Source organism: Cryptomeria japonica, chromosome 3, assembly GCF_030272615.1.
Source record: "Cryptomeria japonica chromosome 3, Sugi_1.0, whole genome shotgun sequence".
Lineage (NCBI taxonomy): Eukaryota > Viridiplantae > Streptophyta > Pinopsida > Cupressales > Cupressaceae > Cryptomeria > Cryptomeria japonica.
The window spans coordinates 532,015,796-532,159,974 of NC_081407.1; positions in this window are offsets into that span (position 1 = coordinate 532,015,796).

A 144,179-nucleotide genomic window follows, 5' to 3' on the forward strand; every position below is an offset into this window, starting at 1 on the left:
TTATGAATATCTTGACTTGTAGGATACTCTTTTCTTTGGGAAGAAGACGCAAGTCCATTATGAGGTGGATATGATATGAGAGAAATAATGAGATCTTGAAGTGGATCGGATTGCACCAAAGTGGAAGAACCCATTATGCATGTCGAGGGTTCATGAACATCTTGCACTGACATGTTAGAATCATGAGGGGGATTAGGATCATGAGGGCGATTAGGATTGTGTTGTGGACATGGTTCAATGATAGGCTCTTCAAGAGATGGAATGGGAGGAATAATGGGATCATCACAAGAAATACAATCTTGGAGTGTATTTGGAGCATTAAGACAAGGAGATGGAGGAACAAAAGGATCTTGTGGAGGATTTGAAGGAATAATTTGATCTTGACAAGGAGGAAGATCATTGGAATCCTCTTTAAAGGTGCTTTGCTCTTGACTTTTAATGGGATCATCAGAAAGGATGGAAGGGATATCTTGATCTTTCTTAGGAAGTGGAATGCCAATGGGATTTGAAAGGACATTTTGTTCATGAAATGGAAGGGGATCATTTGGGATTGGATGGACTAGGATATCTTGAGCTTGCTTGGGGAATGGAGTGTCAATAGGACTTTGGATAGGATGGACAAGAATAGGGGAATCGTCATGAGTGTCTGGGAAGATGGGGTCCTGGTCAACAATTGGATGGGATGATAATGTTTCAAGATCTTGATCTTCATCTATTTTAAGAAATGTTTCTTCATGCTCTAAATTATCCTCTTGACATGGGGTTGGACTTTGGATATGCACAAGGGATTCTGACAAGGAATCAATGTTTTGGCATGAAGGAAATGCACTTTGAACATTTGTGATGGATTCTGGCAAGGAATCAATGCTTGAACATGAGGAAGAGGGACTTTGAATGGGGTCCTCTAAAACAGGTAATGGCAATAAAGTGCATGGTGGCATTGGGTCTTGTATTTCTGAAACATGACAAGGATGTGCATCATGAATTGGATTATCTTGGCAATCAATTATGGATAGCCCTTGGGTAATTTCATCCTTGGGTGTATTGTTTGATGAGGACAATATGGAAGGTTCTTGTGAAACTTCTAAAGGTGTAGGGATAGATGCCACTGGAGAGTCAATTTGCTTGCGAGGGGATGAGGCATTGCTAGACATAAGTGTATTATTTTGATCTTCCTCAAAGAACTCACTTGGTAATTTCCTTAAGATCATTGCAATAAAGCCACCTTTCTTTCAAGGTTTTGATATAGTTGTATCTGGAATTTGAACTTGTTTGGCAAGGAGTTGGTTCGGATCTAATGTCTTTTGATATTGGAATTGGTTCAATTGTTCTGACATGTTTGAAAATTGGGTTGGTGTGTGCTGCAACCTTTGTTTTTGAATGTTTGGTTGTGGTTGTTGACATTGATATTCCACCATTGGTTGAACCATTTGTTGACATTGTATAGTTGGTTGGACATATTGTTGAAATTGGAAAATTGGTTGTGTTGGTTGTATATGTTGGACAATTGGTTGAACCATTGGTTGTATTGGCTGAAAATCTGATTGATAGTAAACACCTTCTTGTTCTTGTTGTGGAGGCACATAATGTTGAAATTGATGTTGTCTCCTTTCTTGAAATCGTTTCATCATCTCTATTTGTGAGAGGAGAGCTGGTATGTCTAATAATTCAAGAAGAGATCTTACATCAATTGGCTCAATCTTTGGATTTTGACCTGGAAATTTTTGAAACATTTTGGACATTTGTGATCTATTCTTCTCAATGTTTTTCACTCTTTGTTCCAATATCTCCTCTTCTTGAGCTAGTTTCTCCTCTAGTTTTTGTATTTGGACATTTACATCATCATGATAAGTTTGATCCAAGTTTTGAGACATGTAGAGATTGGATTGACATGATTGATTGCTCAATTGATGACATGGCTTCGTAAGAAGGTTGAGACCTCATTTCAACAAACATGTCACTATGCAAATGCAATATTTTTGGAATTTTTTTTTTTCAAGGATGATGTATGATATGAAACTAAATGCAAACTAAACAGATGGAAATGCAATCTATGGCAAGAATGCAACCTATGTTTTTGTTCTTTTTTCAAGATTTTGACAAACTTATGAATGCAATTCTAAAAAAGAGACCCTTAGGAAATTGAAATGATGTCTAGACCTCAAAGAACAAAAGGACCAAGTGACAAAAGGAAAAAATGACAATGTCTCCCCTATATGCTTGGATACTAAGCTAGGTTTGACCAAATGACATTGATGACAAAAGGAGAAAAGGTTTGATAAGGTCTAGACCTCCTAACAATGACTTAGGGTTTATCAAAGATTTGGATTACTCAAGTATGACAAAACCTAGTTTTGACACTATATGCTAAGGGACAATTACCATGCAAGTGACCCTAATATGATATGATAATGACCTAAGCTTAATGAAGGGACCTAGGGTATACAAATGTGACCTAATGTTATGAGGACAAGGATGCAAATGCAAATGTATGACAATGTCAACCTAAGGTTGAATTATGAAATGGTATTACTCTAATGCAAGAGGACACATGCAAATGGATGACCCTTATTGATATGCAAAGGAGTATGACCTAGGTGAACCTTAACCTTGGTAATTGACAATAAATTTGCAAAATGTAAACCTAGGATGAACCTAAATCTAAGTGACATGAATGTTGAGACAAGATTTTGAAAAATGTTTGACAACCATGTTTGAAGGTGTTTTGAACTTTGTTGGATGAAATGTTCCTAGGTTTAACCTTGTTTTGAATCAATTTGCCTTGTTTTTTGAAATGAGACACAACTCAACTTTTGACAAGCAAAGAAGACAAGATATTTCAACTTAGACTCAAGACAATCATGCTCATTCACACATTTCTTATGGTAGGCAAGGACATTAGGTACTTGAGAGGTAGACTCGTTATGAGATTCAAGGAGAATACATAGATGCTTGACCCCACGGGCTCCCCTCCACGACACTCACTTCTGAGGGTAGCCAAGCATCACTCCCCATGGAAATCTCCCCATGGAAAACTTAGTATCTCTTCCAAGTATCCGAACTTGTCCTTCTCAAGCAACTAGAAGGATTTTTGGCCTCTAAATACAAGGTGTTTAGTAAGGATTTCTGTTAAGCGTTACTCCTTGATGTCACACAAGCATGATTGAGACATTAAGCCCATCAAGATACCAAACAAATGTAGTCACGCAAGCATGATTTAGACTGTGAGGTCCTACTTAGATGTTGATATGAGAAAGAGTTCAAGGGTCATCACTTCCCAAGTAACTGCAATTCCCACGTAACCCTTCCTTCAACGCTTTCGCCCATCAGGTATTTGTTTATAGTGAGTTAGGATGCCAAGGTATTCTAGCCATACTCACTTTGGGTCATTCCCTTCTCACAATTATCACTTGCTTGCAAAAGCAAATGGTTGGGAAGGTAGGCCCTCTAAAGGTGACACACAATCAAAAACATGAGCATGGTATTGAAGATCTGGATTTCTGATCACCCTAAGAAGGATGAGAGCATACTCTCCTACTCCATTGTCAAACTCAAAAATCAAAGAAAACATATGTTCATTCCATCCTAGTCAGAAATCATACTAGGTGCCTAAATATTAATTACAAACACAAAGTTTAGTTGTAGTCTAAGGCAACCTACAAAACCACCAAGTTAGAAGTTTGATATGCTTGATCTTTGACTATCGAACCTGCATAAAATTTGTTAGTAGTTTCATCTTTGTCTTTGCCATGCATAATTCCAAGGTGCTGCACAAAGAATCAGTACCATAAAACCAAAAAGCAGAAATAGAATGCAAAACAAACCATTTTGCAAGTAAAAACACTGCTTTTTTTACCTCTATTTTTGGACTTACACAGGCGTAGAATGCTTGACACAGGCGCAGAATGATGTAACACAGGCGTAGAATGATGCAACACAGGTGTAGATCCCTTTGACATAGGCGCAGAATGCTAGACAAAGGCACAGATTGCTCCTACATAGGCACAGAAGTGCCCAGAAAGGCCTGCATTACCCTGTTTCTTGGGTTTTTCACCTGCAAATCATCTCAAAAGCACTCAAAAGCATGGTTAGGGGGTTAGTTCACATCGGGTTCACCAATTAATGTAGATAGGAAATGTGGAAATCATCAAAGCAACATATCAATATTAGCCTAGTTCAATCATGAAAAACTCAATTGCAATGATAACAATCCTAATTACACTCAATAAAGACATGAAAACAAGACATCAATTCAAACGCAAACCATTGAAAACTTGAATATCTCCTTCATGTGGCTCCATTGTCCTTCTTTCTCCTTCAAATAGCTTTGTTTGTGGATCTCACCTACTAGTGCATGAGCATGATGTGAAAGCAAGTAGACAAGACGATAGCGCAAGAATACTAGAAGCATGATTGATTCGACCAGGGATCAGGGACCTTGATTGAAGAAATTCATCCAATTTATAGACAAATTGGAGAAAAGACAAAATTAGCATGAATTTGATTTGAATGGAAATTTCAAATCAAGAATGACAAACATGACAAATTATGACAAATTTGCACTTTCTATGCAAGATTGATTGATTGTCAATTATGACAAATTACTATGTCAAAATTGATTGATTGTCAATTATGACAAATTATGACAAATTTGCTATGTCATTCCCATGAAATTAGGAGAAATATAGGAGAAAATTGAAATTAGATGAATTAGAAATTAGGAAATTAGAAATGAGGAAATTAGGAATTAGGAAAATTAGAAAATTAGGAAATTAGGAATTAAGTGAATTAATTAACAATTTTTCATTTATTAATTAATTCACAAAGAGGGAGAAATTAGTTAGCCAATTAAATGAACATTTAATTGTGACAAGAAGACTTAGGATAAATAAATAAATAATTTAACCTAGAGCGAGAAATGACAAACAAGGTTAAATGAATAAATCATGAAACCCTAGAAGATGAATTAGAAATGCAAGGATGACAATTAGGTCTTGATTGAAGGATCGATTTGATCATGATTCGGAATAACAAAGGACCAATACTGATAAATGATTTGATTGATAAATGCACCAATTGATGAGGAACAATGACTAATTGATCCAAATTGACATGATTGAGAAGGACGACGATCGATGACAAATCGATCGCAAAATGACAAAATTGACAAGAAGACAAAGATCGATGACAAATCATGACTGAAAATTGCTATCGACAAGACCTAATTCGAAAGTGAGACAAATGAAGAATGTGGAAGAAGGACTCGATTCTCACAAATGATAAAGACCAAGTACGCATCATAGGAGAAATGTTAATGCGATGCAAAAACCCTAAAACAAGGCAATGCGCAGATGTTAAAGTATGACTCTGCAAGCGTTGACCATTTTTAGATGTCTACAGAACTTTTGTTGTCTGTCGATGATCCTTTACTTCTACAGAATTTTGCAATGTGCCCAATCTTATTACATGCCTAACAAGTCACATTATTATTTTGAATATCTTTCCCATAACCTATGCTAGTTTGTGTTTTACATTGATTAGATAGGTGTCCAAATCTTCCACAAACATAACATCTCACATTCATTCTGCAATTTTCAGAGTTGTGACCAACTTTGTTGCATTTTGAACATTGACCGGTGGGTGTGTTGATATTCTAATAATTTATAGATCTAAATTCATTTTCTCTATGACCATACTTATTATAGTTAAAGCATTTTCCATTGAATTTATAAGCATTAGGTTGCCTTACCGGTTTGCTATGATCCTGAGTGTTTGTAGTACCAGAGCTTTCACCAACTTCAAAGCCAATTCCAGAAGTGTCACCTTCAAGTTTTCGATTCTTCAGTAAGTTACCAAGTTCCTCTAAGCTTTTCTTGAATTTATCTTTATGTTGATTTGTAGTATCTAGTTCTCTTTCTAAGACTTCTTTCTGCCTCATCAGTTCATTGGAGTCATTCTGAGTGTGCATCAGGTCTGTCTTCAACAAATCATTTTCATAACTGAGTCTTGTGTTTTCATTTGCTGCATCACTTAGTCTTCTGGTCAAATCTTCTTCATTCTTCTTTCTATCCTCAATTTCTTTACAAAATCTCATAGTCATATCCTGCATCTCATTCTTTGTTGTCATGTTCTCTTGTTTCAGCTTGTTTATCATATCATTAAGATTTTCTTTTTCATCATTCTCATTTTGCATCTTTTCACAAAGTTCTCTTCTCTTGTTTCTTGAAATAGTAAGATTTTCTTGAAGTTCTTGAATAATATCCTGGGCTACCTTTAGATCATCTTCTAGTTTGATATTTTTCAATTTCTTTGCATCATAGTCTGAGAGAGATGCTTCTAGTTGCTTCATCATATTTTCCATCTCTACCGGTGTCAAGATCTTCCTCAAGTTGTTAGGCTTCTGTAAATAGAGGACCAAGCTCTGATACCAATGGTTAGGATTCCCACAGATATTGAGAGGGGGGGTGAATTAGTATCTAACCGGTGAATTGAATTTCTTAACTTAAAACATGTAGAACATATTATAACAGTGTACCGATATGCAAGAAATAATGCAATAAACAGAATTGAAAGCAACCACATGAAAAAAACACCATAACACAATGTTTTAACAAGGAAACCCAGTGTGGGAAAAACCTCGGTGGGATTTGTGACCCACAATATTCACTTACTAGCCAATAAGAGAATATTACTACTACAAGAGGGGCCTGCACATGCAGGAAGGCCAACTGCCTAGAGCTCACTGCTCAATGGGAAGTCTCACTAACTTACAATGATGGATTATATAAATCCAATATCTTGTACTACTTCATAATAGCATCTATAATGCCAGATCTAGTACCGGTTGCTACTCTGCTTCTTACATAAACCCTTAACCTATAATTCACATAATAGGTCTACCTTATTTCAACTAAATATATTCCTTTCACTTGCTTACAAATGTTCTATAATGATCTCTCATAAATAAGAGTCATTTTACAATGATGCCAAGTCGGCTTACAAATATTTTACAATAATAAACAAAATATAATATAACAAAAATCCTGTTGGCCTCTGTGCCGGTATGATTCCTTTGTCTACTGGTGTCGGTGGTCTGAGTGCTGGTGTAGAGTCTGATCTTGCTAGTGCCGGTGTAATGCCTTTCTGGTGCCATAGGATTGCAAGGTTGCCATCAATGACAAAACCTTCAATCACCTACAATGTCTCATTGGAATGTGCATATGCCAACATGTATATGTATGCACATACATAATGGATATATGATTTCATACATATATCTATGTACATGCATATATATCCAAATACATTTTTTGAAGTACTATAAAGATACAAATTTGGATATGCATGCATGTGTGTAAATATGTTTGAGTATTTATATGTACATATGTGTGTACATACATATGGATGCATATACATGTGTAAATATTTATGTATATCTATGCATATACATAATTGTATGAACAAAATACATGGTATGATGAATCATGCACCCACCTTCCAAAAAAACAAAATTCAAGGACCTTTGACTACACTATCTGATTAGTATATTAGATTGGATCAATTCATAATTTGGTCTCAAATTACATCATAATTCCAAGAATGATATGAACAAAATACATGGTATGATGAATCGTGTACCCACCTTCCAAAAAAATTAAATTCAAGGACCTTTGACTACACTATCTGATTAGTATATTAGATTGGATCAATTCATAATCTAGTCTCAAATTACATCATAATTCCAAGGATGATATAAAAAATTACATGGTATGATGAATCATTACCCACCTTCCAAAAAAACAAATTTCAAGGACCTGGGACCTTTGACTATGCTCTTAGATTAGCTTTCATGTGAACTTCAAGGACCCACCTTCAAAAAAACAAATTTAAAAAAAATAAAAAAATTTAGGGAACTTTGACTACACCATAAAATTATCTTTCATATGAACTTTGAATACACCATCCTTGGGGGAAGCATGGAGAAATGATTATCATTAGCCATAGCTACAATGTTAGAATTTGATCCTCCATTTGCTTGCTCCTTGGAAGGTATTAATAGTGACAATTGCTATAACAACTATTGGACCCCGTTCAACTACTGGCCCCTCTCCCCTAAGACAATAAGGAATTTTTTTTGCTAAAATAAAACTTTAATTATTTTAATGATTTAATTATTTAATTGTCTCGAATCAAGACAATAAGAAAAAAACCTAAAATAAAACTTTTTCTTGTCCTCCCACTCAACTCCTCATCTTCCTGCTTTTTCTCTGCAACCACATCATATTTAACGTGCAGTTTTCAATAGCCAGAAAGATTATGGTACTCCATCCAAGGGCTAATGAGTAGAAAGAGTTGAAATGGGAGAGGCCAATTTGTGAAGGAAGGGACAATCATGATGCAAGACTCAAACAGGTATTACTTTTGCCCTAATTTTTCTGGATATATTCAAATTCCCCATTCGATTGAATGTCTCTCTTTCGTTTATTCTCCTTATTCAATCTTCTTCTACTTGTTTCAAATAGAACATTTTCCTATTTGATGTAGGTGGAGCCATGCAAATAAAATATGGCAAGAATAAAAAGGATTTATTGTGTTTATGTGTTGTGTTGCAAAAGATTTAGAACATATGGCAAGATTGTGTTTCATTTTCTTGCCCATGTTAGTTTTTTTCTTCTGCAAACTATGCCTATTGCTTCTCATCGGTAACATTGAAGCATAGGTGAGTCTCTATTTCTTTCTAGTTTGTTCTGGTTTAGCACATGCCCAATTTTGTTAGTCTTAGGTATTTTCTTAATTAACTCAGTAACAACATTATTTTTTAACCCTTCTCATGGCTTTGCTATTCACTTCCCAATCTTCCTGCATCTTTCTTTCCCTTTATGTATGGAGATAGTTTGTTAGGCTTATAATATTGTTTTTGAGATATAGGTTGAGGCTAGCAATGGAGGGGGAACCTGGCCTAAGCCATTTGTGGAGGCATTGGCTCAAAAAGTAGTGTTGGCAGTGGATTGTTGGCTACTTGACTTATGCACCTTCCACTGTTACTCTGTTTCAAGTTCGTATTCTTTCTCTTTGATTTATATTTTATTGGAGATGATAGACATCACAAGGGTTAAGCCATGCTTTCCTTTATTACATAGAATAAAGTGAATTAGAAATGTTTTTTTATGAAAGTACATGTCCATTTAAATTTTTTTTGAAAACCTAACTTAGAGGAAAATTTTCAGTTATAAATATTGAAAAATTAACTAAATCTACGACCATGTAATCTAGTGGCATGATTTTTGGCTGATGAGTTTATATGTGGCAACAAATTTTTTAAATTTCAAGTGCAGACGCATTCCCATTTCTAATGAAATAGACTCATTTTCACTGTTACAGACATCAAGCTCCATGAGTCACCAAAATTGCAAGTAGTCCTCTACTTGTATGTACAGTTGTTCTTGTTAAGTTTTTCTTGCAATTGTTATTGTTGTTCAATCACACACTAGTTTGGTTGCTTTGATGAAAATGAATATCTTTCCCTATTGGCAGAAAGCAACTCTATGATTGTAATTCCTTGATGGCCCATAAATACAATATTTAAGCACATGAATAAAGTGTTTTGAAATGTTGTTGCTATGGTGAATAGACTATTGAATTGTTGATTGAGTTCTCTTGAATGAATTAATTCAAATTTTTGTGATTGTGTATATTGTTATCCCATAAATTTGTGTTGTGGCTGCTAATTTTAGGTAATTTGATAAAATTCTTTGACATAAACTGCATCACCAAACCATTGCATAAGTGTGCTTTCAATAACTTAGCCACTTTCACAATCTCCCTTCTTCACTGAAACACGTCATTATTTCATTTTAGAACAATTACAACTTTGATCAACCTACACACAACTCTAGTTGAAAAATAAGACTATGACTCAATTACCTTGTAAACTGAAAGGGAAGATCACAAATTGAATTGGGTTTACACACATTGATTATCAATCATGACAACAGATGGGAAAAATTAAAGTATGAACCCTGAGTTTCATAGGGTGAAACACACTTGTCTACTGCTATGTGGTCAAAATGATATCAAATTACATTTGCAAGAATTTCAAATTATGTTTTCTTGATTTTCTTGCAAATCATACCAATAATAGATGTTCCTCTTATTCATATATGCCAACACACTTATATTGTCAAATTAGGAGGCATGAACGTCTAGATCACATGTTCTCATTCAATGAAGATAATTGACCCTTTTAATTTTTGCTTCTTTACTTTGTAATAGTTACAAATGAATGCTTTTAAAAGCATAAGAAGTCGATTCACAAGTACTAGAAACCTTTCATAAAAGAAGCATTTATTAATAGGTCAAAAATGCATCTATATTTCATGTTATAAATATTTCAAACATTTTGAATGATTTCAAAATTATATGCATTGAATATTAGATAAAAATGGTTTACAATATGGGAAATTAGAATAGACACAAACATATTTATTAGTAAACAATGGAACTTATTCATTACATCATGTATTCATGAACTTTTTTAAATTATTTTTTCCTATCTGTGTGCAAACTATATCATTGGTCAATTCTCTTATTGACATGTTGCATCATATTGGCAGCATCAAACTAGAAAGCACAGACAACACAATTTCATCTATTGAAGATAGACAACTTGATTTTTGATCAATTCTTAGCTTAGAATTCTTTAAGGAATGTTGTTAAGAATCATCTATATTTGATGCACAAAGTATTGGAAATATTTTCATAAATAAGCATTTGCTAGTTAGTCTATTTATTGCAGATCCTTTATCATTCTTGATGGGCTTGTTGAAAGTGAAAAATCTGGTGTTTCTTTAAATAGGTAAGGTTTTCCTACCATTTTATAATAGTTAAAAGAAAAGAAAAGAAAATTTTCTGTAAAAATAAAGCATGACAACTTTTGTCACCTCTCTGTGTGTGCATGACATTTCCTTCTGCTATCAAGTCACTTGGTTCTGATTTGAAATTCTCTCTTAAACTTCCCCCTTATAAATTTAAATTTTCTGTTTAAATTTAGACAGTCATTTAATTGGAACGAATAAGATCTAGCAAAGTGTAAATATTATACACAGTGTTTTTTTCAAAATGTCATTTCATAGTATTGGTAAATAGTATTCAAGAAATCAATCAAAGATAATTAACAAGCATTTATTATCTACATGAAGGTATATGGCTCTGTGCTCCTCTTGGATGTCTGTTTAAGCAAAAATAGAATGGTTATTGGTGTATTAGGTATGCAAGAACCAACTCACACTTACTGTACTAATAGTAGTTGTCTCTCATCACCTAGAATAAAAAGCTAGTGGTCATAGGATCCTTGCCACAATAAATCTATAAGGAACTACCCCTTACAATATTTTACTCAAATTTTGAGATGAATATATTTAGTTCTAATTTTTACTAGAGTTAGTTATGTTGTTTACATCTTGTTTCAGATTTGCATCTTGTTTACATCTATTTTACATCTTTTTTGAGCTATCATGCCTTCGAAAACTAGAGATAGTTGACTTCTTTATTTAGTCTTCATCTTCAAAATCTACATGTAAAGTCTCTTGATGATGAATTTAGAGAAAATGCATGCAAAAAGTCATGCAAAATTGCTTCGAATTGACTATTTGTGGGCCAAAAAAGCTCCTTGATTCATGGTGTATGCATGTCGAAGCTTTAACTAATATAGAATTGCTATATTTCCTCATAAATCCCTCTTTTTATCTTTATTTTGCATGAACTTTCTTCCTTTGAACGAATTTGAGAGGATATCATGCAAAACAAGACTCAAATTTAGTGCAAACTAGAAGTTGAATGCTGGAAAACTTTCCTTGACCCATGCACTACCTATGTAGAGTCTTCAATTGTATATGAACTACTGCAAACTACCTCAAATCCCCTCTTTTTTGGGTCACAACTACTCATGAATTAAAATTCCACCTACTACCTTTTTAACTCATCCTTGAATGTATTGCATGGTATAAGGGATAAGTTTTTTGAAGTCCAATGTCAACCAAGTCTTTATTAGGTGTAGGAAAATTAATTATTAGATATTCATATTTATTTTTGCTTTCCCATAAGTTCACTGCATTGAAAACTAAAGCACACAAGTCCTTATTACTGAATATGATCTAGAGCTTACTATTATTGATGACAATATCTTGCTAATTACACGCCCTTCATAATTTTTCATACATCCATATATAGATGTTGCTACAAATGATAGTGATATGTGCTTCTTTAATCTGAAAATGATTTCCTTTGATGCTCCTTGATATTGTCTCTTCTTTTTTTAAACATCTAAAAATGATTCTTACCATCTCTTTTCTTCATAAAAATCTGAAAATGACTTATTTTCTTCATAAAAATATGAAAATGACATTCTTTTCCTTTTGTAATATTCATCTTCTTCGTTTTTCCTCTAAACTATGGCTTTCTACATTCTCATACTTTAAGCTCCAAAATGCTTCAAACTTTGTGAATTGCTGCCATCAAGTTTAGGACTGTTACAAATGGCTTTTGAAATCTAAAAATCATTTATTTTTATGTTGCGCTTAAATATGAAAATCATTGTTCTTAAGAGGCTTTCAAATCTGAAAATTACTGTCATTAGGGGCTGCTCCCAAATTTGAAAATGTTTCTCTATGCATGATTAATTGGTACTATATTTAAAAGGATGGACTATCAACTAAATACCATCATTGTTTTGAGAAAATAACTATAAAATTTGTACTAAGTATCTTTGATAGTGATCTAAAGGTCTGACGAAATAAGATTTTCTCAATCTTTCTTTTGGTTTTCATAAGAATTTGTTTTTGTAGATGAGCTAATGTTTGTATTTGATTAAATTCTATGTAGGGGGATCTCTGCTTGTAGGAGTGACATGACTATTTTTGGGAAAGTCCCAAAGGGCCCAAACCATTAAATCTACCAAGTTAGAGGTATTTCATACTTAGTATTCTGTGTCATATTATATAGGTTGGAAAATTGTGGACTATATGTTAAGTACAGGTGCCAATTGTAAAGCTCTAAGTCAATAGATAATAAGATGAGAGGGGGGGGTGAATCATACAAACTTAATTCTTAAGAGATTCAACAGATTCAACCTCAGTAGCATATACTACTGAAAACTATAAAATATTTAAACTCATGAACATATAACATCACAACACATATAACACTAGATTTAACGTGGAAACCCAAATAGGGAAAAACCACTATGGGATTTCGGACCCACTAAGAAATATACTCTTCTAGAGTATGCTCGGTTAAAAGCAAATCCTGTTAAAGATTACAAACACATTGCTAGATGTGACCCGGTTAAGGGATTTCCCTCAGATCTGTTAGGATCTTGCACTTTTTAGAAGTGACCTTGTCAAAGGATTTCAAACACTCATTTAGAATGTTACCTTGCTAGAGGATTTACAAATAAGACTGTTAAGTCCACTTGGTTAAGAGATTTTCTGTCACTTACAACATAAACAACAATAATAAAATATATCTGCAACTTCACATGTGAAATGCTAAAGCAGATCCTATTTGCTCAAAACAATCTTGTCATAAGACTTATCTTGTCCCTTGTAGGGCTTCCTGGGCTCCTCAATCTATTCTTCAATCATATCTCCAAGCTTCTGTGCTTGGTAAACATTACTGTAGCACGAATGTGCTTACATTTTCCTGCCTTCATTGTTCATCAATAATTCCTTATTTATAAACAATTCTAACCACTTAATCTCCTTGATCACATTTCCCATGATCAATCTTAGCCATCAGATCTTCAAACTTGACTAGGTTCAATGCATCCTTCGATCTAAAAATGTTTTACCTTGCCTTGGGACTTGTATTCCTTTCTTGGAACTTGCATAAGGTTATTACGGTTCAATCTGAGCTGTAGATCTTCCTATCAATCTTCCATTGCCATAGATCCTTAACAAACTTCATGCATGGCATACCAATCATTTAATCAACTCCAGCTCATCATTGTCCTTCATTAAATAATGCTTGTATTCATCCAATGCGATCTGTTATAACTCGGTTGTTACTCGGTTAACACTGAACTTCACTCGGTAGACATTCTGCCTTCTTTAACCAATATTGATAACCTTAGGGTTTACCAACTACGTTCTTTGCTCGGTGACATAGTACAGTATTAAACATCATATTTAGGATATCAAAACAATCAAAACAACATGATCTCATCATTGTCTAACTCAGTAATAGTTGCCCATTGAGTAACTCATTTCTCCCCTTTATTATCACATTCTTTCTGTGTCACTTTACCGACTTCTTAATTTTCATCAAAACATACTTCTTAAGATATGGCAACATCATACTGAATCAGAAAATCAATTTCTTGATATCAATGACAAAATAATATTATTAAGATAGTAATCATCCTTCTTCAGTTATATCAATAATCTGCAACAACCTTTTCAATATCCTTATTGAAATGCTAACAATCTTTCTTTCTATTGAAATGCCAACAATCTCCCCCTTTAGCATTGATGGAAAAACCATCTTGATTTGATTTAATTGATTCAGATTCAGATTGTTGTATCAACTTCTTCAGCTGTGTCTAAGTCTCTTCTGAAGTCTTCTCCCCCAGTCATTAGTCTTCTATTATCTTCTCCATTTACTCCATTTAGTCTTCTCCCCCTTTGACAACAATGCCAAAAAGAAAACTAATTCAGGGTTCCTTCACCTGTGAAGTGATTGCCTCACTGTGTTACACATGTATCATCTTGAACTCGGTCATAGCAACTTGTCTCTATTCATAATTCCCTACACACCTTTAGAAAATCTCCTAAAGTACGTAAATCAGCATCAAACCACAAATAATATTCTATGAAATCAGTTAATTGATGCTTTCACTTAACTCTGTCAGTGAGTAGAAGATAGGGGTAGGACCCCTAACTTGCTTCTGAGATACTCAAAAGTGTCTTTTGGTAGTGGCTTGGTGAAGATGTTTGCAATTTGCTCCTTTGAACTGATATATTCCAACACAACATTCTTCACTTGAACTTCTTCTCTGAGATAATGATACTTTATAGAGATATGCTTTGTCTTAGAGTGCATTACCAGATTCTTTGAAATGTTAATGGTACTAGTGTTATCACAAAATATAGTTACTGGCTCAGTAACCTTTTTATTTATACCTTCCAACAATTGTTTGATCCATGCTATGTTGGTACAATTCAATGCTGCAGTGACATATTCAACTTCAGCTGTTGACTGTGAAATGCATCCTTGTTTCTTGCTAAGCCAACTTACTAGTCTGTTTCCTAAGAAGAAAGCTCCACCACTTTTGCTTTTCCGGTCATCAATGTTCCCGGCCCAATCAACATCAGTATAAACTTTTAAATCAAAATCATTCCTCTTTTCATATACTAATCTATAATCTTCAGTGCCTTTTAGGTATCTAAAAATTTTCTTGATTGCTGTCATATGGGTTTCTTTGGGATCTGCAGAAAATCTTGCAACTATACCTACTGCATGTGCTATATCCAGTCTGCTGTGAACAATATATTGTAACTTTCCAATCAGAGATCAGTAAAGTGTCTCATCAATAGATGTAGAGTCATCATTCTTTGATAGTTTACAGTTGGTAATCATAGGAGTACTTCCCGATTTAGAATCCTCCATTCCAAATTTCTTCAGGATTTCCTTTATATACTTGGATTGAGTAATGAAAATCTCATTTTTCATTTGCAGTATTTGTAAACCTATGAAATAATTTATCTCACCAATTAATGACATCTCAAATTCTTTGCACATTTCATTTCCAAAGTTCTTGTATTGAGAATCATTTCCATAAAAAATAATATCATCAACAAATATGGCTGAAAGCAGTATACCATTATTCTCATCATTCTTCATATACATGTTGTTTTCACTTGTCCTTATAAATTTAATCTTGATTAAGTAAGAGTGCAGTCTTTCATACCATACTCTGGGTGCTTGCTTTAGACCATATAAAGCTTTGTTCAATTTACATACCTGATCTTTATTCTTGTCTTCAACAAATCCTTCAGGGTGTTCAATGTAAACTTGTTCTTCTAATATACCATTCAAATATGCAGATTTAAAATCCATCTGATATACTTTGAAATTTTTGAAAGCAGCATATGCGAACAATGTTCTTACTCCCTCAAGTCTATCCATAGGTGCAAAAGTCTCACCATAATCTATTCCTTCTTCTTGAGCATAACCTTTGCAAACTAGTCTTGCTTTGTTTCAAATGACCTCACCTTTTTCATTTAGCTTGTTTCTGAAAATCCATTTTGTACAGATTCTATTTTGGTCCTTTGGTCTTGGAACCAATGTCCATGTTTCATTCTTCTTGATTTGATAAATCTCTTCTGTCATATCATTTACCCAATCTTCATTGTTAAATGCCTCTTTTACTATTCTCGGTTCAAATTTAGATATCAGACATGTGTACTGTCTCAGTTTGTTTCTTGTCATTACTAGATCATCCTTATCTCCTATAATTTGACTTGATGCATGATTTCTTCTGACATATTTGGCTAATATAGGCTCGGTAGGCTCTGTATGATCTTCTTCATCACTTGGTAACTGAATACAATCTTTAGGTTCTTCAGTAGCTTTCTCGGTAGGACTTCTTGGTTGAACATACACAAATTATTCATAATTCTCTGGTTCTTTGGAATTTCCTTCATCATTTCTTTCAGCAAATTCATCAATTTTCACATTTGCACTTTCCACTATTTTGTTAGATGACATCATCCTTGAGTAATCATCCACAGATAATATGAAATATTTATCACCATAATAACTCTGAACTTTCATGGGACCACAAAGATCAGTGTGTACAAGATCTAAAATTCCTTTAGAGGTGTAGGACTTACTTGTAAAGATTGATCTTGTCATCTTACCTATCTAGCATCCTTGGCACATAGCATTCTCAGGTTTTTCCAAGCTCGGTAGACCTCTTACATGATGCTTCTTACTTATTTTGACCAGATTATCAAAATTTACATGACAAAACCTTTTATGCCATAACCAGGTTTCTTCTATTTTAGCATATAGACATTTGTTCCAAGTTGAGTCAAGATGAAATGTATTACCTCTTGTTTGAGTCTCGATAGCAGCTAGTTTTCCATGTTTGTCATGAACTTTGACAATTCCCTTCTGAAATTCTATTCGGTATCCTGTATTTTTTAGCTGTGCTACACTCAACAAATTGTATTTCAAACCTTCAACCTAGTATACATCATTACATTTAGCATTGTCAAGAAGTGTGATAGAACCTTTACCTTTCACTAGACATGGGGCATCATTACCAAATCTTACATAACCTCCATCATAATCTTCTAGTTTAACAAACTTGTGTTTATCACCTATCATGTGATGAGAGCATCCACTATCTATGATCCAAGAATCATTATTATTTATGTGAGATACTAGGGCTTTTTCTTCATACTTTTATTCATTTGATCCATCTTTAATAGCCACATAAACAACTTTCTCTATTTTAGTTTCATCAGATTTATCATCATTGAATTCCTCATCAGCTACTAAGCATGTCTTTCTATCTCTCCTTCTGAAGTCTCGGTGTCCTCTGTAGTGATTGTCTTTCTGTCTGTCTTCTCAGTATTCTCTCTTTTCACTAGATTCTCTTTCAGGACAGTTAGAAGCCATATGTCCTATTTTATCACAATTGAAACATTTCAAAGGTAGCTTTCCTCTATACTTACCTTTGCTTCTCGGCAACCTCCTGGCCAATAGTGCTTCAAACTCTTCTTGCTTTTTGATTTCCTCGTATAGTTTGTGTACTTCCTCCATGTTTTTTACGAAATCTTTCACTGTGATTTCCTTTAGAATACTTATTCATTCTATCATTATAATAATTAGATTCACCAAGATGAAAAGAACTGAATGCAGATTCAACTTTATTTACTGAAGACCCACTTTTATCAAAATTACTTAACTCAAATGCATGTATCTTACTGATAGTAGCATCTAAAGAGACTGGAATGTTTGGTACAGACCTTAATTCATTGATTGTAGAGACTCGAATAACATAAGCTGGTAGAAGGGTTCTCAATAACTTACTTGTTACATCCTTTTCTTCAATAGTTCCACCTGCTCCTTTAATTTTATTGACAATCTCTTTTAACCTTGTACTGTATTGTGTTATGTTTTCTCCTTCATTCATTCTCCTAGATTCAAGTTGTCCTCTTAGACTATCTACCTTTTCTCTTTGAACATGTTCATCACCACCATATATAGATATGAGCTTAGACCACATTGCCTTTGCATCATTATAGCCTTCTAGATCATTAAACTCTGAGTCAGTCAATGCTGATGTTATTTCAATCATAGCTTGAGTATGTTCTTGCTTTGCTTTTATCTCCTCCATTATCATAGGGTAGGTGCTCAGTACAATGTAATCATTCTCCAAATAAAATGTTGCATATTCTCCAATTCCTGATAAGTGCAGCTTCATCCTTTTCTACCATGTGGAGAAACTTGACTTGTTCATCTTTGGTGCATCCCTTTTATACATCTTCAGATCTTTGCCTCAAGTTTCTTTAAACTTTCCTTCCAGAGTCCAAAGCTCTGATACCAATTGTTAAGTACAAATGCCAATTGTAAAGCTCTAAGTCAATAGATAATAAGATGAGAGGGGGAGGGTGAATCATACAAACTTAATTTTCAATGTATTCAACAGATTCAACCTCGGTAGCATAGACTACAGAAAAATGTAAAACATTTAAACTCATGAACATATAACATCACAACACATATAACACTAGATTTAATGTGGAAACCCAAATAGGGAAAAACCACTATGGGATTTCGGACCCACTAAGAAACATACTCTTCTAGAGTATGCTCGGTTAAAAGAAAATCCTGTTAAAGATTACAAACACATTGCTAGATGTGACCCAGTTAAGGGATTTCCCTCATATCTGTTAGGATCTTGCTCTATGTTAGAAGTGACCTTGTCAAAGGATTTCAAACACTCATTTATAATGTTACCTTGCTAGAGGATTTAGAAATAAGACTGTTAAGTCCACTCGGTTAAGAGATTTTTTGTCACTTACAACATAAACAACAGTAATAAAATATATCTGCAACTTCACATGTGAAATGCTAAAGCAGATCCTATTTGCTCAAAACAATCTTGTCATAAGACTTATCTTGTCCCTTGTAGGGCTTATTGGGCTCCTCAATCTGTTCTTCAATCAGATCTCCAAGCTCCTGTGCTCGGTAAATATTACTATAGCACCAATGTGCTTACATTTGCCCGCCTTCATTGTTCATCAATAATTCCTTATTTATAAACAATTCTAACCGCTTAATCTCCTTGATCATATTTCCCATGATCAATCTTAGCCATCAGATCTTCAAACTTGACCAAGTTCAATGCATCCTTCGATCTGAAAATGTTTTACCTTGCCTTGGGACTTGCATTCCTTTCTTGGAACTTGCACAAGGTTATTGTGGTTCAATCTGAGCTATAGATCTTCCTGCCGATCTTCTATTGCCATAGATCCTTAACAAACTTTATGCATGACATACCAATCATTTAATCAACTCCAGCTCATCATTGTCCTTCATTAAATAATGCTTGTATTCATCCAATGCGATCTGTTATAACTCGATTGTTACTTGGTTAACACTGAACTTCACTCGATAGACATTCTGCCTTCTTTAACTGATATCAATAACCTTAGGGTTTACCGACTAGGTTCTTTGCTCGGTGACATAGTATAGTATTAAACATCATATTTAGGATATCAAAACAATCAAAGCAACATGATCTCATCATTGTCTAACTCGGTAATAGTTGCCCATTGAGTAACTCATTTCTCCCCTTTATTATCACATTCTTTCTATGTCACTTTACCAACTTCTTAATTTTCATCAAAACATACTTCTTAAGATATGGCAAACATCATACTGAATCAGAAAATCAATTTCTTGACATCAATGACAAAATAATATTATTAAGATAATAATCATCCTTCTTCAATTATATCAATAATCTGTAACAACCTTCTCAATATCCTTATTGAAATGCTAACAATCTTTCTTTCTACAGAAATGCCAACACTATACCCAAATGTGGAGATTGTTCCAAAGTGAGAAAATGAGAGCTCGACCAACTTGTAATTATGAATTTTTGATACTTTATAAGTTGCAGTTTGAAATGCTAGGTGCTTGCACCTACACCTTGGAATTATTTAGCATTTTTCTTAGCAATATTTTTAAATGATATTTAGAAGTTCTTCCCTTATTGAAAAAGTTATGTTGAGAATAGTTTGTCATACAGATTGAGGGTAGTTTACTTGTAGGGTGGGAAATGTTTTTATAAGTTTGCTTGTGTAGCTGAATAGGGATATGATCTTTAATTTTATTTCATGCATATTCTCTTCATCATCAAAGTTTTGTGGGTTAACAGTTATTATTTTTCTTGCTTTGTATACAGAGTCGTGCATATATTATAAGCTTGAATTTCTAAAACAAACTCAGTCCCATCAGAAGGCAAATTAGTATGTTGTAGAGCAAAAATATTTTGGTTCTCAATCATCTATTTTTGATAAAATAGAACAGATCATTTCATCGGATAATGGAAATTTTGTTAATCTAGCTGGTGAGAGTAATGTGTTGCAAGTGCCAAGCAAGTGTATAGTTAAGAAGAGCTCCGACACTATTTCTAGTGGAGGTGATGGTTCGATATCCCACAAGAAGAAATATAGCAAAAATGCAAAAAGCAAGAATAAGATTGATCAATTATAACTGTGAGTTCAACAGGGTCATCAAATGATGATCACATTGTGGCACTACAATCAAATGATGATCGCATTGTTGCACTTATATAATTAATTGAAAGTGGTATATAATCATGATGTTGAATCAATATTTTAATTCTAGCATGTTGTAGCTTGTTATTATAGGTAATATTTTTATTTACTTCTATGTTTTAGTTCAAGTTTAATATTATGTTATTTTTGCAATATAAAATTGATGGTATTTAATAAATTATTCATATCATAACTATATTTACTACCAATTAATGGAAACTATTAAATAAAACTGATTAAATATACTATCAATGGATGAAAATCAATGAATAAAAATGGCTAAATATACTACCAATTGACAATAATTAATGATTACAATGACTAAATAAATGACCAGATAACAACAATCAATGACTAAATAAATGACCAGATAACAACAATCAATGACTAAATTAATGATTAAATATGACTAAATTAGTGACTAAATATATGACTAAATTAGTGACTATCATGACTAAATAAATGATCAGATAAAATTAATCAATGACTAAATTAGTGATTAAATATATGACTAAATTAGTGACTAAATATATGACTAAATTAATGACTATCATGACTAAATAAATGATCAGTTAATAACAATCAATGACTAAATTAATGACTAAATTAGTGACTAAATCAATGACTAAATCAATGACCAAATCGATGACCAAATTGATCAATCAAAACAACCAATGGTCATGTGACCAAAATGATTTATGACTGGCAATAAACTACCAGTGGTCATGTGATCAAATTTAGTTATCTATCTACAATTTTTGGTAGTTGTTTTAGTCATATATTGTTGTTTTTGTACTAGTGATCAAATCCTGAACCAACTGATCGTGATACACATCTGAATACAATGAATGATAGATCCAAACCAATTCCACAAACCAAAGCATACCGGATCAATATCATAAACCAACCACTCTATCGAAAATAACCCAAAATCGGTAAACAACCAAAACAACTGGTGTTGCCATCAATGTCAAACCATCAATGCAACACATAATCAATTCCTCCAAATGCCAACACCCAAGCTCCCATACCTTCTAGTATCAATACCAAAAGATAGACCTCAACCTAAATTATGTCATCCTCAAACAGAAATGCCTCATCCCAAGCAATGATAGAAGCATCACAAATCTCCACTTCGTTTCCAGTGGGACCCACTTTCAATAATTTGAATGCTCCACCCAACCAAAATCTCCACTCATAAAATTCCTTTACTAAAACACAACATAATGCTAATACCCAATATGCTTACTTCCTTCCACCAAGTTCTCCAACCAGTTCCCAAATTTCTCACAATTATACTTACATCAAATGCTAGTCTATACCAACACAAATCCTTTTATTGACCCAAATCTCAACGTTGAGGTTTTATTGACACAAATTGATATACTCATGTATTAGGTGCAGAATCTATAACAACAAATGGCTAATATCCAAGTTGGGGTGCCAATAAAACTTACACCATGGAGGAATTATATCCTTACCCCTTTGACAAGATGCTATACATGCGACCTTTCACACCAAACTTTGAGGAACATAAATGTTGGCATTCTACACTCTTATGAGAATAGTTGATGTTGTCATTGATGGCAACTAACTGGTAAGTCACCGACAATTGGTTTCTACATCCCCGACATCACAAACTTCATACACTGGCAGACACTGGCATCGACAGGCACTTCACCAGCATTCAGATTACATCGACAACAAGCATACCAGCACTCCAGCCGACATGGGATAAAGTTTTGTTTATATGAATTGTTTTGTAAATGTAATTATCTTTGGTAAGCCAACATGGTATATTGTAAAAGACTCATATATGTATGAGATATAATAGGTCATTTTGATATGAGAGAGAGATGGGAGTTGTATGAGAGATATGTGTGAGAGGAGACAATTTTATTGTATAAGATGATATAGTTGATAGTGAAGGTTTTGGTTATTGACTGAGCTTAAACATGTATTGAACATGGCATTAGAGATGTTGTTTTGAGCACTACATTGTATTGGATTTGATAATCCACTTTTGTAGTTAGTGTGACTCTTTATTGGCAGTGAGCTCTAGGTTGTTGGCCTCCCTGCATGTGCAGGCCCCTTATTGTAAGTAGTATTTATTCATTGGTCAGTGAGTAAATATTGTGGGTCACAAATCCCACCGAGGTTTTTCCCACACCGGGTTTCCTCATTAAATATCTTGTGTTATGGTGTCTTTCTATGCTGTCTCTATTATTTCTATTTACTGCATTAATTCTTATTTATCAGTACATTGTTTTGGGATGCAAAGTTATAAATAAGTTTAAATATTCTGCACACCGGTTAGACACTGATTCACCCCCCCTCTCAGTATCTTTGGGACTGTCATTGAATCTAACAATTGGTATTAGAGCCTGGTCCTCTATTTGCAAAAGCTTAATAGCTTGAGGGAGATTCTGACACTAGTACAGATGGAGAACTTAAGAAAATAGTTGGAAGAAGCTCTTGAAGATTTTGATGCAGAAAAATTCAAGAATATCAAACTTGAAGATGATATAAGGACTGCTAAGGAATTTATTAAAGGACTTCAAAAAAATCTAGTTATAGCACAAAATAAGAGAAAGGAACTTCATGAGAAGATGTAGAATGATGATGATGAAAAGGAAACTCTTAGAGACATTGCAAATAAATTAAGACAAGAAAACAGTAATATGAAGAATGAAATGCAAGATATGACTATGAGGTTATGTAAGGATATTGAAGATGGGAAGAAGAATGAAGAAGACTTGACTAGGAGACTTAATGATGCTGCAAATGAAAATCTGAGACTTGGTCATGAAAATGATATGCTAAAGATAGATCTGATTCACATGCAACATGATAAAGCTGAGCTTGTGAGACAAGTCAGAATGCTGGAAAATGAGTTGGTTACTGCAAACAAACACAAAGACAAATTCAAGAAAAGTTCAGAAGAACTTGATGACATGCTTAAAAAATAGAAACTTGATGGAGATACAAATGGACCTGGATTTGAACATGGAGAAAGTTTTGGTACTACAAACAATCAAGATTAGAACAAACAGGTAAGACAACCTAATGCTTATAAATTTAATGGGAAATATTTTAATTGCAACAAATATGGTCACAGAGCAAGTCAGTGTAGATTTAGAAATAATCAAAATTCAAAGTCACCCACCGGTCAATGTACCAAATGCATCAAAGTTGGTCATAATTCAAAAAATTGTAGAATGAATATGAAATGCTATGTTTGTGGAAGATTTGGGCATTTATCTAATCAATGCAGATCACAAATCGGTCAAGGATATGGAAAGGCTATTCAAAGGAATAATGTAACTTGTTATGCATGTAACAATATTGGACACATTGCAAAATTTTGTAGAAGCAAGAATGCACAGACGAACAACAAAGGACCTAGTTTGAAGGGCAAAGAAAAGGTAGATGAAGTAAAGCAAGAATTTTCAAAACAATGGATTAAGAAGAGTGATCAGAAAACTGATGAAACTATCTCTGCATCGGTAGAATAGAGTAATCCTCCACCGACAGGAGATTCTTTATCTAACTGAGGAATAATCCTTATGGGGTATTGCAACAAGTTGAAAATCATGCATTCTACCCTCAGTTGATGGTGAGAAGATAAATTTCTTCTTTACCAGTGGATGCGTTAAGTTTTCACTTAACCGTCAAGCATTTAATGCAGTTTAAAGAACCCTTTTTTTGCTATAAAGCACCGGGAAACCCTTATTTTGAACTCATCAGGCATTCAAACGATGAGAGAGCGTGGAACTGAGCAAGGGCATTCTAAGGCAAAGCTATGAAGTGATTTTCAAGCATTCATAATTTCGATTTAGAAGTACTTTTCTTTGAAATGGCTTCCTCATCTTCTATTCTAGAGTTTATTTCGAACCCTACCATTGTGGAAAATGTCAAACGCCCTAGACCCATATTCAAGATTATCCCCAAGATTGTGAAACAAGATGACTCTGTAGGATCTTTTTCAAAAATACCAAAAGGTGTAGCATTTACAGAAGACCCTAGAATTTACATACATTGCAACACAGAAAAGCTAGGGACTAAGGATCTAAAGAAGATATTCAATGAGGTTATTACTGATGGAAATGGTATGATCAAACCCAAACATAAGGCTATGGAAAATTTAGGTTTTTAGAAATTCTGAATATTCCTAAATTTCCAAAAGAAGTTGTCAGACTTGTATTAAGCAGAGTCCATGGAGAGTTCATGTGGTTGGAATCATTTTGCAAGATAACCAAGGATGCAATTAAGGTAGTTACTAGTTTACCTTCAACTGGTAGTAGGCCTGATAAAACCAAGAAGATACCTAAAAGGGGAGCTATGGATTTAACCGGAGTAACATCTGATAATAGGTCACTTAGAGTGAATGATGTTAAGGATATCAATGTGAGATATGTGAGTATGGTACTAGGTTACAAAACAACACATGCAAATAGACTAAATTTTGTTTCTAGCCTATGTATTCACAGTGCATATGAAATGGTGAACAATAATGTTAAGATTGATGTATGTGAATGGCTTAAGGATGAATTAATTGACAATTTGAAAAAAATTAAGGGAGACAAGAAAGGTACTTTCCGTTTTGGAAACCTTCTAGTATGCCTAATGTTGTACTTCACCAAGGAGATACTCAGCATAGGTCAAAAGGATTTTTATTATGACATCCTGGTAGGAAGAAAAATACTAGATTCTTTCACCAGTATGGGCACTGATAGTATTAAGAACATCACATACTATTTCAAGACATTTTAATCTAAGATGAGAACAAGGGAGAGACTACCATAGAGCATAGTTGATAAATATGACAAGGAAATTTGTTTTATGATTAAGAGAGATGAAACTTGGATGGAAGCAGTAATCCCTAGAACTATTTGGGTTACTGAGATGGGTTATGAGGTAGATCTATCTATTTTGGAAACTTATGCTAAAGCTCTACTTGATGCACCAAGAGAGCCTTCTAAGAAATTATTTGGAAATACAGAAACCATAGAGAGCAATATATATATATATATATATGCAGAAAAGGACAAAGAGAAGAAAAAATTTATTAGAGATGCCCCCAAGAAGGTAAAGGAAATCAAAGAAAATGTCATGAACATCAGTGGCATATAAGCCAGTGAGCTTGAAGGACTACAACTTGAAGCACATGTTTCATCGGTTGTAACATCCTCTGATACTGACAGTGGTAAGGCTGCTGAGTTTAAAAGAGTAGAAAGGAAGAGAAAACCCTCACTGGTACCCTCTCCTTCACCTAAGAAAACTAGGACGTTAAGAAAGAAGCAACAGGCAGTTAGGGAACTGAAGAAGAAACTTACTCCTAAGAAGAAACAGACACTAGCTACCCCCACACTGAATGATCTATTGAATGAGATTACAGAGGAAGGTAATCTATCTAATGTAAATAAATGGTATATTTCTTCTAATGATTCTGATAAAAGCACTTTTGAAGAAAGTATTATTTTGCACTTAGACATTTATAAGAAAGTTTTGATAGAAGTGATTGATGAGATTCCAAATGATCTATACATGAGACTAGAAGCCAAAAGGCTATCTGTGATGGAATTGGATAAAAAGTTGAAATTCAAAGCACTCTTAGCTGTACATCTGGTAAACTATAAAGAAGAAATAGATGAACTTGTTTCTGAATTTAACCAATCAGTATTTGTTATTGGACACCAACAAGTGAGCCTGATGGATGGAAGGGTAAAAGAAATTGCAGATGAGACTGTAGATAAATGGGACATATTCTTTGTAGGAAAAGAAAAGCAAGAGGAAAGGAGCAGACCTAAGAAGACATTCAAAGTATATCAAAAAGACAAGGACAAGGGTAAAGGCAAAGTTGGTGGTATTTCAAACATAAAGGTTACAGATAATCTTCCACCACCACCTTTGGATACACCACCGATACACACAGAAGATCCACCGGTTATTGATACTGAAGGTATAACTCTTGATAATACTAATCTTAAGTCTGAGATACTCTTTACAATGAATGTGGATACTCAGGATGTAAACATTGTTGTGGACAAGGAAACTACAGAGGTTAAGACATATAATGTTGATAATAGTAATATTTCAGAGAAACTGGCACAAACAGTTGACTCTCAGGAAACCGAGATACCAACTCAAATAGAGCAACCGACAGAGACTGAAAAACCTATAGCTGCAAGCACAACACTTCAATTAAGTCATTATATGCATGGTTAGTAATCAATAATCAATAAAAATAAACCATAGCAAAGCGACCCATTGCCTTCTAAAATATGCGAGTATAGGATTGCTCTCAGTTTGTTATAAGCAATACTAGTGACTAGACTACACCAAGACGAAGGATTTAATGTATATGATATTAAGCTATATGAATGCAAAAAATGGATGAATAATTCAAGCAAAAAAAATCACTTCAAGCAATAATGGATGCAAGTAATAATGGATGTAAGATGGATGCAAATAATCTTAAAAAAAACAATAATAATCAATCAATGACTCCAAAGCAAAATCAGCATAATAATGACGTATTCTCAAAAATCTCTGGGGTGAATTGGAATGAGAGCTGATGACTGAATTTATAGAGAATTACAGAGAGATGACGAAAAAGCTCAATTTAGGATTAATTGAAATAATTGAGAAATCAGGTTGAGTTAACCTTGAGATAGATTCCAATTATAGTTCAATTGAAATGCATTCGAATTAGAAGTCCAAGTTGCATTGGAAAACAATAATAAATCAATTCCATGCATTTGTGATAAAAATAAATAATTCTTCAATTTAATCAAGAAAAGAGTCTTTTTAATGCAACTGAACTTCTTTTTCTGAAAAGCTTTGAGTTCCAATTTAAGAGAATAATTAATAATTTAATTAATTGCTTTTCTGATTTCAAATTCTCAATTTAGAAAAAGAAATAATATCTCAAGTTTGATTTCTCTCTCAATTCAATTCTTTTATTTAATTTTCAATTCAACTCTTTGTTTTGTAATAAATTCTTCTTTTTGTAGTAAATTAATTCTTTTTTGCATGATTGAATGGCAAATTTATTAATTAATTAAATATGCAAAGATATTTAATAAATTAAAATAGGATAATTGATCAAAATGAATATTCTTGGAATGATTCAATTAATTAAATAAATATTTAATTAATATTGGGTAATTGATTTTGCCATGTGATATTTGATAATTAAAGAATTAATTATGTGCTCAAGATTGATTTAATTGCCTTTTGGTTAGGACCTTGGTGATGTTGTTGAGATTAGGGGCCCATGGTTTAGATGACCATTTTTAGGGTATTACATTTGCCCCTCTTTGAATTAATGTGCGAGCAGCGCGTTGGTTCAAAGAATGTGTGATGTCTAGGAGATGTCAGTTCTGAACTTGATTGATCACGAACTAGATGAAAGCAAGGTATTAGCTTGATTCGAAGCGACAAAACTGAATGAAGTTTGGTTAAAGCAATACCGATCCCAAACTTGATTGAACTAAGGAACAATAGAAAACAAAGATACCGAACTTGAACTTGATTGATCAAGAAGCGGATCTTACTGATCTAGAACTTGATTGAACTTAGATGAAGTGAGTGATGATAAAAAAAAATCGATCTTGAACTTGATTGATCAAGACACGAAGAATGAAGATAAAACTTGTCTAGCTTGATCAAGAAATGAATAATGAACACCTACTTAGATTGAGTGTGATCAAAGATACTCTTTAAACTTTTGATTGAGTTTAAACAAATAATCAGCTTGATTTGAAATGATGAAACTGATTAACGTTAAGAGATTAATTCAGATGATTGAGAGATACCAGCTTGATTTAAAGCGATGAAACTGATATGCCTCTAGCGATTGATTAAATTTGGATGATCAAGAGATCTCAACTTGATATGAAGCGATGAAGATGAGATGCCCCTTAGAAATAAGGTCTTGATTTTCTTTGATTGAAAAGATTTTGCTCGACTTTTGATAAAGATTTAAAAATTTCTCGACTTTGAGATATGAGGTCATAAGGTCGTGAGTATGCCCCCTCGGGAGCGAAATCGAAAGATAGCGAGGGTACATGATTAAGGCAATTTTGAGCGATGATAAGTCAATTGAGCACAAATTGATTTTGAAGAATCTTGAAGATTGAATTGATCGCAAAGTTGACTAGTAGAATTGAAATTGATATTCAACATTGATTGTTGAGAAATTGAGTGTAACTTGAAGAAAGAAGTAGAATTTGATGAAAAGAGCGCTAAGTGGTCCAAATTGTGAAATTGAATAGCAAGATGATCTCGAATTTCAATTTCGATCTTGAAAATGAAATCAGAGCAGGCACATTAGATAAGAGTACAATTTTCGTGTCCATCGGAGCAAGTTGAAAAATTAGGTTTTTGGCTATATATGGGACAAAAGTGTCATTTTCAATTCATTTTAACCCTCGAAGTTTGAAAATTTGAAAAACCCTTCTGTGAAGAAAATGGTGGTCCCTACTCGTCAGCATCGATTTGAGCACCAAAGAAGACATAATCGACCCCGAAACTACGAACCAGCAGTAAGTGATCGATCTTAAGCCTGTTTATGTTTCCAATTTTGAATTTTTTTATGCATTTTTCACGTTTTTCATGGGTTTTGGGTCAGGTGTCATGGTTTATCATGCGAGATAGGATCCTATCTCATATGAGAAACTGGAAAATTTTCTTTTATTGTTTAAACCTATTAGAATTGTCGTACGGAGCCCTCCCTTATGTCGTATGAGAGGTCGATTAAAAGACCATTTTGTCATGCGTTATATAAAACTTTGTCATTTGAGGCTGTTTTCTCATACGAAAGCCATTTCTGACTCGTACGAGATGCTGCGTATGTAATGCCCATACCCTAGTCGGACTTTTAAAACCTGTTTAACCTTGATTGACTTCCTATGTGGCATTCTTGAATGGTAGATTAACTGATATGCAATGTGTAGTTTAGATAATATAAATAAATTGTGCATACTTATTATTGTGCTTTTGCATCAATTCTCATGTAAATGTAATTGTTTCCTAGCCCTTGAGATAAATCTTGAGCTAACGCCTTCATTGAATATGTATATGTATATGCATGCTTGTATGAATTCATGGGTGCAGGAGATTGCAGGTACAACACCGCTTAGGGCAAGGTTTATCTCCTTTGGAATTTGCAAGGTTGAGTATGTTCCTTCATCTTTTGAATTCGGATTTAGTGGTCATATAACTCTCGTCTTGCCTTAGCCATGGTTAGGTGAGCATCGTGTGTGGATTCGTGGGGCTTGCCTTTCATTGGGATGCATGTCGAGAGATTTGGAGGACTTCCTCGATTTGCGTGCCTTGCGCGAGGTAAGTGAGGTTTGTTATCCTAAGCATTAAATTCAAAATTATGATTAAACGTACACATTAGAGATATAGAAATTTAAATAGGTAGTTTCTTTTATACGATTAATCAGTAATTTAAGAGATTTGCTTTAAATTATTATTGTAGCAAGCTTAAGGTATTTAACTAGGGTTAGTGTACTCATTTACGCATTTGTAACATTTACGCATTTGTAGTTGAGAAATTAGAATAAATAAGACTCTTGTATTAGATTATTCTTTTATTTAAAAATGTCGCTTTATTTTGTTGTAGCGAGTTAATTTAATAGTTAATTTTAATAACTACGATTTTAATAAATTATGCATTTTAGAAAGGAAAATTTTTAAAGTCGTTTGGGAGATAGAAATAAATTACTCATTTCCGCATTTTGGAAGAAAAGGGATAAATTATTATTATTTAAACGAAATTATTTCCTTTTTACTTGAAAAGCCGATATAGTATAAAAGTTTGACTTTTAGAAAATTAAATTAATCAAAACGCCTTCTTGGTCAATAGTTCCGAATTATAAAAGTAGGCCTAAAATTTATATTGAGAAATTAAAATTTAAAACGCAATAAGAAATAGAAGTATTTTAATTTTAATAAGGAAAGGGAATAAGATGTATTAAATAATGTAAATGAATGATTTCCATTTTCATTTTCATTCATTTTATTTTAAAAATAAATGCCTAATTTCGAAATTGAAAATTAGGGCAAAATTAGGGTTTCACTTTTTAACCTAGTTTTGGAGACATTTTGGGGGTTCTCTTGTTGGGGGAAAAATGTGGAAGAAAATGGGGTTTTTCCTTTCTTGCTTGGAGTGGCAGGTGGAGCTCTTTTCAAATTCATGCCAGGAATGCAAATGGAGGTAGGTCTCTTGTTATCTTTCATTTCATCTGAAACCAAAAGAAGTATGTTTGATTCTCCCTAAAGAAATCTGAGTTCTTGGTTGAAATTATGGTGATCATTGGGTCTTGATGGAAATGGTATGAGTTGGAAATATCCTCTTGTAAGTTTTTTTTTAGACTGTTTTTTTTTATGAAATTGGGGTTTTGCTGCTGTGAGTGGGAGTGGTTGAAAAACCACATTTCTTATTTTGGATAATACCTATTGTATGAGTGAATCGAAACATCTAATTTTCGAAACATTTCATGTGTTTTTTTTTATTGTTTATAAAAAAAAAGGAACCGCGTTTTAAGGCGCTGGGCGTTATTGTTTTGAATGTGGGTTGGGGGTTTGGAGGGCGGGGAGCGGAACTCCACCCGCTCCTCCTCCCCCTCCCCCGCTTGCTTCACCGACGTTCATCCCCGCACACCTCCCCGTGGACTCTCCCGCTCGCAGGTGAAGGCACCGGTGGCCGCGGCACTGCGGTGGCCGCAGGGGCCGCAGGGCGCCGCGGGCCTGCGGGCTCCACAGTGGCGCCGCCACAGGGTCAAACCCTGCGCGAACCCTAGGGCAACGCCCTCTCTCTTCTTTCGATATTTTAAGTTTTTTTTTTTATAAGTATTATTTCATTAAAGTTTTAAAATTGCTTTAGGGTTTAAAAGAAAAAAAAATGTTTTTGTTAATTAAAAGTTAGTTTTTAAGATGTGTTTTTTGTTATGTATTTCTTTTAGTATCAAAACAAAGAAGCATATAATATTTAATATTATATTTGATGTAAGTCATTATAATGTTTAGCAATATTGTATTTTTAAAAAAAAAGGAGAGTTGAGGGTCTATTTTAGTGAATAATGTCAAAAAAAAAGGAAAAGAAGGATATAGGCGTGTGATATATAATAAAAAAATAATAATATAAAATAAGGAAGAATTCAGATTAACAAATGAATTTAAAAGGTTGTATAAGGGATTTTAAAATCCAGTCTCCTTGATATTACCTAACTTTAAATTCAGATCTTATCCTAATTAATTTCAAATTAGTAAATAACATATTTGGATTTTTAGAGAACCAACATATAGAAAATCCATACTCCAATACCAGTTTTTAATTTCATAATGATTACATCATACTCGAGTTAATACCTATTATTATCATGGACGAGATAGTTATGGTGGACCAAAACGAAATTGTAAATAAAAGTCAAATTATCAAATCCGTAAACTTGATCGACATTAACGGTTAGACAGATATGGTAAACGAACATCTCTACCGGATAATTGCCTATGTAGGTTTAAATTTCTATAATAGAATTTGGATATGAAATGGCAAGACTTGTTGTGACAGTGGTTGGTTATAAGTCGGTCAAGCCACTAGTTAGGCTACCGTCAAGCAGGAAATTCTAGGCTTGGTTGTTTTCTTTTGATATGATTTAATTTGACCCGCTTTTAAAAGGGATCACTATGTAATAATCTAACGAGGTAGATGTTGAATAGTGTATGTGTTCGCCTAAAAGGCAAGAATGTAAAAACATGTAAATATGTAACCTTAACTATATTAAATACCATAGGGGTCTTGCAGTTGAGCAGACCCAGAGATGTAGCCCATCCGGGGTGAACTCCGAGATCATATCTGTGTTATGCGATGTTTATAGCGCGCTTTGTTTTATGTTTAAATTATCATGAATGGTTGTATTCTTGCATAAGTGTATGGTGAAAGTTTAATGAATTCAAATTTAAGTGCATAACATTAATCATCTGGATAAGTGTAGTTATTTAAGTTCATAAAACATTGTGATTATGATTATGGCAAAATATTTAAGATATTGTAATTGAAGTTGTGGAAAGGAGTATTTTGATAAGGTTAATTAAACGTAGTAATAATGGAAAGAATCTTTCTAGGTTACATCAATGAATTAACTTGTTATTGAGCATGTAAATTGATCAAATGAGAAATGGGAAAACAAAGTTGAATTAATGTTATAAACCCTAAGTGAAATCTAAAGGATGAATCTCATATAGGCATTTACCTTCTTACCTTTGTAAATGAACATCGCCATGTTAATTGTAATTCACTTTATCAGATGAATTTACTTAATTGTTTACATTTTAATCCTAACAAATAATCTTTATCAGATTAATTTCATACAAGAGTGAACTCAACTAGTATCTATATTTGTAACCTTAAATAAAGAATCCCTTATGGATGCTGAAATGGAACTAAAAAGGGAAGTTTTGGTATAGTTATTTAAATCTTAATCTTAATATATGTACCATCTCATATTAACTTCGTTTATAAAAAGAGATATGCAAAAAAAGATAATTGTATTTTTAAACCTAATAGAAGAACGTCATTATGAACTTATTTCTCTAATCTTGAAATGACGAATGTCATCTAGTTAACGGTACCTAATTTTAAGGATGCTCTCGGTTGTCCTAATGCATATCCATCTTAATGAAGTTAGTCCATTTATTTGTATTATTAAAACTTCAAAGGAATTCTAAGTCTACTCACATTATACCTTTCATAAAAGAACTTCAACTCATCAGTTGGCTATGTACGAAATCAAATGAAGGGACCTCACTCTATTAGTTATAGTTAATCCTTAAGGAATGAACTTCTCTTAATAACCATACTTTTTAATATTTAAGGAAGATATCAAATGTGGGTGAATATTTTAAAATCAAATGAATGAATCTCATTAGGCATATTTTTAAACATTAAAGGATGAAATCAATTGTGAATAGACACCACAAACCCAAGGAATGAATTTCATTATATTAAACGCATGAACCTTGTTGGAGACCTCTTAATGTAATTATGAATTAAAGTGCAATGAATAAATAACCCCTCAATAGCCTCCTAACCACCCAAAGTAAATGAATGCTTCCCAATATTATAAGATGTCAAACCATGGAACACATATATAATCAAGATCTATGCAATATCTCATAAATAAGATATCCAGATTAAGGAATCTAATGACGCAAGTTGAGTTAGGTGTAAGGGTATGTAATCGCGTTAGGAAACTCCTTAGGATTGTTTGAGCCTTCCACTGTGATATCTAAGTTGACAGATAACTTTGAGATAACTTCAATCTATCTTAATATTGTAACTTTTTCATTAACGCTCTTAATTATTATTAAAAAAAAATAAAAAATTTACACTCTATTTGAGTGTTTTAACTTAATCCCTTAGGGGTTTCCTAGCGGGGCATTACAGCGTAACTGTGTTTTGTCATTCGAAAAATAGTGACCATTTTTGAAAGTGTAAACATGAAATTTTGGTTTTGCATTTGACTTAGTTGGATTTGCGTGATGTTTAACTTCTCTTGTAGACTCATTTGGAATGTTTTCTGATGCTTCATTGTTGGATTGTGTAGGTTTGATTACCTCCTGTTCTCTTTAGATGCATATATCCTCCCACTATGGCTTTAGTTTATGATTTGTCTGAGGTTGAGCAGGCTCATATTGATATATGTGGCTTTACCCACCTGATGAGGTTACCTGATATCCATGTGAACCACGGGATGCTCATAGCATTGGTAGAACGATTTCATTTAGAGCATAATACCTTTCATTTTCTAGTTGGGGAGCTGACTATTACTCCTGAGGATGTGTACAGGATCCTTCGTATCCCTTTTGTCGGGGATAAGGTGGATTATGATACCGCATTATTACCTGGAGTGCAGGCAGTGAGGAACATTTTCAGGGATCCAGATATCTTGACTCGTTCCATGAGTTGGGATATATTGATGAGCAGGTACAGTGAGGAGTATCCACTGGCATGTATTCTAGCAGGGTTCATCGGTTGCTTTTTGATGCCGGACAGAGGGCAGTAGGGTTTCCAGATCAGATGGGGATGGATGTTAGAGAGGTTGATAGAGACCCCTCAAAGACTTGGTTGGGGCTCTTGTTTATTAGCCCACATGTATCGAGAGATGCATGAAATTCTTTACAGAGATGGGCGGAGCATGGCTGTCGGGGTGTACATTTTACAGGTGTGGGCTTGGGAGCACCTTCTCATTTGTCAGCTGATAGTTGATGATAGTAGAGAGCTAGGGCAGTCGATCATTTACACGTATGCCGGATATATTATGCAGCCCCATCTGGGCAAGATAGACTTCTGGAGATGGCAGCTCGATGATCTGATAGCTATTATATGGAGACCATACAGAGGGTTGGAGTCATGGGATGACCGGCGGGTGGTTCGCATGGACCTTTTTGTTACACGCCCACTGATTCGGAGATCACAGACTGTTGTGGAGCGATTCGTCATTTCACGAGTGATGAGGCAGTACGGCCGGCCTTAGGGGATCTCATAGGAGTATACAGCATATGCTCAATATGTTGATGAGGAGAGACAGGGATGGTCACCTAGGCTATCCTGTGCTTTAGCGATGCAAGAGCTGACAAGTTTACACTCACTGAGGTGGGATTACCTGGATGATATAGTAGATGCGGGGGAATTGCCCCAGTATAGAGATTATTTTCAGCAGCATCCTTTCCCATGGTTTACAGGCCCAGGTGAACAGGCTCCTCAGATTGAGGATGTTGAGGAGGATGCCCCTACACCGGCACAAGGATAGGGCTAGAGATAGGGCCAGAGGCAGGGTCAGGCATAGAGAGTTGAGGCTCCACGATGAGGTAGTGGTGATCTGGGTGCTAGCAGTAGCAGGGTACCAGCTCAGGGTAGGCAGCAGAGGAGTGAGGGTGGATCCCTAGGGGGAGTGGGTGAGGTGGAGGAGGAGAGAGCAGATCCTAGATAGGTACGACAATGGAGAGAGGAGCAGAGTGGAGGTGGTGGTGGTAGTGGAGATGGGGGTGGAGATGGGGGACCTACGAAAGAGCATGGACAGGATGCTGGTAGGTCGATGAGGGCATGTCTTGCAGAGCTGTAGTCACAGTTGATAGTGGCACAAACTCAGCTGGTGGAGCGAGACTGCCAGCTGGCTGAGGTGAGGACTGAGCATGATCGTCAAATTGCGGCTTTGAGAGCAGAGTTGAGAGAAGAGATAGAGTCTCTATGATAGGAGGTCCTTCTCCAGAGCAGTAGGGCATCTTATTATGTAGCAACATATAGTGCTATAGTTCCTATTGCACAACAGGTGCAACCCTATTTGTAGTATATGGCCCGATCAGAGGGAGCACGAGCACCTCGACAGGATCCTGGGCATCAGGCTCCTCCTCCTCCACCAGGCGATGAGGGAGAGGGTGCTAGCTAGATTTTTCATTTGTAGCTTAGATATTTTTTTGTAGACACACCCATATTTTTGTAGCCTATACGATTCTTGCTCCGATGGGAGTTTGTACATGTCATTGGACATCATTTTGTACTCTTAGACTCCAGATGATATATATATATATACGAGATCCGATTTGACTTCATTGTACTTGTATCAATTGGTTATGAGATGTTTCTATATGCTTTATTCTATATGTATGCATTTGTTTTTTAGCATGAATGTATGTATTGTAAATGATTATGGATGTCTATGTTTTTGTTTCTTTTCATATGAAAATAAATGAATGCAAATGAGTAATAATGAAATGAATGAATCTATATAAGATGTTTATGTATGCAGCTAACATCTCAAAACACAAGTACTCGATCGAAGAAATGATGAAGAAGAGACCACTTAGTGAAGAAATGGTGAAGCTTTCAGCTCTAATTTAGCAAATGAAGAGATCATTATTATTACACCAAAATCACTCTAAAGTCACAAAATGCAAAATGATATGCGAAATGCAACCTAAACCTAGTCACTGGATTTAAAATGCTTAATATTCATCATTGAGCATCACGAACACAACAGGCAGGTTAGAGTTCCTTTCTTTTTCAATGTGCAATATGTATTATCTTGTCTGCAATGACCCTTTTTTCATTCATATCCTTGGACAGATTTCGTAGGGACCTGAATTGCATCATAAAGAAATTCCCTCTAAACAAACAAATAAATGATATGGACCTCCCTGTAGCATACAAATAAGCGGAGTCGAGGTATGTGAGGCAATTTCACCTTAATGTGAAGGCTCTTAGCACAGACACCCAGCTAATTTATATGTTTCCAGATCATCGGGATCATTCCTACAAGCAGAAAATAAAGAAAATATTATGCTCCCAATCCTTGCTCCTCTTAGTCAAGATAGACTTCCTCGAGTTACTAAGAGGGATAATAATCAAAAATCAATATAAAAGACAACATACAAAGAAAACTTTCATGCAAAGCTCAAACTGTTCAGTAATTGTTTTCTATTATGTTGTTTTGCTTGTTAACTCAGTGATAATAACTCTGTAGTAGTCAGGAGACAGATGACTGACTCGGAGTGGACAACCAGTTTTCACTGACGGGAAAATGACTTGTTTGATACTGCTTAGGACATGGGATGTGCTCTGTCGATTTTCCTAAGACTAGGACATTGATCAGTTTCAAGTCAAGTGGGTTCCAACAAACCAGAGTGTCATGAAAGTGACTGCAAAATATGTACAAGTGAAAGCAAAGATGCATGAAAGAGGGAAATGCCAACGTTGCGTTGATAGATGGAGCGCTTGAGTACAAGAGGCGCCTATTTACTAGGTTTTCACCTGCTTGGCAGAGAATCATTTTTTTTTACCAAGGTGCCTATTTACCAGGTTTTCACTAGGGCATTTTCTCTTTTACATTTTTTTTTTCTTTTTTTTTTCTCTTTTTTTTTGTATTTTATGATTTTTCCATTTTTTTTTTTACTTTTTTCAAGAATTTTCCAATTTTTAGGATTTTTTCAGGACTTTTTCAGCTATACAGTTTGCTGGAGCAGAGAATGCTAAGTAAAGAATCTTTTTAGGTGGATGGTGTTAATCGGTTCTCGGAGCTGTTCTCCTTCTGATGTTGAGAGCTAATAGGCACTAGAGCTGAAGATTGCAGTAACAATATAGGGACCCATCCAGTTGGGTTCAAACTTCCCTTTGTTGTCTCAAAACTGTTGATTTTTTGGATTTTCTCTTAGTACTAGGTCTCCAACCTGAAATTCTCTTTGTCTAACCTTCTTGTTATATCCTCTGGACATCCTTTTTTGGTACACTCTGAGATGATCAAATGCCACTTGCCGACGTTCATCCAACAATTCGAGTTCTTGCAATCTAGATATTATGTGATCTTCATTAGTAAAAAGACCTTGCAACAAAACTCTTAGAGATGGTATTTCTACTTCAATAGGTAATACTACTTCGGACCCATACACCAAAGAGAAAGGTGTAGCCCCAATAGGTGTTCTGATACTTGTTCTGTAAGCCCATAGTGTAGGATTGAGTTGCAGATGCCAATCCTTCCCAGATTTGTTCACTGTTCTGTGCAAGATAGTCAGTAGGTTTTTGTTAGACGCCTCGGCTTGTCCATTACCATGAGGGTAATATACTAATGACCAGTGTTGCTTTATTTTGAATTTCTCACAAAGTTCATCCAGGTCTTTATTTTTGAACTATCCTCCATTATTAGTCACGATGGACGAAGGTATCCCATACCTGCAAATTATATAGTTTAGGATGAATAAGGCGACTTGTTTACCAGTTGCTTTGATGAGCGGAACTACCTCTACCCACTTGGTGAAATACTTAGTGGTAGTTATGATGAATTTATGTCCGTTGGATGATGCAGGATATATCTGACCAATGAGATCAAAGGCCCATTGCTGAAAAGGCCAGTGTGTAATGAATGGTATGAGATCCCTCACTAGGGCATGTATGAGATTTCCATGAAGTTGACATTTCTCACAAGTCTTAGCAAATTTTATGGCATCTTTTTCCATATCTGGCTAGTAGTAGCCAACCCGTAATAGTTTCTAAGCTAAAGTAAAACCATTTGAATGAGATCCACAAATACCTTCATGGACTTCCGATAATGCACGTTTAGACTCTTTAGTTTCTAGACATCTAAGCAATGTACCATCCAAACCTCATCTAAATAAATCATTAGCTATGATAACATACCGTGAAGCATTTTGAGTTAGGTTTCTTTTCTCATTTTGGGTAAGATTTTTAGGAATGACTTGGTCACGTAGATAGGAGTAGATGTGGCTATATCTAGATGAGTCATGTCCAATAATAGAACAGACTATTTGGGTTTCAGGGGATTCATAAGCTGGGTAATGTAACTCTTCCACTAGGAATTCAAAGCGAGCATTGAACTCTTGTAACTCAGGTATGGATGCCAGAGTGGCCATAGCATCTGTTGCTCTGTTATCAGACCTTGGGATCTGCTAGAATGACACAAAAGCAAAGTACTTCTTGAGATCATCCACCATTCTCTTGTAAGGCATCAACTTCTCATCTCGAGTCTGATATGTATCATTGATTTGATTGACGACCAACTGAGAATCTCCATAAATATGTAATTCAAAAACCTTCCATTCAACAGCTAGCTTTATCCCATTTACCAAGGCTTCATATTCTGCAATATTGTTTATGCAGGAAAATAAAATATTGTAAGATTTTGGGACGGAGTACTTTTGAGGAGTAATGAATAATATGCCAGCACCTGAACCATTTTGAGTAAAGGACCCATCAAAGAACATCTTCTAGGGTTGTTGAGTAAGACGCATTATTGATTCATCTAGGAACTCGATGTGTAGTGGTTGAGTATCCTCAAGTGGAGCTTCAGCAAGTTGATTAGCAATTACCTATCCTTTTATGGCTTTACGTTCCACATATTCAATGTCAATTTCTGTAAGGACCATGACCCATTTTGCCAATCTTCCTGTGAGTGTCGCTTTATTAAGAAGATACTTGAGTGGATCAATTTTAGCCACCAACTTGACTGAATGTGATAGCACGTAGTGTCTTAGTTTTTGTGATGCAAAGACCAATGCTAAGAATGCTTTTTCTATTATAGTATAATTCATTTCATAAGACACCAATGTCCTGCTGATGTAATAGATAGCTCTTTCCTTTTTGTTGTCATCCTATTGTGCCAAAAGTGCCCCCAGTGATGAATTTGTTGCTGATATATATAAGATTAGTGGTTTACCTTGAATAGGTGGCATTAAGATCGGTGGATTTGACAGATACTCTTTGATTTGCTGAAGATGTTTCTCACATTCTTGATCCCAATTCTATAATACGCCTTTCCTTAGTACCTTCGTGAAAGGTTGAGCCTTGTCTGCTAGCTGAGAAATGAACCTTCTGATAGATTGGAGATGTCCTTGTAGACTTCTCATTTGACTGATATTCTTTGGAGGCGGCGTTTCCATTATGGCTTGGACTTTCTCAGGATCAACTTCGATTCCTTTTTTTGAAATAATGTATCCAAGTAGCTTACCAGATGTCACTCCGAATGCACACTTCTTTGGGTTTAACCAGAGTTTGAACTTTTCCATTCTGTCGAGGATAGGACCTAACTCTTGAATATTTGTTGATCTTTTCATAGTTTTCACTAAAGTATCATCAACGTAGTCTTCCATATTCTTGTGCATCATATCATGAAAAATTGTAGTGACTACTCTTTGATAGGTTGCTCCTGCATTCTTTAGCCCAAATGGCATGACATTCCAGCAAAAGGTTCCCCATGCATAGGTGAAAGCTGTCTTTTCCTGATCTCCAGGAGCTATTTTGATTTGATTGTATCTAGAGAATCTATCCATTAGTGAGTACATTTCATACCCCGCAGTCATGTCGACTATCATATCAATATTTGGTAATGGAAAATCATCCTTTGGACATGCTTTGTTAAGATCTCTAAAGTCAGTGAAAACTCTAATAGATTTGTCTGCCTTTGATATAGGTACTATGTTTGAAATCCATTCGACATAAATAGCTCTAATGAATCCAGCTTTGAGTAGTTTTTCTAGTTCAGCCTTGACTAGTAACGCTACATGCGGGTGCATCTTATGGAGTTTTTTCTTAACTGGTTTTACTCCTGGTGTGATTGAAAGATGGTGCATGATGAGATCAGGATCCAAGCCCGACATATCAGAGTACATCCATGCAAAGTTTATTTTCTTTTCTAAGAATAGCTGGGTGAAATCTTTCAATTCTTCTACTGATAGTGATTGAGCTACATGAATGATATGTGGTGTCTCTTGACTCCCAATGTTCACTAGTTGAGTTGGCTCGATCAATATGGAGGACCTTTCCTGAAAATGACTTGGTAGTATATCAAGTATCTCACCTTTAGGTGCCTCAAAGAGGTTTTCACCTTTAGGTATGTCCTTTATTTTCTCCTTTTTAGATTCTGACATCACCACAATGTGGTTTTTGCTATCAAATCTTTTATTTTTATTTTGCTTGTTTTTGTGATTAAGATACTTGACATCTGCTTCAGTCATATTTTCACTCTGTTCACTGGTGGAAGAGTCTATAGGTTTGACTGCATTGAGATAATAGGATAATATATAGTCATTGGCAAAAGTAGATATATTCATGGGTTGGTTTTGTAAAGTACAGTCAATCAATTCAGGATGTACTAAGGATAAATTTTTGATAGGTTCGAGAGCATTCATGGTATTGTTATCACAGCTGTGGATCGAGAAGTTGAGTTCTAGAAGTATACCCTGCATAAGTGTCTCAAGACCAGGAAGAATCAGATCATGATTATTAAAATTCATGTTAATATTTAATCGATCTAATCCAATAGGCATACTTGTAACGTCGTTTACTACGCCAGACTGAACTTTGTATCATGGTTTAACAACAATAAGACTAGTAGGCAACTTTTCATTGTTTATATCAGATGATTCCAATTTTGAGTCTGAGTGGATATCATCATGAATAGGACTATCATCAGAGTCATCAAAGTCATTAGATAAGGTTTCCAAGCCTCGTTCAGGTGATTTAGTAAGCATATGTATGGTATCAATGCTGACATCTTTAATGCTACAAGTTCCTTCATGTTGTGGTTCATTTGTCATTTGTATCTGACACACCTGTTGACATGATCTCATTGTTTCTATAATTTGTTGTCATCTACTCCATTTAGCTTCTTCTAGACTAATAACTAGTTCTTGTTGTGTAGCTTACAACTCTTCCTGTGTAGTGCTATAGCTGATTTGTTCTATTTTAGGATACGGGCACATAGATGAGAAGCTTTCTAGTATTCTTCCTTCTTTTAGTCCTTGTTCATAATTTGCTTGCCTCTTTTGTCTAATTTCTTGCATTTCCCTCTCTAGTTTTATGCGCATCAGCTCTTGAGTATCATCTATGACACCACTAGATTCTTCTGGAGTTTCCGTAGCGGATGTGTCTGAAAGATAGTCAGGACCCCATTCATACTCGTTTGAATCAGTCTCCGAATCATCTACTTGTTGCCTGCCAATATATGTGACTAGAACTTTTAATGGTGCAAACAATTCTCTGATTCTTACCACTTCATCTCTTATATCCTCAAGAACCTCAACTTCTTGTATTATCGTAGCTGATACCATCGAAGCTTGAGCACTGACCATTTCTTCCTTCTTGACTGTTGATTCCTCTTTCTCTTTTCTACACTCTACTTTTGTTTGTTGAGTGTTTGCTTTGTGTAATGTTAAAGGTGATATCTTTTTCAAGCACTTAGACTTAGAAACATGTTTTTGGTCTAATGTCTTTTTCGGATTATATCCCAGTCTAGCCTTATCATTTGTGGATTTGGTTTGTAGCTGAATTGGTTCAGTAATACCTTCCTTTTGTTTACCTAGAGGACCAGTACCTGAGTATCCCATACATTGCATCATTTTATAGCCAAGACCATATTGTTTTGAGGAAATCTCACAGTGTCGTACCTCCTCATTTTGACTATCCTCCTTAAAGAGCAAATTAAGCACAGCATCTTCTTCTATTTCATCGGCCAAGGAGGTAGAAGACTATACAAAGAGACCATCATATATGGTATTCAAAGGTGAAGTTTGTGTTCTCATGGCCTCTGATGGTTTGCCCAACTGTTTTGACGATGGAGGGAGAGAAACTAATGATAGCACCGGTTCTATCTTGTAGCCATCCATGCCGGTATCTGTAATCTTCAGTCTCTTTTCTAAGTCTTTCATCAATGTTTCTGGATCTTCATTTGGAGAGGCTGCCCTATTATGAGGCACAAAAGTATCTACACCTTTTGTCAATGCATTACAGATGACATTTATATCAGTAGGAATACTGACTTCAGCTCCATTATAAGGAAACTTTAAGCATTGGTGATATGTTGACGGTACTGCCTTCATTTCATGAATCCACGGCCTGCCCAGTAAAATATTGTATGACAATGGAATATCAAGAACCTAGAAAAGGACATCTCTCTCTATTGGTCCTACTCTGATTGGTAATGATACTAGACCTTTGGAGGTCCTCTCTTCCTCATCATAGGTTTTAATTGTTATTTTCTTGCCTAGATCAATGAAAATTTCAGAGAATCCTAGTTGTGTAAGTAGATGGTAGGTACAGATATTCAACCCCGCGCCCCCATCTATCAAAACACATTTGACTTTATGTTTGTGGATCATGGCCTCAATATGTAATGGCTGGTTATGTGGATGATTTAATGAATTGTCATCTTCTTCAGAGAAGGTCAAATAGTGAGGTGAAGTCAGATGACCCACCATAGACTAAAACCAATCAATGTCTAAATCTTTTGGAATGTTGGTAGTGAGCAATGCTTTGTCTAGGATTTCCTTGTGAGCAGATGAGAGTTGTAGCAATTCAAAGATTGAAATTTTAGCATTTGTCCTTTTTAACTGTTCAACTACACTATATCCAGAGGATGATGATGAAGTTAACCTTTTAAATTTGTCCAAGGTCAATTCTTTTTGTTTGTTTGGTAAGGCTGTTGGGTTTGATGTTTCTTGAGCCAGAGTGGAAGAACTAGCCCCTTGGAGAGTGACTTTCTTTTGAGATCAGGTCAGAGCTCTTGCATATCATGATTCATTTGGTTTATCATGAACTATAATCACATTGCAATATTCTGAGTGTGAAGGTTCAAGCATGTTAATAACATTGTCCTGGCTGGCATAAGTATAGTTGACTTTAGCACCTCCTTTGGTTTTTGATGAATCACCTTGTTCGTAAATAGGTAAAGGATCTTTGAATGCTTTGTGATTAGCGTTGGTCGGGTGATTTTCGACAATGATTTTACCAGCGTCTATGAGATCTTGAATCTCATGTTTTAGTTTCATGCAATTGTTTATTTTATGACCCTTATTCCAATGAAAGTCATAGTATTCATTTTCTCTCCACCATCTTGGTTTGACTTCTGGATCGTATGGTCTGGAGTTATCTGGTAGCATTATCAGGTTGTTTGCCAATAGAGTCTTGAAAGAAGATTCATATGATTCTTTGAGAGGAGTGAAATCACGCTTAGGTTTAGAGAGCCAAGGTTTCTCTTTGAACCATTCTTTTTTCTTAGGAGTATTCTCTAATGTAGTTTCAGCAGCTTTGAGTGCTTGTGTACCACTAGCCAAGTTGAATATTATGGGCTGTGAGGTGGTTTTAATAGTATCTACTACTCCATCATTAACAACATTCTTGTTGTTGTCCTTGCCAAATTTCCAATACTTGCTCTTCTCTTTAGAGCTAGATCCTAGTTGTGTTTCCTTCCAAGGTGAAAAATCCCCTTTTTTGATGAGCACATCTTCCATTCGAATGGTGTTGTCTACCATCCTATTAAATGATGGGTACACTTGCATTTGGATACTATATTTCAGTTCTAGGACCAAGTTATTGACAAATATATCCATTTTCTCAAAGTTTGGGATAGGTCATGGATACCTAGAGAACATCCTTCTCCAACATTGGAGGAAAGTGAGAAAAGGTTCTCCCATCTTCTGTTTAGTATTGCAAAGATCGATCATAGTCATAGGATGTGGAATGTTGTATGATTATTGTTGCAAGAATAGTTGGACTAATTCTTCAAATGATTTTATTCCTTGAGGTAGACTTGAGAACCATTCCATGGCTTGTCCTCCCAGACTCCTCAGGAAAAGATGCATGAGATAGGTGTGATCATGCATGAATTCCATACAGGCAACACAAAAATCTCTGACATGATCTTGGGGATCTGAGATACTGTCATATTTGTCAAATTTTGGGATTTCAATTCATGAAGGAAATGGAGGCATGTATAAATTCTTGTCAAATGGAAATGGGAATATTGTCTCCAGGGAATATTGCTTTGGGGATTTATCCTTATTCTTCAATTCTGTGATCTCAGTTTTCAAGGCTAGTAGTTTTTTGTGTACTGCGAGGATAGGTGAATCTTCCTTTTTGGTGACAAGTGTCTGAACATCATATCCAACAGGAAGTTTGGCACCTTGTCTTGCTAATTCTAAGATATAGTCTTCCTTCTCTCTAGCTAGGATAGCATTCATCACTTTTCTAAAGTCTTTGTCCTTTTGCAAGTCAAGAATTTCTTTTTCGGAAGGTTCAGCATCTTGATCAGCATCACTAGAGGAGGAATCATCACTCCCGTGAACATTAGTATTGTCCTCATTTTTGCTGCCATATACCGTCTCATATACAGGAGGAGGTCAAAGTTCTTCAAAAATCGGTTTTCCTGATGACGAAGGCATGTTAGTGAGTGGGTCTTCCTTATAAAATGGATTATGCTAGTATGTGAAGACTGGTTCCTTGTGTTTGGCTTCTTTCTTATTGGAACTCCTAGTTTGTCTAGGCATCTTTACGGATTAGTGTGATCCAAAGCTTGTTTTTGATGTAGAGGTCAAGATCAATTTTAGTGCTAGTTTGTTTAGTTAAAGTATTGTTTAGGAGAAACAACTGAGATTTAGTCTAATTTTAGGAACGATCTATCCTGTCTAAGATGTTTATCTGGGTTGATTCTAAAATAGTAACTAAGATTTAGTCTGATTCAGGAATGATATATCCTATGTAAGACATTATCTAAGTGACTTGATTTTGATAAGTAGTTTGATTTGAACCAGCTGAAGGGTGATTGACCAAATCATGCAACAAAAAATGGCAGAGGTACATTATCTTGATCTGTTTTATGCTTAGGAAAATGATAACCAATATTATGTTCATTGTAAGTTGTTTTTAGGCAAGTTTGACTATTCTGTCTGACAAAACCAGAGACTTGTATGACAGGGTTTTCTGGACCGGACGACAATTTAGCAGTTACAGGATGACAATAGTTTTGTTTCATACGAGTTGCTACCTTGTACCGTATGACTGATGTGCATGTACAGGATGACAAAAGACTGAGGTCGATTCTGCCTTGTATGAGACAGGATACAGTGCAGGATGATGAATGATTTAGACATGTACGATAGAGAATCTGCTATAGGATGACAATTGAGTAGATTCGTACGACACAGGACTGGTACAGCATGATAATTTAGCAGACTCGTACAACTTTTCATAGGGTAGAGACTAAAATTCTAAGTTTTCTGACTACTGAGTATGATAACTAAGTATGACAAATTCTGAGATGGACTGATTTTTGACCAGGATATACTAGTTTCTGACACAGACAGAGTTTCGACTTAGGATGGACTAGTTTCTGACACAGACAGAGTTTTGACTTAGGATGGACTAGTTTCTAACATAGACAGAGTTTCGACTCACTGAGTTTGTTTCTTGTCTTCTCTAATTTTTGGTATTCCAATTTTTGTTTCAAGGATGAAAACACAGAAAACAAGTAGTATGTAATAGTGACTCCAATCACAGCATGCAAACCCTAAGGAATTTGGTGAGGCAGGAAAACCTTTGCTTGTAGACTCAGGTACACACCCAATAGCTAATCAGAATATGGCTACTGAGTCTCATGCAATGGATTCTCAATGCCGTATTATCCGACTCCAAATGCTAATGGGGGCACGAAATGACAAGTATCTTGGGAGAGTTACTATCTCTCTTACACAAAGATTATCTCCCTTTCGGAGGTGAACCGAGTAGCTTCTAATTTTAATTGGATTTAGTCAGGGGTTCGTTCAGTACATCGAGGTATAAACTCAATTAAGAGGTCTCCCAGCCTTGAAAACCAAGGTTTAATATACCCGAAGGTATGGAGGAGAGCTATTCCCGAGCACTGCCGTTGACTTGATTTTCATCAAATCACATTTATTTTATAGTGGGTTGGAGTACTTGGCATTTAGTTGTTCCCACTTAGGTCATTCCCCTCTCACCAACCCTAAAGGCTATAGAGTTATTAGCTCCTCAGGAGGGCAGGCCTGCTAAAGATGTTGCAATCAATCTTAAGAAAGCACTTCAAGGGTCTGGATTTCTAATTGTCTAAAAGAAGACAAGAGCATACTCTCCTACCTCTCAGATTTTTCTAAAACATGAAAGACAGATTTTGTTCATTAACCAGATAGTAAGTTAGGTGCCTAAAAATGAATTTAAAGAATACACGTTGTTTAGTCGATTCTCCTTAGGCAACCTGCAAAGACAATGAATCAGTAGTCATATTGTCTTTGTGCGACAAGCATATTCTTCGACAAGCGTTCTGCAAAAACTAGTTAGGCTATGAAAAATTCTAAGACAAACAGATAAACAGTCAGGGTCAGTCATCAAAATAATCAAAAAATGATAAAATCATGAAATTTGCCTTTTTACCAGAAAATACAGAATCATACGATAGAGTCTTGACTCGTACGAGACAGGATTCAGTATCACACAAAAGAAGATTGTTGATGATGTCTGCTCGTATGACAGAGGATTTATGCTCATACGACAAAAGATATGCTAGTACGATAGGATATGGAAATTCGTGTGACACCTGCAGTTTATCATTCAAGCATGTGGGAATTGTCGTACGAGATGTACGGATGAAAAACTTGAAAAATAACAAAAATAAAAAAAAATCAATCTTGGAGGCTGAAAAAGAAGTAGTCTTCGGCCCCATGGTGGGTGCCAGATATGTGTGTGTGAAAAAGTGAACCTATAGCTACAAGCACAACACTTCAATTAAGTCATTATATGCATGGTTAGTAATCAATAATCAATAAAAATAAACCATAGCAAAGTGACCCATTGCCTTCTAAAAGATGCGAGTATAGGATTGCTCTCAGTTTGTTATAAGCAATACTAGTGACTAGACTACACCAAGACGAAGGATTTAATCTATATGATATTAAGCTATATGGATGCAAAAAATGGATGAATAATTCAAGCAAAAAAAATCACTTCAAGCAATAATGGATGTAAGATGAATGCAAATAATCTTAAAAAATGCAATAATAATCAATCAATGACTCCAGAGAAAAATCAGCATAATAATGACGTATTCTCAAAAATCTCTGGGGTGAATTGGAATGAGAGCTGATGACTGAATTTATAGAGAATTACAGAGAGATGATGAAAAAGCTCAATTTAGGATAAATTGAAATAATTGAGAAATTAGGTTGAGTTAACCTTGAGATAGATTCCAATTATAGTTCAATTGAAATGCATTCAAATTAGAAGTCCAAGTTGCATTGGAAAAAAATAATAAATCAATTCCATGCATTTGTGATAAAAATAGATAATTCTTCAATTTAATCAAGAAAAGAGTCTTTTTAATGCAACTGAACTTCTTTTTCTAAAAAGTTCTAAGTTCCAATTTAAGAGAATAATTAATAATTTAATTAATTGCTTTTCTGATTTCAAATTCTCAATTTAGAAAAAGAAATAATATCTCAAGTTTGATTTCTCTCTCAATTCAATTCTTTTATTTAATTTTCAATTCAACTCTTTGTTTTGTAATAAATTCTTCTTTTTGTAGTAAATTAATTCTTTTTTGCATGATTGAATGGCAAATTTATTAATTAATTAAATATGCAAAGATATTTAATAAATTAAAATAGGATAATTGATCAAAATGAATATTCTTGGAATGATTCAATTAATTAAATAAATATTTAATTAATATTGGGTAATTGATTTTGCCATGTGATATTTGATAATTAAAGAATTAATTATGTGCTCAAGATTGATTTAATTGCCTTTTGGTTAGGACCTTGGTGATGTTGTCAAGATTAGGGGCCCATGGTTTAGATGACCATTTTTAGGGTATTACAAAAGGTACTAGAACAGGGCCACCAGAATCTGAGCAACCAACAGTATAACTTTCAAAGAAATAAATTGAGGCAGAGGTTCATGTTGAGACTGAGAAACTAATAGTTACAAAGACACTGAAACAATCTAAGAAACTAGTAAAGGTAGAGGTGCAAACACAGACAGATCCACCGAAGGAAAATAAAATTAAAATGGATACATCTGATGGAAGTAAAGAGGATATACTAAAGGTGATTGGTCAGACATCTGTTGAGATGAAATCTACAGCTGAACCGAGTACATCTACAGGTGAATTCAAACCCACTAACATAACAGAGGTACTTTTGGATTCTATTAAGAGGACAACTAATTGCAATGCATTGGCTTTTAAGGCAATTGATAATACTTTACCTATTCTAAAGATGATGGCACCTAATTGTAAGATAGATCACATTAAGGATTCTTTAGGAAAATTGGACACATTGTCCAAATTCATTTCTAATAATGTTATAACTATAAAAAAGGTGAATGAGGATATCATAAAGGAGAGAGTTGAAAAAGAGAAAAACACATTCTTTGAAAACACCATAAAGAAATGTACTGATCATGTGGATACACTTTTATCGGTACTCAACTCTATAATTTTGGAGTATAACGAATTATAGAGGGAAGCATGTAAACCTCATTGTTTGAATGAGGATATTGATAAGTAGATCGAGAAGACATAAAGAAATTGATGACATTGCAGACAATATTATAGGTTCATCCGGACTTATATCAGTTTTTTGAGCAGGAAATGGCAGTTTTTGAGGAAAAGTTAGAAAAACTTGAGAAAGAGAAGGTAAGAATAAGGTCTAATGCCCAGGAACTAAAGGATAAACTTGGTCCGAGGCTAGATAATTTGATTACTCAGAGAGTTGAATTATCTAAGGCAACAATACAAGGAGAACGATCACCAGAGCAGCAAATGCACTATCTCATTGGTATGATCCAGTAAACTGAGGCAACTTTAGATGATAGTAACAAGTTTATGCAAAGTCTGAATATGATTTTGGTGAACATCTTTTAGATTGTAACCAACCGGTTACAAACCTTGAGGTAACATTTTTGTACTCTTTTGATTATTTATGACATCCTTTATCATTGATGTCAAAGGGGGAGTAGTGGAGAGAAAAATGCATGTATAGAGGAGATCAATTGCTCAGGGGGAGCACATCTTTTTGGATTTCAGTTTTTGGATAACGGTTTTGATTTTTCTCATGAGTGTTGCCATCAATGCCAAAGGGGGAGATTGTTGGCATTCTACACTCTTATGAGAATAGTTGATGTTGTCATTGATGGCAACCAACTGGAAAGTCACCGGCAATTGGTTTCTACATGCTTGACATCACAAACTTCATACACTGACAGACACCAGTACCAAGAGACACTTCACCGGCATTCAGATTACATCGGTAACAAGCATACCGACACTCCAACCAACATGGGATAAAGTTTTGTTTATATGAATTGTTTTGTAAATGTAATTATCTTTTGTAAGCCAACATGGTATATTGTAAAAGACTCATATATGTATGAGATCTTATAAGTCATTTTGATATGAGAGAGAGATGGGAGTTGTATGAGAGATATGTGTGAGAGGAGACAATTTTATTGTATAAGGTGATATAGTTGACATCGAAGGTTTTGGTTATTTACTGAGCTTAAACCGATACTAAACCTGGCATTAGAGATGTTGTTTTGAGTAGTAGATTGTATTGGATTTGATAATCCACTTTTGAAGTCAATGTGACTCTTTATTGAGCAGTGAGCTCTAGGCTACTGGCCTCCCTACATGCGTAGGCCCTTTATTGTAAGTAGTATTTATTCATTGGTTAGTGAGTAAATATTATGGGTCACAAATCCCACCAAGGTTTCTCCCACACTGGGTTTCCTCATTAAATATCTTGTGTTATGGTGTGTTTTTGTGTTGTCTCTATTATTTCTGTTTACTGCATTAATTCTTATTTACCGGTACACTATTTTGGGATGCAAAGTTATAAATAAGTTTAAATATTCTGCACATCGGTTAGACATTGATTCACCCCCCTCTCAGTGTCTTTGGGACTGCCATTGAATCTAACAATAATTTTGACAAGTATAAGGGAAAGGGAGATTCTCAAGATTGTATCCGAGAGTTGCATCAGGGTTTCTCACAATAACACTTACCTTATGCATCTCTTCCCTTAAAGTCTAGGAGGGTAATCTATGAAATGGTTCTCTCACCTACCACCTAGTATGTATATGTACATGGGGTAAGATAGTAGAAAATTTTGTGGCACATTTATTACACAACATTGAGAATCCCATAACAATAATGTATATATGTGCCACTAAACAATAAGATAGGGAATCCTTTGTTGCTTTCTTGTAATGTTGGAGATAAATTACAAGCAAAAGTCTATCACATTCTAGAAAAAGAGCAAGTAGAAATGTTCATTGAGAACTTGAATCAGCAAATGAAGTTCACAATGAAAATGCAATGTTTGAATGCATTGCACCAAGTTATTGAGAAAGGATTGCAATATGAATAATGTATCTAATGTGAATAATACATTACTCAAGGCCTTATAAAAACCTTTAATGAAGGTAACCAAACAAATAATGCATCTAATGATAAAACAAAATTCTGGTCAAAGAATAAAAAAATCATGAATGATAGAGTGATTGATGCAAGGGTAGTCAATAGGGCCTAACCTACAATCTATTTTCAAGGCCCAATCAATGAAAATACACCATTTCCTAATAATAATCAGCCATGTAACAATGACTATTCAACTAGTGTTGCTCAACCTAATACACAATGCGGTCCTAGGACTAATAATTTGAGGTGAATGTACACTCCTATTGGAGAACTGATTAAGTCAACCCTTAAGAAGTTAGTTCAGTCTCATGTTATTGTATTGTGGTGAAAATTAGGGTTTCACCAATAAGGATAGTAAGACCACTAATTTTCCTTTAGGGACCACTACATTGAAAGAGGGGTGAACCTAATAGATCTAGCCATAATCCAAATATGGAAAGGGTTGAAATTCTAATTATATTTATTGATTATGGATTGTCCCCTCTTTCTAGTTGAGGATTGGATTGTGAAATTAGGGTAAAACAAGAAATGATAGAAGTAAACTGTTGAAAATAGACTACTAAAGATATCCCATGAAGCCAAACTAAGATTTGGGAAAAAAAAATATTTAGAACTCATTCCCAAAAGTTTGACCTAATTTTTTGGGACCAGGTAGTACAAATTTGCCTTGGTTCTCTAAATTTTTATCTATCAAAAGCTTAACCTATTCAGTACTATCAACTCTATTGAATTCCTAACTACAACTCTTACACATGTTCCCTACACATAGAAAGAAAGGAAATAGGGTTGTGGATAGTAGTTTGCCTTAAGTAAAACCTCAGTTTAGGAATTAATCTTGAATGAAATAATGCAAATACTAAAATAAATGCTAAGGATTAATGATACAATTCTCTTTAAATGTAATTACAAATGCTAAATGTAATGGCATGAAAAACCTAATCACACATAGGAGCTTGCATGAAGATTGATGTAACTTTGCTCCACAATGCTTGAAGGATGAAATGAAGCCTTGAATCTTTAAAATAATTGATGATGAATGCTTCATGGATGAATGAATATTATGGATATGTAATAGATCTTACAAGGAATTAATAGTATGTATTTATATAACATTCCCTAGGTAATTTACCAATTAGGCCAACCTCCAGCTATCAAGAGTAGGCATGAGGACCAAAATCTATTAGGGAGGGGGAGTATCTACCCCATTTTAAATTAGGTCCACATTAAGGGGGATCGAGGCATTTTGGGGTGCCCTGGTTTAGACCAAGGTACTCCACAACTTGTTCCTCTAACAAAAAGGACAAACACAAAGGGAAATGGGGGAGAGACCTCTATGATGGGGCCCACTCAATGATTTTCATGACATCAGGGTTGGAAAAGGGAGCCAAAATAGACCTAGAGTGGGGATGGAGATAGGACATGCTAAAGTAGGAGACAAACATGAGGTGTAAATTGGACTGGTTAAAATTTATGATGTTATATTTATCCCCCACTTTAACAATCATATGATACTATGCAAATACTCATGATAAAGTAGAAAGATGAGAGAGAGGAGCAATCAAGAGCAAGATCACAAGGAGATAAGACATTACTAATTTTAAGGAACCTACCCCCAAGCTTAGGATCTTAACTCATGCAATGATATGCAAGGACACACAAAACAAGAAAAATACAAAAATATAAACACACAACACAAGGGGTTAGTACTAAAAGCAAAAAGGCTTCAAGTCAACTTGTTGAAGAGACCTCAATAATTAAATTTCTCAATGACTAATATCATTCTTGGAATTTTTTCACAAGAAAACAAGAAATCACATAAAAAGAGAAAGAGCATGCATCAAATGATGAATCATAATCCAAAAATAGCAAAGCTATGAACTCTTGGGGAAGAGAAAGGGAAGAGCATGGATGCCACAAGCTAGCAAGTTGTGTTATGCTAGGTGATCCATGTTGAGAAAAGGAGAGTCAAAATAGTGTAGCAAGCTGTGTTATTCTAGTTTCACTCTATAAAAAATGAAGAGTTGAATAATCTAACATGTTGTGTTATGCTAGTAAAATCATTCTATTGCATATGTTGTTATCTAGTTTTAGGAGTTAAGCATCTCATATAAGACTTTTTGATCTAGTTTCAAGCATGCAAAAACCCGTATAGGACATGCAATAAAAACAAATATGTCTAGTTTTGGGAACATCTCATATAAGAATTGTTGGTTTGGTTTTGAGAATGTATACCCCATATAAGACATAAAATAAAAAAAATATGCTTTGTTTCGAGAACATCTCGTATGAGACTTGTTGATTTGGTTTCGAGAATGTATACCCTGTATAAGACATATAAAAAGCTACGTCTAATTTTGGAAATGAAACATATCGTATAAGACTTGTTGTTCTGGTTTCAAGAATGAACACCTCGTATAAGACATGAAAAATATAGTACAAAGAGGTAAATATGTATTCCCCCCTTTAAGATGTTAGCATACTCCTATGTTGATGCCTTAAGGAATCTAGAAACATGGATACAAACCTTCAACAACAAGGAGATATCCTTTCAACAACAATGTACACAATTCCAAACCAAAGAGATATCTTGGAACAAGTGTAAAGGGAATCCTTTGGAGGAGAAGAGATATTTTCTCAAAGACATCTACCTCCTAGAGGATGTTTTTGAATAAAAATGACATCATTGACCCAAAAGAAAGGAAGGAGAACAAGAATTCAAACCTTCTCCCTATTTCTAGGTAAAAGGGATTCTTGATGAAGGATAACACACTATTTATCCAAAGTGAAGGATTTGTTTATAATAGACATACATTGAAAATGAAGAAGAGGTTGTAGAAAATAATACACACCTCTTGCATAAGAGAGAATCCTTGAGACACAAGAAATGACATTGTATCATAAGAAAACACCACTTAAGAAAGGAAAAGTAGATCCTTAGAAAGGATATGAGAGATAAATGCCTCCAAGCATAGGAACAACGAGAAGGATTACACAACCTCCAAAGGAAGATGATACATAAGAAGATGTATCACTTCAAGCAAAGAAAAGTTCATAAATAAGGAACACACATGTTCTCACATGAAAGAAAATTCAATGCAAGAAAAGACATCAAATTATGCAAGATAAAATTTAAAATAAGAGGTAATCTTGAAAGAAAAGAGAGGATTGAATATACTATCATTGCCCCCAAGTGAGGAGAAAAGGAAGAACATCGTTGCTACCCAAGTATGATTGGTATTATAAAAGCATAACCACTCATGACAAAGAGCCCCTAATAAAGTTTACTACTATTTCCATAGGGTGAGGAGAAACATGATAGGGTGAATGGAGTGCTAAGGCACTACCTCTTCACCAAGAAAAAGAGAAAGATGAATTGTAAGAGTTATGTGAGATTTATCATATTGTTCTTGAACAAATTCTTTAAAATATTTACATTTTCCAAGAGAATGAGAATGACAATGATGAAAAGGACAAAACTTATCACCTTCTTGATTCTTATAGCAATATTTTATGGGAGGAAAAACAACATTCTTATCATATTTCAATCTCAAAAAGTTTCTTGTAGCTAACCTTTCTTGATTGTCAAGAGTAGGTGTTGTCTCTTGAGATGTAGGACAAGGTTTGCTAGAAGGAGAAGGATTGTTTTCTATGATTTTGACAATTCCATTATCAATGAGTTCTTTTATTCCATTTTGAAATCTAGACATTCATTAGCTTGATGATCATTAGTTTGATGGTATGAGAAAAAAAGATTATGTGAGGAAGAAGCACCTTTAGATGGACAATAATTTCTATGTCCTGCAAGATACTCCTTAAACCTTTGAATTTTAAGGATATAATCCATAGGTGAATGATGAAGATGTTATAGACCCTATGTACTAGATTGTGAAGGAGATTTTATAGGTAATTTGATTTGTTATTGATATTTTCCAACTCCTTGTCCACTATAACCTTGTTTTGAGATTATATTATAACCACTTTTGTAAGAAGTTTTTAATTGTGAAGAAGAAGGGACATTATCATGAATTTATTTAAAATTTGTAGTGTAATGACACATGGAGGGATCAAAGGGATGAGTAGATGAAGAAGGGATATCCTTTGTAGGGAATTTATCCTTTTTCTATCACTATTATCATTCATGTAATTTTTGATAGGTTGGGAAGGAGGGTCCTTATCATCTAAAGATTCATCTTTTCTTAACTTTATATGATGAGATAGGTGATGAATAAAATGCATAACATCATCTTCCCTATAAATATGTTGATGATTAAAATAAGCTCTAGGAGAATAAGGAGGATCTAAAGAGATTGATACACCAACATTTTGATCCTAGCCCCCTTACACTAGAGTATGCATATGAGAAGATGATGGTATAATGTTGCTCTTTAATGATTTCTCTCCATTGGAGAGATCATTGATAGGAGTATTGAATCTTTCCTCATTCACATTAGATACCCTAGGAGTATTGAGTCTTAGCTTATTCAATGTTATCTCCAGGATTATCATTACCTATGAAATATTTTATGTGATATACACATGTAATGCATATTATTAAACATGTCATCATGAAACAAAATGTAACATGGATAAAAACTTTGAGATGTGATTTGCAAGTAGGAAATATATTTTAATTACTAAATATGCAATATGCAAGAATACTATGAATGGAAAGAAGTAATGTAAATTGAAATAAACCATTATCCAACACATGATTTTGATAAATGTAACTAAAAATAAATGTAATTATATGTGAAATGGAAAATAAATTAGATTTAGTAGATTCCATTATGAAATAAATCATATTTGAAAACACAAATGAAAAATAATGCAACCTACAAGTCAATTTTATAAAAATAAATTAATGTTTTTATGAAATTAACTACTAAATTTATGTAATTTAATTAAAAATAGGATTAATGAGTGCAAATTTTATTACCTAAATTCCTACAAATCAAATCTGAGACCATAAATCAGAAATTAGTATGAAAGAAGTCAAGTTCACCAAAATGTATTGTGATGAAAATTAGGGTTTCATCAATAAGGATAGTAAGACCACTAATTTTCCTTTAGGGACCACTACATTGAAAGAGTGGTGAACCTAATATATCTAGCCACAATCCAAATATGGAAAGTTCTGTAATTTTGATTAGATTCACTGGTTATGTATTGCCCCCTCTTTCTGGTTGAATATTGGATGATAATTATGAAATTAGGGTAAAACAAGCAATGATTGAAGTAAACTATCGAAAACAAACTACTATAGATATGCCACAAAGCCACAAACTAATATATGGGAAAAATAAGATATTTAGAACCTATTCCCAGAAGTTTGGCATGATTTTTTTGGACCGAGTAGTATAGATTCACCTTGGTCCCTTGAATTTTTCTCCATCAAAAGATCAAATTGTTCATCACTATTGACTCTACTGAAATTCCCTAGTACAACTCCTGCACCTATTCACTATACAAAAAAAAGGAAATAGGGTTATGGATAGGGGTTTTCCTTAAGTCAAACCTCGATGTAGGAATTAACCTTAAATGAAATAATGAAAATACTAAAATAAATTCTAAGGAGATATAACTCAGATTTCCAATTGTTGATAGAAGGATTGATGATGCAATTCTCTTTGAATGTAATCATAAATGTTGAATGTAATGGCATGACAAAAGCATGAACATGAAAAACCTAATCACACACACATGCTTGCATGAAGATTGATGTAACTTTTCTCCATAATTCTTGAAGTATGAAATGCAGCCTTGAATTTTGAAAATACTTGATGATGAATGCTTCATAGATGCACAAATATTATGGATATGTAATGGATCTCAAAATGAATTAATAAGATATCTTTATATAGGGTTTCCAAGGTAATTTACTGATTAGGTCGACCTCCAATAGTCAAGTGTAGCCATGAGGACCAAAATCTATTTGGGAGGGGAAGTATTTGCCCCATTTCAAATTGGGTCCAGATTAAGTGGGACCATGGCATATTGGGGTGCCCTATTCTAGACCAAGGCTCCATGATTTGGTCCTCCAGAAAATAGGACCAACATAAAGGGAAATGGGGGAGAGACTTCCAAGATGGGACCCACTCAATAGTGTTCATGATAATGGGGTTAGAGAAGGGAGCCGAAACAAACCTAGAGAACGGATGGAGATAGGACACGCTAAATTAGGAGCACAAAAATGAGGTATAAATTGGACATGATGCAATTTATGATGCTATAATTATCACACTACCATAAGTCAAACCTTACAAACCATGCCCCTTCAAGTTGGCTTGGTGTAATGATAATGATTTTTGTGACTACCATAGGATTATAGGTCATAAGACTTCAAACCATTTTAAACTTAAGAATCTTATTTAGGATTTAATTAACCAAGGTTAAATAATAGTTTAAAATCCTAAGGAAAGTTCTAACACTGATTGTATGATTTTCAATAATCCATTTCAAAACCATTATAAAGGTAAAGCCTCTAGTTTAGGAACTCAACACAATAAAGCTAATTATACAAATGCATCACATGAGTACACCATTAACCACATTAATCAGGTTGATGAAAGAGTCATCACCTTAATCATCAAAGGAAAAAATCCTAATTGTGTTGTAGCCATGTGTCGATCCAAGGTAACACTACGAGGGTAAGCATCAGCCTCCCAACCCATGAGTTAATACAACCTCTTGGACCATTTCTAGAAAAATCCCACTCAAATATCCATCTTCGATCTCCTCTCCATATTTCCAAACCATAATGCTATCCTAAACAAGGCCTTGTAGAGTTATCTGTGTCCAATGACATAAATATCAATTAATTTTAGATCATGGTGAGCCACCTTTCCACCACACCTCAAATTGCATTCACCAAACAAGACCTACCAACACATAAGCCTCTTCATAATTATCCTCCATCTTAAAGTACACATTCATAAACATAAGACTAGAAGAGGCCTAGTAGATGGTGGAGCTAGCCTAAATATCCACACCTTAAAAATGGTAAAAGCCTTGAGATTATTTGATCATAGTGTTGATGTTTCAAAGTGCATAAACATCAGAGCATATGATGATATGGAGCACCTCTCTAAAGGTCTTATCATTCTCCCTATCAATGTTGGTTCTACAATTAAAGATACCATATGTCAAGTTTTGGACCTCATTACTCCTCAATTGTCCATATATCCATGTCATGCAAGTCGTTCCATCCACATACCACTAGTGTATCAAATTACCTTATAAAGGCATAGAGATCATGATACTAGGTGATCCAAACCCCTTCTAGTATTGCAATAACTTAAGAGGCACCATTGAAAATCAAGGCCCTATTAATCAAGCAACCTCTTCTTCCACATAAACACATCCAAATCCCTCATCCTTGTCATAATATTCTACTCCATCTACTTCTATGCTTGAGGTCAAGATCTGAGTCAATGATAAAGGATGTGGAGAATACCCCTATGCCAAAGCCTTCTGTATAGATTAATTTCAAACATTTCCTAGATCTTCTAAGAAAAAAAAACTACCAGTATTAGATCCCTACTACCTTCAGTCGATGGGTTGAGATTAATGAAGTATCCCTTGAAGAAGATATATCCAATTGGATTTATAGAGATGAGGAAGACAAACCATTTGTTCAGTTACCGTTAGAGAAATATGAAAAAAGGTTTACTGTATTGCAAATGTATGATTATGATGGTTATAGTGGAATAGGTACACAAGGACAGTGCATGATAGAACCGATTCTCCCTAAAATACAACCTAAGAATAAAAGACTAGGCTATGAAAAACCAGTTGAAAACTCAATAGATCAAGAACCCAAGAATGGACAAATAGTTGTGGGTTCCTCAAGTAATAAGTTTCTTCCAAAGGAATATGTTGGTGTTGTTGGAAAACAATAATACTAAGAGGGGGGGGTGAATCAGTGTTATACCAGAATAGTAGATTTTAGCCTTAACAAAACATTCATACACCAACTGGTATAATGGTATAAATAGAATTAAAAGAAGTAAATCAACCAATAAGCCAAACACATAAATGAAAATCATAACACACAGATTTATACTTGGAAAACCTCAAAGAGGAAAAACCATGGTGGGATTTGTGACCCACAATATCAATCCACTAGCCATATGAAGATATATTACAATATATGATGGGCCTACACTTGTAGGAAGGTTTACAACCTAGAGAACACTTCTCAATCACAATAGGAGCCTCACTGATTACATAAAATTCTAGAAAACAATTCAAAGAAGTGTGAACTAAGATAATATCTTCTATGCCAGAATACAGTTCCGGTTTAAGCTTTGTCTGTTCCAGTTAGAAACCCTAAACCCCTTTACTGGAATAGCCCTTACAATAAATTCCTTACATACAAAATCTCTCTGAATAATTTTGCATCATTCACATACTAATCCATTCCATACATCATGTCTATCTCCTTATATCAAAATGATCTAATCAAACTACCTTATATACCCTATACAAATTTATGCCTTATGTCGACTTACAAAGATATATACAATATCAGATTACATGTCAACCAAATAACATAAATGAATAAAATTTAAAACAAATTTCCAATGACAGATCCAACATGTGTCGGCCTCCAGTACCGATAACCTTTACTATACCATGTCGTCCTGCATTGTCGGTGACCAAAGAAATCTTCTGACCCGGTGTTGGTGCCGGTGTAGAATCTGTGAAGTGCTTGTTGGTACACCATATAAAGCCGGAACACAAAATCATGTTTCCATCAATGACAACATAGTGAAACCAACCAATAGAGTGTCAATCGCCAACAATCTCCCCCTTTGGAATTGATGGCAATAGTCATGTGAAAAATGGTCAAGGTTTCATCTGCCGGTTTCATCTTGCCCCTGCTCCCCCTGAGCTGAATAAGCAAAATACTCCATATCTCCAAAACTCAAAATACTCTGTAACTCCCCCTAATGTATGTAACTCTTTTATTCTTTTCACATCTATACTACTCTCCCTTTGACATCAATTCCCAAAAAAAATGTCAAAGAATAAGAACTTTATAATGAATACCTCAAAAAATGTCTTACCGGAGCTTGACCAATTTCAAAATTTATGGATAAGCCTTCTCCAGTAACTCCACATAAGTATCCCAACTAGTTTTGGATGTGTCAGAAATAGATACAAGTCCACTCAATAAGTGTGCAAACAATTCTTTTTCATTTACCTCTGCCGGTGTGGGCTTCCCATCATATCCATGCATTCTTTCTTATGTACACAGAGTGAATCCAATCTTGGACTCACCAAACCTCTCAAACTTCTAGCTCTTCAAATTATTTTGTCCCTTTCCTTCTCAAGAGAAGAAATTTGATTCTCCAAAATTAAAATTTGACCATCAATTGATGTTGTCAATGAAATTAATCCATCAAAAGAGTTAGCAATACTAGCAATTTTCTCTTGTATCTCTTTTATCTTTTTATCTACATTTGTTGTAAGTATTTCAGTATTGCAGCATACCCTATATATATTTGTACATTGTTTCAAAGAATTTTCTATTAGAGTTAGCTTCTCCTCAATCTTTTTCTTCTCTGTCTTAATTACTTGATCAAAAGCGACTCTCTTAGCCTGAGTAAATTTTTCTAATGCTTTCTGGTTAGAGATTTGTTGTAAGGATTGAAAGTCTTTTGATATGTGCTCAGTGATTACCTTAAGCTTTCTAGAAGGGCTCACTTTATTTTCAATATTACACTCCGAGACCAATCTGTGTAAAACACTGATTGATTGATCTATAATCCCTTTGTCTATGGTTCCCTCCTTCATCAATTTTTGAGAAGCCATCATCATTAGTTCAGTGGGACTCATCTCTTTGATGGTTTTCATTTCTACTTGAGAAGTGTCAATTGACAATAATGATGGGCCAACAACTGGTTCCCTATCAAATTCCCCTATTTTCTCCTCTGATGTTGTATCCTTTATAACCTCCTCACTTGCATCGGTGGCTTCACCATTTGGTGTAGTTTGTGTAACTATCGGTTCCTCTGTAGGAACAATATCCTCAACCTATACATTTGTATTTGGAGGATAATTGTTCTCAATGTTAGTATCATGTACATGTTGGCATTACAGTAAGAAAGATTGTTGATATTCAATAAGGATATTGAGAAGGTTGTTGAAGATTATTGATATAACTGAAGAAGGATGATAACTATCTTTATAACATTATTTTGTCATTGATGTCAAGAAATTGATTAACTAATTTAGTATGATGTTTCCATATCTTGAGAAGATTTATTAGAAGAGAATTAAGATGTCGATAAAAGACATAGAAAGAATGTGATGAATAAAGGGAGGAACAAGTTATTCAATGGGCAACTATTACCAAGTTAGAGAATGATGAGATCATGATGTTTAGATTGTTTTGATATCCTACATATGTTGTTGATTGTAAGGTTAATACTATACTATGCAACTAAGCAAGGAACCTAGTCGGTAAACCCTAAAGTTATCGATATCGGTTAATGAAGGCAAAATGTCTACCGAGTAAAGTTTAGTATTTACCGAGTTGCAACCAAGTTATGACAGTGCGCATGGGATGGATAAAAGCATTATTTAATGAAGGACAATGATTAGCTGGAGATGTCTAAATAATTGGTATGTCGTGCATGAAGTTTGTTAAGGATCTATGGCAAAGGAAAATTGGCAGGAAGATCTACAACGCAGATTGAACCGCAATAACCTTATGCAAGTTCCAATATAGGAATGCAAGTCTCGAGGTAAGGTAAAACATTTTCAGATCAAAAGGATACATTGAACCTAGTCAAGTTTGAAGATCTAGTGGCTAAGATTGATCATGAGAAATGTGATCAAGGAGATTTAGCGGTTAGCAATTGTTTATAAATAAGGAATTGTTAATAAACAATGTATGCAGGCAAGTGTATGCACAGGGATGCTACATAGTGATTACCAAGCACAGAAGCTTGAAGAACTATTTGAATAACAGAGTAGAAAGCCCAGCAAAGGGACAAGATAAGTCCTATGACTAGATTGTTTTGAGCAAATAAGAATCTGCTTTAGCATTTTAGATGTGAGGTTGCAAATAGATTTTTATTACTGTTATTTTGTAAGTGACAGGAAATCTCTTAACTGAGTGGACTTAACAGTCTTATATGTAAACCCTCTAGCAAGGTAACATTCTAAGTGAGTGTTTGAAATCCTTTAACAAGGTCACTTCTAACAAAGTGAAGATCCTAACAGATTTGAGGGAAATCCCTTAACCGGGTCACATCTAGCAATGTGTTTGTAATCTTTAACAGGATTTGCTTTTAATCGAGCATACTCTAGAAGAGTATATTTCTTAGTGGGTCTGAAATCCCATAGTGGTTTTTCCCTATTTGGGTTTCCACGTTAAATCTAGTGTTATGAGTGTTATTATGATATGTGTTCATAAGTTTGTAGGTTTAGCAGTTTTTGGTTAAGTTGCTGAAGTATAAGTAGCTGAGGTTGAATCTATTGATTTTATGGAAGTTTAAGTTTGTATGATTCACCCCTTCTCTCATTTTGTTATCTATTGGCACTAGCTCTTTACATTAAGTATCAGAACTAACAGTACAATGTTATCTTGTTCATTCTCTGTATTAACCGGTGTCTCTGTATTTGTTTGTACATCTTTATTTATTGGTGGCTCAATTTCCACTATCTTGATATTTTTGAAAACTGATGGTGAAGTGCCCATAATCCCTTTTCCTTTTCCTTCAATCGAGGTATCTACAGTGTTTGTCTTGGTCTCCGGTGAAGTAAAGAATCCTCTATGTTCTCCCAAAAATTTAATCCATGATTTCTGAGTTTCCTTTATTACTTCATTCACTCTCCCTAGCATTAGACTAGTTATCCTTTGTTTTCTATTGAATAATTTTCTATCTGCCACCTCAATTGTCTTTTCCATTTCATCTGGAGCTATAGTAACACAAATAGCTAGTATTACTTGCATTTTAATGTGTTTATCCTCTTGCATAGCAGATAATCTTCTAGCATCTAACATGTTATATAACTCAGCCGGTATTTGATTTTCTATCTCTATTAAGGCTTTCTTATAGATATCCAAGTATAATAGGATTGCTTCTTCTACCTCTCTCTATTCATCATTCTCTAAGTTTTCATAACAAAACATAACATTCTTCAACATGCCATCTTTAGTGATTTCATCTACAATTTATGCACAAGTCTTAGATGAAACCTTACTACAGTGTCATCCTTCTTCTTCCTCTTCACAGTACTAGATGCAACTATAGGTTTATCTTTAGGTGCTTGCTTATGTGTCGGTATCTTGATTGTGACCATCCTAACTGATTGCTTCTTTGCTTCCACTTTTGTTTCCTTCGGTTTCTTCCTAACAACCCTCTTGAATGCTAATGACATGTTATCCTCTGATTCAGATTCTGTAGTAATAGTTTAAATATGAAATTTCAAATCCTTCCTCTATCTACCTTTCTCCAGGACAACATCAATTAGTGCCTGAATATCCTTTGAGACCTTCTGCACAAACTTACTTTCTTTTCATTCTTGTTTCTCCCTTTTCTTCCTATTGAACTCTGTTTCAACCTATTGAGTCTTCTACTGTGCACTGTTGTGCAGTACCATAGGGCTTCTCTGCCTCATCTATTAGTGCATCAATTAGCTTTTTTGCATAGGCATCAAGAATTTGTGCATCCACCTCATAGCCCATTTCTTCAATCCAATTTTTTTGTGGCTTAATTGCTTCCATGAGAGTCTCTTCCTTCTTCACCATGAAGCATATGTCGGTAGAGTATTTCTCTACTATATGCTCAGGTACCCTTACCCTAGACCTCATAGATTTTTGAAATGCCTTAAAATAACCCCATATCTTATCATCTCTCTGACTTCCTAATGTAGCAATTGACTACTTCAATTGTCTTCCTACCAGAATGTCAAAAGCCCATTGCCTCTTACTAGAACCAGGTGAATCATTCAGAAAATATAACATCAAGCAAACTAACAAATTCCCATACTAGAAAGTGCCCTTCTTCTTACCCTTAATCTTTCCTAAGCTGATTAACAACTCATCAAGCATCCAACCGCAAAGATCTAACTTTACATTATCTCTCATCATTTTATATGCAGCCAAAATGCATGAACTAGAAACATAATTCAGTCAGTTTGACTAAGTTACCTTATATCCGATAATCATGCTACCAAATTTGATGTCGGTGTCGGTGATAGTGATCACTACCATGGATCTCTTGTTAGATGTAGTCCCGATGATCTTCCTCATGAAGTCATTTGAAACTTTCTTGTTTGGATGTTGCCCTACCAATGGTAAACTAGTAATTATCCAAATGGCTTCCTTAGTGATTTTGTAAGGTCTATTCATCCATATGAATTCCCCATGTACTCTTCTCAGTACATATCTAATTATCTCATCCTCAAACTCTGGAATATCCAGAATGTCTGTAAACCCGAGTTCTTCAATATGTTTATATGCTAGTTTGATCTTTCCAGATTCTCCCATTAGCTCATTCATATGTACATTCCCTTGATTTTTGAAGTTCCCAAGTCCTCTATATGATAGTGAATGTATTCCCTAACATCCTCTACATACACAACTTCCTCTGGAATGTGAGAAAATGCTCTAACCGAATCTTTCTAGGTAGCCACATGTGGATACCACTTGAAAATTGGTCTAGGGAGGTCCTTGACATCCACTACAGTTGGGTTTGCAACAAAAATAGGAATAGAAGATGATCTTGCTTCCATGTTTAAAGAAAAATACCTCTTGTTCGCTTTCAATGAAAAACCTTCAACAAATTTGTTCCAGATGTTGGTGAAATCACTCAAGAAGAAATCTGATAGCCTCTAAATAGCCTCTGATCGCACTTAGTTTCTCTAAATCACTCTAAAATTTCTCTGAATGCAAGATGATTAACAAGTGTATTCGATCTTTTAACCTTCAAGAAAAACCCTAATCTTCCATTGACATAAATGATTGCTGGTGAAAGATATCGGATATCGCTTAGAACATGTCCATGCTAGATAATCCTCTCCAATATTTGGAACATTTTCCAGAACCTCTTCCTGGGGCATATGCAACATCTTCATGAATTTTTCCTACCCTTAAGGCATTTTCCTTAGTTACTAGATGAGCTCACTATCGGTGCAGGAGCAACCTCTTCTACCGGATAAGTAACCAAGACATTCCCATCTGATGATTGTTCTTTAGTCTTCCTAACCCATATCTGAGTATGATCTTGCCAAATTTCACTAACCTTTTCTTTTTCTTTTTCATTTGATCCTCCATTACTAACCGGTGGATTTCTACTTCTAAAGAAGTTAGCAATATGTCCAACTTCATTACATGCATAACATGTAACATTGTTCTTCTGAATTGCTTTACTAAAACTGGTGAAATTTCTTGACCTACACTGATTAGCCATATTTCCAAGTTTTCCATATGCATAGCATTTTACATTCATTCTACAATCTTCTATCTTCTGACCAATTTTATTGCATTTTGAACATTTATCGGGAGTAGAATCGGGGTTCTGATTTTCTCTATTTCTACATTGCCTAGCCATGTGACCAAATCTATTGCAAACAAAACATCTACCATTGAATTTATAAGCATTGAATTGTCTTACCAGTTCCTTATGGTTTTGATCTTCATTAGCAGTACCGAAACTCTATCCTTGTTCGAATCCAAGTCCATTGGAATCTTGAATTTTCCTCTATCTCTTCAATAACTCATCAAGCTATGCTAAGTTGATCTTGAATTTTTCTTTGTACTCATTTGCATCAGTTAAATCTTCTCTTAGTATTATCATTTGTCTCTCAAGATCTTTCTCATTGCTCTAGGATTGTACCAAATCAGTTCTCAACATATCATCTTCATGAACCAACCTACCACATTCTTCAAACTTGTTTTTCAAGGATACAACAAGATTTTCTTCCTTTTTCTTCCTGTCCTCAATCTTCTTAGACATCCTCATAGTTATAAATTGCATTTCATTCTTCATAACCATGTTCTCCTGACTCAATTTCTGACAGGGCTCCTTAAGTGCATTTTTCTCCTTATCATCCTGATTTTGCAAAAGTTCCTTCCTCCTAGCTTGAATAGATGATAGCCTCTCTTGTAGGACAAGAATGAATTCCTTAGTAGAATTCAATTCATCTTGTATCTGTAAGTTATTCAACCTTTGAGCATCATAATCTTCAAGTGCCATCTCAAGATGCTTCTCCAAAGCCATATTCAATGATTCTAGTTTCAGGATCTTCCTCAAGCTGTTAAACTTCCTCCGAGGCACAAGGAATTGATACCAATTCTTGGAAACCAATAACACTGAGAGGGGGGGTGAATTAGTGTTATACCAGAATAGTATATTTTAGCCTTAACAAAACATTCATACACCAACCGGTATATCTGTATAAACAAAATTGAAAGAAGTAAAGCAACCAATAAGCCAAATGAGAATCATAACACATAGATTTATATGTGAAAAACCTCAAAGAGGAAAAACCATGGTGGGATTTGTGACCCACAATATCAATCCACTGGCCATATGAAGAGATATTATAATATATGACGGGCCTTCACTTGCAGGAAGGCTTATAGCCTAGAGCACATTGCTCAATAACAATAGGAGCCTCACTGATTACATAAAATTCTAGACAACAATCCAGAGAAGTGTGAACTGCTAAGATAACATCTTCTATGCTAGAATACAGTTTTGGTTTAAGCTTTGTCTCTTCCAGTTAGAAACCCTAAACCCCTTTACTGGAATAACCCTTACAGTAAATTCCTCACATACATAATCTCTCTAAATAATTTTGCATCATTCACATACTAATACATTCCACACATCATGTCTATCTCCTTATATCAAAATGATCTAATCAAACTTCCTTATATACCCTATACAAATTTATGCTTTATGTCGGCTTACAAATATATATAATATCAGATTACATGTCAGCCAGATAACATAAATGAATAAACTTTAAAACAAATTGCCGATGCAGGATCCAAGATGTGGCGGCCTCCAGTACTGATAACCTTTACTATACCATGTCAGCCTACGTTTTCGATGACCAAAGAAATCTTCTGACCTACCGGTGTCAGTGTCGGTGCTAGTGTAAAATCTGTGAAGTGCCTACCGATACACCATATGAAGCCGGAACACAAAATCATGTTGCCATCAATGGTAACATAGTGAAACTAACCAATAGAGTGTCAATTGCCAACATGTGCTACTAATGATGACAATTCAGATAAGGAGAATTACATAAAGTCTGATTCTAATGAATATGAATGAGACTTACTTAGTAGTTCCAACACCTAAGCCATTGAGAAATCCTATCAAGGCCTTGACCAAAATGATGATGACCCAATATTTGAAGACAAGGGAATTGTGATGGTTAGTGAAACCGACCTAGCAAATTTTTTCATGCATTAGATTAAAATGAGTCATCTAGATCTTTTCTTGCTCTCTTTCTCTTGAGTTTCAAGCTTAGGGTTTAGGGTTTTATGGATTTTGTTTAAATATTGATGACATCCCTTGAAATTGTTATGAATTCACATTACTTTTTCACTAAAGCCCAAGGGTTCTAGTAACATTGGCGGGGCAATTTTCTATGTCCTAGGTGTTTATTTGTTACGCGGGTCCTAATTTTTCTAAGTATGCACATTGATTTTCCTAGGGGCATCCCTTTTCAAGTTTTAGCTAGCATATTTGTAATAACAATCGGGATACTAATGTTTTCCATTGTCTGCACATGTCTTAGTGGATATAGATCTTTTAATCATGATCAAAAAACATGCTCGGACGTTAAATGATTAGAGAAATCGCACATCATGGTTAGCAATATAAAGTGTAGATAGATCTGATGGCTCTCGCTACCCCATGGTAGAAAGTGTTTGAAAGATAATGATTTCGACATTGCGAGATGATGCCACGTGTATAGGGCAGGCCGAGAAAAGCCAGATGGTGGGGGCCACTGAAAATAATGAGAAGGATGATGAGTTGGAGATCTTGTGTCATGCTTTTGATGTCCCCGCTTGCCACGAAGGATGGTCAATGTCAGATTGACTAGTATAGATCGTGCGATATGCCATCGTGGAAAGAATTGACAACCTAGTTTCAAACTTGGTTCAAATATGAATTTGAGCCATTTCCACTCACGTAAGTAATAATGGTGAACAATACGATGATTCCTGATCCCAAAATAGAATTAAAAGACTTTTCAAAATTATTTTTGATTCAAAAAGGAATTCAAAAGTGACCAGAAGGTGATTCCAAAGTCGGAGAACATTCTAGTGAGTTATCACAGTGTAGAATTAAGGTTTTCTCAATGCTTTCAAAACTGTAAGTTGCTTACCTTCCCTTCTGTGTTTTCAAAGTTGGATAGTGTAAATTGTGTGAAGTTTTGGTGAAAGGATTGAAGATAGCTGTAAGGTTTTACAGTCTTCACAAAAGGAGATTAAGAATTTCTCACTCTTCCATGTTGGAATTGTCAATTCTTGTGTTGAACTCTAGTTTCTATTCCCTATTTGTCGATAGTTGTTAAGAAGGCCCTAGTTTAGTAAAATGGCTCCCTCATGAAACCACTCAGGACAGACAAAATATTTAAGGAGGAATTTGTATGATGATTTTCTAGACCAGTTAAAACCATCAACAAATGACAAGTATCAGGGGATAAATCTTATTCAAGGAAAAACCATAGGATAAGGGTTAGTTGAGAAAACATACACAATTTCAGATGCTAGGGTTACCCATGACTGGGATACACATGTTTAAGAGGAATTTGTAGTCTCTATTCTTGAGTGCATGGAAGTATGACTTAGGCAAGTTGGTGGTGCCTAATGTGTTCATGGATGTCGACCTTCTCAGAGAAGTTGCAAACAGGTATGACCCTTTTTCAATAGTGATAAGGCAGAATGATGGAGAGGTCTTGTTGACAATTCGAAGGGAGGAATTTCAAGAATTTTTTGATTTATATGAACCCTTTTCTACCTTGATTCAAGTAAATTTCAATGAAATAAATTTTGAGTATCATAAAACAAAGGGTTTTGTTAGATCAAACCTTCTCTCGACCCACTTGGCGAAAGTGGGAGACACATCATACCATATTGGCCCAGGTTCAGTGGAGCCTTTTCCAATTAGTGCTTTCACCAAATATTTGCAAGCCACTTTCTTTTCTCTGTGCTAGGTTTTCGGTTTTAACCCTTTCATAGTTATGCCACCGGATTACATCCATATGGCCATTCAGATTCAGCATCTGATTTAATAGTGGTTTTTGATTTAGCAAAATATCTTGAAGAGAAGGTCCATGAAGGATGATTAGACATTAAGAATAATGTATTAAGCACTAATTTATTTTGGTATCCATTGTTGATGCATATGTTCTTGTACAAAAAATCAGATTATTTTGAAGATACAATGAATCTCAGTAGGACAATTAATAATCTTGAGATACTAGTGCAACTATGGAGTATGGATATGTCATGAAATAGACATGAAGATAGTTTTATAAGATTTGATAATGGTTTTTCTTCCAAATTAAGGCAATGTTTGACAATAAATCCGCCAAGGAATCCTACACAGCTACATGATTTCTTGATACCAAAGGAGAGGCTGCCAATCATGAGAATCGAGCACAATTGGGGGGATATTATCCCTTACGTAGTCAACATGGTCATCAAGTTTATGGTTTCCCAGGTGAACCTCATGTGATACCCTTAAATGTCCCATTGAGATTAGGGTTTGCTGAAGTAATTTGGCAAATAGGTTGTATCCGGGATAAGTATTTGAGGGGTAAGGGCAAGGGAACTATCTTCCCTGATTACACTATTATTCCATACTTCTTTTATGAAAGGAGGTTATGTGCATTTTGATAAAAAATTTATACCATATCACTTGGGGGTTGGTGTAGTCAGGCACAATGATCCAGAGGGGTTCTCTAATCTTTTCAGGCAAAGAATATAAGGAGTTGCATTGCCTCATGAACACCATTTTCCTAAAGATATAATCAGAAATGATCTTGATTTCTCTGCTCAAGATTGGAAGAAGGAGAAGTGGATAGCTTTCAGAAAGCTATGGGCAATTGTACAAAAAATGGATCCAAGTTATGATCCATTGAGAATCTTCAATCCTTTCTATGCAAAAGTTAATTTTGTTATGATAATTTTGATGAGTTAATTCTTGCTTTAAAAGAGAAGAAGACCAGGCTTGAGGGAATTCATGGTTGACAGGTTGAGAAGAGGAATATACAACCACCTACACCCATTTCACCTATAGATGCAATGATAATTCATCAAATGAGGATGAAACAACCAAGCTCACCTCTTCCTCTACCTCACAGAACTAATGGGCTAGTAGAAACTAGACCTAGTTATGAACCCCCTTTGAGGGGTGGTATTGTAATAAAAAGAGTAACTGATGAGGAGATTATTGATGAGGATAGTGGTAGTGATAGTGGAAAATTGGTGAGGAGGAAATAAAAGAAGATAATAAGAATAGAGCCAACCCCAAAGATACAGATTAGAATTTTGAGAGGAGTCCAGATCATTGATCTAGAAGACTCAGATAGAATCCCCTTAGCACCACATGTGCCTTCTTTGCCTCAAAGGCAATTTGAAGAGCATGGATGAGATCAGCAAATGGAAGAACAACATTTGGTATCAGAGCCCAAGTTTCAACACTAGGTACTCTGGGTTTGTAGTGAGCCCATTCAACTTGACCTTTTTGCTTAGGTCTTAATGTTTGTGTTTCCCTTGTTTTATCCTTGTTGTAGATCTAAACCGTTTTCTCTTTTACAGTGCTAAGTCATGGCTAGGAAAGCTAGGGGAGGTGGCCAGTAGAGTTGGCTATAGGTGTCTGTGTTTCTATAGATGCCTTTATTCCTAGTTGTGAGTTGGACCTAGGAACCATAGTTACCTTAGTTGACCTTTGAGTCATTCCTTTGGGTTCTTATGGAGTTGTGTTGAGGATGGATTGGCTATCATCTCACAGTACTCGTGTAGACTGTCACAAGAAGATAGTGGAGTGTTTAGATGACCTCGACGACTTGGGAGGATGCAGCGAAGATGAGAGTTGTATTCTTATTTGTTTTAGGCTTCCAAGAGTAAGCCTAGTTTTGGGGGGGAGAATGTAGTACCCGTACTCGTTTGAACTCATTAGACTCATATTTTATTAATGTTTACTTTCAGTGGATACATTACCATGATGTGTTATTCAAACTTATATGACATTATTTCATGCTTTATTTGGATACGAGGATGCATAATTTATTTGCAGTATTTCAGTACTTATGATTTATGGCATTTTATGGATTATTGCTATGTATGGACACTTTATTTTATCTATTCAATGTGAAATTATATGTTGTGTGTCTACGAGTGTATTAGATGCAAGGGGATGATTTTCCTTCACTCATTTTGGTGAGACAAGGAACGTCATGATTCTCCTTCATCAGTGTGTATGATATGTTTTCTATATTGTATATATGCATGTGTGGTTCAATGATGCAGGATATTGCAGGTACAAGTACCGGGTAGGTACGAGGTATCATCTCCACCTGGCTTCACAGGTCTGAGTGTGCCTTATATTTTCCGATGGAAGTGGAGGAGATAGTAGTTGACCCTATTTTACTCAGTTCTAAGAGATTTCCACAATCCATCATATAATCAAGAGAGCATTTCTAAATTCGATTGTGTGAAAGATTTTTGCATCAACGTTTCGGATCACACTCTGTGATCCATCATCAGGACGAAGAGAGTCAAAAAAATCCTGATGATGGATCATGGAGTGTGATCCAAAACGTTGATGCAAAAATCTTTCACACAATCAAATCCAAAAATGCTCTCTCGATCCTATTTTACTCAGTTACACTCATGTGAGTGTCGTCAATTGGTCGTCCTGTTAGTTTGTTCGGCCTTCGTATTTTGTTGTTTTATCTTTTTTATGAGTATTTGCTTGAGGTTTGTTCATTTGGTGTGTTTTAGTGGATTTAATTAATTAATTAAGTTTATGGAGTTATCTCATAGTTGAATTATGTATGCATTGAGATTATAAATTTAATTAATTAAAAGAAGTTTATAAATTAAGTTGCAAGATGCATGATATTAGAAATATATTTTATTTAAATTTTAGTGAAAAATAAATTAGATTAATTGCATTTATTGTTTCCTAGAATTTTAAATAAATTAAAGAATAAAAAAATTAAAGAATAAATAAATGAATAAAATAATTCATTAAAATTATAGCATTGCTTTAATTTCTTTATTTAGAAAATTAATTAGAGTTGCATGAGAAAATAAAAGAAAGAATATAATGATTTTTAATTATTGCATGTTAACTTATCTTTTGTTAGAAAATTAGGAAAGAAAATAAAATTGCTTTTATTACTAAATTTATGTTTTTTGGAAAAAATATATTCAACCTAGAATTTTAGTTTGAAAAGGGGAATAGGTCTTTATTTTAGAGGACACAGGAAACAGGTCAGGGATTTAGGTGAAAAGAAATTTTTTGGGAAGCTTGTTGAAGGATTGGTTCTCTTCTACAAATTTCTTCCAGGAAAGCTATACCAGGTTGGGTGACTTCTTTTGATTGTTTGTTTTAAAGAAAATATTCTTATTTCTTTCTTCTTTCTGAGTGATGTGTGTGTTAAGATGTTTGTCAAATCTAAAATCCTATCTGATACTTGGCTAAAGTTCATTCCTGAAGTTAATTTCTAGTTTATGGAAAGAAGTTATTTCCTGGGTGTTTGTAGATTAAATTTTGAGAAAATTGGGAAAAGTTATTATGGCAAATTTTGCCAAGATTTTTGTTGTGCATGGAAAATTGCAAGATTTGGGAGGAATGGGGTTTACTAGAGAAATCATTCCCTCTTGTTTGATTTTGTTTCGATATTTTTCTATGGTTGTTCTATCAATATTTGTATATCTCTGTGTAATTATTTAGTTACTATGGTAATGAATTTAATTTTAATTAAATTTATTAGGTTATTAAAAGTTATGGAGAAATTGTTTTATTTTAGTATTTTGGAGAAAATCTGTATTAATTAGATTCCCTGGAAATAAATTTTATTGGAAATAAAATTTAATGTTTTTTTAGGTTATTGGAATTAAAATTTTTTTAAAAAAATTAATAAAAATTAATAAATTAAAAAAAATAAAAATAAATATCATATATATATATATATATATATATATATATATATATATATATAGTATTTTATGTGGTTTTAATTATGTTATTTTGGAAATGAAAGATATTTCAAATTAAATCATCTTTTTCTTATATATTTTAATGTGATTTAATTATATAATATTATATTCGTAGAATATATATATTTATGTAATTATATTATGTTATTATATATAATTTTTAATTTGGAATTTAATTTAGATTATTGATACAATCTAATTGGGTTTATTTGTAAAGTAATCATGAATATATAATTAGGGGGTTAATTTTTATGTCATTGATTTAACCTTATTGGACAAATGACAAAATTGATTTATTTGTATTAATAAAGTTGTAGTTTCTTATTTTCTAGAAAATCTTTAATTGCAAGTTATTTATGCATTTAGTTGTTTTAAGGAAAGATTGCCTGTATTAGGATCTTGTGTAAATGGTGTTTGTAGTCAAGCTTAATTCTGTTGCAATTCTGGTTGAGTTGTCATTGTGTCCTATGTTATTATATCTCCTTGGTGAGGTGTTGTTGTATAACCTTATTGATGTGAAGCCATTGTGTGTTTTGTCCAAATGGTCAATCTTGGGTTAGTGATTGTGTATCCTTCACCTATGGTTTGTCAGGATTAGTTATGGTTGTCTGTTTTGCCATAAAGTTCTCGTAGAGAGACATTTTCTATTAGTGTCCTATGAGAAAGAGTGGCTTTCAAGCGAGGGTTGTGCCTGAAGTGGATGACAGGATAACCCGTCGAAAGTCAGTTAAAAAGTGATAACCTAATGATATATTGGGGGGGAGTGGTATAAATATTAATTAAGATAATGTACCTTGTGCATAGGTGAAGTGCTAGTATAGGGCTCATAATGTTACGAGAAGGCCTGGAATGGAAAACTTACCACCTTGTCTTCACGAAAGGATTGGTAGGGTTCGCATGAGACTCAGTTGGAGCCGAAAGCCGAGAGAGGTTACCAGGATAGAGAGATGGGACCTAGGAGGCCTACCATGGTAACCATCAAGCTATGCGATGACACTCTCTCCTTAGAGTCACTAGTGTTGTGAGTTGAGTCACATGGATGTTTGCGGAGTCTTGTAGTTCTTTCGTACTTGTCTTACTTTTCTTACTTGAGGGTTTTCTACTATCTCCTAGCACGGTGGGGTGGTTCCATTTTGGGATCACATGGTTGGGTGGTAGTGCCACTTCCCATCGGATGTTCTGGATTGTATCTTCAAGCGAGAAAATACTTCATTGGTGTTTCTTGGTTTGTGGTTCATGTACCAGCTCATGTTCGTGATCATTGTTCAGTTGAGACCTTGTGGTCATTGTATCAGAAGTTTGTGTAACCTTGATATTGTAACTTTTGGATTCCGTGGTACATTTGGAAGCCATGTAATTATGGATATTGTAATATTATATCAGTGGAATGTATGTTAATTCAGTTACTTTGATCTTATGTATAATTGGTTTATGGATAAATAAATGCATTGGAATACTTTGATTCTTTCATTATGGAATTTAGATGTATGTGTAGTTTTAAACTTAAGCATTTAATTTATCTAATTAAATGGACAATTGGATTAACCATGGTGTTAATATAATCTACAATTAATCTTCGTTGGTAACCCTTAGGAAATCATGTGTTAGTCTTCCACTATGTTATTAAATGTGCAATTGTTATAATTAATGCACTTAATCTTTAAAAAAAAAAATTATTTCACCCTTTAGTTGCGTAGTTGTGTTGTTTTCCTTTGGGGTTCCTAGCGGGGCATTACAAAAGACACCATTGAAATTACAAATGCAAAAATGCAAATTGGTGTTCCTCCTGAGTCACCTACTCCAGAATTTGACATCACTCCTCTGGATATTTAGGGAAGACCATTTAGGGATACTAGAAAGGAGGCATGTGACAAATTTCTTGAGGATGAAGCTTTTGTGAGAAGCTCAACTTTCTTTCAAATGATGGGGAAAGTGAAAATGGATGAATACAAGAAGAGAAGTGTCGAGAGAATGGCCCAAAGGCCGGATAGGTCTGACTAAGAAAATCAAGAGGAGATCAAGACTGAATTGATGGAATAATTCAGGGCAATCACTGCAGATGAAGGCATAAAGATTGTAAATTAGGATGGTATCTTGATTTTGCCTAAATGGGACATAGATGATGTAGGGGGATTTGATATAATTAGAAAATTAATAGGCTAGTAATATAACTTAGAAGAGGAAGTAAGGTTGGCACTCAAAGGATCAAATTTTATAGAGGATCGTGCAACCTTGGCAATATGGTCACTAGAGAAAGCGCTTAGGAGGCCTGATATAAATGATATAAATACAAACCCGAAAGGAGGTCTCATTGTAAAGAGAGCCTATGATACATCAAATCTTGAAGCAACAAAGCTAGTTGTTGAGACGACCAAATTGGCCCATGAAACTTTGAAAAGAGAGGCTAAGGAAAAACAAGAATTAATGAAGAAGTTTGAGAAACTTTTTAATTATTATAATGAAGTCCAATAGAAATATGTGGAGCTTCAGACTAAATTTCAGCTCCTTGAACATAGACAACCAAGAGTGCCCTCTTAAACACTTGCCATTACATCAATCCCATAAACATCCAGGTCTCAAATAGTCTCACACATAGATGCATCAGTTCAATTTGTAAGTGAGACATATATACCAACAATACTACTAGTACCTTATGTTGATGATGATACTGATCCCACTAGATCTAGTGATCCAACCAGAGCTCAAATTTTGGAAAAGATTGATGAGTTGGAGCAAAATTTAAAGGAGTCAGAAGATCAATCTGCCAGTAAGTAGAGAGAGATAGTCACCTTTGTGTTGACTCATTTAAATGAGAAAGTGGACAATAGACTGAATATTGTTCATTCTTTATATTATTTATTGATTTAATGCTATTCAGAGTTTTGATAAAGATAAAGAGGTAGCAATCCCTTTGTTTACAAAATGTTTACAAAGGGGAAACGAGCTCAGAATAATGTCCATGGCTTCAAATTACCATGTTGAGAGGCCACCAAGACTTCAACCAACTTATTTATCTGTAAGATCGATGCAGGAAGCCTAAATGATGCCCGATAATATAGAAAGGAAAATAAGAGAGTTGATGAGAACTTTCAGTGAAATGAATGAGATACTTCTGCCTAGTATTGAGAGTGAAAATGGGGAAATTAAACCTTTACAGTTATAGAAAGAAGTGGCAGAAAGAGTTATCAACACATAGGTGGACATGATTTGTGATGATTTTGGCACTATCATGTTGGAAGACAACATGGATAAGATAATACACACAAGATCATTTTTCAAAACTTTTGAAAGGAAGGCAAATCAAGTAGCAATTAAGTACATTCCCTACAGGGCAAAAGATGATGAGGTTATGATTTTGAAATGTCCGTCAGACGAGGAATATGTTGAATGGAGTAATATCTATTTGATGGATTAATGAGGACATCAATTAGTCAGTTAGTTAACTATGTGATGTGGAAATCTGGTAGATAGTTTTGGTTCTATACAATGGTCACTTTTTGGACATGAGTAGTAAAAGAGGTGGGCCCTTCCTAATATTCATCGACAACAACAAAAGGGAAAAGGAACACATAATTGTAATGATGAATCAGTTGCAGATATTTTGGTCTTGGTTGTGGCATTCCTTAAATGGAATATTTTGTAATGGAATTGTAAGTAACCAGTCATTTTGAATTACGGGTGTCTCCTTTGGCCTGTAGCTTGTTCTTCTCCCTTATTTCTATAAAAGGGAATTCAAGGCCAAGAGAAAGGGTTCCAAATTTGGTCTCTGTACTTAGTAAATTTGAAAAATCTCAGTCATAAGGTTGTTGTAACAAATCTTAGTTGAAAGTTAGCAATTGTAAGGATTTCGGAAAGAAAATAGATAAGAGTCATTTGTCTATCTTTTCTTATAGGTTCTTGAAGGAGTTATGTGTATATGGTCTCTATGATAGAGAACAAAATGATTTAAAAGGAAATATAATTCTGATTTATTTCTCTCCTTTGTGTAATTCTATCATCTTTTGAATGAAATGTATTTAAGGATTTCTTTCATTCAGTTCATGGTTGTGGTGTATGTACTTTCTATTCCTACTTTGATCTAAGGGGTCAATTAAAATGCTTGAGTAGAATTGTAGAGTGATAGGACTTGTTCGTGGATTTGATGAGTAGTTTAGATCAGGGTTGTAAATGGAAAATACTATAAGGTAACATTTTCTCAAGATCTGAATGTTATTATATTAATTTTTCTATAACTCATTTATATATGTTGAGATCAAGCACCGAATGGAGAGAGGCATTGGTCATAGTTTATCATAAGTCCTTATAGTTATTTCTAAGCTCTATTCATCTATGTTTGTTGCATAACTGATTATTACCAAGTATCACTTTCATTTTATATGTACTGTTGTACGTTTCATCCATCTCAAGCTCCATCTAGGTTGAGGATCACTGAAGGATTAGCCATCCTTGAGAATTCTCCCTTTTGTTGAGCCCATATTTGAGATTTTCTACTTAATTTTGGTGAAGGTATAATTATGGCACATAGATTATAAGTTCATCAAATGATCACCCTCCTGGGTTTTGTAGAGCCCAAAGTGTAGAAGGATAAGTAGTAATCCTTGTCATATGTTGGTCCAAGTCCTTGGAGATTCTGAATAGTTGGAGTTGTCTTCTCCTCTGATAAAATCTGAGGAATCAACTTGGTTTGTGCCTGCTCATAGTGTAAACCCCATTCTGGGGTACCAACAAAAATGGTGACTCTGCTGGGGAAGACTATTTGAAATCTCTAGTTAGAAACAAATTAAATCATCATATTGGTTGAGATTACCCCATCCGAGCCACCAACAAAAATGGTAACTCTGTTGGGGACTTTTCAATATCTCTGGTAAATAATTGAGCTGTAACAATGCATAGTTGTAGTCGGTTGTGTCATCCCTTTGGAAAATTGCATTGAAATCATATCACATCTATGTGATTTGAAGGTTGAGTCCATGTTTTGTGTTTCTAGTTCCTGATCTTGACCGTAAAAGGTATTCTGCATTTGTTAAAAATATTTTCTTATTTGTGGACAAGGTTCATAAATTTCTTTCAAAGATTACCGAATACTAATTTATTTAGTATCCCAAAGTAATTTGGGTGGCGACTCTAAAATCTTTGTGCCAGTGCATGTATTTTGTAGATTTCAAATAACTCTTTGAAGGACTTTGTCACTATGAGTAAACCTAAGAACACCATAGGTTACATATGACTACATCCTGAAGCAAGATTATAAGAGCTTCCTGTAGTTACATCGAGGATTGGAATAAGAAGAAATATAGAACTAAGCAATGCTCCCTTGTCATGGAAACCTAAGCACAAGAACACAAGTAAGTCATCATTACATCTTGTTTCTGAAGTTCATACAACTTATTCTAAAATTTCTGAATCAGATAGCATGGGATTTTGTGATTCTTTATTTAACACACCTGTACAAGAAGTACAACAATAAAATAAGGAGGTTACTTAGGTTCAATATTCAAAAAAGAAAAGAGGTTGGAGTAGAAGTAGAATTCATCACGATAGTATTATTGGTGTACCTCCTCCTCTTGGTCCTAGGATAGAACTTCCTTATAATTTTGAATCAATCTAGAAACAAGGAGATGCTAACCTAATAGATTTAGGTGATACTTTTGGACCTGAAATAACTTTGCTAGATCCTAAAGAGGATTGTGGAGATATAAGAACATTAAAGAAAGAACTCCAAGAACAAATTGAGTTGAGAAAAAGAAAAGAAGAGAAAAGGAGTCTGAAGTTATGAATGCTGTGATTGAGAGGGACAACTTAATGAGGTAATTGGCTACACTCAAAGCTTTGAATTATGAGAAAATTAAGCCTAATGTTGAGGGTCCTAGTCTAAGAGAAATTCTAGACATGAAATCCAAACATGCTGTAAAATAAAATCCTAGAAGCCTTGCTGATAGCCAAAAGCTAGTATGTCCCAATCAGTTGAATGCGCATATTACCAAGTTAGACTAGGACAAGGGAAAGAAAAAGATGTCCAGTATCAAAATAAATGATCAAAAGGCCCCCACTGTCCTGGATTCGAGCCATGGGTTGTCTCAAATAGATGATGAATTAGAATGGGCTAGTATAGAAAGTGAGACTCTTGCAAAAGAGTTAAAGAGAATTGAGATAGAAGCTTCGATAGAAGAAATGAAAAGGAAAATTGGTTTCCTCAAAATATCATCATTAAATGATGCTTCCTTCACCATTGGTCCATCTAATACCTAGGTTATTTCAGGTTTAATTCCCACAGCTATACCAAATATTAGTACAAGTACTCATCAAATTGTTCAGGTTACTCATAGGGCTGGAGTTGCTGCTGGGACTAGTATAGGAACAAAAATGACTAGAAATGGTGCAATTAATAATGTTGCAGGGCAAGTTGCTACTTGGTAATTCCAAAGAAGACCTATCCACATAGAAAGGTATAGGAAATTGTGTTTCGATGGGATACCAAGGTATCCTAATATAGTCCCAAATGAGTTAAGGGACAAGATAAATAAGTTTGCAAGAAATAATGATGTCACGGGTGAGGAACATTTGAGAGCCTTCATAGATAAATTAAATGACTACGAAGTGGAGCATGAAGATGTTATTATGAAACTCTTTATATAGTCTTTGACTAAGGATGCCAGGGATTGGTATAGAGGGTCACCAAATGCAAGCATTAATTATTGGGAAGAGTTTGAGAACAACTTCAAGGAGCAATATGGTGACAAAACAAATGCAAGTTTCATGTTGAATGAGTTCAACAACATCAAGAAGTCACCAAATGAAGTTGTCACTGATTTCAACATCAAATTTCAAAAGGCTATGCATAATTTATTCCAGGTTCTAAGGTTAGATGATATTTTTGGTCTAACCACATATATAATGCATTTGATGTTAAAATGGCATATATCCTAAAGGATAAAGATCCTCGGAATATGAGAGATGCATTCAATATTTCCATAAATGTTGAAGGGAATAGGAGAGCTTTAGGCAAGCTTGGGAGAAGAGAAGATCCCAGGTTCTCCAATATTGCAAAGGATAAAATGGAAAAACCTTTGGGGTTAAAGCCAAAGGAAGAAGACAAGTGGGATAAGGTGCTCAACACCTTGAAGGATCTTAAGTTTACTGTTGCAAAAAAATCATAAGGGTGTTGCACCAGAAAAGAAATAGTTCAACAAATTTAACAAACCTCCAAGGCTACAAGATTATCCTTACAACACAAATTGGAAGGAGGGGAAGCCGATTCAACAACATAAAAGGAATAAATAGGAGAAACAAACTCCTGATCCATTGTAGAAATATATAATGAATGTTGTTGAAGATACACCTTGGTGTATTTCTTGTCAATCACCTCATTCGCCCGAGTATTGTGCTATTGCACAATTTATTTCTACCAAGGACAAGATACAAGAAGAAGAAGAAAATTTTGAAGATGCCAATATAGATTGTCTTATGACTACTTCTTACTTAGGGGAAGTAGAACACTTCTTTGATATTGAGGCTTAGGACTTGGATGTGGATTATCAAAGGCGAAGGAATGAATTGTATCATCAACAAGTTTTTTCTGATCATTAATTATGTGTTGATGACCAAGCATGTAATGTTGAGCAAGGAGAAGATATTGTATCTCTGAGAAGACCTTCAAACTAGGAGATTGTCCGGATAAAAAATACTATGGCAGCCCAAGTCAAAAGTAGTTACCAACTAAGAAACATAATAGTTGGTGAAGATCAGGGTAAGCCTTCTAGTTTATTCATTAAGGAAATGAAGAATAAAGGTCAGGAGGTCAAAGAAAATAAACCGAAGAAGGATGTGGTCAAGAAAAATGAATGGGTTAAGAAGGTTGAAATTGCAAAGCCCAATGAGGAGGTTGCTTCACCCAAAGTGAAGACAAAAATGGTTGAAAAGCCTAATGCGCTTGCTGAGCAGAACTTGAAGCATAAAAAAAATGTTGAAGGCAGCAAGTTGAAGAAACATGAAGAAAAACTAGGTATGTCCCTTGAATTTCTAGAATACATACCTGTTGACATGTTTCAATTGCTTTCACAAATTATAGTCAAAATTCATTTACAAGAAATGCTTAGAATAGATGAACATACAAAGAAATCTATGACCTGGGTTAAGGGTATTTCTCCTTCTGCCAAAATGGGATGTACGAGCACCTTTTCTAATGTAAAGGAACAAGCGAGTAAAAATAAGGCAACAGATAAAGAGTTAGAGGGAATGGTTTCTCAAATTCCCCAAATTTATCTGAAGATACAGTGGATGAGTCCTTATAAAATGTAGATCCCTTCTTTTTGTTGGTAATTGACACTCTATTGGTTGGTTTCACTATGTTGTCATTGATGGCAACATGATTTTGGGTTCCTGCTTCATATGGTGTATCGGAAGGCACTTCACAAACTCTACACCAACACCAACAGGATAGAATATTTCTTTGGTCACTGGTAATGCTGGCCGACATGGTATAGTAATGGTCATCGGTATTGGAGGCTAACACATCTTGGATCTAGCATCGACAACTTTTTTTAATGCTTATTCATTTATGTTATATGGCCGACATGTAAATATGATATTGTATATATCCTTGTAAGCTGACATAAGGCATAAATTTGTATAGGGTATATAGGGGAGATTGATTAGATCATTTTGAATTAAGAAGAAGAATAAGGATAAACATGTGGAATGGATATATGGATGTGATGTAATGCAAAATATATCAGAGAGACTATGTATGTGAGGAATTTATTGTAAGGGTTATTCTGGTACTGAGGTTTAGGTTTTTAACCAGAACAAATAGAGCTTAAACCAAAATTGTATTATGGCATAGGAGATGCTATATTAAGCAGTTCATACTTCTTTGGATTGTTGTCTAGATTGTTATATAGTCAGTGAGGCTCCTATTGTGATGAGCAGTGTGCTCTAGGCTGTAAGCCTTCCTGCAAGTGTTGTCCCATCATATATTGTAATATCTCTTTATATGGCCAGTGAATTGATATTGTGGGTGACAAATCCCACCATGGTTTTTCCTCTTTAAGGTTTTCCACGTATAAATTTGTGTGTTATGGTTCTCATTTTTGTGTTTGGATTATTGGTTGCATTACTCCTTTCAATTCTGTTTATACCAGTTTATCGGTTGGTATATGAATGTTTTGTTAAGGCTAAAATCTATTATTCTAGTATAACACTGATTCACCCCCCCTCTCAGTGTTATTGGTTTCCAAGAATTAGTATAAGAGCTTTGTGCCTCGGAGGAAGTTTAACAGCTTGAGGAAGATCCTCAAACCAGAATCATTGAATATGGCTTTGGAGAAGCATCTTGAGATGGCACTTGAAGATTATGATGTTGAAATATTGAAGAACTTAAAGCTACAAGATGAGTTGAATTTTTCTAAAGAATTTATTCCTGTCCTACAAGAGAGACTATCATCTGTTCAAGCTAGGAGGAAGGAAATTTTGCAAAATCAGGATGATGAAGAGAAAAATGCACTTAAGGAACAATGTCAGAAGTTGAGTCAGGAGAACATGGTTATGAAGAATGAAATGCAAGCTATGACTATGGAGATGTCTATGGAGATTGAGGACAGAAAGAAAAAGGAAGAAAATCTTGCCGTATCCCTGAAGAAATTTTTTGAAGAATGTGGTAGGTTGGTTCATGAAAATGAAATGTTGAGAACCAATTTGGTACAATCCCAGAGTAATGAGAAAGAGCTTGAGAGAAAAATGTCAATACTAAGAGATGATTTAACTGCTGCAAGTGAGTACAAAGAAAAATTCAAGATCAGCTAAACATAGCTTGATGAGTTACTGAAGAGACAAAGGCAGATTGGAGATTCTAATGGACTTGGATTTGAGAAAGGATAGAGTTCCGGTATTGCTAATGAAGATCAAAACCATAAGGCACCAATAAGGCAATTCAATGCTTATAAATTCAATGGTAGATGTTTTGTTTGCAATAGATTTGGTCACATGGCTAGGCAACATAGAAACAAAGCAAATTAGAACCCCGATTCTACTCCCAATAAATGTTCTAAATGCAATAAAATTAGTCATAAGATAGAAGATTGCAGAATGAATGTAAAATTCTATGCTTGTGGAAAATTTGGACATATGGCTAATCAGTGCAAGTCAAGCAAATATCACTGGTTTTAGCAAGGCAATTAAGAAGAACAATGTTACATTTTATGCATGCAATGAAATTGGACATATTGCTAAGTTCTGTAGAAGCAGAAATCCACCGGTTGGCAATGGAGGATCAAATGATAAAGGCAAAGAGAAGGTTAGTGAAATTCGGCAAGATCATACTTAGAGATGGGTTAGAAAGACTAAAGAGAAATCATCAGATGAGAATGTCCCAGTTACCTATTCGACAGAAGAGGCTGCTCCTGCACCGACACTGAGCTCATCTGGTAACTAAGGCAGATGCCTTAGGGGTAGGAAAATTTCATGGAAGATGATGCATATGCCCCTAGAGGAGATTCTGGAAGATGTTCCAGATATTGGAGAGGATTATCTCGCATTGATATATTTAGAGTGAGATCTAGTATCTTTCACCGGCAGTCATTTATGTCAATAGAAGATTAGGATTTTCTCAATGGATAAAAGGCCGATTACACTTTATTATTATTCATCTAGCATTCAGAGAGATTTTAGAGAGATTCAGAGTGACTTAGTGCAATTAGAATCTATTCAAAAGCGATTAGATTTCATCTTGAGAGATCACATCGGCATCTGGAAGGATTTGTTAGAGGTTTTCATCGGAAGTGTTCTAAATGTATTTTTCTTGAATCATGGAATTGGGATCATCTTCTGCTCCTATTTTCATTGCAAATCCAACTGTAGTAGAAGTTAAGGACCGCCCTAGGCCAATTTTCAAATAGTATCCACATGTGGCTACCAAGGAAGATTCGGTTGGAGCTTTTTCTTGCATTCTGGAGGGAGTGGTATATGTGGAAGATGTTAGGGCCTATATTCATTGTGATATAGAGGACACTTCAGAGATCAAAGAGATGCATATGAATGAATTCATGGGAGAATCTTGTAAGATCAAACTGATGTATAAACACATCGAAGATCTAGGGTTTACAGATATTTTGGATATTCTAGAGTTCGAGGATCAGATAGTCAGATATGTATTGAGCAGAGTACATGGGGAATTCATATGGCTGGACAGACCCTAAAAAATCACTAAGGAAGCCATCCAGGCAATTACTAGTTTGCCATCGGTAGGGCAACATCCAGATAAGAAAGTATTAAATGAATTTGTAAGGAAGATCACCAATGCCACATCAGACAAGAGATCGATGAAGGTGAGCACCATCACCGACACTAACATCAAGTTTAGTAGCATGATCATAGGATACAAGGTAACTCAGTCTAACCGACTAAATTTAGTTTCTAGTTCATTATTTTGGCTATATATAGGATGATGAGAGAAAATATCAAGTTAGATCTTTGTGATTGGATGATTGAAGAGTTATTGATCAATTTAGGAAAGATTAAAGGTGAGAAGAAGGGCATGATCCGGTATGGAAATCTGTTAGTCTGCTTAATGTTATACTTTTTGAATGATACTCCCAATTCTAGAAGGAAGCAATGGGCTATTGACATCCTGATAGGAAGACAACTAAAGTAATCAATTGCTACATTGGGAAGTCTTAGAGATGATAAGGTATGGGGTTACTTCAAGGTTTTTCAGAAATCTATGAGGTCTAGAATAAGGATACCTAAGCACATAGTAGAGAAATACTCTACCAACATTTGTTTCATGGTTAAGAAGGATGTGACTCTCATGGAGGCAGACAAGCCTCATAAGGTTTGGATAGAGGAAATGGGCTATGAGGTAGATGCATTAATTCTTGATGCATATGCAAAAATTATACTTGATGTAGATATAGATGAAGCATAAAACCTTGTGGAATAGAACAACAAAAGACACTGAGGTTGAAACTGAGTTCAACTAAAAGAAGAGGGATAAACAAGAAGGTAAGGCAAGCAAGTTTGTACAAGAGGTTTCTAAGGACATTAAGGTACTCATTGATGCTATCCCAGAGAAAGGAAGAAAGAGGAAGGATATGGTAGTTCACATTGAACCTGTGATTGTAGATTTTGAGCCTAAATATGAGACACCATTAGCATTTAAAAGGGTTGTGAGGAAGAAATGGAAAGAACCTAAGGTGGAAGAAAAGAAACAACCAGTTAGGAAGGTTACCATTAAATTACTGGCATAGAAGAAGGCACCCAAGGCTACACCATTAGCTGCATTCGATACTGCCAGAAGGAGGAAGAAGTGTGACATTGATTTGGCACTAGAGACTGGTAATGTAACAATTATTCTACCTAAGATTTGTGCTGAAATTGTTGATGAAATTACTAAGGATGGGATACTGAAAAATGTTAAGTCTTATTATGATACATTTGAAGATGATGAACTCAGAGAGGTAAAGGAAGCAATTCTTCTATATTTAGATATCTATAAGAAAGCATTAATTGAAATAGAAAATTAAATGCCGACAGAGCTATACAACATGTTAGATGCTAGAAGGTTATTTGCAATGCAAGAAGACAAACACATTAAGATGCAAGAAATTTTAGCTATATGTGTTGCTATAACTCCAGATGAGATGGAAAAGACAATTGAGGCTACTGACAAAAGGGTTTTTAATACCAAACATAGAATAACTAGCCTAATGTTAGGAAGGATGAATGAGATAATAAAGGAAACACAAAAGGGTTGGATAAATTTTTTGGGAGAGCATAGAGGATTCTTCACTTCATCGAAGACAAAGACTGATACTATAGATACACCGGTTGAAGGGAAAGGTAAAGGGATCATGGGTACTCCGCCCTCAATTTTGAAGAATATCAAGATAGTGGAAATTGAGCCACCGGTTGACATAAATGTATAGACAAATACAAAGACACCAGTTAATGCTGAGAACATTGTACAAGATACTAACATTGAGGACACTTGTCCTCCAAATATTTAATGTACATGTTGAGGATACTGTTCCTAGAGAGGAACCGATAGTTGCACATACTACACCAAGTGGCAAAGCCACCGATGCAAGTAAGGATGTAATAAAGGATAAATAACCAGAGAAAACAAGGGAATCCGATGGGGAACTAGTTGCTGGCACATCATTATTGACAATTGACACTTCTCTAGTGGAAAAGTAAGACATCACAGAGATGAGTCCCACAAAACTAATGATGATGGATGCTCACAAACTGATGAAGGAGGGAACTACAGACAAGGGGATTATAGATCAATCCATAACTGTTTTGCACAAATTGGTCCTAGAATGTAAGATTGAGAATGAAGTGAGCCCTTCCAACAAGCTTAAGGTAATAACAGAGCACATCTCTAAATATTTTCAATCATTACAACAGATCTCTTACATGCAAGCACTTGAAAAATTTACTTTGGCTAAGAGAGCCACTTTTGATCAGATCATTGAGAGAGAGAAGAAAAAGATTGAGGAGAAGTTAATTCCAATTGAAAATTATTTGAAACAAGGTACTAACATATTTAGGGTATGTTGCAATACTGAGATTCTTACTGCAAAAGTAGATGAAAAGATAAAAGAGATACAAGACAAAATTGCTAGTATTGCTAACTCTTTTGATGGACTAGTTTCACTGACAACATCTATTGATGGAAAAATTTTGACTTTGGGAACCAAATTTATTCTCTTGAAAAGGAAAAAGATAAGATCATTCAAAGATCCAGAAGTCTCAGAGGTTTGGTGAGTCCAAGACTGGATTCACTTGGTGTACATAAGAAGGAATGCATGGATATGCTTGGTAAGCCCACACCGGTAGAAGTCACGGAGAAGGAATCAATTGCATATTTACTGAGTGGACTTGTATCTATCTCTGGCACATTCAAAACTAGCTAGGATACTTATGTAGAGTTATTGGAGAAAGCTTACCCAGAAATCTTGAAATTGGTCAAGCTCCGGTAAGACATTTTTGGAGGTATTCATTGTACAATTATTATTCTTTGACATATTTTTTTTGGGAATTGATGTCAAAGGGGGAGTAGTATATATGTAAAAATGAATGAAAGGTTGCATACATTAGGGGGAGTTACAAATTTTTTGGAGGTATTTTGCATATTCAGCTTAGGGGGAGCAGGACAGGATGAAACTGACAGTTGAAACCATGACCAATTTTTCACATGAGTGTTGCCATCAATGCCAAAGGCAGAGATTATTGGAAATTGACACTATATTGGTTGGTTTCACTATGTTGTCATTGATGGCAACATGATTTTGTGTTCTGGCTTCATATAGTGTACCAACAGGCACTTCACAGACTCTACACCGACACCAGCACTGACACCGGCAGGATAGAATATTTCTTTCGTCACTGATAATGTTGGCCGACATGGTATGGTAAAGGTCATCGGTATTGGAGGTCGACACATCTTGGATCCGGCATCAACAAATTGTTTTAATGCTTATTGATTTATTTTATATGGCTAACATGTAAATATGATATTATATATATATATCCTTGTAAGCCGACATAAGGCATAAATTTGTATAGGGTATATAGGGGAGATTGATTAGATCATTTTGAATTAAGAATGAGAATAAGGATAGACACGTGGAATGGATATAATGCGATCATGTGATCCATGACCATAGTTCTTACAATTTGTGCATTGATCAGGAACATAATTGTATTTTTGATTTTCCTTATTTCTACATTGTTTAGCTATATGCCCAAATTTATTGCAAACAAAACATCTACCATTAAATTTATAAGCATTAGATTGTCTTACCGATTTCCTCTGTTCTGATGAGTTCTACATACCGGTTGTCTATTCTGGTCTAAAACCCTAAACCCTTTACAAAATTATCCTCCCATACATAATCTCTCTGATATATTTCACATCTTCTATCCATCCATATTATTCTCGTGAGTCAATCTGCCACATTAATCAAATTTGTTCTTCAGAGATATGACAAGATTATCTTCCTTCTTCTTTCTATCCTCAATATCTTTTGATAACCTCATAGTTAGATTTCCATTTCATTCTTCATGAGCATGTTTGCTTAACTTAGTTTTTGACATTGTTCCTTAAGAGCATTCTTCTCCTCATCATCCGGTTTTTGCAAAAGTTCTTTTCTCTTGGCTTGAGCAGATGATAACCTTTCTTGTAGGATAAGAATGAATTCATTTGCAGAATTTAATTCTTCTTGCAATTTCAAGTTCTTCATTCTTTCAGCATCATAATCCTCAAGAGCCATCTCAAGTTACTTCTCCATAGCCATGCTCAAAGATTCCAGTTTCAGGATCTTCCTCAAGTTGTTAAACTTCTTCTGAGGTACCAAGCTCTGATACCAATTGTTGGGATCCAAGAACACTGAGAGGGGGGGTGAATCAGTGTTCTGCCAGTATGAATGATTTTTATCCTTTTATACCATACACATATAAGCCGATAAACAAATAAACATATAACAACAAGAAAATAAACCCTCCACATAAATGTACACCATTACACATAGAATTTATATGTGGAAAACCTCAAAGAGGAAAAACCACGATGGGATTTGTGACCCATAATATCAGTTCACTAGCCATATGAAAAGATATTACATATAATAGGGGCCTACACATGCAGGAAGGCACACTACCTAGAGCATATTGATCATCACTAAAGAGCCTCACTGAATACAAGCTTTCTGCTAAAGTAAATTACTGAAAATGAACTCAAGAATGCATCTGCTATGCCAAATAGAGTTCTGCTTTTGTCTCTACTCTGTATCGGTTCATAAACCTTGAACTACTACTGGTATCTCTTTTCCTCCAAGAATGCTTTCCAAGCTATCTACAAATCATTGGAGGATATAACATTCGCATAGAAAATGATATTTATACATATATTTTTGCATTATACAGTTTTTCTATATTTTTCTATATCCACACACTTCATATCTTTCAAAATAACCTAGCAGACTGACCTATATACCTATTACAAATAATATGCCTTATGTCAGCTTACAATACATTTATGAAAGATATTCAATGTTGGCCTTGACAGTAATTACAAAATGATTTATTATGTAAATCCTCCTTGATGTCGGCTTCCAATGAAGTATTGATGTTGGTGTCGATGCCTGTGTAGCCCTAAATGCTCCAAAGTCAGTATCTATCGGTATATGCTTCCTAGTGTCGGTATATGACTTCATCTAATCTTGTTGCCATCAATGACAACAAAATGAATCCAATGAGTGTCAATTGCCAACAGTTTGAACCTCAATCTTTGAGATTCCTGCAAAAGTTATATCTTTTGGCCTTAGAGAAACATTAGCCAGTAATTATGTCATCCTGTTATGGCTCCTTTCTTTCCAATCAATGTTAAATGCATCAAAATTTTCAATCTCATCCCATACAGCATTTCTTTACTGATTCAACCTCTTGTTATTTGATGCATATTTTGATCTGATCTGGGATATGACTAACTCAGAATCTCCAATAACCTTGAGATTCTTTATCCCATGCTTCTCATCTAGTCTCAATCCTAATAATAATGTTTCATACTCTGCCACATTATTTGTGCATGCAAAATACATAGTAAAATAAAACTTAAACTTATTTTCATTAGGTGAGATAAATAATACTCCTACACCAGAGCCTTCCTTAGAGCTAGCCCCATCAAAATACATAGTTCACAAATTGTTATCACCCAATGGGTTCTTTGCTTTTGTCTCTATTGGTGTAGTTTGTTCCTTTTCTTCTTGTGTGGTATCTTCAATTATAAAAGCATTGATGTCAGTTTCTATAAAACATGTCATATCTTGATCAGAGTTCCTTTCATGTACCATCATATATGGCACCCTTGACTCCCTTACAACTTTTACACTTTTACCATCAATACAAAAAGTTGTATATGATAGATCACATTGCAAACACCCACATAGAAGCACTCCATTTTCTATATAACAACATCCCATAGTGAGGTGGGATGTCCACAACTAAAACACTCATAGTCAAATCCTTCTCAAGGACGGCTACGAGCTTATAAGACAATGCTCTTATAGTACCTATCATAGGTACCTCTCTTGAGTCCATAACACTACATCTACCATGAGGGGTATCTACATTTAGACCCATAGCTTCTATTATCCTTACTGGCATTACATTATTTGAGGCCCTAGAATCAATCATACAATTTTTTAACACCCCTCCATTTATGATCACACTCAAAAAGTGTTGGAAACCAATAACACTGAGAGAGGGGGTGAATCGGTGTTATACTGAAATAATAGATTTTAGCCGTAATAAAACATTCATATATCAACCAGTAAAATGGTATAAACAAAATTGGAAGAAGTAATGCAACCAATAAACCAAACATATAAATGAGAACCATAACACACAGATTTATACGTGGAAAACCTCAAAGAGGAAAACCACGGTGGGATTTGTGACCCATAATATCAAGTCACTAGCCATATGAAGAGATATTACAATATATGATGGGACTGCACTTGTAGGAAGGATTACAACCTAGAGAACATTGCTCATCACAATAGGAGCCTCATTGACTACATAACAATCCAGACAACAATACAGAGAAGTATGAACTACTTAATATAGCATCTCCTATGCCAGAATATAGTTCTAGTTTAAGCTCTGTCTATTCTAGTTAAAACCCTAAACCTCAGTACCAAAATAACCCTTACAATGAATTCCTCACATACAATGAATTACTTTAGCAGAAAGCTTGTATTCAGTGAGGCTCTTTAGTGATGATCAATATGCTCTAGGCAGTGTGCCTTCCTGCATTTGCAGGCCCCTATTATATGTAATATCTTTTCATATGGCTAGTGAACTGATATTATGGGTCACAAATCCCATCGTGGTTTTTCCTCTTTGAGGTTTTCCACATATAAATTCTATGTGTAATGGTGTACATTTATGTGGATGGTTTATTTTCTTGTTGTTATATGTTTATTTGTTTATCGGCTTATATGTGTATGGTATAAAAGGATAAAAATCGTTCATACTGGCAGAACACTGATTCACCCCCCCTCTCAGTGTTCTTGGATCCCAACAATTGGTATCAGAGCTTGGTACCTCAGAAGAAGTTTAACAACTTGAGGAAGATCTTGAAACTGGAATCTTTGAACATGGCTATGGAGAAGTAACTTGAGATGGCTCTTGAGGATTATGATGCTGAAAGAATGAAGAACTTGAAATTGCAAGAAGAATTAAATTCTGCAAATGAATTCATTCTTATCCTACAAGAAAGGTTATCATCTGCTCAAGCCAAGAGAAAAGAACTTTTGCAAAAACCGGATGATGAGGAGAAGAATGCTCTTAAGGAACAATGTCAAAAACTAAGTTAAGCAAACATGCTCATGGAGAATGAAATGCAAATCTGACTATGAGGTTATCAAAAGATATTGAGGATAGAAAGAAGAAGGAAGATAATCTTGTCATATCTCTGAAGAACAAATTTGATTAATGTGGCAGATTGACTCACGAGAATAATATGGATGGATAGAAGATGTGAAATATATCAGAGAGATTATGTATGGGAGGATAATTTTGTATAGAGTTTAGGGTTTTAGACCAGAATAGACAACTGGTATGTAGAACTCATCAGAACAGAGGAAATCGGTAAGACAATCTAATGCTTATAAATTTAATGGTAGATGTTTTGTTTGCAATAAATTTGGGCATATGGCTAAACAATGTAGAAATAAGGAAAATCAAAAATACAATTATGTTCCTGATCAATGCACAAATTGTAAGAACTACGGTCATAGATCACATGATTGCAGAATGAATGTTAAATGTCATGCATGTGAGAAGTTTGGACATTTTTCTAATCATTGTAGGTCAAGAAATGATACCAGATATGTCAAAACAATTTAGAAGAACAATGTTACATGTTATGCATGCAAGAAAATAGGTCATTTTGCTAAGTATTGTAGAATCAAGACTCAACCCATTAATAATGAGAAAGGAAAGTAGAAGGTAGATGAAATACAAAAAGATCACACCAAGAGATGGGTTAGAAAATCCGAAGAACCAAGTGGAGATGGATCTACACCGGTAACTCCATTGGTAGAATAGGGTATTCCTCCACCAACAAGAAATTCCACTGGTAATTGAGGCATAAGCCTTAGGGGTTGGCAAAGTCATTTCTAAATTTTGCATATTACCTTGGAAGAGATCTAAGGAGATCTGGAGAATTTTGTTCATCGTCGATGAAGGTTCACCCAACACATGACTGTGAAACTGACATCCATAGGGTTGTTGGCGAAGCATTTATTATAGAGAAAGATTAGGGTTTTATTTACTGATAAAAGGGGGTAAGTGAAATCATTTTCACTCACCAAGCATTCAAGAATTCAGAGAAAAAAAAAGGAGAGTTAAGGGTGAGAAAAAGCATTGTGAAAGGATTTCGAACAGTTATCTGAAGCACTCAATCTTCCACCGGCATTCACTTTTAGGTATTTTTCAAAATGGCATTTGTATCTTTAGCTCCTACATTCATTGCAAATACCACCATTTTCAAAGTCAAGGGTAGGTTAAGGCTAGTATTTAAGGAGGTTCCCAAAATTGCTAAAAAGGAAGACTATGCGGGAGCATTTTCTAGGGTTCCTAACGACGTATTGTATGTCAAAGATGTGAGGGAATACATTCACTGCACCCTAGAGGATTTGGGCATAGAGGACATCAAAAGCATGTATCAATCCGTGATACTGGGAGACTCCAGAACTATCAAACCAAAATAAAAAGCTATTGAGGATCTAGGGTAAATCAGTATTTTGTACATACCAGAATTCAAAGATGAGGTTATCAGAAACGTTATGAGAAGTGTTCACAACCAATTTATTTGGCTGGATAGGCCTTACATGATCATGAAGGAGGTTATTCAAGTAGTCACCGACTTACCCAAAGTCAGACAAGAACTAGGAAAGAAAATTTCCAACACAGAGGTCGAGAAACTCACCAATGTAATGTCTGATAGCAGACCAATGAGGATCAGCACAATCACCGACACTGATGTAAAGTTTGCAAGCATGATAATAGGTTACAAGGTAACTCAATCCAACTGATTGAATTATGTTGCTAGTTCATGCATTCATGTTGCATATCAGATGTTGAGGAACAATGTGAAGTATGATTTATGTGAATGGATGAGGAGTGAATTGATGTTGAACCTTGGTAAGATCAAAGGAATCAAGAAAGGCACTTTAAGATATAGAAATTTGATTGTTTATTTAATGCTTTACTTCCTGAATGAGCTACCCAATCTAGGGAAGAAGCATTGGGCTCATGACATACTGGTAGGTGTGCAGATCAAGGAAGCAATCACCGATTTTGGTACCGACAGAGATGAGAAACTTTGGGGGTATTTCAAGGCATTCCAAGAAAACATGAGGCAAAGAGAGAAAATATCAAAGAACATTGTGGAGAAGTATTCCACTAATATCTGTTTCATGGTAAAAACTGATGAAACTCTTATGGAAGCAGTTGAACCTAGGAAAATCTAGATTACTGAGCTTGGATATGAGGTGGATGATAGCATTTTTGAGCTCTATGCAAAAATGTTGTTAGATGCCCCATTAGATGATAAGGCAAAGCATTTTGGTACAATAGGAGAGAAGGCTCTTGAAGTGAAAACTAGTTTTAATAGGAAGAGAAGAGAGAAGAAAATAGAAAAGATGTCTACATATGTACAAGATGTAATTTATAAGATAGACACTCAACTGGGTTCAGGATCCAAATAGGCAGTTAAACCTATAGAGGTTGGTACTGTAGAAGTGAAGAAGCCACAAGTTAACATTTCCCCTATCACTTCTAATTTTGATTCTAAGGATAATTAACCTCTGGCTTTCAAAAGGGTACAAAGGAAGAATGTGGTAAAACCACCGGTAGAGAAGAAGAAGGTAGAGCCTAGGAGGAGACTTGTTAGAAAGGTAACTAAGCCTACTACACCTCCACCATCGGCAAGGAAGCCTATGCAAAAGTGGAAACCAGTCACATCGACAACCACAAGCAAAAATAAGAAGGGTGATGTTACTGAAACCGGTAAGACCACAATGACCTGTGCAGATCTTATTGATGAAATTACAAAAGATGGAATATTAAAAAATGTATCAAAGTATTATGAAGATTTAGAAAAGAATAAGCAAAATGAATTAGAAGAGGCTATTTTGTTATATATAGACATTTATAAGAAAGCCTTACTTGAAATTTTGAAGGAGATACCTTTATCCTTGTATAATAAACTTGAGGCTAGAAGACTTGACGCTATCAAGAGAGATAGGGAGATCAAGGAAGTAGCACTTTTGGAATTATGTGGTGCTGTAAATAATGAAGAAATGAAAAGATGCATAGATACTACAAATAGGACAATTTTTAGTAGTAAACCCCGACAGATAAGCCTTATGATGGGGAGAGTGAATGAGGTGATAAATGAGACTAGTAAGGGATGGACCAAATTCTTTCAAAATAACCCGAACTTTCTCACATCTCAAGAAGAATTTGCAAGGGAAACATCTTCCACCATTCCTAACAAATCAAAAGGGAAAGGTATTTTGGGTAGTTCAACTCCAATTTTGACACAACTAACAGTAACTATAGATATTCAAACACAACCGATAGTTAAGGAGAGTGTACAGTCTGTACCGAAACAAACAATTTTTGAGCAAGGAAATGTATAGGACACTATAAATACTATGGATAATACTCCACCGATAGTAACTAATATTGTACCAAGTGGAAAAGCCACCAGTGCAAACGAGGTTGAGATGGACAAGGTAAAAGCAACTGAGTCCATACTGATAGGTAAAACTGATTCCCTGGAAAAGGTATTGGCAATTGACACTTCTCAGGTTGAGCAGAAATCAGTCTCTAAGTTGAGTCCAACTAAATTGATAATGATGGCTACTCAAAAATTACTAAAGGAAGGTACTATAGATAAAGGAATAATTGATCAATCAGTCACAGTGTCAGATTAATACCCGACCGTTAGATTGAAGATGGAGCAAGCCCTTCCGGCAAGCTCAAGACTCTAACAGAGCATATCTCTAACAATTTTTAATCTCTGGGGCAGATTGCAAACCGATAGGCTTTGGATAAATTCACAATAGCTAAAAGAATAGCTTTTGATCATATTATAGAAACAAAGAAGAAGAAAATTGAGGACAAACTTATTTCTATTGAGGTTTTTTTAAAACAATGTACAAATATCCATAGAGTGTGTTGTAACATAGAAATTCTTACGGCTAATGTAGATATTAGATTAAAGGAGTTATATGATAAGATAGCTAAAATTGGTAACTCTTTTGATGGACTGACTACACTAACCACATTTGTTGATGGACAAATTTTTTCCTTTGAGAACCAAATTTTTGCTTTTGAGAAGGAGAGAGATAAAATCATGCAAAGAGCAAGAAGTCTAAGAGGACTGATAAGTCCTAGATTAGATTCATTGGGTGTTCATAAGAGAGAGTGCATGGATATGATAGCTAAACCCACACTGACAGATGTCTAAGAGAAGGAAACACATGCCCACTTACTAAGTGGACTATCATCCATTTCAGATACTTTCTGGACCAGCTGGGATACATATCTTAAGTTATTGCAAAAGGCATACCCAGAAATCTTGAAGATGATTAAACTCTAGTGAAAATAACAATATTCATTTATTCTTTTGTTATGGAATTCTTCCAATTCTTCCACCGGTATTTGGCATTATTGTCAAAGGGGGAGTATGCATATATGTGAAAAACATCAAATAATACCAGATAAAAACACATAGGAAGGATATCAGGTTATCAGATGGAATGTATTGCTCAGGGGGAGCATACCGATGGGGAATCCATTTTTCACATGAGTTTTGCCATCAATGCCAAAGGGGGAGATTGTTGGCAATTGACACTCATTGGATTCATTTTGTTGTCATTGATGGCAACAAGATTAGATGAAGTCATATACCAACACTAGGAGGCATATACTGGCAGATACCGGCTTTGGAGCATTTAGGGCTACATTGACACTGACACCGACATCAATACTTCATTGGAAGCCAACATCAAGGAGGATTTACTTAATAAATCATTTTGTAATTACTGTCAAGGCCAACATTGAATATCTTTTGTAAATTTATTGTAAGCTGACATAAGGCATATTATTTGTAATAGGTATATAGGTCAGTCTGCTAGGTTATTTTGAAAGATATGAAGTGTGTGGATATAGGAAAATATAGAAAAATAGTATAATCCAAAATATATGTATAAAGATCATTTTGTATGCAAATGTTATATCCTACAATGATTTGTAGATAGCTTGGAAAGCATTCTTGGAGGAGAAGAGATATTGGTAGTAGTTCAAGGTTTATGAACCGATACAGAGCAGAGATAGAACCAAAACTCTATTTGGCATAGCAGATGCATTCTTGAGTTCATTTTCAGTAATTTTCTTCAGCAGAAAGCTTGTAGTCAGTGAGGCTCTTTAGTGATGAGCAGTATGCTCTAGGCAGTGTGCCTTCCTGCATGTGAAGGCCCCTATTATATGTAATATCTTTTCATATGGCCAGTGAACTGATATTGTGGGTCACAAATCCCGCCATGGTTTTTCCTCTTTGAGGTTTTCCATGTATAAATTTTTTTTGTTATGGTGTTCATTTATGTGGATGGTTTATTTGCTTCTTGTTATATGTTTATTTATTCTGATTAATTAAAAAAGCAGGTTTTCAAGACCCAAAACCTTTACAAAAGAAATTAAGAAAAGACACCAAAAAATCAGAGCTTAAGAGCCGCATCCAAAAAGAGTGGCAAAAAGCCAGTAAATAGAAAGGACAACAAAACTAACAACAACAAAGAAACTGAGAAGGCACTACACATAAATTTTCTTCAACAAGTCCTCCGCCTTTGTCACCAGCTCATCGTAAGAAGCCTCAATAGCTTTAAGGTCTTCCAAATCCTTGTTAGGTTTTTTATCCTTCTTTTTGCCTCTGGTGCGGGTTTTGGGGCCTTGAGCTTCCCCTATTCCTTCTGTTTCTGGGTCAATGTCCAGGATTTCCTTTTCATCGTCCAGTTTACTGTTGAGAGTGTTGGTGTTGTTGACTAAAATCTTCAGGATGCTAAGGCTCTATTCAGCAATGTTCTTCAGGCACTCCTGAATTTAACCAATTTTGCTGACAGTTTCCGTGATAGTGTGGTCATTAGTGTCAGCAAGATTCTTTGTTTCCAGCAAATCCTTCTCAATTTTTTCGAACCTGGGGTTGAAATAATCTCTTATGTCTTCAGCTTTGGTGATGGTACTTTTCATGTCCTCTATAAAGTTGTCCATGGTCTTCCCTTCTCCTGTATTGATGGTTTTATTTTTGTCCATAGCTTTCTAGTAACCATTGATGAGCCACTCCATAGTTTCCATGAAACCTTGCAGACCCTTGGGGGGAGGGTTAGAGGGGGGGTCAACTTTTCCAGGGGTTGCCTTTTCCTCTTTAGGGGTGTGCTAGATGGTTGTGTCAATAGCCCTAAGAAATTCATCCATGGTCTCCTTATCTAGATTCTGATCATCTTCTAGGGCCCTTACCTGCTTGTGGGCTTCCGATTCCTTAACAGTCTCCTCTTTCTTCTTGTGCATTTTCCTTACCTGGGTGTGAGCTTTAGTCTTCTTCTTCAGCCACCCTTGAGGGTATTCCTCCTCAGAGTCGTCTGAAGTCTCCTCTTCCAAAGAAATGCTAATCAGGGGTCTACCTTTAGGCTTTTTTCCCTTAGAGGATGAGGGTCTAGTTTTGATGTATTTCCTCTTCTTCCCACTTTCATAATCCAAGACATCCATGCTGTCCTTAGTATCAGTTGAAGGGTCACTTTCAGACTCCTCTTCCTCTGTGAAGGTAGGGTCAGACCCCTCATCCTTAGAATCCACAGAGGGATGCATTTGATCAATTTGGTTGGCCTTAAGATGGTCATAGATTAGAACCATAAGGCCTTGGTGCATGGTCGTATCACCCCATGGGTTCTCTTTGTAGGCCTTGAGGGACGCATTCATCGAGCAGAGTAGAAAATAAGGGAAGTTAACCTTATCATTGTGCCTAAAGTGATTTAGTAGAACAAAGTGATAACCATAAACTTTAGTGAACCTACCATCTAGAGTGATGTATCGCATTAAAACAAAGAGGACTTCCCGCCAGGGTTTGGCAAAAGCCCTAGGCAGGTAGTAGGTTTTGCTTAGCTTTACCAGTCATTTCTTCTCTTTCTTGGTGTCTGGGTATCTTTCAATAGCTTCCCTACTGACTTTCCTATCTCTGTAGAAGTTGCACCCTTCTCTTGTGAGGCCCGTAGCTTGAGCAATTAAATCTTCATCGATTTCTACAGTTTGGTTTCCCATTTTTAGCATGCCCTTTTTCCAATTTTTATAGAAAAAAACTGGTGATCATACCGTTGCGATCGTGGAGTCTCTCGATGAATTTTGAGAAGCCACCCTTCTACAGAATACATCAAACTTCCTCCTTCTGTTTCCATTCTTTACAACTACTTGGTTCATATCGCCTCCTATTACCACCCATATTGTTGTTGTTCAACACCAAATTTTGAAACTTGCAGAGCAGATTAGCCAGTGACCTTTTCAGAACTATCAAAGTCACCTAGAAAGCATGGGAACTTATGGCATTAGTAATATAATAAATGAGTCTCTCATTATTATAATGACTCAAAGTACTCAAGTCAGTTCTTTTCATAATTATCCTATCCATCAAGTATCTTGGGAGTACTTCTATAATGATCATAGAAAATGATTTGCCTGACATCTTTGGGGAGTCCTTGTTCTCTCGTCCATGTGGTAGTTGCTTCTTTGTTAACCGCCGCAGTGACAGCCCAGTCAGCAGAGCCATTGGCCTCCCGATAAATGTGGAATATGTAGCTTTTTTTAGAGGTGCTAATAAGGTCTCTAGTAGAGATGATAATGTTGTTGATTGACCATGAAGGTTTTGAGACCCCCTTAAGACAATTAATAATATTGTTTGAGTCCCCTTCAATCCAAAGGTGGGACAATTCCATTTTTTTATCTAGGAGGATACCTTGGAGGGCAGCCATCACTTCATCTTTATGATTAGCTTGAATTCCAATAGGGATAATGACCATTTCCTTACACATTCCTTTGTCATCTCTTAGAACAGCTCCACAACCTAAAGGACCCAGGTTACCTTTGGTAGCACTGTCAAAATTAACTTTGAACCAGCCATGAGGGGGGGTTTTCCATTTAACTTCAAGCCTTTTGTTATGAGTGAGGTTTGGACTGTCGATGCTCTTCATATTCCACACCCTTAAAATGTTTGCTTCCAGTGTATTGTTTAGAAAACAAGGACCCTCAATGATCTCTATATTTTCCTGAATCGTCCATTGGATTTTTTGGAACACAATATCCTGATTGAGGGAAATATCCCTGAAGATTCGATTATTTCTTTCTTTCCATAGTCCCCATAGGATGTGAGGAAGCGAGAGATGCCACAAATATCTCAAAAAATAATTAGTCCATTTTATGTTCCAGGAGGAAAACAGGTCTTTGATGGTGTTGGGAAACACCCAAGCAATGCTAAAACTATTGAGAAATATTTCTCATATTGAGGCTAAGAAGGGGCAGTGAATGGTAAGGTGGTCCATAGACTCTTCTTCCTGAAGCCATAGAGCACATCTATTAGGGATAGCAAAGATTCTGCATTTTAGGTTGTCAAAGGCCAAGATTTTATTATGGAGGATGGTCCAGAAGAAGAAATTGATCTTGGGGGTTAGGCCTCTAATCCAAACTTTAGACCAGAAGGGATTACCTAAAGGATCAGGGGACATAAAACAATACATAGAGGAAATAGTAAGGGTACCTTTGGGATCATGTTTCCAAATCAGGGAGTCAACCTCTTTGTTCAACCAAACCACAGACAAATGGATCTTGAGCTTAGAGAGGCTTGGGTGGATGCTTTCAATATTCTGCCATTCATTACCAGTCCAGTACTCAGCAACTAAGGAGCCAAAAGATCTTATACAAGAGGGAGCATATGAGGCCCATTCATTGATTTCTATCAAAGGTTTATCAAAAAGCCAGGGATCCTCCCAGAATTTAACTTTCCTCCCATTTCCAACTTTCCAAATCACTCCTTTAGCTATACTTTCTTTACATTTAGAGGCATAATTCCATATGTGGGAGCCATTAATACTAATATCTGAATTGATAAAAGAAGAAAGGGAAGAGGACTAAAGAGAGTACTTACTTTGCCAAATTTTACACCATTCAGTATCAAGATGAAACATTCTCTAGACTTGTTTGGATATAAGAGCTTCATTTAGGGTTCAGATCCTCCTCAGGTCCAAACCGCCATGGCTCTTTTGTTTACATACCTAGTCCCAAGCCACCAAGGACATTCTTTTCTTGTCCTCAACCCCAAACCAAAGGAATCTTCTTTGGATTTTCTTGATAGCATCAGCATACTTAACTGGAATTTTGAAAAGGCTAAGAGCATATATCACAATACTTAGAAGAGAAGCTTTTAGAAGTTGGAGCTTTCCAGCCTAACTTAGGAGGGCTCCTTTCCATCCAGCTAACTTTTTCTAGAATTTGTCCACAAGAGAACTCTAGAAGGAGTCAGGAGGAGTAGTGCCCATAGGGAGACCAAGGTAGTTTGTAAGAAGGTCAACAATCCTACACTCCAAGATTCTACTAATTCTCTATTGTCTGCTCTCCAGGGTATTGATGAAAAAAACTTCACTTTTTGTCCAATTGATAAGCTGACCCGAAGCAGAGGCAAACTTACAAAGAGTACTCTTCAAAGTTTTAGCTTTAGAAATACTAGATTCCCCCATGATAATAGTATCATCAACAAATTGCTGATGAGAACAAACAAGATCTGTAGAGGAGGGGTGGAGACCCTTAAAGGAGCCTTGCAAAACCAAATTTTCCATACTCCTTTCAAAACATTCTGCCATAATAATGAAGAGGATGGGGGAAATAGGATCCCCTTGCCTAAGACCTCTAGAGGCTTGGAAAAAAGGAGAAGGTGATCCATTGATAATAACAGCAAAAGAAACAGAGGTGATAAGTTGGGTGATGAGATCCAAAACTCTGGGTGAGAAACCAAAAGACTTTAGAACCTTCAGGAGGAAAGACCAGTCAACCCTATCATAGGCTTTGGAGAGATCAAGCTCAAGGATGAGACCCTGCTTCTTAGCTTTAACAAGAGAGTGGATGTTCTCATGAACAGTAATAATAGAGTCAAGAATTTGACGACCAGGGACAAAACCATTTTGCTGGTGATTAATAAGAGCAGGAAGGACAAAAAGCAATCTGGAAGTAAGGACCTTAGAGATAATCTTATAAAAGGAATTGCAAAGACTGATAGGTCTAAATTTGTCCATAGAGTCAGCACCTTGAGATTTGGGAATGAGAGCCATAAATGTGCCAAAAAAATTCCTTGACTCCATTGGTAACATCTTTCTTGACAATGTCCTAGAAATCTTGAAAAAAGAACATTGGAAAAGCATCCGGGCCCGGCGCTTTGTTACCATCAAAGGAGAAAACAACATTTTTGATTTCTTGAATAGAAGGAATAGAAGAAAGAGAGGCATTCTTTTGATCATCAATGAGATAAGGGATGTTTAGAAGAAAAGAAGATTGAGCTTCAGCATCCAATCTATTATCCCTCGTTAGCAATTCCAAAAAAAACCTTTTAGCTTCCTTTCTAATTTCCTCCTTGATAATCTCCCCTTTATCCACCACAAGTTTGGTAACCCTATTAGCTTCTTTATGCTTGATAGTAGACATGTGGAAGAATCTTGTGTTCCTATCTCCTTCCTTAAGCTAGATGCATCTTGATCTCTGCTTCCAAAAGGATTCCTCTTTGGCAATGATATCATGATATTTTTTGAGTCTCATTTTCATCTGCAATGGATACAGTTCTGAAACCATCTTTCTGGATTTGAGTTTGAATTTCTTTGAGGTCTTCCTGGACTTTACTTTTGGCTTCAAAAATGTTCCCAAAGCTGGATTTATTCCAGGTTCTTATGTTGTCCTTAACACTCTTAATCTTCTTAACAACTCTATACATGGAAGTTCCCTCAACTTGAATGTTCCACCATTTTTGGATATTACTTTTGATGTCTGGGTGGAGGGTCCACATTTTTTCAAATCTGAAGGGGAATTTTCTCCTTCAATTGATGGAATCAGCATTAAAGGTGATGGGAAAATGATCCGAACCAACCCGAATGTGGGTTGACAGAGAACAGAAGTAATGACTCAACCAGTCATCAGAAATGAGGGCCCTATCAAGACGAACTTGGATAAGATCAATACCATTCCTCCTGTTAGTCCAAGTATAATTACATCCCTGTATTTCCAAGTCATTGAGAGCTTGAGAGTTAATGAAATCCATAAGGGCCAACCTACTTTCTAGCTGAGGGGGGCTTCCTCCATATTTTTCCTCCTCTCTCAAAGGAGTATTGAAGTCTCCCATAACCAGCCAGCTAAGATTCCTGAAGCTATCCCTAGCTTGAATAAGTTTTTTCCATAAGGAATTTCTAGCCTTCAAATTGTTGGGAGCATAAATGTTGGTGAGGACCCATGAAGTACCATCTTTTAGGTGCTCAAATTTGATACAAGATAAATTATTGTCCTGAATGATAACATGCCCTTTGATAGAATTAAGATTCCAAATGGTAGCTATACCTCCTGAAGCACCTTCAGAACTGTCACCACTGACACTTCCGTTTTTGAAAAAATTCAATGATTCGACTTTTTCTTTACTCATTTTGGTTTCTTGAATAATAAATATATCAGGTTTACTATCCCTTATCATGTTCCTAATAATGTCATGCTTATGGGGGTTATTAAGTCCCCTAATATTCCAAGAAATAATCTTCATAGTTACTTACCAATACCCAAATCCTTAAGAGTCTTCTGGGTTCTATCTGCAATGTTTGTGCTAGCCTCCTTGTTTCTGACTATGTGATTAGAGGGATGACCTAAGGAGGGGGAGGTATACCTGACATCCACTTGAGTTATTTTGCTAGATTTCCTTAGAAGAGAAGTCAAGGGAGTGGTTCCTTTCTTATTCCTTTGCTTTGGTATTTTCCACTCAGCATCTATCTCAAGAGCCACTACTGAGTTGCTTAGGATTTTGGAAATTTCTTCTTCAATTCCCCAATTAGGGGCTCTGGAAGCATTTGAATCATTTAAATCATTGTTAGCTGATTTTGAACTCCATTCTAAGTCCGAGAGGTTCAGGCCCAAAATTGAACATTTTTGGGCTTCTTGAATTTCAAGACTAGACATGAGTAGAGAGGAATTGATCTTTTCTTCTTGAGAGGCAAGGATTTCTCCTTCGTCTGGTTGATCATTTTTATCTTGCAGTTCATTTCCTTCACAAGTATCAACCACCACTTCAACTATATCATTTGGGTAACAGTCTGATCTTTTTTCTCCCCTATTTGAGAAGTAATCAAAAGGTTGACAATGGTTGAATCATTTCTCAGAGCTTCCTAGGTTGTAGGACTGGAGATAGAGACTAAGGGCACTTCCTTCTTCTCCCCCAAGGGATTAAAATGATTTGAGTTTTCTTCTTTACTTTCTGAGTTTTTAACTTGCCATACCATTTTTTCTGGTGCCCTTTGGTTCTCAGAATGGGGCTTAGGCTACCTGGATTCTGCCTTGGGTTTGATGGGATAGGACTTCGCCCAGTGCCCTACTTTTTTACAATGGAAGCAGGCAAAGGGAATATATTCATATTCAATATGTTGCTTCCATTTTCCCAGCTTTGATACTAGATCTATCTATTCCAGCATATCTGCATCATGGGTTGTCCCTATGCAAAACCTAGCATGAGTGAGTCTCCTTTTTGAAGCTGTTACTGGGTCTATAGAAAGTAGTTCACTAAAAGAGTTTGCAATTCCAGAGAAGATACTTTCTGCCCAATATTCCAGAGGCAAGCCTGGCAGCTTAACCCAAACTAGAACTTGTGTCAAGAGAGAGTCATTCATATTCAGATTCGGTTTCCATTTACGAAGAACCAAGGCTGTCTTTCCTACCAACCAAGGGCTTCCACAAAGAATCATGCATTTATCTTCTTCGCAAGAGAAAGAAAAGGACAGAAGGCCTTTGGGTAAGGCTGAAATTTCAACATTACCCTTAAGGGCCCATTTTCATTTGACATAGGCCCTAACAACTTCAATGTTAGGACGCAGTCCCATAAATTTGCCTACCAAGGAGTTCGACATACTATTAATATTATTGTCCAAAACCAAATCAGGGATAGAAATAGTGAACTTACCTCTTGAAGGATTAGATATATTCTTGACAGGAGGAAAAGAGGATTTACCAGATGGTCTAGTTCCAAAAAGGGAAGACCATTTTTTTTATTCTTTTCCGTTCTCCCCAGAACAGTCACATGGGATGGGCCCCCTGTTGGTCCCTTCCCCCAAGGGTCCAGAGGAACCCACTATCTTCTCTGGTAGAGTACCACCAGTCTGCTGAATAGCAGTAGCTTCCAAATAGTCTGGAAGCTTATCTTTCTCTCCTATGGGACCATCTACAATATGGCCACTCCCATCATTAGAACTAGAGTTCTCGACTTGCAGAGAATTTGAATTTTGAATTCCCCCATTGCCACTTACTGCTCCTTCCCCCATTGCCACTTTCAGATGCATATGAGTGTTATGTTGCAGATTGGTAGTTCAAGATTGTTGTTGTGAAAAAAAATAGAAATGAAATATAAAATAGTATGTTTATTTGTTTACCGACTTATATGTGTATGGTATAAAAGGATATAAACTGTTCATACCAACAGAACACTGATTCACCCCCCCTCTCGGTGTTCTTGGATCCCAACACAAACCAAGCCATAAGTCCCTGCCAAAATTGAAAATTGGTAGGTTTTCAATGATGATGATGATATTATGAGATTTTTAACCTGTATAGAGCAGTATGACGGTTAGGAGATTGATTTTGGTGCCTTTGTACAGACAGAGGATGGAAAAGAAATAATCTTTGGGAATGAAGTAATCCAATTAAAAATAATAAGATCCCTAAAGGGCTAGTAGTATTGGAAAGGGTGTTTGACAATCAAGATAAGGCAAGGACTACCATTTCTACCCCGCACCCTGAAGATTTGGAGGAAATAAACCTTGGGACAGAGGGAGCTGCAAAGAAAGTATACATCGGGAAGAAGATGTCACCAAAGGTGAGAAAAATGTTGATTGACCTATTAAGAAAATATAGGCATGTTTTTTCTTGGTCGTACGATGGTCTGAAAGCTTATAAGGAAGACTTGTTTCAACATGAAATCCCTTTGAAGGAAGGGGCTAAGCCTTTCTGACAAAAGAAAAGGCCAATCAATCCAACCTTTGCACCTAAGATGTAAGAAGAATTAGTTAGGTTGAGGGATGCTCGAATTATAAATCCTATCAGACATTCATCATTGGTGTCAAACTTGGTGGTCGTGAGAAAGAAAAATGGAGGTATCAGATTGTGTGTTGATTTTAGGAATTTGAATATATCTTCATTAAAAGATAATTATTTGTTGCCTAATATGGAGGCAGTGTTGCAAAAGGTCACAGGTTGTGAACTTCTATCCATGATGGATGGATTTTTCAGGTTACAATTAGGTAATGGTTAGAGAGTCAGAGCAATTTAAAACAACATTCACCACACCATGGGGAACATATGTTTATGTGAGAATTCTCTTTGGGTTGAAAAATACAGGGGCAATATTTTAAAGAGCTATGGATGTGGCATTTTCTGACATCATAAATATATTCCTAGTTTTATAGCAAGATGATTTAACAACATATTCCAAGAAAGAGGGTGATCATTGTGATCATCTAGAGAAAAATTTTAACAGAGTTGTTGAATATGGAATATCTTTAAACCCAAAGAAGGTTGGTTTTGGGGTGACTGAGGGTAAACTATTGGGCCACATCATTTCAAAAGATGGTGTGAGAATTAATCCAGAAAGGGTAGCAACAATTGATAAGGTCCCTCAGCCCAAAAATGTAAAAGGTATTCAATTAATCTTTGGGCAGATCAATTTCCTGAGAGGTTTGTCACTAACTTTTTAGAGATCAATAGACCCATCTCTAAATTGTTAAAAAAGGGTGCAAAGTTAGAATGGGAAGGTGAGCCAATCAAGGCCTTCCAAGAGATCAAACAGGCTATTAAGAGTGCACCTATTTTGAAAACACTAGATTATAGAAAACCTATGCAAATATTTTCATCCGTATCTTTTCATACTATTGCTGCAGTACTATTACAAAAAAATTTAGAGGGTTTTGAACAACCTATAACATTTTTCAGCAAGTCTTTGCAAGATGCAGAGTTAAAATATGATATAAATGAAAAACAAGCCTATGCACTAGTGAAGGCAGTAAAAGATTTTAGGAGATACTTAATGGGAGAAACAATGGTTGCATATGTCCCTAGTGCTATAGTTAAAGACATCTTCACACAACAGGAAGTGTCTGGAAGAAGATGTAATGGATCAACAAGATCCAAGAATTCAACATTGACATCCAAATCACTAGGTTAGTGAGAGGACAAGGATTGACCAAATTAATGGCTCAAAGGAACTTGGATGCCAATCAAATAAATGTTATAGAGGAGGAAAAAAGGGCTTATCTTGGTGACATGGATAATTGTGAATGGTATGTAGATGTAATAAGCTACTTGCAAAAGATGAAGTGTCCTGAAGGAATGAGTGATAATAAAAGGACACTGAAGTTACATACCATTAAATATGTCATTGTGAGTGGCAAGCTCTAGTGGAAAAATAGTGATGGTGTCATGTTGAAGTGTGTGGACCAGGATCAAGCTTAGAAACTGCTAACAGAAATGCATAGTGGGGTTTGCAGAGAGAATTATATAGCCAAAACAACTGCACATAAAATTTTAAGAGATGGGTTTTGGTGGCCAACAAATTTCAAAGATGCACATCAGTTGGTAAGAAAATGTGATCCATGGTAGAGGTTTTTTTGGAAAGTTGAAGTTTTCAAGAAATTTGCCATTAAAGCCCGCGAATGTGCAAACCCTGTTTCAATAGTGGGGTATTGATTTTATTGGGGAAGTAGCATGTAAATCTAGTGGTGGTCATTCCTGGATCCTGGTAGCCATAGATTATTTCACTAAGTGTGTTGAGGATATACTAACCAAAAGGGTAACAAGTAAGGTGGTGATTGATTTTATCACTGATAATATATTGACTAGATTTGGTTGTCTAGAGAGAATAGTCTCTGACAATGCTATGAGTTTTAGATCAGAAGAATATGAAGATTTCTGCAATAAATATGGTGTCCAAATTTCATATTCGTCACCTTACCACCCCCAAGAGAATGGACAAGTTGAATCAAGCAATAAGAGCTTGATGAAGATCACCAAAAGAATCCTAGACACGAATAAGAAAGTTTAGGATTCAAAGCTGAAACTGGTAGTTTGGGCAGACAGAGTAACTATTAAGAAGGCAATAGGATGTGATCCTTTTGATTTGGTATATGGTATACAAGCAAGGTTGCCCCAAAATAATCTATTGCAAATGTAAAATGTTGTCCAAAAACATGATAATGACATAGATGATGATATGTAACTAGGGTAGAAGCTTTGATAGAGCTGGATGAAACTAGGAGAGAAGCTAGTGCCAGAAACACAAAATTGCAAATGCAAGTAAAAAACTTGTATGATAAGAGAACAATTGCAAGAATTTTTCAAACTGATGACTTGGTCCTGATGTGGAATGCAAGGATAGAAGATAAAGGAAAACATGGCAAATTTTATGCCATTTGGCTCGGTCCATATCTGATCCAAAGCAAGTGGGGAGAAGATTCATATTTTCTCCCAGATATAAATGATGAAATTCTTGAACTGCCTATTCATGGACAGTTCTTGAAGCCCTTCTTTCTTAAAGTAGTTATTTTCCATGAACGTTAGATTAGATTAGGTCAAGTTTTGTATATAGGTTGGTTTGTTTCCTTTCTGGTTTGAGCTACCATGTACAAGTAGTTTCCTTTTTGGTCTTCTTTGTGGCTGGTCTTCTTAACTAAAGATTCAGGATCCTTGTATTATCCTAGAGCAATGACCATCCCCAACTAGAGCCACTCATGGTCAGTGAAACTGACCTAGCAAAATTTTTCATGCCTTAGATTAAAATGAGTCAGGTTTAGGGTTTTATGGATTTTGTTTAAATCTTGATGAGATCCCTTGAAATTGTTATGAATTTGCATTATTTTTTCACTAAATCCTGAGGGTTCTAGTAATATTGTCAGGGCCATTTTCTATGTCCTAGGTGTTTACTTGTTACATGGGTCCTAATTTTTCTAATTATGCACTTTTATTTTCCTAGGCAGGTCCCTTTTCAAGTTTAAGCCGACATATTTGTAATAACAATCGAGCTACTAATGTTTTCCATTGTCTGCACATGTCTTTGTGGATGGAGATATTTTAATCATGATTAGAAAACATGCTTGGTTGTTAAATGATTAGAGAAAGTGCACATCATGGTTAGCAGTATAAAATGTAGATAGATCCGACAGTTCTTGCTACACCATGGTAGAAAGTGTTCAAAAGATAATGATCATGGCATCACAAGATGATGCCACATGTATAGGGTGGGCCGAGAAAAGTCAAATGGTGTGGGCTTTTGATGTCCTCACTTGCCATGAAGGATGGCCAATGTTAGATTGACTAGTATAGATTGTGTGATGTGCCATCGTGGAAAGAATCGACGACCAAGTTTCAAACTTGGTTCAAATATGAATTAGAGCTATTTTCCACTCACCCGAGTAATAATGGTGAACAATATAGTGATGCTTGATCCCAGAATAGAATTAAAAGACTTTTCAGAATTATTTTTTGATTCACAAAGAAATTCAGAAGTGACCAGAAGGCGATTCCAAAGTCGGAGAAGATTCAAGCGAGTTATCATAGTGCAGAATTAAGGGTTTCTCAATGTTTTCAAAACTGTAAGTTTCTTACCTTCCCTTCTATGTTTTCAAAGATGGATAGTGTAAATTGTGTGGAGTTCTGTTGAAAGGATTGAATATTACTGTAGGGTTTTAGAGTATTGGAAAAAGGAGTTTAAGAATTTCTCACTCTTCTATGTTGGAATTGTCAATTCTTGTGTTGAACCCTAGCTTCTATTCCCTGTTTGTTGATAATTATTAAGAAGGCCCTAGTTTAGTAAAATGGCTCCCTCATGAAACCACTCAGGATAAACATAATATTTAAAGAGGAATTTGTATGATGGTTTTTTGGACCAATTAAAACCATCAACAAATGATAAGTATTAGGGGATAAATCTTATTCAAGGGAAAACCCTATGAGAAGGGTTAGTTGATAAAGCATACACAATTTCAAATGCTAGGGTACCCATGACTGGGATAGACATGTTTAAGTTATGGTATGGACAGAGGAATTTGCAGTCTCCGTTCTCAAGTGCATGGTAGTATGACTTAGGTAAGCTAGTGGTTCCTAATGTGTTCATGGGTTTTTAACTTCTTAGAGCAGTTGTAGACAGGTATGACCCTTTTTCAATAGTGATAAGGCAAAATGATGGAGAGGTCTTGTTGACAATTTAAAGGGAGGAATTCCAAGAAGTTTTTGATTTATATGAACCCTCTACTGCCCTGATTAAAGTAAATTTGAATGAAATAAAGGCTGAGTATCACAAAACAAAGGGTTTTGTCAGATCAAACCTTCTCCCAACCCACTTGGTGAAAGAGAGATAGATCATATTGGCCCAAGTTCAGTGGATCCTTTTCTAATTGGTTCTTTTGTTAAATATTTGCAGGCCACTTTCTTTTCTCTATGCCAGGTTTTGGGTTTTAACCCTTTTACGGTTATGCCACCGGATTACATGCATATGGCCATTCAGATTCAACATCCTGATTTTACAGTGGTTTTTGATTTTGCACCATATCTTGAAGAAAAGGTCCATGAGGGACTATTAGACATTAAGAATAATATATTAAGCACTAAATTCTTTTGGTATTCATTACTGATGCATATGTTCTTGTATACGAACTCACATTATTTTGAAGATAACATGAATCTCGGAAGGACAATTAATAATGTTGAGATATCAGTGCAACTATGGAGTATGGATATGTCATGGGATAGACAGGAAGCTATTTTTATAAGATTTGATAATGGTTTTTCTTCCAAATTAAGACAACGATTGATAGTAAATCCCCCAAGGATTCCTACATAGTTACATGATTTCTTCAGACCAAAGGAGAGGCTACCAATCATGAGAAATGAGTATAATTGGGGGGATATTATCCCTTATGCAGTCAACATGATCATCAGAGTTTATGGTTTCTCGGGTGAACCTCATGTGCTACCCTTTAATGTCCCATTAAGATTAGGGTTTTCTGAAGTAATTTGGCAAATAGGTTGTATCTAGGATAAGGATTTGAGGGGTGAGGGAAAGGGAACTATCTTCCTTGATTACACTGTTATTCCCTACTTTGCTATTATGAAAGGAGGGTATGTTCATTTTGATAAATATTTTGTACAATATCACTTGGGAGTTGGTGTAGTCAGGCACAATGATCTAGATCAAGGGTTCTATAATATTTTAAGGCAAAGAATAAAAGGAGTTGCATTGCCTCATGAACACCATTTTCTTAAAGATGTAATTAGAAATGATTTCGATTTCTCTGCTCAAGATTGGAAGAAGGAGAAGTGGATATCTTTCAGAAAGCTATGGGAAATTGTACAAAAAATGGATCCAAGTTTTGATCCATTGAGAAGCTTCAATCCTTTCTGTGCCAAAGTTTATTTTGTTATGAATAGTTTTGATGAGTTAATTCTTTCTTTAAAAGAGAAGAAGACTAGGCTTGAGGGAATCATGGCCGATAGGTTGATAAGAGGAATATACAATGACCTACACCCATTTCACCTACAGATGCATCCAAAATTCATCAAATAAGGATGAAACAACCAAGCTCACCTCTTCCTCTACCTCACAAAATGGATGGGCTAGTAGAAACTAGACCTAGTTATAAACCCCCTTCAAGGGGTGGTATTATAATAAAAATAGTAAGGCCGGATGACAAGAGTAGTGATGAGGATAGCAGTAGTGACAGTGGAAAGTTGGTGAGGAGGAAAGGAAAGAAGATAATGAGGGTAGAACCAGCCCGAGAGATACATATTAGGCCTCTAAGAGGAGTCCAGATCATTGATCTAGAAGACTCAAATAGAAGGCCGTCACCAGCACATGTGCCTTCTTCACCTCCCAGACAATTTAAAGAGCATGGAGGAGATCAACAAATGGAAGAACAACAGGATAAAGACACCATTGAAATTATGAATGCAAGAATGCAAATTGGTGTTCCTTTTGAGTCACCTACTTTATAATTTGACATCACTCCTCTGTATATTCGGGGAAGAGCATTTAGGGATGCTAGAAAGGATGCATGTGACAAATTTCTTGAGGATGAAGATTTTGTGAGAAGCTTGACTTTCCTTCAAATGATGTGGAAAGTAAAAATGGATTAATACAAGAAGAGAAGTGTCGAGAGAATGGCCCAAAGGTCAGACAAGTCTAACCAAGAAAACCAAGAGGAGGTCAAGACTAAAATGATGGAAGAATTTAGGGCAATTACTGCTGATGAAGGCATAAAGATTGTAAATTAGGTTGGTATCTTGATTCTACCAAAATGGGACATAGCTGATGGAGTGACATTTGATACAATTAGAAAATCAAAAGGCCAACAATACGACTCAGAAGAGGAAGCAAGGTTGGCACTCAAAGGATCATATTTTATAGAGGATCATGCAACCTTGACAATATGGTTACTAGAGAAAGGGCCTAGGAGGTTGTGAGGCCCTACCTCGACCCATCCTATCTCTTCAGTTATTTTCATATTGGAACTATTATGGATGCTAGTTTTGACACACAAGGGATATAGAACTTTATATGGTCCCACGATTTTGGTAATATTGATATATATTGTTGCTTCATATCTATGCCTTGTGGTTATAGAATATTATATGATTCTAGATTAGGGTAACATTGTGATGATGTATGTTATTATCTGAATTTCAGGATTTGTTATAATGCTAGAAATATGTTTGCATATCTTGTAGATGGATCAAATTTTGAGGATTATGATGAATTGCTTTGATTTGTGACAAATCGTATTTTATAATGACAAGTCTTTGCAGAATGAATGTAATGTATTCTAATTATGTGTTTTATATTATATGAGGCTATTGGGAAGTACTAATGTTTAAATTGAGATGTGCAGGAAATTATCCATGTGACCATGGAAATATTATGAAGAATCAAGCCTAGGCCTATGTGCGTTCGTAAAACTAGGGGTTGTCTATTTGGAGAGGCAACACCCCATATGTATTGTATTTTATTCATAAATGTAAAATGTTGCATGAGTGTAAATTGTATTTATTGAATTGTTTAAATTGTTTAAGGGACAATTGCCATGTGTGTATTGTGATGTGGAATTATTTTGTAGTGTCACTTGACACCTATGTAGTATGTTGTGTTGGCAATTTGTCATGTCACCTTTTTGGAGAGTTTTATTTTTGTTAATTGTTATATCTCCTAATTATCCTTGAAGGAACCAAGAAATCTAGGTTAGTGAGCCACAAGGAGGGTCAACTCAGAGTTGACCCGTAGGTTAACTTTAGGTGGACTTTCTGAAGGTCAAATCAACTCCTAGAGTAAATTTTAGAGCATTTCTATTAGGCCTCATGGGGTACCTATGGGTGAAGGCCAAAATTGGCCATGTGTCTTTCCCTTACGACTTGTTTAACCACCCAAAAAAGTGGTTTTCCCAAGATGGACGAATTCCATCTATAGGAGTGCCATCCTTGGTAGGATAACCTTGTTGAAGGGAGTAATCCCTCTTCCCCATTCCATTTCCCTTCTCTAGGTACCTAGGTTAGGGAGTGTGTAAGACCTAGGGAAGACCAACCCAATGGGGGATCCCTCACTCTATCCAAGAGGTTGGAAGGAGTGAGAGAGGCCTTCTTAGGCTAAGAATGGAAGCTTAGTGAGCTAATCACCATCTCTCCATCCTTGGAGATTTTTGGAGAAATTTTGGAGGAAAACCAGTTTTAGGAATAGTAAATTTGGGGCTAAGGAATTGTAGAAAAAGATTTGAGGATTGGGCAGCTCTTCATCAAGCTTTCCCCTAGATTTTCCTTGGTAGGTCAAGGTTGGTTTTACTTTTCCCTCTTATGTAAATGTAAGTGTGTTCTAGAATGCTTGAATGGAAATTGTTGTATTTCTTTATTTGTGTTGTACTTGTAAAAATCTAAGTCATTTCTTGCTTATTTCTATTTTATGTATTGTTGTGTTTGGGGAGTGTTCAAGACCATCCTTTCCTTGGGAGGAAAGATTGGTCTTGGGGGGTGGAAGGAGCTTGATAGCCCTTAGGGTGAGAGGCTCTCATTTTGAGAGTGATCTCAAGGGTCTGTCCATGAGACCCTTGCTGCTTTCTTTTGTGTTATTTCACTTGGGGGTCATAAGGGGGAGCAAATATGACATGTTTGCCTTTTTGGGGGTCATAAGGGTGTAGGGATTAAGGATGATTGTTGGTTATGCTTTCATGGATGCCATGAGTTGGCTGTAAGTTCTATCTAGCAGATTTCTCCCCTAGGGTACTTGGTCCACTTCCACCCTAGTAAGACATCACATTTTGTGATGGAGTTTCAGCCTAGGAAGGGATGTGTCTATTGTGTTGATTTTTCCCCTTTGCTTGTTGTGTTGCTTGGTTGTAACCCTATCTAGGTCTTGATTCTCCAAGCTCGGGGGTGGCTTCTAGTAAGCCTAGGCTGGGAGGTGAGCACCCCATGGTAACAGCCCTAAAAAAAATAAATTTGTATGCAGGTTGCTGGGAAAAGAATCTAGGAGTTGCAGATTTTTATTCAGATTCAGATTTTCTATTTAGATGCAGAAAAACAAAAATGTAATTTTATGAATTGTTGCAAAAAAGAAAAAATGTTAATAAAGGGCTTTAAGTTGTTTTCTTTTATTTCTGTTTAAAGAAATGTATTCTTTTATTCAAGTCCTCATCATTAAGAATGAGAGACTAGTTGGGTTATTTCACCTATTGTAAATGTGGACCCTGGTATTCAAATATTCTATATGCAAAGTACCTTTTATTTAAGTTCTGAACATTTATTAGGTTGTTGTAAATTGTATCAAATTCTGTCTCAAAAAAAAGAGAATTTTGTTGTCATGTTTATTTCTGCAAATTTAAGTTAAGGAAGGAAAAAGAAAAAAAAAGAGAATGTATTATGTTTGATTATGTTTGAGTAATTTCTTGCAAAGTTTATTTACTGTTATTTTGTTACTTTTAACTCTGTTTAGGCATAGCTGAAAAAGAACTAGTATTTAAACATTGTTGTAGAAAACATGTTGCACAATTGTTTTAAAAATATATATATAATATATTAATAACTTCTAAATGCTGCACATTGAAATAATACACACCTAGGAAATGAAATATTCAGTCAAAGCATAAGCTGTCATTATTTTAACCCTTCCTATAAAGTTTTTAAATATAAAAAGAAAAGTAAGACTTATGTGTATTTCTGTTACAAAAAAAATATAGGGGTTGCATGCTTATGTGTTAAAATTATTTGAAATTAGCTTCCTAATCCTAACCCTATTAGGTTGATATATATATATATATATATATATATATATATATATATATATATATATATATATATATATATATATATATTCCCTGCATCTGAAAACATACTCAGTGGATACCTAAAAAAAAAAGAGATATATGTATATATTCTGGACATGGCAATGTATATATATATAAATATATACATATAAATATGTATTTATATATATATATATATAAAAATATATATATACATATACATATAAATATATATATATATATAAATATATATATATATTTATATATTTATATACTTTTATATTTAAAAAAAAAATAAACATTATCATATAAAAATAAAACAAAAAAATAAGGGAAATTGGGGGTACCGGCCAAGCCACTGTGTGTTAACACAGTGGACGGCTCATGGCCGAGCCACTGTGTTTACACATAGTGGGCGGCGCAGGAGGCACCGCACTGTGTGTAGACACAGTGGAATGGCCGCAGCCACCACTGTGCTACACATAGTGAGCGGTGCCCCGCCACTGTGTGTATACACAATGGGTGGTGGTAATACCATCTGCCACTGTGTGTGCACACAGTGGGCAGCACTACCCGCCACTGTGTGTACGCACAACGGCATCCGGGGGAGCCCGCACCACTACCTCTGCTCCTTCCCTCTTCAAAAAAAAAACTTCGCCATTTCCATGGCCGTTGTGCCCTAATCTGTTCCCGTACCTGCAATCACACACACACACACACTCTAAACAAAAAGTGGTATAATAAACCCTAACCCATTTCGGGTTAGGGTATAAATCATTAAGAAAATAAAATAAAAGTGGGAAATAAATAGAAATGCAACCCTAACCCAATTTCGGGTTAGGGTTAGCATTTTATGAATAAGAAATTTCTTTTTTTAAAAAGAATTTTGAAATTTGATTTTAAGTTTTAACATTTTAATTAATAATTAGGGTTATTTAAATAATTAAATTATCATATGCTTATAATCTTTAGAGAATTAAAATTTTAATATAGTTAATTCAAAGGGGTTTAAAAATGAAGAGTTAATATAGTTGGAACACTATACACTAAATCAAATTAATTTATTTAATTAATCAATAGATTTTCCTCAATTTAATTGTGGATGTTAGGTTATATTGTGCATGGGGAAAATTTAAAAGGAGAAATTGTAAATTAATTTTATGAACCATAAGCCCTTGAGACCGGTTTTGGCCGGATTAAAATTAAATCGTCAAAATTAAGGGTTTAGGGAAATTAGAATTGGCTTTAGCGTAATATCGGATTTAGTGGGCAAATGGCATTATAGGAATTCGAACCCTTATCGGTTGGATTTGAATTAATAAATTTGCATGTGCAACAATTAATTAATAACATTATCATTATATGGTCGGGAATGATTCAATACATTTAGATAACCAATTAACCCTCATTTTTAATTAGCGACAACTTAATTAAGGTAATTGAGCTAGCTAACTAATCTGTGACACTAATTAATCTCCACCAAATAAGGTCGCTCGTTCGAGTTGGTTAATTAACCCAACCTTAGTAAACAATTTTATTTTCATCCTAGATAAGACAAAACTCTAAAAAAGTTATTATAATGTAGGATATGTTGCGAGTTCATGTTGTCAAAAAAAATTTGTTATTCCATTTTTGTGCCCAAAAAGTTGGGCATGACAGAGGCCTGATATAAATCAAAACCTGAAAGGAGGTCTCATTGTAAAGAGAGCCTTTAATACATCAAATCTTGGAGAAACAAAGCTAGTTGTTGATACGGCCAAATTGGCCCATGAAATTGCAAAAAGAGAGGCTAAGAAAAAGTAGGAATTAATGAAGAAGTTTGAGAAACTTTTTAATGATTATAATGAAGTCCAACATAAATATGTGGAGCTGCAGAATAAATTTTAGCTTCTTGAACAGAGACAACCAAGAGCACCCTCTTCAACACTTACCATTACATCAATCCCATCAACATCTAGGTCTCCACCAGTCTCATACATAGATGCATTAGTTCAGTTTCATAGTGAGATAGATATACCAACAATACCACTAGTACCTTATGTTTATGATGATCCTGAGACCACTAGATCTATTGATCCAACTAGAGCTCAAATTTTGGAAAATATTGATGAGTTGGAGCAAAAGTTAAAGGAATCAGAAGATCAATCTGGCAGTAAGATGAGAGAGATAGTCAGCTCTGTGTTGACTCATTTAAATGAGAAAGTGGACAGTAGAATGAATAGTGTTCATTCTTTATATTCTTTATTGTTTAATGCTATTCAGAGTTTTGATAAAGATAAAGACGTAGAAATCTCTTTGTTTACAAAATGGTTACAGAGGGGAAATGAGCTTAGAATAATGTTCATGGCTTCAAAGTACCATGCTGAGAGGCCACCAACACTTCAATGAACTTATTTATTGGTAAGATCAATGCAGGAAGCCCAAATGCTGCCCAATAATATAGAAAGGAAAATAAGAGAGTTGATGAGAACTTTCAATGAAATGAATGAGACACTTATGCCTAGTAGTGAGAGTGAAAATGGGGAAATTAAACCTTTACAGTTATAGAAAGAAGTGGCAGAAAGAGTTATCAACACATAGGTGGATGTGATTTGTATTGATTCAATCACTATCATGTTGAAGGACAACATGTATAAGACAATACACATAAGATCATTTTTTGAAACTTTTGAAAGGGAGGCAAATCAAGTAGCAATTAAGTACATTCCCTACAGGGCAAAAGCTGACGAGGTTATGATTTTCAAATGGCCGTTAGATGAAAAATATGATGAATGAGTAATACCTATTTGATGGATTAATGAGTACATTAATTAGTTAGTTAGTTAACTATGTGATGTGGAAGTCTAGCAGATAGTTTTAGTTCTATACAATGGTCACTTTTTGGACATGAGCAATAAAAGAGGTGGGCCCTTTGCAAATATTCATCGATAATAACAAAAAGGAAAAGGAATCCGTAAAGTGTAATGATGAATCAATTGCAGATATTTTTGTCTTGGTTGTGACATTCCTTAAATGGAATATTTTGTAACTGAATTGTTAGTAACCAGTCATTTTGAATGATAGGTGTCTCTTCTGGCCTGTAGCCTTTTCCACACCCTTATTTCTATAAAAGGGAATTCAAGGCCAAGAGAAAGGGTTTAGAATTTGGTCTCTGTACTTAGTAATTTTGAAAATTCTCAAAGTCATAAGGTTCCTGTAAAAAATCTTAGTTGAAAGTGAGCAATTGTAAGGATTTCGGAAAGAAAATAAATGAGAGTCATGTTTCTATCTTTTCTTACAGGTTCTTAAAGGAGTTATGTGTAAATGGTCTTTATGACAGAGATAGCAAATTAATTTAAAAGGAAATATAATTCTGATTTATTTCTCTCCTTTATACAATTATATTGTCTTTTGAATGAAATGTAATTAAGGATTTATTTCATTTAGTGCCCTGTTGTGGTGTATGTACTTTCTATTCCTTCTTTGATCTAAGGGGTCAATTAAAATGCTTGAGTAGAATTGTAGAGTGATAGGACTTGTTCATGGATTTGATAAGTAGTTTAGATCAGGGTTGTAGATGGAAAACATTGTAAGGAAACATTTTTTCAATATTTGAATGCTATTAGATTAATTCTATTGTAACTCATTTATATATGTTGAGATAAAGCCCCCAATGGATAGAGGCACTGGTCATAGTTTTTCATAAGTCCTTACAATTATTTATAATCTCTATTCATCTATGTTTGTTGCATAACTATCGCTTTCATTTTATATGTACCGTTGTGCGTTTCGTCGATCTCAAGCTCCATCTAGGTTGAGGATCACTAAAGGATTAGCCATCCTTGAGAATTATTCTTGCTGTTGAGCTTATATCTAAGATTTTTTGCTTAATTTGGGTGAAGGTATAAGTATGGCACAAAGATTATAAGTTCATCAAAGGATCACCCTCCTGGGTTTTGCATTGCCCAAAGTGTAGAAGGATAAGTAGTAGTCCTTGTCATATGTTGGTCCAAGTCATTGGAGAGCTCGAATAGTTGGAGTTGGCTTCTCCTCTAATAAAATCTAAAGAATCAACTTGGTTTCTACCTACTTGTAGTGTAAACCCCATTCTGGGCACTAACAAATTATTATCACAAAAGTTTGCACCCTTGTTAAACACCCATACCAAACAACCTTGTGAAACATGAAAATAACCCCAAATTGTGGGACCTTGCACAAAGGGGGTTGAATTTTTGGAGAAGGCCGACTTCCTTCTCAATCCAAGTGTAGGTGTTGAACCAACTCAACACTCCAAATTCTATTGATAAACCTATCCTAACAACTTGCAGAGGAAAAGGGAAGAAAGATTGCTAAAATGAAAAAAGGTGTTGCACCAAGATAAGAGATGATCTTTTACCCTACCTATGACTGCACAAAAAATCAATGAAGCAACCCAAAGCATACACAAATTCCTACCCTTAATCAGTCCCTAAGGTATTGATTAGGGTTTAATGGATAACTAAGAGGAACTCAAACATTCACAGATAGCTCTTATAAACAGAGTTGATACAACATATAAATCAAATAACCAATAAGAAACAAATTCATAACAAAGGCAAAGAAATTTTGCACAAGGTAAATGAAATTGCAAAGAGGTAAAAAAGGCTAACTTAATTGATGCAAAGGCAAGGTAAATTTATAGTTGCAGAAATCATAGAATTCTATAAGAGAAAAAAAGGAAGAAGATCCTCTACAATATGTTACAAAATTGCGTTTATAGACCAGGCATAACTCATATAATACTTTGGGTTCAGAAACCCTAACCAGCTAGTGTTAGGTTACAAAGAGAGGAAGATTAGATTAGAAAAGATTGATCTAATGGTTGCACGCCTTGAAGATCCTCACAGAACTATGAAAGAGAAAGAATCCTTGAAAAAGGGGAGAATCCCTATATGAGTGGTGTGTTAATATCCTCTATTGGCCAAAAGTATTCGTTCTACAATAAATAGGCAAGGTCGACATATGAAAATCCTCTGCATAGTCATGGCAAAGTAATGGTGGCTGCCTGAAAGTGGTTGGGATGGATCTAATTCAATCTGGGCCACTGACATGGGAGAAATTGATTTTTTCCCCATTAAGTTGACAACCTCTCCTGGGCATCAATTTGAATTTAACATTCTTTCTAGGTTTAAATTTGGGCCATCAAATCCTCTCTCAGCACACAAATGGATAGTTGAGATGCGCCTAGAGGACTTCAAAAAGGTTGTAAAAGAAGTTAAAGCATGGTCATTGATCTCCCCCTTAAGTGAAATTGTACGACCATGATTACACTAAAAAACAGCTAGCCCCACCAATCTCATCACTATTTTGCAAGGTGGACCCCACCAACAACCTTCCTTCATATTGCTTTGTCTATCGGTCATCACCTTGTCACGTGAAAATGGAACAGTCGTAACATGTAGCATTGTTCCTATTTCATGAGAAGCAATGATAGGCAACTACCAAGTGACGACACCTCTTTTCCTCTTGCCAGACACTCATTGTAGTGTCACGTGAAATAGAAAGATTGAAATAGGAAAAAAAAGTGGAAGTTCCTGACCAGCGTGACAAAGCGATAAACAAGAACAATTGCTAGCTGGTAGTGGGTGAAAGAGGTCGATCCCACCATGAAGATGTTGGCATATGCACACTCCAATGAGACATTGTATGTGATTGAAGGTTTTTTCATTGATGGAAACCTTACAATCCTATTACACCAGCAAGGCATTACACTGACAAGGTATTACACCGACAAGATAGTTCATCGGCATCAATAGATCACACTCTACACTGGCACTCAGACCACTGGCATCGGCACAGAGAAAGGAAGCATACCGGCACAAAAGTCGACAAGATTTTTGTTATATTATATTTTGTGTATTATTGTAAAAACTTTGTAAGCCGACTTGGCAAGTTGTAATATGACTCTTATATATAAGAGAGATCATTGTAGACATTTTGTAAGTAATGGAAGCAAAGAAAAAGAAGATATTAGGTAGACCTATTATGCAAAATATAGGTTAAAGGTTTTAAGTAAAGAATAGAGTAGAAACCGGTACTAGATCAGGCATTATAGATGCTATTGTAAAGCAGTACAAGATATTGGATTTGTATAATCCACATTGTAAGTCAATGAGACTTCCCATTGAGCAGTGAGCTCTAGGCAATTGGCCTTCCTGCATGTACAGGCCCCTCTTGTAAGTAATATTCTCTTATTGACTAGTAAGTGGATATTGTGGGTCACAAATCCCACTGAGGTTTTTCCTACACCGGATTTCCTCATTAAATCCTTTTGTTATGGTGTGCTTTTCATGTAGATGCTTTTAATTATGTTTATTGCATTATTTCTTACATACTGGTACACTGTTATAATATGTTCTGCATGTTTTAAGTTAAGAAATTCTAATTACCGGTCAGATACTGATTCACCCCCCCCCTCTCAGTATTTGTGGGATTCCTAACAATTGGTATTAGAGCTTGGTCCTCTATTTTTAGAAGCCTAACAACTTGAGGAAGATCTTGACACCGGTAGATATGGAAAATCTAATGAAGCAACTTGAAGGAGCTCTCTCAGACTATGATACAGAAAAACTGAAAAATATCAAACTAGAAGATGATCTAAAGGCAGCTCAGGATATCATTCAGGCACTTCAAGAGAATCTTACTATTGCAAGAAATGAGAGAAGAGAACTTTGTGAAAAAATGCAAAATGAGAATGATGAAAAGGAATCACTTAATGATATGTTAAGTAAGTTGAAACTGGAGAACATAACTACAAAGAATGAGATGCAGGATATGACTATGAGATTTTGTAAAGACATTGAAGATAGGAAGAAGAATGAAGAAGAATTGACTAGAAGACTAAGTGATGCAGCAAATGAGAACACAATACTTAGCTATGAAAATGATTTATTAAAGACAAATCTGATGCACACTCAGAATGACTCCAATGAACTGATGAGACAAAAAGAAGTCTTAGAAAGGGAACTAGAAACTGCAAATCAACATAAAGAAAAATTCAAGAAAAGCTTAGAGGAACTTGGTAACTTGCTAAAGAATAAAAAACCTAAAGGTGACACTTCTGGAATTGTCTTTGAAGTTGGTGAAAGTTCCGATACTGCAAATACACAACAAACCGGTAAGGCAACCTAATGCTTATAAGTTCAATGGAAAATGCTTTAACTATAATAAGTATGGTCATAGAGAAAATGAATGTAGATCTAGAAATTATCAGAATATCAACACACCCACCGATCAATGTTCAAAATGCAACAAAGTTGGTCACAACTCTAAAAATTGTAGAATGAATGTGAGATGTTATGTTTGTGGAAGATTTGGACATTTATCTAATCAATGCAGAACACAAAACGGCATAGGCTATGGGAAAGCTATTCAGAAGAATAATGTGAATTGTTATGCATGTAACAAGATTGGGCATATTGCAAAATTTTGTAGAAGTAAAGGATCACCGGCAGACAACAAAAGTTCTAGCTTGAAAGGTAAAGAAAAAGTTGAAGAGGTTAAGTAAGAATTCTCAAAACAATGGATTAGAAAAGCTTATCTAACTGTTGGGAATACTCCTCCACTGGTAGAACCAATCAATGCTTCACCGGTAGGACATAGTGATGCTTCACTAGCAGGACAGAGTGATGCTCCACTGGCATGACACATGTGCTATTATTCCCTCGGTTAGAGATGAGAAGTTGGAAATTACTTCATTACCGACAGACAATGTTAAGTGAATACTTAACTGGCATGCATTAAATGTGGTAGATAGCAAATAAACACTATAAATTTGTGGTTTTGGCTCCATTTCATTTCACCGTGTTTTCAAACATTCGTAGAGCATGAAATTTGCAGAGCTAAGGAATTTCAAGCAAAGAGGTGAAGCACTTCAAGCAATCAATCCATCCAAGATAGAAAAAGGTATTTATCATCATGGCATCCACCTCTGCACTTGAATATATAGCAAAACCTACTATATTTGAGATCATAAAATGCCCTAGGCCCATATTTCAACTCATTCCTGAAGTAGCAAATAAAGATGACAATATAGGTGCTTTCTAACAAATACCAAAAGGAGTTGTTTATGTTGAAGACCCCAGAATTTACATTCACTGCAACATAGAAGAATTGGGAGATGAAGAGATCAAAACTATGTATAAAACTGTCATATGTGATAATTCCAGAAATGTGAAACCGGGACATAAAATCATTGAAACCCTAGGATTTACTGAAATCCTCTGCATTCCTAAATTTCCCAAGGATGTGATTAGGATAGTCTTAAGCAGGGTACATGGTGAATTTTTCTGGTTAGATGCAATTCACAAAATCACCAAGGAAGTTGTGAAAGCTGTCACAAGGTTACCAACCACTGGTAAAAGGCCAGATAAAATCAAGGTCTCAAATGACCTAGTTACTAAGCTAACTGGTGCTACATCTGATAAAAGGTCCTTAAGAGTCAATGATTTAATCGACACCAATGTAAGGTTTATCAGCATGATATTAGGGTATAAGGCAACTCATGCAAATAGACTCAATTCAGTTTCAAGTTTATGCATTAAGAGTGCTTATGACATGATCAAAGATAATGTAAAGATTGATATATGTGAGTGGTTGAAGGATGAGTTAATTGACAACCTAGGCAAGATTAAGAAGGATAAGAAAGGAACTTTTAGGTTTGGAAATCTACTAGTATGTTTGATGCTTCATATAACCAAACAAGTTCCCGGTATAGGCTACAAAGAACTTGGATTTGATATACCAGTAGGTAAAAAACTAAAAAACTATTCAAAAATATGGGAGAAGATAAGGAAAACAATATCCATGATTACTTTCAAGCACTTAAGACCAAAATGAAGAAGAGAATCAGATTATCACAAAATATTGTTGACAAATATAAGGATGAAATATGTTTTGTAATAAAAAAGGATGAAATATGGATGGAAGTAGTCATCCTAAGAACAATCTATGTAACAGAGATGGGCTATGAGACAGATGATCATATAATAGAGACTTATGCTAAAGCACTTCTGGAAGCACCAAAGGAAGAAGTATTTGGTAGTGCTAAGACTATAGAAAAACAAATACAATCTAAGAAGAGAGTGAAAAAGGTTGAGGTAGTTGTGAAAAGAGGCTCTACACATGCAAAGGCTATTAAAGAAGATGTGTTAAAGAAAACTGGTATCACTAAGGATGAGCGAGGAACTCTACAACCTGAGACTCATCTATCACTAGTAGGCACTTCTTCAAAAAGTGACATGCCTGCACCCTTCAAAAGAGTTGTAAGGAAAAGAGATCCCTCACCGACAACCACACCCTCACCTAGGAGGACAAGACAGAAACAACAAGAAGTGAGATCTCTAGTTAAGAAGACTACATCAAAGAAGAAATTGACACCCAAGAAGAAAAAGAGAATAAAACAAAACCTGGCTCCTCTTGACATACTATTGAATGAAATTATAGAGGAAGGGAAACTGAAGAATATAGAGAAATTGTATGACACTCTGACTGTAGATGAAAAAGAACAAGTAGAAAACAGTGTTATATTGCATATGGACATGTCTAAGAAATTTTTGATGGAAGTTGTAGATGAAGTACCAGATGAATTGTTCAAAAGACTGGAAGCAAGGAGACAAGTATTAATAGAACTTGACAAGAAAATCAAGATAGAAAAGCTACTTGTTGTGTACCCAGTGAACTCACCTAAAGAGATTGATGATTTAATTACTAAAGCAAACCAGTCAGTATTCTCTACTGCACACCGGCACATTGCATTAATGGTTGGAAGAGTGAATGAGGTGACTGAAGAAACAAAAAATGGATGGGATATATTCCTAGTTGAAAAAGAAAAATAGGAAGAATACAGGAACCCCAAACCAATAAAGGTATATCAGAAAGAAAGAGACAAAGGAAAAGGAAAGGTTGGTGGACCTCCAAGTATCAAAGTAAAAGAAAACTTACCCCCACCTCCTTTTACATCACCGGTAACAACAACTACAGAAGATCAACGAACAGTTGAAAGTATGGATGTAGAGGATGTCAATCCTAATCTTGAATTCTTATATATAGTAGATGTTGATACACAAAAGATCAACATTATGGTAGACAAAGATACAACTGGTAAGACTGAAATGGCTAGTGAGCCACCGGTAGCTGAGCAGACTGATAACACACAAGAGAAACCGGCAAATGACAAAGAACAACAGAATGAGACAATGCAACAAGAAGAGCAACAATAATAGGAACATGCTTCAGAACAGGTACAGGAATAGGTTCATGAGGAGACAGTGCAACCAGAAACTGGAGAAGTACACAAACCATTGCTTAAAGAAATGCAAACACAAACAGACCTATTAGAGGTCACAACAAGCTTGGTTACTTCCTCCACTGGCAGAATTCAGAATGTTGGTTCCTCCTCAGCAAGCCACAAACCAACAAATGTAACTGAAGTACTTTTTGGATTCAATCAAAAGGATAACAGATTGTAGTTCACAGGCTTATAAAGCTATAGATGACACAATCCCAATTTTGAAGGTAATTTCTCCTAACTATAATATAGATAGTAAAGATTCTTTAGGACAACTTGATACTTTGTGTAAATACATCACTGAGAACATTGAGAAAATAAAGGAAGAGACATTGAAGGACAAGGTAGAAATTGAAAAGAAAAAATTCTTTGAAGATCAAATAAAGAAGTGTACTAGGGAATTTGACACACTTCTATCGGAACTGTGTAACTTATTAAAGGAATACAAAACTCTATACAAAGACACCTGCAAGACAAAAATTTTTGACAGTAGACATAGATAAGAAAATAAGCAAGGTACAGGATGAAATCAATAAACTTGCTGATAATTTTGTTAACTCACCTGATACATTATCAGTTTTCGAGCAAAGGATAACAAATTTTGAGGAAGAGTTACTCAAATTAGAAAGAGAAAAGGAGAGAATAGTGAATAAGGAAAAACATTTGAGATTAAAACTAAGTCCAAGTTTGGACTATCTAGCATCATTGTGGAAGGAAATATCTGAGGCACTGATACAGGGATAGAAAACACCGACAGAGCATTTGAAGCACCTCACCGGTATAGTTAAAAGAATAGAGACAACAATAAGAGACAGTAAAAATTTTATGGAGAGTATAAACTTGATTTTGGCGGATCTATTTCAAATTGTAACTACCCAGTTACAAGGTTGAAACTACAAACTCTACTGACATCTTGACAACCTTTGTCATTGATGCCAAAGGGAGAGTAGTGGTATGAGAAAATTCAATATCATAGGAATCATATGCTTAGGGGGAGCACACATTTTTGGTAACATTTTTTACTTCACATTTTTGGATACACTTTTGAAATTTCTCATGAGTGTTGCCATCAATGCCAAAGGGGGAGATTATTGGCATATGCACACTCTAATGAGACATTGTAAGTGATTGAAGGTTTTGTCATTGATGGCAACCTTACAATCCTATTACACCGGCAAGGCATTACACCGACAAGATAGTTCACCAGCATCAACAAATCACACTCTACATTGACACTCAGACCACTGACACCGACACAGAGAAAGGAAGCATACCTGCACAGAGGTCGAGAAGATTTTTGTTATATTATATTTTGTGTATTATTGTAAAAACTTTGTAAGCTAACTTGGCAAGTTGTAAGATGACTCTTATATATAAGAGAGATCATTGTAGACATTTTGTAAGTAATGGAAGCGAAGAAAAAGAAGATATTAGGCATACCTATTATGCAAAATATAGGTTAAAGGTTTTATGTAAAGAACAGAGCAGAAACCAGTACTGGATCAGGCATTATAGATGCTATTGTAAAGAAGTACAAGATATTGGATTTGTATAATCCACATTGTAAGTTAGTGAGACTTCCCATTAAGTAGTGAGCTCTAGGCAATTGGCCTTCCTGCATGTGCAGGCCCCTCTTGTAAGTAATATTCTCTTATTGGCTAGTAAGTGGATATTGTGAGTCACAAATCCCATCGAGGTTTTTCCCACACCAGGTTTCCTTGTTAAATCCTTGTGTTATGGTGTGCTTTTCATGTGGATGCTTTTAATTGTGTTTATTGCATTATTTCTTGCATACCGGTACACTGTTATAATATGTTCTACATGTTTTATGTTAAGAAATTCTAATTACCAGTCAGATACTGATTCACCCCCCCTCTTAGTATCTATGGGATTCCTAACAGAAGAAGGGGTCCTCCAACTAGTAGCCTTTAAGTTAAATGAGTGCCCCAACTGATCAATGAATAAAAAGAAATAAGGCCAAAAAAGATTTTAAGGAAAAAATCCTTTAGGGTTTTAGGCCTAATGGATTTTAATAGGGTATTTAGCCAGTAGGTCTTCTTAGATTGGTTTCTTGCATGACTAAGGTTGACATAAAAAAGGTCAACATTTTTGGTGACTTAGAGGGGTGGAAAACTTGCTTGGAACAAGACTAGAAGCCTATGAGGAAATCAATTGGGCACAAAGCCATGACTAAAACATGATAAGAAATCTCTACCCCTATAACCTGCAAAAGATCAAAACTTTGCAATTCTAGGAAATAATGGCTTGTGCTCATGCACTTCTTGAAAAAATTGGAAAATTATTTAAAAGGCCAAAATCATGTCAAGCACAGGCTTTAAGGTGGATACCATTGACTGCAATGGGGAGGGCTTCACCACTAAGCCTGGATAGGTGGAAATAATTTTCCTCCTTGCAGGTGGTGATGACATATGGGCCACTCCAAATAGCATCAAACATGGAGTGCCTACCTAGTTTAGCTCAATCTACATCCCACTTTATGACAAGGTCACCAACCTTGAAGGTCCTAAAAGTGGCCTTTTTGTTAGAAAAACTCTTGACCTATCCTTGATGGACATTAAGGGTCTACATAGCCCTATTTTTTATTTCTTCTAGCTCCATCAGCTCTGCATATCTAACTATCATGGTGTCATTCTCCAAGAGCTCTAGATGGTGCGCTAAATAAAGAAAGGATAATTCAAGAGATAAGGGAAGCATTGCTTCCCTTCCATATACTAACATGAAGGGTGAATTACCAATTGCTCTGTTGAGTGTGATTGGTTAACCCATAGGGCTATCCCTAACTTCAAATGCCAAGACTTTTGATTATTATCTAAAGTCCTCTTGATGATTTTGATAAGGTTCTTATTTCAGGACTCGTCTAGGCCATTCCTTTGAGGTAGCAGTTTGATGATGTATTCAAATATACATCATGTTGAACTGCCCATAAACTGATTTAAGATCTAATAAAAACCTTGGCATTATCAAATATAATGATGGAAGCGGCACCAAATCTAGTTACAATTCTCTCTAGAAATTGAACCACTAAATTTTTAGTTGCATCCTTCAAAGCAACTACCTCTGTCCACCTTGTGAAGTAATCTGTGGTGGCCAAAATCCATTTATGGCTTGCACTTGACAAAGGGTTGATTGGGCCAATGAAATCTAGGCCCCACTGAGCAAAAGGTTGATCATTATGTATAGGATGAAGAGGAAGGGTAGGCAATCCTTGTTTACTTGAGAAAAGGGCATATTCCTTGCACCTTCTCACCCACTTGTGTGAAACTATGAATAAGGACAACCAATAATAGCCTACCTGAATTATTTTCATGGTAGTGGTCCTTGCAAAAAAATGGCCACTTGAGGGGACATCATAAAACTCTTCTAGTAATCTACTAACCTAATCTTCTTTGATGTACCTCAGTAAGACTCCATTCGGGTCCCTTTTGAACAAAATTCCATCCACTAATACATAGGGAATAGAATAAAGTCTAAAGTGTCTTCTCTTAATTCTATAAAAACTAGGACGCTAACTACCATCCCTTAAGAAGACAGTCATGTCATCAAACCAATTGGTTTGTCTACATTCATTATTGCCTGGTTGCTCTTCTTCCTGCAACACAAGGGCGGTCTCTTGATCCATGTCAAAAGATGAAACAAATTGTTCACACAGGCCCTTGCCTCTTACCAACTTGGTGATTTAAATATTAAGGTCATATTCCATGACCTTGGTGATCCACCCGACCCTCTTTTCACCAATATCCTTGTTCAGGAGGAAATCTTTCACACTTGCATGCGACACTAGGAGCTGAATCTAGTTGTTAGAAAGCATAGTTCTAAATTTATTTATTGCTCTAACAACTATAATGACCTACTATTAGCATTAACAATGGAGGAAAACTAAGAGGGGGGGGGGATGAATCACTTTTCACTGGATTTACTAACTTAACCACAAAAATAGATATGATAAACTGTAGAAATTATAAGGATAAGAAAATTGATAGCACAACACACAACACCAAGATTTTGACGTGGAAAACTCGGTTAAGGGAAAAATCATGGTGGGATCCTACCCACAATTAGATGGTACTCTATAGTAGTATGTGAAAATATTACAATGGGGAATGCACATGCATTTAGGTACACTACCTAGATCTCACTGCTCAAAATATAATGACTGGGAAGGCTACAACCCTCAGGGAAGTCTCACTGACTTACAACAAGATTCATACTACAATCCAGAAGAAATGAACTAAAATAATAGTATCTTCAAATGCTTGATGATAGTTCCAGTTAAGCACAATTGTCTGCTCTACAACTCCAAACTCTCCTCAATGCACTACACCAAAAGATGAATCCTTATTCATACATACACCACACTCTGATAATGTAGACACAACCTTGATACCTAAATTACATGACTATATCACCTATATATACAATTCATCAACCTTGACAACAAGGTCAGCTAAACTCTAACTCACAGTTACAAAATTACATCACATGATACAAGGATCGACCACCAAACCAATGCAATGATATAAATATTGACTTTTTCTCTCAAGTAATGATATTTGATTGACACATGTTTAGTTTTTGAATGTTGCACCAGATTCTTTGACATGTTAATAGCACTAGAATTATCATAGTATATGATAGTAGGCTCATCATAAATAACTCTGATATCTTTCAACATTTGCTTCATTTAAACTACCTGAGTCTAACTACCAGCAACACCAATGTACTCAGCTTCAACATTATATAAGGACACTGAATCTTTTTTCTTACTAGCCCATGAAACCAATTTCTTACCCAAAAAGAAAGCACCATCGGATGTACTCTTCTAGTCATCAACATCACCAGCCCAATCGGCATCAGTGTAAGAACATAACATGAAATCAATTCTTCGGATACCACAAGCCATAATCCATAGTTCCCTTCAAGTATCTAAATATTCTCTTAACAATAGTGACATGACTCTCTTTTGGATCAGCTTTATATCTAGCACTCATGCACACAACATGCATAATGTCTAGCCTAATCTGGGTAAGATATAGCAGTCCACCAACCATAAACCTGTACAAACTCTGATTAGCTTTCGAAGAATCATAATTCTTAGATAACTTGTAGCCAGTCACCATAGGAGTTCCAACTGGTTTGGAGTCATCTAACCCAAACTTCTTCTACAATTCTTTCACATATTTAGTTTGAGATATAAAAATACCTTTTCCAGTCTATGAAATCAGCAAACCTTAAAAAAAGTTCATCTCACCTATCATAGACATCTCAAATTCCTTCTACATATCACCGACAAAATTCATTCTCAAGTCATCATCACCTTCAAATATAATATCATGAACAAAGACTTCAACAATCAAGATGTTATAATTTTTAATCTTAAAATATAGGTTACTATTAACAGTCCCTTTATTAAATCCCAATTTCAAAAAATACTTATCCAATCTAGCATACCAGGCTCTAGGGGCTTGTTTCAATCCATAAAGAGATTTCTTCAGTTTACATACTATGTCTCCATGATCTGATAATGAAAATCCATCAAGTTGCTTAGTATATAATTCTTCCTCAAGATCACCATTCAAGAAGGTATACTTAACATCCATCTAATATACCTTAAAAAATTTATAAGAAGCATATGCAAGAAACAATCTAACAACTTCAAGTCTGGCCACTAAAGAAAAAGTCTCCTCATTATCAATTCCTTTTTTTTGTGAATATCCTTTGAACACCAATCTTTCTTTATTCTTGACAACTTCATCAAATTCATTCAATTTATTCCTGAATACCCATTTAGTACCAATAACATTCTTATCTTTAGGTCTAGGCACAAGTTCCCATGTGTTATTCTTTTCAATATGATCTAATTCTTCTTCCATAGCTCTAATCCAATTTTCATCTTTACAAGATTCAACAACATCTTTAGGTTCAACTTTAGAAATCAAACATACCTCTTCAGCATCTAACCTTCTTCTAGTTATCACACCTTTATTTTTGTGACCAATAATCTGATTTTTTGAATGATTCAATCTTACATACCTCAGTGTCTTTTGATTGTTCTAATATATAGGTTCCTAAAACTCTCCTCCAACAGCAACAATATCCATATTAACAGTCTCTACCTGATCATTCTACTTCAGTTCCTCAGTTTGAATAGGATTCAAAACAATGTGTTGACCATCATCATATCCACAAGCTCTGATCTCTTTCCCAAGGTTCTCATCCACCTTCACATTTGCACTTTTTATTGGCAATTTAGAGGAATTGATTATGTGTTGCATTGATATTTTGTCATTGATGGCAACATTGGTTGTTTTGGTTGTTTACCGGTTTCTGGTTGGTTCTGGTAGAGTGGTTGATTATGATATTGATTCTATATGATTCGATATGCCTTAGTTTGTGGAATTGGTTTGGATATTCCATTCATGTTATTCAGATGTGTATCACAATCAGTTGTCAGGATTTGATGACTCAGGAGCTATCATTTGTTCTAGTAAGCCTTTTGGTCACCAGTAAGGGTTTTACCAGTAGAGCTTTGTTGAAGATATTTTGATGCACGTGATAAGTGGTGTTGGTGTAGCTTCTAGATGGATTTCAAGATACTGTTGGTTATCTTGTTCGTGTTCCAATTCATCGATGGTGTTGAATTTGGTTTATGGCGACCTATTTTGGTCTGGTGCTATCTAGGTTATGGACCGGTTTCTATAACATGTTGGAGGATGTTCCTAATGCATTACTGATGGGATTTAATAATTGGTTAACATTGTTTTTGGCCTAAGCCAACTTGGTTGATCATTAGATTGTGGGTTTATGTTATGAACTTATTGTATTATCTTTTTGGTGGCCAACCTAATTGTTTAGGTCCCGGGTTGGTGTAAATATGATGTAAGATCTCTTTGTAGATCATAGGTCAAGGTTATAGGCTTATCTATGTGCGAAAAATGTTGTAATCATATGCAGAAGGTTTGACGATCATAGGTGATCAAATTAGGTTTGTAAGAGAGGTTTAACGCCTCTGGTATTGAGATTAACCAGAATTGTACTCAGGCATAGGAGATGCTATGATTGCAGTTCACTCCTCTTTCCCAATTGTAGTTCAATGTTTATGTAGTTAGTGAGGCTCCTTTTTGTGATGAGCAATGTGCTCTAGGCTGTTGGCCTTCCTGCATGTGTAGGCCCCTCATATTGTAATTGTTGTCACATGGATTTGCACCCGATGCAAGCTTGAAATTCCTACAATCCAGTGACACATTGGACTACTATCAGGCTGTGGGTATCCTATTATGAGAGAAGACCTTCAAATTATAGGCCGGATTCCTATTTGATCACCTAATACTAACCTGAAATTATGAGAAAAGGGAAGAAGGATATGCATAAGACTGAAAATTAACTACTGCTAGGCGATCCACCAATGATTGAAAAATGACTTGCAATGATAAGGAACTCACAAGAATCTAATAAAGAAAACTAAAACACTCACAACTCCAGATTGTATACTTCTCATAAATGCCTCATGTGAAAGGTTCAGTCTTTCTAATATTTTTGTGAAGGAGAACAAAGATAGTGCCCACAACTTCATTTACCAAAAAGTATAACTCAAACACTGATTTGCACTATAGTATGCTTAACCATGCACTAAACATTGAAGGAATAAAGATAAAATGAAGAATTACTTGATAGTAATCACAACTAATTCATCCAAAAATATTCACAATAACATTTAGAACAAAAGAAATTAAGAGAAGGATTCAGTTATTTATTGAAAACAAGGAGTATTTCTCATTACAAAGTCTAAATAATGCTCATGAAAATCTGAAAATATTCATTAAAAAAAATTTGAGTTACAAGAGCAAAGATCTCTTCTATTGAATAGGTACCAACTCTAGAACTCTCCAAAAAAGAGTGAAAAACAATCACTTATACCAAATCTTGGCTCCAAGATGGATCAGTTGTCATCAATTCTAAGCCTTTCCTCGAAATCAGGGGCTTAACTAAGAGAGAAACTCCTCCAAAATTGTTGACTTCTCGTCATTTCTCACTAAATTCACCTGGATTGAGTCACTCATTTGCAAATAGCTTACAACTCATGCACCTTCTTATCGGGTTAATGACATAGCATCAAAATACTCCCACCGATATCGGATGGCGCGCTCCCAACAGTATACTGTTCCATCGGATTTTCGGTGTAGCTCCTAAACATGTTGTACCGATAGTCGATGGTGCACTTCAAATGTTAACTTTCGATGATCGATGACAACTTTTTGTGCTTCACCACGTGGCACATCCTGATTTACCTTTGGATCCAACTAGGCACTACCTTAACCGCCATGTCATCATTCGCTATGTCGCAGGGGATAACCTTCAGGCACCTTTTCATTGTGGTATAGTGATATCCCTCGAATCTTCAGGAATCTGTTCAATTTTTAACCATCTCTTTAACCTTCAAAATAGACCCACTTTTGAGTCATTCATCTATAGATCCTTGCCACGTGTTACAATCTGACTTGTCTGTGGCCACCACCTGGGCTCCAGCTAAACACCTCAACACTTTAGACTAGACCCACTTCTTCCTGGGCTCGCCTTGGTAGTTCTTCTACACTCTACCACGTGTTACAATCTGACTCATTCTGAGCCCACCTAGATGACCACATCAACTGCCACCTTGCTAGTCGCTATGTCACAGGGGATAACTATTGAGCATCTTCATCTTGCGGTATAGTGACAGTCGTTGGATCTTCTCAAACTTGTGTGACACTTATCTCACCTGAGCACTCACCTTTTCTGCATGTTCTATGTCACCAAGTCACGGAAATAACTAACGAGCTTCTTTCTATAGTGGTATAGTGATGACCGTCAGACCTTTCTTGAACACCATTGATCTTTCTAACTTGCTTGTTGGTTAATCCCGACTGATCTGCTCCCCTCTATCATGTGTCACCATGTGGCACCCCCTAGTTCTCTCATGAGATCCGCCTAGGCACCACTTGTCTGTCGGGCCTGCCATGCATCATCCTACGACCTGCTCATAGATCCACCTGGACCACCACATCACTAGTGGTTCTATTGGATATCATTCTTTCGGCCAAACTACTCCCTCGGTAAATAGTTTTCATGTCTCATTGAAACTGTAGTTTCATCGATACCTCTTATTTCGATGAAACTGATGCATTCGATGAAACCATTTAGAGATCTATCGTGGCCAAGGTTTGTTCGACATTCACTTTGATGACATGCCACCTGTTCTATCACGTGTCACCATGTGTCATCTTGTGATTTTCTCAGAGTCCACCTTGACACCACCTGACCTTCTAGTTGGATGCCACCTCACCAGTCGCTAAGTTGTGAAGATTAACAGTCGAGCACTTTCGCATAGCGGTATAGCGATGGCCGTCAGATCTTCTGCAACCTACGTGCCTATTAATTTTCCCTTTTACTACAAAATTTGGCCGCTTTGAGATGCGTGCACATGTGGGGGGCCCACCAATGTTGAGCTGCAACTTGCCAAAAGCCCTTAAGCTTTGACACTAAGGATATATCCAGCCTTGTATATAAATGTGATAAATTTCCTCTGCGCGGTCAATGTGGGATAATTGGACTATGCCTGGACCTTTCCATCGGGTCATTAGGATAACCTGAGATAGCTCCTTCTGATAGCCAATGACTTCACACACCTCTTTGCACTTTCCATCGGGTCATCGGGGTAAGTCTTGCAGTTTGGGGTAGGTCTCACCGATAAGGAAAAAAAATTCAAAAAACTACAAAGAAACAGCCATCTCCCTCAACATGCTAGGCTCAACCCTCATGGGAGCCACATTTTACCCCACATGCTATAATTCAAAGAAAAAAAAGCTATTTTCCCTGTGTCTACACATGAAGTAAACAAGTTATACAAAAAAAAGAGTATTCTTTTCATACTTAGCACTTGTTTCTCCTTCTGAGGCATATTGAGCTTGTAGAAAAAATAGGTAACATTTTTGGTGACATCTGCCATATGTTTGCCTGCTAAACATTTTGACCAGTAACCTTATGCATTCCATTGGGCACATAGTCACTGAGACTGATAGAAAACTGAAACAACACATCACACATGACTACAAAAACTCACTTTTCTCTCAAAAATCTATCCTAATCTATTCAGTACAAGTGTGAGGTTTGTGGTAGTGAGCTTAACACCTTACTGTCATGAATTAGGCATGTGTATTGACAAATTAGGACATGACAAAACAACAAAACACTTCTGAAACACTGCAATAATTTATTGCAGCTATATGAGGGAGATGCCTTTTGTGTGTGAGAGGGGATAAACATATTCCTTGTTTCATATGATTGACACCTCTCTTTTATAGCTTTGATGGATTGTAATAGTATGACTCTTATTACTCCTTCTGAACTGTGCACTAGGCACTTAGGGAAAACAAAACTACAAACTGACTTACTGTGCAAGGCACTTATTACCACTAGAAAAACTAAAATATGTACAAATTTTAGGCATACCTCAAAAGAAATGCTTGAGATGAATCCCATTAACTGGGATAGGTTCAACTTTACCATCCAACTTAGACAGCTGGAAGGCATTGTGCTGCTTGCACTAAAAAATCATATACAAAAAGTATCAAACTTTGTATGCTTTCCTGACCTACTCTTGAATTCATCCCATTTCAGGACAATATCACCTTCCTTGAACACTCTAGGATAATCCCTCTTATCAAAAGATCTTTTTATTTGAGTTTGGTGATGCTCAATTTGCCTCATTGCCTCATTTCTAACTTCCTCTAGCTCAATCAGCTGAGCCAATCTTATTGTCGTAGGCTCTTCTTCAGTCATATCTAGCTGGTTAGATAGATCAAGGGCTGGAAACTCAAGTGAAATAAGCAACATTGCTTCTTTCCCATACACAAGCATGTATGGAGACATTCTAGTGGACCTCTTTGGTGTGATTCTATCAGCCCATAAGGCTGATTTAAGCTTGGTATGCCAAGCTCGCTGATTTCCTTCCATGGTCCTTTTGATGATTCTGAACAGATTCTTATTTGTGGACTCAACTTGTCCATTCCCCTAAGGGTAATAGTTAGATGAGGTTCTGATATAAATACCATTCTTTACTGCCCAATCAGATATTTTGGCTCCCTACAAAAGCAAGAGCATTATCTAAAACTATAGATTCAGGGACACCAAATCTAGTTATCAACTCATCATAAAAGACCAAAACACATGTCTCGTTTGCTTCCTTTAGTGCTACAGCCTCAGTCCACTTAGTAAAATATTTAGTGGCTATGAGCACCCACTTATGGATAGTACTTGAAGGTGGATTTATGACTCCAATGAAATCCAAACCCCACTTCATAAAGGGTTGTTCTACCTAAATAGGCTGCAATAGCAGCACTGCCAACCTCTCTTTTCCTGCAAACATGGCACATTGTTTACACTTTCTAATATAGGAATGTGCATCTCTGAACAAATTAGGCCAATAATAGCCTCCTTTCATAACTTTTAGAGATGTAGATCTTTCTGAAAAGTGTCCTCCTATTGATCCTTCATGAAACTCATGCAATACCTTATCAACATGATCAACATCTATGCATCTCAATAATACACCATGAAACTCCTTTCTAAATAGAAAACCATTCAAGAGTAAATAGGGAATGGACTGAAGTCTATAATACCTTCTTCTTGACTTACTCAATCCATGAGGACACTCACCAATCAACAATAAATGAGTCATTTCTTATACCCAGCCAGTAGGAGGAACAGGAACAACTACTTGTTCTTCATCTTGGAAGGCTAAAACAACCTTCTCCTCATCCTCTTCACTGCTATTTGTGTGATCAACAAGATACTCACATAGTCCCTTACCTCTAACTAGCTTGGTGACCTTAATATCAACATCAAATTCCATCACCTTAGTCACCCAACCAGCCCTCTTATCATTTAAGTCTTTGGTGAGAAAAAACTCTTTAACTGAAGGATGAGCAACCATCAACTTAATCCTATTGTTAGACAACATATGCTTAAATTTTTTCAATCTCCTAACAACAACAAGAACATGTTTTTTAACAAAAGAATATTTCTCCTCATAATCCTTAAGGCCTTGACTAAAAAGGGCCAAAGGTTGCTCCAAACCATGCTCATTTTCTTGAACCAACATAGATGAGATGCTTTCAATACTGCCATAAGCATACAAAATAAAGTCTTTTGAGAAATCTGGGTTTAGAAAAGTAGGAGTAGATGCAAGTGCCTCTTTTATAAGCTCAAAACTCCTCCTCCCATCCTTAGACCAGCTGAAAGGAATATCCTTTTTCAACATAGAAGTTAGAGGTTTTAATAATTCTGAAATATCTAGAATAAACCTCCTAACAAAATTAATCCTACCCAAGAAGCTTTGCAAGCCCTTGTTGTGTGCTGGTAGAGGTAAGGAAGGAATAGCACTTACCCTCTCTAGATCAATAGTAATACCCTCTTTTGACACCACATAGCCCAGAAGCTTACCCTCATGAACGAAAAACACACATTTTTTCGGGTTAAGAGATATACCATACTGTCTGTGCCTCTCAAAATTTTTCTTTAGGTGAGCTAGGTGTTCAACTGAATTTCTAGAATAAATAGTGATATCATCCAAATAAACAAGTACAAATTTATACATCAAACCATGAAATGCCTTATCCATAGCACGCTCAAAAGTGGCACCAACATTTGACAAACCAAATGGCATATTTCTATATGCCACGGTGCCCCATTTAGTTGTAAATGTTGTCTTAAATTGATCTTCCTCCTTCACTAAAACTTGGTTATAACCTAAAAAATCATCTAGCAAGGTGAATCTCTCAAAACCTGCAACAACTTGTAGAATCTGCTCCATAGAGGGCAGTGGATATCTATCCTTCAAAGAGGCTCTATTGAGATCTCAGAAATCAACACAAAGTCTGATTTCACTATTCTTTATCCTAACTGGGACAAGGTTTGACACCCAAGAGGTGTGTTTAATAGGAAAAATGATGCTTCTCTCAATGAGTTTATTAAGTTCTTTGACCATAAGGGGCTCAAGCTTTGGATTAAGAGGCCTCTATTTTTGGCTCACAAGTTTAGCATTTGGCTCAAGCTCTATGGTATGTCGAGCAATACTAGGGTCAAAACCTTTTAAATCAGAATATTGCCAGGCAAAAATGTCACTAAACTCTTGGCATAGTAAAACAAATGCATGCCTTTCCTCTAAAGTATACACCTTGCCAAGCTTTAACAACTTATCCTTTAAAATCTCAACATTTTCATAATGTTCCTCTTTAATCTGCAAGATGGATTTTTATTTTCTCACTTGATCATCCTCATTGAAAATTGACTCCAATGTGACCAAACCCTTATGTAGTGCCCCTACCCTAGTCAGCTTTGTAAAACCGGTTTGACCTTGGTTGACTTTTTATGTGGCATTCTTGAATTGTTGATTTACCATGATGTAATGTTGTAGTCAGATATTATGATTATTGTGTATACCTATTACGGTGCTTTCGCATCGATTCTTATGTAAGTTTAATTGTTCCCCTGATTCTTGTTATTGATCTCGAGCTAACATCTTCATTATATATATACTTGTGTGACTCCTGGTTGCAGGAGATTACAGGTACAATACTACCTAGGTGCGAGGTTCATCTTCATCGGGATTCGCAGGGTTGAGTATACCTCTTTCGTCCTTAGAATTTGGATTAGGTGGTCGTAAAATCCTCATCTTACCCAAGTCATGCTCAAGTGAGCATCATTTGTGGTCCATCAATTTCCCTTTTCATTTGGGTTTGCGGGTCATGTATTTGGTTGACTTTCTTGGGTTTGCATGTGGTAAAATTGAGTATTTCATCCCAAGTATTTAATTTGATTTAATGTGTTCATTTGCACATTAGTAATTGAGGAATTAAAATAAATAGGTTTCTTTTATATAATTAATCATTAATTAAAAAGATCGCTCTATTTATGTTTGTAGCAAGTTTAATTTTAAATCATGAATTTATTTAGTTTATGCATTTTGAAAGGGAAGATTTAAATTTATTCGAAATAGAAATAATTAAATCTCTTTTGCATTTTGGAATAGAAAGGTTAATTTTATTTAGTTTATGCATTTTGAAAGGGAAGATTTAAATTTATTCGAAATAGAAATAATTTAATCTCTTTTGCATTTTGGAATAGAAAGGTTAATTTTAACTATTTAAGAAAATTGATTTTAATTAAAAAAGCAAGTTTAATTTATGTATATTTGATATAGTGAAAGATTGATTTTGAGATTTTATTTTAATAATAATAAAAAAAAATGTTTTACCCTCATTAATATTGTGAAATATAAATGTTAGTTTTGTTAGAATTGAGAAAATTAAAATTAAAAATTAAATGAGGGAGAGAAACATTTTGATTTTAATTAGCAAAGGAAAAAAAAACAAGTTTAGAATATTTGTATAGTTTGAAAATAATGATTTTTCATTTTAATTAAAAGAAAGTGTTTAAATTCAAAAATAGGAGATTAGGTCAAATTTCTTCCATTTAACCTAGGTTTGAAAATATTTTTGGGGGTTGTTGATTTTTTTGGGAAAACATTTTTGGATGGTGAAAATTGGGGATTTTGGAGGAGAAGAAGGATTTCTTGAGCTGGAGGATTGGGCTCTTCAGCAAATCTCATCTAGGATTGCATATAGAGATAGGATTCTTAATTTTTTCCTTGTTGATAGAAAAATAAAAATAAAATTTGTAAGGACCCGTTTGACTTAACCCTAGTTAAACCAAACTTAAGCTCACTGTTTTTAATTAAAAATTAAATTTACCATTATTGCACATGAAAAAGCAATGATTATCAACATGCAAGTAATAGTTAAGTAACTGAACAACCATGCAACTCATAAATAACATGTAGAAATTAAATTATCATGCAAAAACTCATAACTAAATAACCTACTAGATAATTAAATATGACCATGCATGCATGCGTAAATAAAAACTAATCTAAGAAATTAAATCATGCATGTTAGTGGGTTAGTATGTTAGTAGCCTTTTTCTTCTTTTCTTTTGTTAGTTACATTGCATGGTGACTTCCTGTCACTTTACATCAAGTTACCTTATAGGTCCTTTTTCATAACTTCTACATGCGACCATTCTAGTCTTTACAATGAAATAAAATATACATCTTTAATTATTACATAAAATTTTATCTGGAATCTTTGACTTTCTTTGTCTCCGGATGTGACACCTCCATTTGACCTGGATAACCTCCTCTCACAAACCGGATGATAGACATACAACCCAGGCATTTTATCCACCCAACCAAATGAAGCATAAGCTTCTCAGTGCTCTTGATAAGTTCCTGTCCCTCATGACGGAGTATCCTAGCAAGCCAGTACCAACTGGTAGTAAAGGAATCATGTGCAATCATGTAGAACTAACAACCCATCCTAGTTGAACTAACTACATGTGTTATGGCAGGGAGAAAAATAAATAAATAAATATGATGACCATCATTACCCTATTGGGGAGGTGAAGAAAATCACCCTTCCCTGGGTAGCCCATAAACAAGCACTCTCGTTCCATAATCATCCCTCATAGATAGAAAAATAATTAACCCTCCACGGATTAATGTCAGAATAATATTATTTAATGAATTTTCTTTATAAGTTTTATCAATTTTCCCTTTATAATATAATTTCCTCAAAATCAAAGTTAAATTTTAATATTATCAATAATTCCAATTAAAGAATCTCTATCAATTCCTATTTTATCCTTGTTAGTATACTTTAACAATATATATATATATATATATATATATATATATATCCTCTTTTTCCAAATTAAAATATTTCCTTAAATCAATTAGAATATTTTTATATAAATAAAATAATCTTTATTTAGTATATTCTCCCCCTTTTAAATTATTTAACTTACCTTCATCTAAAAACTTATTTAACAATAATATTTATAAACCTAGAGTGTTGCTCATGGTGGGATTTGAACCCATGATCAAATGACTCCAAAAGAAATACTCTATTGCCACTCCACCACAATCAAATTTAAAGATAACATTCCAGAATTTTCTATAAGAATACTATTGAATTTTTCTAACAGAATACCCATATTGAGAAAACTGATTTAATGGTAGACATAGCAAATGAGAGTGGGGGGCGGGGGCTCTTGCTGCTGAAAAGATAGAGGCAAGACTCTGACGTAGAATATGGTAACAGAACAAGACATGGAAAGCCAAACACCCAACACCCACGTAACCATGTGGTCTGCAAACAAAAGAGGAGGATGTGTGCTGGAGTGTAGACGTGGTTGTTGAAGTGAAGACTTTCAGAAATAATGTCCCCTCCCCTTTTTCCTTTCGAAGGATGCTTTGGGCTGCAAGTTAGAGGGAGGCATTGAGAGTGAAGGAGCTTGCCTCAGCAAACACCTCTTTTTTTATATATTATTTTTAAATGGAAGAAGAGAAAGAAAGAGGTGGAGGGATTAACGCCTACCCAAATAATGATAAACCATCATACCGAAAATCTGAAAACAATTTCCTATTCCTGGAGAAAACATTATTTAACAGAATATGTGATAAAAGAAGATATTTTGACAGGAGAGAAGATGTGGAGGACAGTAAAAGAGAAACAATCATATTTCCTGATGATCAAATAATTAGATCAAACCAATCAATAATTTCAATAATAGTCAAATCTGAAATAAAACTAATAACAATACAATTACCAGTCAAATAGAGAGAAAGAACCAGGTGGTGAGAAAATAAGAGGAAACTTGGTTCTTTCCTGTAGCTGATCGCTCTCCTCTCAATTCCCTTGTTCAAATTCATAAATTGAGATCACTCTCAGCAAGAAAGTAATAACAAGACTCAAAAAATTGGATGATAAATTCTGAATATGGAGCCTTATATTTATAAATATTGAATTCTCTAAAAATAAAAATTAACTGATTGCATGATTAAGTTTTCAAAATAAAATCAAATTATTATTAAATGCATGATTTAAAACTCACAAAATGTTTTTTAATTAATTTAATTTTATTAAATCACAATTTGTTAAAGATTTAGTTTTTTTAAGAAAATAATTAATTATTAGGCCCTCGCATGTCGTCTATATTTTTAATACATAAGTCTACTCCAACATTGTATTTTTGCATGCCTTGATCATTCATTTAAATTTATTAACTAATATTTTAATTAATTTCTTGAATTAATTCTCTTTATTTAATTTAATTAGTCCTTTAATTTTAGTATTTATAAGATATTATATCTTAAATATCTTTTATATTTTAATAATTTAATTATCAAATGATTTTATTTTTAATTGCTCAACTAATTTATTTATTTACTCTCTTTTAAATAATTATATTATAATTAATTTCTAGCTTGATTGTAATATTAAATACTTGTATATTTAATAATTTATCCTTATTATTATTTAATTTTTATTTTAATAATTTTATTTTATCATTTTATATTAAACTCCCTAATTTAATTTACTAATTGCTTATCTAATTGGGTACTTTACACAAGGTTCCAATACTTAGGTTGCTACTGGCGAGCTAGAAAAACCCCTCCTCGGTCATATGTCTGCCTTCGATGATTAACCTGCAACTTACTCCAACTCAACAAAAGGTCGTCAGGTCACGATAATAAAATGCATTATTCATATTATTTTATTTATATTATTCTGAATATGGAGCCTTATATTTATAAATATTGAATTCTCTAAAAATAAAAATTAACTGATTGCATGATTAAGTTTTCAAAATAAAATCAAATTATTATTAAATGCATGATTTAAAAGTCACAAAATGTTTTTTAATTAATTTAATTTTATTAAATCACAATTTGTTAAAGATTTAGTTTTTTTAAGAAAATAATTAATTATTAGGTCCTCGCATGTCATCTATATTTTTAATACATAAGTCTACTCCAACATTGTATTTTTGCATGCCTTGATCATTCATTTAAATTTATTAACTAATATTTTAATTAATTTCTTGAATTAATTCTCTTTATTTAATTTAATTAGTCCTTTAATTTTAGTATTTATAAGATATTATATCTTAAATATCTTTTATATTTTAATAATTTAATTATCAAATGATTTTATTTTTAATTGCTCAATTAATTAATTTATTTACTCTCTTTTAAATAATTATATTATAATTAATTTCTAGCTTGATTGTAATATTAAATACTTGTATATTTAATAATTTATCCTTATTATTATTTTATTTTTATTTTGATAATTTTATTTTATCATTTTATATTAAACTCCCTAATTTAATTTACTAATTGCTTATCTAATTGGGTACTTTACACAAGGTTCCAATACTTAGGTTGCTACTGGCGAG